Below are 142466 nucleotides of genomic sequence, written 5' to 3' on the forward strand. Positions count from 1 at the left end.
TCGAACCCAGGGGTGAGGGACCCTTTGCAGCTCAAGGGCCACACTTCCCTCTGAGCCCCTTCCCAGGGGCCATATGCCAGCAGTGGGCGGGGCTAAGGCAAAAGTGGGCGGGGCAGCAAAACAAGTCCTGCCCTGTCGTGCTCCAGAGGGTCAGACTCAAACCAATGGACTCAAATGACAAGAAAAGGAGATTGCGACTCAACGTTGGGAAGAGTTTTCTGGCGGCAAGAGCTGTTTGGCAGTGGAATGGGCTCCCTTGGAAGGTGGCAGGCTCTAACCCTTCATTGGAGCTTCCTAGGCATTGCTTACCCCCTATGTTTTAGCGGTCTCTATTTTATCTGTAAGCTGCCTTGAGTTCCTCTCTTGGAAAACGGAGGGACATAAATAAATAGAATCATAATATCTACTCACTTTTAACGGGAGACCGGAAGGTCACTTTGGATGGATGAACACACAGACGGTCTCTTTCCCCTGACACAACTCCATTTTTAACAATAACAATAATCGTTTTATTATTGATACCCCATCCATCTGGCTGGGTTGCCCTAGCCAATCCATTTTTTTGATGGGATAAACTTGGGCTCTTCGTTCCATCCTCTTATTGTTTACTAATATATATTGATAATCACCCATTTACTGCTCCTTGTTTCTGCTCTGCTAGTCTTTATTTGGTACCACCATCCTCATTTATTGATTGCATTGCATTTACCGTACTTTTCCGTATATAAGATTAGTTTTTCTTCTTTAGAAATTATGTTTAAAAGTGGGGGTTGTATTGTACATGGATAGAGCATAGGGTGGACATTTGATTGGTTGCTGCCACAGCTGTCAGCAGCTATCGGGCGCATTATTGGTTGCGCCAAGGGCTGGTGTTGATTGGCTGATGGCAATTGGGCAGGTGATTGGCAGCTTCTGCCAGCTGATTTTGTGCCGCATGCAGGTGAGCAATTTTCGGCAACCCCCCCCAAAAAAAGCTCAACAACTCTGAGCGGCTTATACATGGGGGCATCTTATACATGGAAAAGTATGGTATTTCCTGCCCTTCCTCAGAAAGGAGCGCAGGGCAGTATTCCCCTTTGGGCTAGGCTCTGGGTTATTTCACCTGATTCAGAATAAGCAGCAGGTGGCAGTGTGGTGTGGCAGAGCCCACCTCACTCTTGGTTGCCTGAGTTGCTGCTAAATACCGGGACAGAAGAGGGAGCAAGTTCAGCGTGATGCACTCTTAACCACTACACCACACTGGCTAATAATAGTACCCACCCATCTGTCTACTGCTCCTAACCACTACACCACACTGGCTCTGAAGACGAAGAAGAAGAAGAAGAAGAAGAAGAAGAAGAAGAAGAAGAAGAAGAAGAGGAGGAGGAGGAGGAGGAGGAGGAGTAGTAGTTTGGATTTGATAACCCGCTTTATCACTACCCGAGGGAGTCTCAAAGCGGCTAACATCCTCCTTTCCCTTCCTCCCCCACAATGAACACTCTGTGAGGTAACTGAGGCCGAGAGACTTCAGAGAAGGGTGACTAGGCCAAGGTCACCCGGCAGCTGCATGTGGAGGAGTGGGGAAGCGAACCTGGTTCACTAGATTACAAGTCAACTGCTCCTAACCACTACACCACACTGGCTCTGAGGAGAAGGAGAAGGAGGAGGAGGAAGAAGAAGAAGAAGAGGAGGAGGAGGAGGAGGAGGAGGAGGAGGAGGAGGAGGAGGAGTTAGGATTTGATATCCTGCTTTATCGCTACCCGAAGGAGTCTCAAAGCGGCTCACATTCTCCTTTCTCTTCCTCCCCCCAACAAACCCTCTGTGAGGTGAGTGGGGCTGAGACTTCAAAGAAGTGTGACTAGTCCAAGGTCATCCAGCAGCTGCATGTGGAGGAGCGGAGACACGAACCCTGTTCCCCAGACTACAAGTCTACCGCTCTTAACCACTACACCACACTGGCTCTCCAACACCCTGGCAGAGCTGTCCCTTGGCTCCTGCCCCTTCATTGCACCATGCTGGCCTTGCCCTCAGCTCACCCCTTCCCTTCTCCATTCTGACATGCTGCAGCAATGCAGGTGAGCAAAGGTCAAGTCATCTCTGCCCCTCCATCCCACCATTCATGACAACCAGTTCCTGTCTTAACACATTCCCTCGTGCTGTTCTCTTTCCCCTGGAATTCCTCCTTCTGACCCAACTCGGGATGGGGGCAGAAATTTAATAAAGTTTGCGTTTAAAGGTGAAACTGGCCTATTTGCAGTTCCCTGCGAAACAAAGCGCAAACAGAAAACCTAGCAGCGCTTCGTAATTTGCACTTCTCTGAATTTTGCAGTGCAGGTTTCCAGTCAAGGTATGTGCACGAAAAATGCACATCCTGGAGCCAACCATACACAGATATGTGTGCCTAGGTGAAAATAACATGCAAATGTTGGGTTACATGCTTTGAGAAGATGTGTACAGGTGAAACTCGAAAAATTAGAATATCGTGGAAAGGTTCACTTCTTTCAGTAATTCAATTTAAAAGGTGAAACTAATATATGCGATAGACTCATGACATGCAAAATGAGATACGTCAAGCCTTTATTTGTTATAATTGTGATGATTATGGCGTGCAGCTGATGAGAACCCCAAATTAACAATTTCAACTTTGGGGTTTTCATCAGCTGTACACAACAATCATCACAATTATAGCAAGCAAAGGCTTGACATATCTCGCTTTGCAAGTCATGAGTCCATCTCATATATTAAACTCCAGTAGCTAATGAAAACAATTGCTTACATCAATGGACTTTTCCACGATATTCTAATTTTTCGAGTTTCACCTGTATATTAGGCAAAATTTCACACAAACTTAGGAGAAATTCACAGTGATGAATTTTCACAAGGACTTTAAAAAAAATTAAAGAATCTCAAAGTGATGTACAAAATGTGAAGAATGGAAGGCTGAGAAAATGAAGAGAAATGAAAATGGATAGATCTGCCCACACTTTCTCCCAACATGCCTCTCACACCTTGTCACAGCCAGATGGGTAGGGTATAAATCATCATCATCATCGCTGGTTTCCTTGGCCTCAGGACAACCCTTCGCCTTCCTTTATTCTAAGAATTGCTGGAATTTGGTGCAGCAGACTTGCAACTTACGTGTGATTTACTTAAGCGATTCCAACTTTGCACAGGCAGCAGACAAACAAACAAACAAATGGAGAGCTGGTGGGTGGATGGAAGGCAGAAGGGGCTGTCTGGGATCTCATGAGATCTTGCAAAGGCCCGACAAGATCTCACGCAGCCTTCCCAGAGCCCCGGAAGGCAGGGATAGTCAAAAGGGATGTGTACATGTGTGGTTCCAGGGGTCTTCCTGCTTTTGCACGATTTTACGAACCCTTGGAACATAACCCCACACATAAGCTGTTGGCCTGCTGTAAATATATCGCAGCGTTGCGCAGAAAGAAGAAGCCCAGTAAGGTTGAAAGGACAAAGGAAACTGGAGGTTTATTTGTCGTGGCAAACAAAGGCATTCCGAGCACAGGTTTCTCACACGGCCAAGGTGAAGGCACTAGTGCACACTAACTCATGCTGACCTGGAGAAGGAAGAGGGAGGGAGGACACAAAGCCAGAAAGGAGGTCACCTACTTTGCCAACAAACAGGTGCTGAAAGAGAAGGGAAGACCAGGTTGCCTTTCTGTCTATCCTCCCACCCAATGGTCCAGGTAACGTATTGCAACCGTTGCTTTGCTCCCAACAAAGGCCACTTGCCATTGGCGCTGCCTGAGGCTGATGGGAGTTGTAGTCCAAAACATCTGGATCAGGCAAGGCTGCTCTATATTCTAGCCTGGCTCACTGTGCAGGAATCAGAATCTGGTGGGAGAATGGATTATACCACTTTGCATCACAGCTGGGGGACGGATGGACCCCTTTTTAAAAAATGCTCCTCCGCATGACAAATTCAGTGCAAAGCAGGCAGGGAATGAGATGGGCTAGAAGACCAATCCTCTGTTGTGAATTTATTATTTTTTACCTGCAGAGGATTATTTATACATGGGTGAGCATTTGAAACTGGCACTGTCTACCTCCGTAGCTCTGAAATGGAAGAGTCCCCTCTCCTACCTTGGAATTCTAACCACTTCATTCTGCTGGGTGTGTCAAACTGATGCCTTTGGTTCTCCTGAGTGCCAGGCAATGTGTCTGACCTTATCTCTTAGGGTACCCAAGCAAGGGAAAATGCAATGGGTTATGGGGATTCTCGTACAGACTTGGGATACCAGAACAGTGTGCTGTGTAGAGTTCTGGTCACCTCACCACAAAGAGGATATTGTAGGGTTGCTAAAGGTTTGGAAAAAGACCACCAAAACCATTGAGGGGGTGGAACGACTGCCCTATAAGGAGAGTTTGCAGTGTCTGGGGCATTGCAAGAGGCAACGTTTTAAAGGTTTGTACAGAGAAAGCAGATAGGGAAAAAGTTATTCTGTCTCTTAACACTAGAGGTTGTGGGCATCTAATGATGCTGAGAAAGGAGTACGACAAGGCTGTATATTGTCTCCCTGCTTATTTAACTTATATGCAGAATACATCATGCGAAAGGCTGGACTGGATGAATCCCAAACCGGAATTAAGATTGCCAGAAGAAATATCAACAACCTCAGATATGCTGATGACACAACCTTGATGGCAGAAAGTGAGGAGGAATTAAAGAACCTTTTAATGAGGGTGAAAGAGGAGAGCGCAAAATATGGTCTGAAGCTCAACATCAAAAAAACTAAGATCATGGCCACTGGTCCCATCACCTCCTGGCAAATAGAAGGGGAAGAAATGGAGGCAGTGAGAGATTTCACTTTCTTGGGTTCCATGATCAATGCAGATGGTGACAGCAGTCACGAAATTAAAAGACGCCTGCTTCTTGGGAGAAAAGCAATGACAAACCTAGACAGCATCTTAAAAAGCAGAGACATCACCTTGCCGACAAAGGTCCGTATAGTTAAAGCTATGGTTTTCCCAGTAGTAATGTATGGAAGTGAGAGTTGGACCATAAAGAAGGCTGATCGCCGAAGAATTGATGCTTTTGAATTAGGGTGCTGGAGGAGACTCTTGAGAGTCCCATGGACTGCAAGAAGATCAAACCTATCCATTCTCAAAGAAATCAGTGCTGAGTGCTCACTGGAAGGACAGATCCTGAAGTTGAGGCTCCAGTACTTTGGCCACCTCATGAGAAGAGAAGACTCCCTAGAAAAGACCCTGATGTTGGGAAAGATGGAGGGCACAAGGAGAAGGGGGCAACAGAGGATGAGATGGTTGGACAGTGTTTTCGAAGCCACTAACATGAGTTTGGCCAAACTGCGAGAGGCAGTGAAGGATAGGCGTGCCTGGCGTGCTCTGGTCCATGGGGTCACGAAGAGTCGGACACCACTGAACGACTGAACAACAACAACAACAACAAATGATGCTGAAAGCAGGAAGATTCAGGGTGGATAAAAGAAAGTCCTTCTGCACACAGGTAAAAAGGTAAAGGTAAAAGGTAAAGGACCCCTGAACGGTTACGTCTAGTCAAAGGCGACTATGGGGTTGCAGCGCTCATCTCACTTTCAGGACAAGGGAGCTGGTGTTTGTCCACAGACAACTTTCCAAGTCATGTGGCCAGCAGAACTAAACTGCTTCTGGCACAACGGAACACCGTGACGGAAACCAGAGCGCACGGAAATGCCGTTTACCTTCCCACCGCAGCATATCTACTTGAAGTGACGTGCTTTCAAACTGCTAGGTAGACAGGAGCTGGGACAGAGCAACAGGAGCTCACTCCGTTGCACGGATTCGAACCGCCAACCTCCACAACCAGAGGCAACAATGTTTCTGAACACCAACTGCTGGAAACTGCAGGAACGGAGAGTGCTCTTGGGTTCCAATCCTACTTGCCCGTTTCCCACCATGGCATCTGGTTGGCCACTGCAAGAACAGAGTGCTGGACTAGATGGGGCTCCTTCGGCCTGATCCAGCAGGTTCTCCCGGTGTTCTTATGCAAAGGAGGCCAGGCGCAGAACACACTTCCCGCTGTGCCTGCAGCCAGGGTTGCTCCGAGACACATCTCCCAAGGATGGGAGCCAAGACCATGGGTGATGCTTTGAGGACCATCCCACACTTGGGCACGGGGGACCTGGCCCAGATGCTTCTATTGATGTTGCCAATGCATTCCGGATCAAAAAAGAACATCCGTTCCGTGTGATGTCATACTGGCTCCCTGCTGATTGGATGCGGCATTTGTGAGGTCAAGAGCGGTGGGAGAATGCGGTGATAGGAGTAGCATCTGGAGCGATGAGATGGCTGCTTCTGCTACTCCAGATCCTTGCCACTGTCTGGCCCAGCCATGCCATAGTTGACACTTGCGAGTAAGTGACGGGAACTTACAGAGTGCTGTTCAGCACTGCCTTGACCTCCTCGTGAGTAGCCACCGGCACATACTGCTCTTCCATGGTCTCTTGAAGAGTGACGGGAACAGACAAGAGTCCAGCAAGAAGCTGAAGGCCCTTCTTCACTTAGCGCCTAGTTAAACAATGGAACTCTCTCCCGCAGGAGGCAGAGATGGCCACCAACTTGGGTGGCTTTCAGATTCATGGAAGGGAGGACTATTAATGGCTACTGGGAAGGCTCTGCGATGCCTTCAATGCTGGAGGAAGGATTGCTTCTGAATGCTAGTTGCTGGGAGCTGCAGGCATGGAAAGGGCTCTTGTGCCTCGGTCCTGCTTTCCGGTTTCCCTTTGGGGTATCCTGTCCACTGTGAGGACAGGGTGCTGGACTAGATGGGCCATTGGCCTGATCCAGCAGGCTCTTTTGGTTCTGTTATGGAAAGGCGGGCCCTTTTCTTCAGATCTCCACACTGAGTATCCCATGGGACAAATGTTACAGAGTTGATCCCAAGTCATTAGAAGTGGCCATGGCTACAGAATTATTGTGTGTGTGTGTGTGTGTGTGTTCAGGGCAACAGAAGGATGCCCTGCGAAGGGGAAAGACACTGGTGTAGACTTGAGGATGGATGTAGATGGGCAAGGAGCAACAAAGTTCAAGACCTGCATGGACCCAAAGGTTCATGGAGAAAGAAGGAAGGAAAACAGTGTCTAAGGATGGTAGGGAGCAATTCAGGTGGGAACATGGGCCGTGCCATTTTCTGCAGTGAAAACAATAACCGGCACCAGGCAAGATGGCCTGTTTATTGCATTTATGCATCTTTGATGCAATGAGCTCTAGGTGATGCACATGGTTCCCCACCCTGGTCCTCATTTAATCCCCACAACAGCCCCGTAGGTTAGGCTGAGAGCGAGTGTCTGGCCCCCAAGGTCACCACCACCAGTGAGATTCATGGCTGTGAGGGGATTCGAACCCTGCTCTTGCCCCAGTCTGACACTCTAACCATTGCACCACACTGCCTCTCGGTGTGCAGAACTGGGATGGAGGAAGCACTGACGACCGCCTCTCTTTCCAGAGTCTGCGGAAGGCGCCCCTTGGTGCCAGGCCATGGTGGTGGCACAGGGAGGACTGCGGGTGGGGCCGACGCCCTGCCGGGGGCCTGGCCCTGGATCGTCAGCTTGCAGCTGCCAACGTTGACGGGGCACAAGCACACCTGCGGAGGCTCCCTCATCTCTGCCCGGTGGGTCCTCACAGCCGCCCACTGCTTTGGAAGCAAAAAGTAAGCAGGAGCCAAAGTGGTCGGGGATGGAGGAGGCGAAGGAAGATGACCCCTTGACTGGCCATATGGCCTGAGCACTGGAAGCCAGGCCATGTAAGGGGGCAATGGGGGCAAACAGGGGAGCGAGTCCCCAAAGCCACAGGTGATACAGCGGAAATGATTATTGAAATGTGAATACAGTGGTCCCTCGGTTCTTGAACGTTAATCTGTTCTGGAAGACCATTTGGCTTCCGAAACGTTTGAAAACCAAGGCGCGGCTTCCCATTGGTTGCAAGAGCTCCTTGCACTCAGTAGAAGCCATGTTGCACATTCAGGTTCAGTAAAATGTTCAAAAATGGAAGCATTTACTGTATTTTCCGCTCCATAAGACACACTTTTTCCCTCCTAAAAAGTAAGGGGAAATATCTGTGCGTCTTATGGAACGAATGGTGGTCCCTGGAGCTGAATTGCCCAGGTGCCAAAAGAGGATCCTGCTTTTTATTTTACAAAGAGAAAAGGGGTGTTGAAAGGACCCCGCTCAGCAGCTGATCAGCAAGAGATCGGGAGAGAGATAAGAGTCCCGGCTCCCTTTCAGCCCCGCCCTCCTTTGTTGAATGTGCTGCAGAGGGAGGTTGTTTGTTTCCCCAGCGACATGTGACTGGCTGATTAGATTATCTGTCTGGAAACTGTAGAAAAGGCTCCCTTTCCTTTAGAAGCTGCAGAAATGTGAGTTGAACCCCATAAAAATGGGGCTTTTCCTCTTTGCTTTTCCCCCTTTGCAAAAAAAAGCTGCAAAACTTTTAGCTGATCCTCAGAAAAACCCAGGACGTTAATCTGCAAAAAAGCTGCAAAACATTTAGCTGATCCTAAAAAAACAGGGCTTTACCCTTTGCAAAAAAAGCTGCAAAACCTTTAGCTAAAAATGAGGTGCGCTTTATGGTCCAGTGCGTCCTATGGGTTTTCGGTGTTCGGCTTCCGAAACGTTCGACGACGGAGGCTTTTGGGAACCAAGATACCACTGTATATGTAACTGTGACTTCTGAAATGCGGGGGGTTGGACTAGGATGACCCTTGGGGGTCACTTCAAACACTACAATTCTACGATTCTATGATTAATCAGTATACCTGCATACAATTTAGTATTACAAAATATCCAAGCTGTGTCCACTGAATATAAAATGAGTAAGTTCTCAATGCCTAAAAGTGTGGTTACAAAGGAACGGCTTTCTGCCTGGTGCCTGAATACATGTAATGACGGTGCCAGGTGAGCCTCCCTGGGGAGTGCATTGCACAAAAGGGGAGCCACCACTGAAAAGGCCCTATTCTCCTGTTGCCACCCTCTGGATCTCCTGGGTCCAGGTCAGTTCGTATGGGGAGAAGCAGTTCTTGGGGTGCTGGAGTCCTGAGCCATGCTAGGGTTCACAGCTTCTTCTACTCTCCAGGAGCCTTCCGCACTGGCGCGCAGTGATCGGCGCTTCGAAGCTCTCCGTCCTCGGCTCGGAGGTCCACGTGCGCTACATCAAGCAAGTGGTGGTGCACGAAGCCTACCAGCCGACCACGCAGGTCAACGACGTGGCGCTGATGGAGCTGGACCAGCCCGTCATCTGCAGCGACTACATCCAGCCGGCCTGCATGCCCGACAGCACCGTCAGTCTGGCCGCGCTGTCTTTCTGCTACATCAGCGGCTGGGGACTCAGCAAAGCGAAAGGTGAGAGCCCGGCCAAGGCGGCCTCCCTGCCACACCCTGGTACCCGAGTCACGGGGGAAGACTTGAGCAGACAAAGCAGGTGGGGAAAGGCAGCTGTGAGGTTCCTCTGAGGACCTTAGCTGGCCCCCTTTTACAGCAGGGATAAGGAAGTATTTGAGCCTGGGAGCCGCATGCCCTTCCGGGCAACTTTCCAGGGGCCACATGGCAGTGGTGGGTGGAGCCAGGGGGAAAGTGTCAAGCAAGAGGCACAGAACGAATTCAAGGCCACATCCCGGCCATGTTAAAACACTTGAGGAGGATGCAAAGCAGGGGGTGGGTGGGGAGGCATGGATGGCCCCCAACCTGGGTGGGTTTAAAAGAGGATCCGACAAATTTACGGTGGAGGAGAGGGCTACTGGTGGCTATTAGGCCTAATGGCTATGCTGTGCCTCCACAGTCTGAGGCAGAGGTGTTTCTAAATACCAGTTGCTGGAAACCGCAGGAGGGAAGAGTTGCTCTTGTGCTCGGATCCTGCTTTTGAATTTCCCATAATGATCTGGATGGCCCCTATCAGAAGAACAGGATGCTGGACTAGACGGGCCACTGGCCTGATCCATCAAGATCTTCTTAAGTGGCCTGGGGAAGATGAGGGCCTGGAAAGTGTGGGGTGAGGAGAGGTCCAAAGGCCAGATCAGGAGGGCAGAAGGGTCTCACTCGGTCCTGAGCTTGTGGTTTCTCATCCCTGGTTCATATTAGCTTGGCAGTGGGTTGGACTGGATGGCCCTTGTGGTCTCTTCCAACTCTATGATTCCAGTCATCACCACTCTCCACGATGAACTGTGAAATCGTATGGAAATCTAGACATTAAAGTAATGATACCAGCTTTTGCTAACCTGGTGGCTCCCAGATGTTTTGGACAAAGTCTTCCATTGGCTCTTGTTTTCTGTGGCTAATGAGAATTGTTGACCCAAACATCTGGAAGCTGCCCGGATGGTGGAAGTTCTATTAAACCTTGCTTGGCTGGGTCTGCCCAAATCTCATGGCTTCATCCAGTTGTTCCCAAACATTTATGGACCGCCTTCCTCTTTGTTCCATGAAACTCATCCCTTGTGCTCCCTACCCCATAGAAAGCTTTATTCAGAATCGCCACCTGTACCACACACAGAGGAAGATAATAGCACAATGAAATCCAAAACAGACAAAATGAATTGCATATTTGTTCAAAATCCAATGAAAGCAACTTAGTTGTCTCCATCCTGTGCCGTACATCTGCAGATCAAGCAGCCAGCATACCCTGAATGCCAGAAATATTTTGATTTTTGCAGTCAAGCTGCCTGGAGAGGGCTACCAATGGCTACTAGCCATGATGGCTCTTGCTCAACCTCCATAGTTGGAGAAAGCGATGTGGTGTGGTGTAGTGGTTTAGAGCGGTAGACTCGTAATCTGGGGAACCGGGTTCGCGTCCCCGCTCCTCCACATGCAGCAGCTGGGTGACCTTGGGCCAGTCACACTTTTTTGAAGTGTCTCAGCCCCACTCACCTCACAGAGTGTTCGTTGTGGGGTAGGAAGGGGAAGGAGAATGTTAGCCGCTTTGAGACTCCTTCGGGTAGTGATAAAGCGGATATCAAGTCCAAACTACTACTTCTCCTTCTCCTTCTCCTTCTCCCTCTTCCTCTTCTTCTTCTTTTCTTCTGAATGACAAGTTTATTCTATCCAGATTCCTCGGTCCTTAGGTGTATTTGGCTGCTCCAACAAGCTCTTCTCAGGTTCTTATTTAATCCGATTGCCTCTGTTCAATGCCCCCAAAGTGGCAGTCCAGGCGATGTTGCTCCTTAAGGATCCTGGGGTGGGGTGGGGGCACATCCTTTCCTCTGTGGGGCTTCGGTTCTAGCTGAAGTTCCAGCATCAAGCTGTCTAGGAACAGGTCTGGGGGACGACGACACACACCACCGACTAAAGAGTTGCTCTTCCACTGCCAACAGGGGTGGAAGAATCAGACATGATGCAGGAGGCACAGGTCACTCGCTTTCCCACCAAGACGTGCAACAGCAGCAGCTGGTACAACGGGACCGTGAGAGAGAACAGCCTCTGCGCGGGGTACGAACAAGGAGGCACCGACAGCTGCCAGGTAAGGTGCCAAAGACTCAGAAGTATCCTCAGATATGTGGAACTGGATGTCAGATCCGGGGATGCAGGAAACAGCCTTATTCTGAGGTTGGGGGCCCAGCTCCTTTGGCTCACATCATCATTTGGGGTCATCAGCCCAGAGGCGTAGTGTTGGGGGTGGGTGGTCCCATGTGCACATTTCTGAGGGGGCATAACCAGGCACCGCCAAGACAGGGTGGCCACAGCTGTGGGGAGGCAAGCCAAGCTGCACCCAGGCTGCGTCCTCGGGGGTTGGGGTGGCGTCTCCTTCTCCCCTTGGCTGGCGCATGCCCTGCCCCTGGGTCAACCGAGAGGGAGGGGGAAGGCGCTGCCACCCCCCCCCCCAGGAGAGGTGAGAAGCTCCACCTTGATGGTGAGAGAGGGAGGGAGAGGCAAGCAGGAGAAGGGCAGCCGTGTTCTCCTGGGCTGAGGCTCCAGTACGGAGTGGCAGCAGGCAGGTTGGTCCAGTGGGCAGGTGGATGGAGGCAGAGGGCAAGGAGTCTGCTGAAGGTGGGCTTCGTTCACCCCCGGCACGGGCACCACCCCCCCCCCAGCGTACACACCCCAGTCGCCCGGTCCACCAGGCAGGGCAGCCCACACAAAGCCACTGCATCACGCACACACCATATCTTGTGTGAAAGTGGCAAACCACAAGCAATAATATCAGAGCAAGTGGTGGTGTAATGGTTAGAGTGCCGGACTAGGACACAGGAGACCAGGGTTTGAATCTTCAGTCAGCCATAGGAAATATATCTGTGCCCTATATTTCTGTTTAGTGACCACTCCTCTGTTGTGATACCTAAAGGGTTTGGAGAGCCCTCAACACACCTCAATTTCCCCTTTAGAAAAACCATGCTCACTTTGGCCACAGGCAGGCTGAGATGCGGCCTCCGGAGGGCTGACCATTGGCCAATGTGGCTCTTGCTCCCCACCCACTGCCAACAAGGCAATGCACCCATTTTGCACCCTTGAGTCACCCATGGGAGACAGTTATCATCTCTTCACCCAGTTCAGCCCTTCAGCTACCCGGCGCTTCTGGAAACCCCACAATGCCCCAGTGGCCGTCCCTTTCTTCCCTCCTTTCGAGACAAACGCATTCGGTTGCTCACCCCCCACTTCTTCTGCGTGTATTGTTGCTGCAGGGAGACAGTGGGAGCCCCCTCATGTGCAAGGAAGAGGCAGCTCAGCCGTTTTGGGTGATTGGAGTCACCAGCTGGGGCCAAGGCTGTGGCAAAGCACACCGGCCGGGAGTCTACGCCGCCACACAGCCCTTGTATGCCTGGGTGAAAGGGTGGGCAGGACCCATGCCCCAGCCCCCACCCACCCCACAGCCTGCCCCTTCAGCACCCCGGAAGCTAAAGACACCTCACGTCACTATCTATTTCCATCCTCCAACAAACCCTTTCCATTGGTCTGAGACCAGCAGCAAACCCACAGCCTCATCTCAGCCGGAGCCACAAGCGGAGACCACATCCACAAGCACATCTCAACCCAAACCCACGCCCACGCCCAAAACCAAGCCTGAAACCACATCTCACCCCACACCCGAAACCAAGCCTGAAACCACATCTCAACCCAAACCTATGCCCACAACCAAGCCTGAAACCACATCTCACCCCACACCCGAAACCAAGCCTGAAACCACATCTCACCCCACACCCGAAACCAAGCCTGAAACCACATCTCACCCCACACCCGAAATCAAGCCTGAAACCACATCTCAACCCAAACCCACGCCCACAACCAAGCCTGAAACCACATCTCACCCCACACCCGAAACCAAGCCTGAAACCACATCTCACCCCACACCCGAAATCAAGCCTGAAACCACATCTCAACCCAAACCCACGCCCACAACCAAGCCTGAAACAACATCTCACCCCACACCCGAAACCAAGCCTGAAACCACATCTCACCCCACACCCGAAATCAAGCCTGAAACCACATCTCAACCCAAACCCACGCCCACAACCAAGCCTGAAACCACATCTCACCCCACACCTGAAACCAAGCCCAAAACCACATCTCACCCAACACCTGAAACCAAGCCTGAAACCACATCTCACCCCACACCAGAAACCAAGCCTGAAACCACATCTCACCCCACACCTGAAACCAAGCCCAAAACCACATCTCACCCCACACCTGAAACCAAGCCTGAAACCACATCTCACCCCACACCAGAAACCAAGCCTGAAACCACATCTCACCCCACACCTGAAACCAAGCCCAAAACCACATCTCACCCCACACCCGAAACCAAGCCTGAAACCACATCTCACCCCACACCCGAAACCAAGCCTGAAACCACATCTCAACCCAAACCCACGCCCACACCTCAAACCAAGCCCACAATCACAATTCATTTCAGGCCTGCAACTTCAACTCAAACCAAGCCTGAAACCACATCTCAACCCAAACCCACGTCCACAACCATGCCTGAAACCACATCTCAACCCACACCCGAAACCAAACCTCAACCCAAACCCACGCCCACACCTCAAACCAAGCCCACAATCACAATTCATTTCAGGCCTGCAACCTCAACTCAAACCAAGCCTGAAACCACATCTCAACCCAAGCCCACATCAACACCTCAAACCAAGCCCACAATCACAATTCGGTTGAGGCCTGCAACCCCACCTCAAACCAAGCCTGAAACCACATCTCAAACCAAACCCACATCCACACCTCAAACCAAGCCCACAATCACCATTCATTTGAGGCCTGCAACCCCAGCTAAACCAAGACCTCCACTTCCACCTCAGGCAAAGCCAGAACACATACCTCAACCTGAGCCTGAGACCCCACCTCTGCCAATGCCCAAAGTCCCACCTCAGGATAAGATACCAACCACACCTGAACCAAACACCACACCCTCACCTCAACCAAAGCCAGAAACCACATCTGAATCAAAGATCACACTCTCACCTCAAACGAAGCCAGAAACCACATCTGAACCACAGATCACACTCTCACCTCCAACAGATCCAGAAATCATACCTGAGCCAAAGCCCACATCCCCTCCTCAAACAGATCCAGGTGACATACCTGAATCTCAGCCACCTCCCAATCCCCCACCTCTACCTCAACCTGAGAACAGCACTACGCCTCAAGAGAAGCCCCCGTCCCTACCTCAAACTGTGTCTGAACCCTCACTTGAGCCCAATAATGAAACACAACCTGAGATGGAGCTAGATGTCTCACCCGAGCATGAGCACGAGCATGAAGGCGAGCCTAACGCACCACCTGAGCATGAGCATGAGCATCAGCACGTGCACGAGCCTGGAGGACCAAATGTGTATGAGTATGAGCATGAACATGAGCATGAACATGAACATAAGCATGAACCTGAGTATGAACATGAGCATGGGGCAGGGGAGCCTTCTGCATATGAGTACGAGCCTGAGTATGAGGCTGGAGGACCACCTGAGCATGAAACACCACTGGAAGCCACGACAGAAGAACAATCGGAACCTGTGACAGAAGCTTCATCAACACCGACAGAAGTCCCATCAAAACCTAACACGGAAGTGCCATCGAAACCCACGACAGAAACCCCAACAGAACCCACAACGGAAGTCCCATCAACACCCACAGAAGCCCCATCAAAACCCACAACGGAAGCCCCACCAGAAACCACCACAAAAGCCCCAGAACCTCAGCCCAAGCCAGACGTCCCAGCTGCTCCCAAGCCCCACAAAAATACCAATACTACAGTGGCCTCTTTCTTCAGACTGCTTCAGAAATTCTTGCGTGCTGCCAGGGAGGAGAAGTTGACCGAGCTGGAACTCAAGAACAAAGATGTGGATTCTCTCCCGGATTCAGGGAGTCCTTGTGCACAGGCGAAGAAGTCCAAAGCGCCACTGCCACGCGAGTGCCTCACCAAAGTCAATAGGTCTTAGCAGAACAATTGCCAAATAGTACCCCTAAGAGGAACTCTTGTGGCAGATTTTGTATTGAATCCAGAAGGAAATAAACTTTATGTTTGTTACCTGCATGTGATGCTCGTCTTGCCACACACAACCACCCTCCTGAGGCCATTCTGCTCAGCACCACGCTCTGGTGCCCTGGGGCTGTTGGCAATCTAAAAAACTGGCCACTCTGGTTGTTTGCATGCTTTCTCACTGTATTGTAAAGCGTAAGGGGGGGGGGGGATCCTACTATTGCGTGCAAGCAGACAGGAGGAAACAGAGGTGGCCACTGGGGTCCGGTCGAGTAACATTGCCTCTGCTGCTAGCTTCTTAATGGTCTCCAACAGGACTTGCACCATGAGGCTGTCCCAAAGGCTGCCTGCAGAGGTCTGAAGCCCTCCCAGTTTGGGGTTGTGTTTCATCAAAGCAATGGAAGATGACAGCTCAGTGGTTCCCAAAGAGGGTGGTAGTACCCCTGGGGAGAAAGTGGGATTACCTAGGGGGGCACAAAGAGGCAAGGGGGTGGCAGGGGGTGTCTGGAGGTGGGCCCCTCTGAGCATGTCAATTGCTTATTTACAGTTGGCCAAGCTAAGGTCTAGAACCAAACACCTTCCTCAGTTTTAATTCCTCTGATACCACATTATTTATAATAAGCTTTGCCTTTTGATGTGAATATATTGCATTAATACAATTTATAAAATTTTGACCAACCTCGATGTTTTGCAAATTCATCTTCATAAAACACCAAGAAACATTATCAAAGGCTTTTTCTGTGTCAATAAACATCAAAATAGCTTTACAATCTTTCTTAGTTTCTAACATTTCCAAAATATCAGTAACATTTCTAACATTATCTTTCATATGTTTTCCAGGCAGGAATCCTGCCTGGTCTTTATCAATATAGTCATTTAGAACCATCTTCAGCCTTCTTGCCAAGATATTAGCAAAAAATTTATAATCCACATTCAGCAAGGAGATTGGTCTATAATTTTTAACTTGGGTTCGATCTGTATCTGATTTAGGGATCAGAGTAATAAAAGCATCCTTCCAGGTCTCTGGTGCTTGCCCCCCCCCCCCTCAATATTTTATTGCAAACATCCATCAGAGGTTGAATTAACCAATCCTTCAGCGTTTTATAATACTTAGGTGTTAAACCATCAGGGCCTGGGACTTTGCCAATTTCCATTTGGCCAATAGCCATTTCAACTTCTTGTCTCGAAATCAAGTCACTGAGTAGAGTCTTTTTCTCTATGGGAATTATCTGCAGTCCTTTTAATTCCAAAATTGTTTTATCTTATCATTGTCCTCCTTTTCTCTTTTATGCAAATGCTTATTTCTGGAAAAAAAAATCTTAATCTCTGCTGGGTTCTCAATAGATCTTCCTTCAACCACTATTTGGGTTATTGTACAGTATTTTGCTTCTGTCTCTTTTTCAGTTGCCAGGCCAACAATTTTCTGCATTTGTTAGCAGATTCAAAAGATATTTGTTTCATCATCACTTTCCATTCTATCTCTTGATTGATAATTTGTGAGAACTGTGATTGTAAAGCTTTAATTTCCTTTGAATTTGTTTTCTTTGGGTTACTTCTTAACCTTTTCCCTTTTCCTTCAATTGAATCAAAATTTCCTCTTTTTTTCCTTCCTGTATCTTCTTTTTAACCGCATTTTGCTGAATCAGAAACCCTCTCATAACTGCCTTGCTTGCGTCCCATACAACCCTTACATCAATTTGTTCATTCCTGAATAAGGAATCATTCATTCTCCATCTAAAGGATCCCTGCAGAGATGTTTTTCATTCCAACAAAAACACATTATGACCTGAACATGTCTTTGGGAGGATTTCTACCTTAATTACTCTTGGAGCAAGGTCTTTAATTATCCAGATATAGTCCAAACGGCTAAATGATTTATTTGCTTATGAGAAGAACGTGAAATCTTTTTCCATTGGATGCTTTAATCTCCAAATATCCTCTAAATTAAAATTAACTACAAATTCAAAGGTTTTCCATCATTTGAAAATCTTTGTCTCTGTGTTCTGTCCAATAAAGTGGAGACAACACCATTCAGATCTCCTATTAGCATAATTTTGTAATACAAATAGTCCAATAACTTTGCTTCCAAATTCTTATAAAATCCAGCTTTACCAAGGTGCATAAATTCCCATGATTAAAAGTTTTTCGCCTTGTGCTGTAATTTCCACTGCAATGACTCTTCCTTCCTCATCCTTAAAAATCAATTTGGGGGCAAACTTCTCTTTAACATAAATCACCACACCTCTTTTTAAAAACATTATCTGATGAGATAAACTTGTGAGAGTCAGTGCTTTTAGGGTTAAAAGCTCAGCAGTGCGTCCTGCATCACAGATGACGCTGCACAACATCCGGGTATTGTGTACCAGACTCTCTGTGTAATGTGATATGTATCAGGCTGTAAATGCAGTCCGTCTTTGGCTTCCAAGGGAGATGGGGGCGTTTTCTCCTGGAGTGAAGCCCTTAAACAATAAATCTTCTTTTTAATGAGCCCGGAGTTGCTTTGATTTATTGTCACAGCTAAATACAGACACCAGCTATTGCTTTCGTTTTCCGCTGCAAACCCTGCTTTGAAGAAGGGACTTTTAGACACACAGCTGAAAGTGTGGTGGACATTGTTTGTATCGCAGTAAGATGCCAGTGGCCATGCGGGGCCTTTGCATCTCATGGCTCTGAGGCACTGCAGCATTAACTTGAAAGTTAACACAGGACAAAACTCTTGGCCTAAATGTTTATTCTGTAGAATTTTTCTGTGGATTCTAGTGACATGAGTCTCTTGAAGACAAATCACATCCAAATTTTGCTTTAACAAAATATGCTGTATCTGATTCCTTTTAGCACACAAATTTAATCCATTTACATTCCAAGACAACACTCTCAAAGCCATCTTGATCAGAGGTCCAAGAAAAGAGAAAAGGGGGGGGAACATACTCTGCTGTTCCTGTTGGTCTCTGATTAATTTCAGAGTCTTTTGAATATTTCTCTAGAAACTTCTTAACCTCGTCTGGTACTTTGATCCTTTGTTTCCTCTCCTTGTAAGTAAAGGAGAGTCCTTGGGGAAATTCCCAGCGAAAGGGGATCTGCTTCTGTCTCAGGGCAGAAGTAAGATCAGAATAGTGAAGTCTGTGATCCAAAAAATGTTTTGGGATTTCCTTATATAGAATTATAGGCTGAGCTTGTATTCTGAGATTTTTGGTATAATGATGACCAAAGATGGCATCTTTCTGCTCATTTGTCTTAAAATAATCAAACAGTCATCTCTTTTCCTTCTAGCCCCAAATCTGAAGGCTTTCAGAATCTAGGAGTCTAGTTCCTCTTTCTCCAAACCCCAATAATATGCCATTTCCTCAATCAATCATTCTCTCAAATTATCTTTCTCCCTTTCTGGCACAGCTCTGAATCTCAAATGTGATTCCCTTTCCTTCATTTGTAAAAAAGCTATTGAATCTTGGGTAGCCTCTTGTATTTTTTCCATATCAGAAATTCTGGTATCTATTTTAGCATCCGCAACCCTTAAATCAGTCACTTGAGTAGCCAGACCCATCACTTCGGTTTCTATCAATTTCACCACCTCCTTAAGTTCCCCAAACAATTTTTTAAAATCAGTCATTTCCGTTTTAATATCCTGAACTGCATCTCTGGTCATCTATATTTCCTCTTTCAATTCTACTGACATCTGTTGAAGTAACTCTACAATATGTTCTTGCCCCTTAGATTGCTTTCTTTCCATTGTTTTCCCACTTCTCAATTCAGCCATTTTCACAGACAGCCTCCAGAGGAGCTCCAAGAGCTCTCCGATACAGGAAGTGGTGAAATAAACAACAGCTCGTGATCTGATCCAACAGTCTATCATAGAATCATAGAGTTGGAAGAGACCACAAGGGCCATCCAGTCCAACCCCCTGCCAAGCAGGAAACACCACCAAAGCATTCCTGACAGATAGCTGTCAAGCCTCCGCTTAAAGACCACCAAAGAAGGAGACTCCACCACACTCCTTGGCAGCCAATTCCACTGCCGAACAGCTCTTACTGTCAGGAAGTTCTTCCTAATGTTTAGGTAGAATCTTCTTTCTTGTAGTTTGAATCCATTGCTCCGTGTCCGCTTCTCTGGAGCAGCAGAAAACAACCTTTCTCCCTCCTCTATGTGACATCCTTTTATATATTTGAACATGGCTATCATGTCACCCCTTAATCTTCTCTTCCCCAGGCTAAACATACCCAGCTCCTTAAGCCGTTCCTCATAAGGCATCGTTTCCAGGCCTTGCACCATTTTGGTTGCCCTCCTCTGGACACGTTCCAGCTTGTCAGTATCCTTCTTGAACTGTGGTGCCCAGAACTGGACACAGTATTCCAGGTGAGGTCTGACCAGAGGTCTATAAATCACAGCAGCTCCAGCAAAATAAAGAAACCGAAGTTCAGCAATAGAAGTCTATCAAATCAAATTTATTAAAACGGTCTCAGACCAGCTTGCAGCAATAGAAGTCTGTCCTCGAACAAACTCATAGTTGAGAAGAGAGTAGATACAAATTATGCTGTTTTTGCAAGTCTCCTAAACTTGTGGTTGCTTAAAAACAGTGAACTGGAAAACGCAAGTATTCTTTCCAAAACAGGCTACAATGTAACAATAGACTCTTTTCTGCCTTTCTGTCTAGGTGGTCCGCTTACAGCGAGTGAGCAGCTTTTGAAATACAATCAATCTTCGCAGTGTCAGATAAAGTCTGGCACACTCTCCCCTTTCCCCTGCCTAATAGGGGGAGTGATTTAAGAATGCCTTTAAGAAGTTTTCACTATAAATCAGAACTCAGCAGTAAGGGATCGACCTCCGTAATTTTAAATCCCTTGCTCAGCCAAAAGTTCCAAATTTCTTAATTTAATTCAAAACACTGTACCCACAGTCTTAAATTGGCTTCTTTCTTTAATTGGAGGATTGGTCGCTGGCTCCAGCAAGACATGAAGCTTCGTGCAATGAAGAAAGTGATGGACCCACAGTGCTCCGTCTCCAACCCCCCTCACTCTCGGGGCTCTTAAAAATACTTTGCTGGGGGGGTCGTTTGAGCCTCCGCTGGCTCTCCAAGCCCCCTGAACACTCGATCTGGGGTTCTTTCCGGGGGTTTGCAACGCGTTTGCAAAAACCCCAAACTTCAAAGTGTTGGGATTTCCTCAGCTGAGGATTTCCCCGTCTTAATGGCGTTGCAACCAACTCACTCATCACTTTCAAAGCTATTTCCTTTGGTCACACGTGTGTTTGTATTTGCAATTCTAAGTTGCTGCGAGCCACAAGATAGCCAATTACAGTTGTACCTTGGAAGTCAAACGGAATCCATTCCAGAAGTCCGTTCGACTTCGAAAGCATGCGAAAACCAAAGCGTGGCTTCGGATTGGCTATAGGAAGCTCCCGTCAGATGTTCGGCTTCCAAAACAACCTTCAAAAACAGGAACACTCACTTCCGGAATGTATAATTTTTTTAAAAAAAATTGTCCAGTAGCACCTTAGAGACCCAGGGCTTGCCAATCAGGAGGCTGGCAGTTTGAATCCCTGCGGCGGGGTGAGCTCCCATTGTTCGTTCCCAGCTCCTGCCAACCTAGCAGTTTGAAAACACGTCAAAATGCAAGTAAATAGGTACCGCTCCGGCGGGAAGGTAAATGGTGTTTCCGTGCACTCTGGTTTGTCACAGTGTTCTGTTACGCCAGAAGCAGTTTAGTCCTGCTGGCCACATGACCCGGAAAGCTGTCTGTGGACAAACGCTGGCTCCCCGGCCTGAAAGCGAGATGAGTGCCACAACCCCAGTCGCCTTTGACTGGACCTAACCGTCCAGGGGTCGTTTGTCTAATCCTCTTTCAAAGCCACCTTACACTAGTGGCCAAAATTGTCGAAACCTTTTTGGGAAAGTGTATAACATCACTTTCTTTTGCAGCAATACCATAAAATTATATATCAACGTGTAAGGACGTTCAGTGGTTGCTCATGAGTAAAGCACCAAACGCAGAACTTCTAAAAACTAAGTTCTTTATTGTGCACAGCTATATACAGTGGAGCAAAAGTTCAAACGTCCATCTTATCCCTCTGCAGAGTCCAGGAATGAATCCTTCCGGTTCTTTGTCCAGCAAAAGAGGCGCGGGATTCTGAACCCCCGCCTCCCCCTTCCACGTCCTTCCTGCCTGCGCCCTCGGAGCGTGGGAACCTGACCCCGTTCTCTGCTATCCCCTCGGCGCTGAGGCTCTGCGATCCTTTCAGAGCCCCTGCACCGCCTTCCTGCCTCTGACTCCCCCTCCCCACTGGAGGAATGGTCGCTTCCGGCTGAGGAGGGGGAGGACGAGCTGGTGAATAGCGGAGGGGGTTCCCTATATTGCAAACGCTCCCGCGACTCTCCCAGCCGCGGGGAGGGGGGTTTCCTGACACAACGGAAAGATGATTTAATGAAGAATGTAGTGCAATAACTTATATGAAGGATTATTTATTACAACAGCAGTCATAAAGAAGAAACAAGGAACACATAGAAAAAAAAGATATATACAATTTATTTCACCATGTCAGTTAACACTTACTTGGGTAACCTTTAGCTTTAATTACAACCTTACAACGCCTTCCCATTGAGTGAAGCAAGTTTTTCGTTCTGCAAGATTGAATTATTGCCTCTGTTAATTGGGTTTTATTGCTGGGTTGCTTATAACATGTTTCTTCAGTCAGCTCCATATATTTTCAATTGGGTTAAGGTCTGGGCTATGTATTTTTAGGCATTTACATTCCCATTAATCATGCAAATTCTGCCTACACCTAACACTAACTGGGTCTTTCATGGTTCCAGTTACAGGTGGGTAGCCGTGTTGGTCTGCCATAGTCGAAACAAAATAGGAAATTCTTTCCAGTAGCACCTTAGAGACCAACTGAGTTTGTTCTTGGTATGAGCTTTCGTGTGCATGCACACTTCTTCAGATACACTGAAACAGAAGTCACCAGATCCTTAAATATAGTGAGGGAATGTGCATGCACACGAAAGCTCATACCAAGAACAAACTCAGTTGGTCTCTAAGGTGCTACTGGAAAGAATTTCCTATTTTGTTGGGTCTTTCATGGTAGGTGTAATGCAAGTAGAATGTCAATCTTCTCCAATTCTTCTCCTAGTGTTTTCCATGCCATCACTACCAAGCAAGGAGATTTGGGTCTCATCATTCCAAATAACACTGTCCCATTGTTCCGCTGTCCAGTAAACATGAGCTTTAGCCCAGTTTAATCTTTTGAACCTTTGTTTGAGGGATAACGACTTTTCCCTTGGAATTCTAGCATTTACACCATATTCCTACAGTCTGCGCCAAACAATCCTTGCACTCAACTTCACATTACATTGCACCATGTCATCTTGTATACACCCAGATGGTTTTCTTCTGTCACATAGGCACAGTATCTCAATTCTTCTATCATCACATGTGCACCTTTTCCTGCCTTTACTGGTCTGATTTTGTAGTGACTGAGTCTCCTTATACCTCTTCAAAAATTTAAAAATGCCACCTTTGGTCAAGTTTCCACCAATTTTTCTTCTAATTTCTTCATAACTGTAGCCTTGTTCACTTAATAGTACTATTTTACATCACTTCCTGGGTGACCAGTCAACTGTTTAATTTTATTATGTTTTACAAGCTCACTATATGAAAGAACACCCAAAAATGACCCAACCAACTTGATAGCAAGCACATATCACACTGACAAATGTCCTCCTCAGCTCTAGTATATAACATCAATAGCTGGATCCTACTGTGACCTGATTGGATCATTGCCAAAACAAGATGACTCCTGATTGGCTCTCTAAACACTCATGCTCATTGGCTACATTTAAATGAAGGAAAAGTACTGCATTATCAACCTAAACAAGTTGTGCTTCCTTTTTCTGGTTATTTGGCTATACTTTTTGATAGAATACAGATAATTGAACATTACATTCTTCATTAAATTATCTTTCCATTAATATATAATTTTATGGTATTACTCTGAAAGAAAGTGGTATTATGAGCCATCAAACCTTGGAAATACACTTTTCCCAAAATGTTCCCACAGTTTTGGCTGCTAGTGTAGGCTGGTGGCCAACCCTGCCTCCTGGGGCCTGATCCAGTCATGGGGCCCTTCTCGCTTACGCCAACCTGACTTTCTTTGCTTCCTTGGGGAGAATGCAAGAAAACAGGGGGTGTCCAACAGGCCAATCGGGATCGACTGGTCAATCCCCAGGAGGTTTTGGTAGATCGCTGGCTCCTCCATCCAGCCCCTCCCCCTGTCCTGTAGATCGCTGGAACGGAAAGTGATGTTGTCTCCTTAGCGATCGATGACTGAGAATGTTTGAACCCCCCAAAAAAGGGACGTTCCTCCCTAAAAAAAAAAAGCTCAACAACTTTGACCTGAAACCCCCTCCCCCCCAAAAAAAGGGGTAGCTCACTGCCAGATTTTAATCGTGCGAGTAGATCGCGGTCTCTTAGAAGCTGGACATCCCTGCAATAAAAGGTCTCCAAACTCTGCCGCAAGTCCTTCAAATATTTATTTCTGAAGGCAGACGCCATCCACAATCGCTCATGGCTGAAGATCCCCAAGATGTGGGGTGGGGGGATCCGCGAGCCCAACTCCCACCAAACCATATATTTCCCCCCCCCCCACCTCCCCAGCATTCTTAAGGGGAGGGAACTGCTACGGGTTCTCGGCCAGGTCACCCACACCTCAAGGATCCAAAGGAGCAGAGCTGATCTCCGTCAGGTTGCCTCCCTTAGGGAGGGAGGGCCGGCACCTCTGTGCAGGGACCACTGCTCCCCACCCCCCAAGTCCCTGCCAAATTGGGCACCTCTAGCTACTCGAGGAAGCGGAACTAAGCCACCCCATGCCCTGGCCTCAGGTTGACGGGGGGTTTTCTTCTGGGCTGTTCTCCTCTTTGTCAGTCGAGTCCTCCCCCTTCTTCTCCAGTTCGAAATTCTGAAATAAGAAAAGAGAAGAGCAAGTAGGAACAGCAAAACATCAGAGAAAAAGCCCAGTACACCTCTTTGGGGGCTAAGGCATGGAATGTTTCCATCCAAGTCCTTCTCAGTTCCAACGGCCACTACAGGCAGCGGCAATTGAGGCTTCCGCTGCACCAGTTTGTGTTTGCCTATCTGAGTTTGGGATTGTTTTCACTGTATTTAAATTACTGTTCTTGTGTTAATTTTTTTTTGGTAAAGCACCATTTGAACACAGGGCATACACTATTAAGTATGACTACCACCCGTCCCAGTAAGGAGGCAGCCACTGTTGCCATCACCCTGTTCCTCTTGCCGCAGCAACTGGCTTTTCCGCCGCGGAAGAAACAAGAAACTGCTCTGGCTGTTTTTTATTGCTCGATCCCCGACAGCAGCTGCTCTCACCTGCAGCCAGAAGCGACAGTGGCAGGGAAGAGCAGGTATGCCCACAGAGGAAAAGGAAAGCAGGGGTGGGACTGGCAGCTGGGCCCGTGAGCCAAAGCGAGGGGTGAAAAGGGGCTCTTCAGCTGCAGCCAGCTGTAGTGGCTGCCAAAACCAGAGGTCACTACAGGCTCACGGGGGCTTCAAAGCAGTTCAAATGAAAGGCAGTTCAGTTGCTGTGATCCCTGTATTGCCCCCTGGGTCCCTTCCACCTCTATGAAGTGCTAGGATTCTATGCTCTTCCAAAGGGATGTAGCTCTTACTTCCAGTTCCTTCAAGACTTCATCCATAAAGTCTTCTGAATTCTGTTTGTAGGCCACAGCCAGCTTGATGGCATCGTTGAAGACCTGGTGGGAGAGGAAGGGAGACCACTGAAGAGATAAGAAGATGGGCTTTGGGTTTCTCCCACCTCTTTCTCCACCGTAGGGGGGGCGATGCCAAGCCGATTCCACCACTCATCAGCTCCTCCCCCCAGGAAGCCAGCCAGCCACCGGTCCTGCCTCCCTCCCAGGCGAAAGCTCTCTCCTACCTTCACCACATTGGTGCCATCTGCAGCAGACACAAAATAGAAGGGCAGGTTGAACTTCCGCGGAAAGCTGAAGCCTTTCTGAGTCACCTTCATGTCGGCTGGAGGAGCAAAAGAGGAGGTCATTGCTCAAGGAGCCATCGTGGGGAAGGCACACTACCGCTTGATCATTTAAAAAAACATGGCATGCAAGTTTTAATAAAGCGCTCGCCTTTCTCCCCGTTATTGCTATTGTTTAAAATACAAAGTCTATTACAATGATGTTGCAAAACTCCTCCATGAATAGGGGGCAGAAAGGAAGGTGGTTGACGTCGCTAATGCTAGCCACTCAGTGCTGTGCCCAACCAGCTTCTGCAGAACTACCTTCCTCCACTGGCTTTGACCCAGGAGAGTATACAGATTATGTCCTTTACTACAGATGGAAAAGAACTGGCTTTCTAGACAGGGTTGACGCCAGCGGAGCAGTGGGAGCTGGTCAACTGGGGCACTGCCCTGCCAACCAGTCCGCCCTCAGCCAGCCGCCTGTCAAGGATTCTGAAGTCCAGAGGCCAAACGCTAAGCTGAAAACCAACATGTTAAAGTGGCCTGACACTCCTGTACATAAAGTCTTTTTGCCCCCCCCCCTCTTTGATATGAGGGATTTCTCTGTTGCCCTCTTTAAGTGTGTGCTGCAGGGGAGCACGGCAGGGCCTTTGCAGTGGTGGCACCCCATGCGCAATAGCCTCCCTTGCTGCAAGATTGTCACAAGAGCGCCTGGACTAAAATTGTCTATCAAAATCTTCACTCTTGTGGTTTATCACAACAGCTACTCACTTTGGGTTATAGTAACAGTCAAATTTGTCAGCACCTAAATGATATCAAGCATCAGAACAACTTGACCACAATAAGGAAATTTTGCCCGTGGTATGACTATTTTCCACCTTCCCATTTCAACTCTCTGGCACCCTATCTGCAAACCCTAGCAATTCTAAAATATAGACACACTTTTATTCTCAAAAGATTGAATGTATTGCCTTCGGCTGTGCTGGGGGGGGGGGGGGCGATTCCAACAATTCCACACGAAAAACACTGTGGAGGGACATGGCACTACCAAATCGGTGGTGCATACCCTTCTGGCTTGCACTCTTTATAAAGACTTGAAGAATGAGGTTGTCACCCCTCTTTTATTGTCCATTCCGGGTCACCCAGCCCCTGCCACCGTGTCTTTTCTCTTGGCAGATCAAGATGAGCAGGTGACAGCAAAGGCTGCAAGGTTTTTAGCTGGGGCAATTGGAATAAGACCCACTATTTGACCATTGATTCAAAACCCTAAAATGCATTTTATATAATCGACTTTTTATTTCTGTTCTTTGTATATCGTATTGTTGTTTTATTGCTATGGCCGGTGGCTGACGCAAATAAAGATCATTCATTCATTCAATAGCCCTCCCTTAGGAAAGCCTGCCTGGCCACCATACTGTGTGCCTTTTGGCAGCAAGCAGGAATTTCTGCTTGTCTTTGCTTTGCGGGAAGGGAAGGGATTCTCTGACCACTGAACTCATCCTGCTGCCCCACAGATGCTCTTAATTCATGTGGCTGCTGGGGCTTGTGAGCTCTGCTTTTATAACTATAGGCAGCACATATCTGGTCTCTTCCCCAGTGATCTTCCAGAGCTTCGAGGAGACCCACCGTCGATTTTGTTGGCAACCACAATGCAAGGGATCTGGGGGCGGAATTCCCGCAGCTCCTTGTACCAACTGCTCAGGTTCTTGTAGGTGACCTTTCTCTGGACGTCAAAGACCTGGCAAGAGAGAGGGAAGAGCCCGTTGCAGACACAGGTGGACCTCTGGCCTGAAGTAGTTAAGAATCACAGAGGTGCAGTGTTGGAAAGGGACGCCCAAGGGTCCAGTCCAAACCCCGGCAATGCAGGAATCACAGCTAAAGAATCCATTCAAGATGGCTATCCAACTTCTGCTTAAAAACCTCCAAGGGAGGAGAGTCCGCCACCTTGCCAGGAAGCCCGTTTCACCGTTGAACGACTCTTACAGCCAGAAAGTTCGACTGAAGTATAAAATCATAGAAGAAGAGTTTGGATTTGATATCCCGCTTTATCACTACCCGAAGGAGTCTCAAAGCGGCTCACATTCTCCTTTCCCTTCCTCCCCCACAACAAACACTCTGTGAGGTGAGTGGGGCTGAGAGACTTCAGAGAAGTGTGACTAGCTCAAGGTTACCCAGCAGCTGCATGTGGAGGAGCGGAGACGCGAACCCGGTTCACCAGATTACGAGTCTACCGCTCTTAACCACTACACCACACTGGAGTTGGAAGGGACCCTAAGGATCATCTAGTTCAATCTCCTGCAATGCAGAAATATGCATCCACCACATACAGGGATCCAATCGACCTAATGTTTAGTTGGAATCTCCCTTCTTGCAATTTGAAGCCATTGGTTTGGGTCCTCCCCTCAGGAGCAGCAGAAAAAAGAGGGTAGGACCCAAACCAATAACTTCAGGGGCTGACGGGGTGGGGGGGACAACGACGGACGGGATGACTGCAGGGTCCAAATGTCTCCAGGGAAAAGCATGCTCTGCGAAAGCTAGCAGGAATGCCAAAGGCAGGGGTCTCCAAACTAAGGCCCGGGGGCCGGATGCGGCCCAATCGCCTTCTAAATCCGGCCCACAGACGGTCCGGGAATCAGCATATTTTTACATGAGTAGAATGCGTGCTTTTATTTAAAATGCATCTCTCGGTTATTTGTGGGGCATGGGAATTCGTTCATATTTTTTTCCAAACTATAGTCCGGCCCACCACATGGTACGAGGGACGGTGGACCGGCCCCCTGCTGAAAAAGTTTGCTGACCCCTGGCCAAAGGCCTCCAGTCTTAAATGAGGTCGTACTTTGCAGCTTGCAAAGTGATCCCCTGCCCCATCGCAGACGAAGACAAAACACAGTGCAACAGACCCACAGCTGGGGCAACAGATGCCCCCTCCCAGCAATTGAGCTATTGGGAGCGCCTTATTTATTCAATTTATATTTCACTCTTCCCTCCCGAAGGAGCCCACGTTGGCAAACTGATTTTACTGCAGTATGGTTTCATATTCTTGTAAACCACTGTGACATATTTATATGATACAGCGGAATATAATTATTTTATATTTATATTATATTTATATTTATATTATAATAATTATTATTGATATCCTATGATTTTAGGATTGCCATGCTATGATTTTAGGATTGCCATCAAACACTTGGGTAAACAGGAATGTTTAAAAATTCTTCCTGGGAGTCACTATTACAGGACACAACCTCACCAGGGAGCCATGGTTCCCAACGTGGGGCACACGCCCCACAGGGGGGCAATTAAATTTATAAGGGGGACAATTCGAGAATGAGTTATTAACAATGAATGGCCTTTTAGGCTTCCTCCATGTGAATATGAGTTTACTTTATGAATAAAAAGAATTATATGTCACGGGGGGAGGGGGACCAGGATTTTAGAGATGCTTAAGTGGGGCATGGCCAACAAAAGGTTGGGACAAAATCGAAAATTCTTTCTAGTAGCACCTTAGAGACCAACTGAGTTTGTTCCTGGTATGAGCTTTCGTGTGCATGCACACTTCTTCAGATACACTGCATGCACACGAAAGCTCATACCAGGAACAAACTCAGTTGGTCTCTAAGGTGCTACTAGAAAGAATTTTCGATTTTGTTTTGACTATGGCAGACCAACACGGCTACCCACCTGTAAAAGGTTGGGAAACATTGCTGGGGAGGGGATTGCACCCATGGAAGGCCCTGGCACGGAAAGGGCTGAGAAGCCCACCTCCAGATTCAAAGGTTTCCTCAAGCACTAAGGCTTCATGGTCGTAATGACCAGATACAGCGGTACACCTCGGTTGTCGAACTTAATCCCCTTCGGAAGTCCGTTCAGCTCCCAGAACCGTTCAAAAACTTCCTGCACACAATCGGAAGCCAAGGGAACAGCATCGGATGTTCGACTTCCTAAAAACCTTCGCAAACTGTGACACTCACTTCTGGGTTCGCGGCGCCCGGGAGCCGATTTGTTTGGGAGCCAAGCTGTTCGGAAATGGCCAAGATTTTTTCCCCCTGGACGTATATAATTCTGCACAGGATTTCCTACTGTAGAATCCCGGCTCTGCAGAATCCTTGCAGCCCGTAGCATGAATCGCATACGGAAGTCTAGGCTGACCCAGAACAAGCAGGGGGAGACGTGGAAGAGCTTGGCAAAGCAGACGCAGAACCGCCCCGAGCTGAAGCCTCGCCTGAACTTCTCAAAAGCCACACCAGGCTTCCCCGCTTCCAGCCTGCCACCCCTGGTGCCCCCTCTGCAGCCCCCGCCAAACAAGACAGGCCCACCCACTTACCATGATGCAGGCGTGAGCCTTGTAGTAGTAGGAAGCATGCATGCTCTGGAAGCGCTCCTGCCCAGCCGTGTCCCAGAAGTCTGAAAAGCAAGAATGGCCCATGGCTGCTGCATTAACCATAGCGGGGAAGGAATCCCCACTTCTAGCTTACCCAGAGGTTTAGGAAGTCGATGCAGGGTTTAATCTGCTCCCAGATTAATTTCTAAAGTTATTGCTGAGGTTGCTTCGTGATAATTCTATCGCTTTAGGTTCTTTGGAAACCCCTCTGTTTTCTGACGTTCAAGCGGTGTGTAAATGAATAAAGGCAATTTGGCGAAGGTATTACATATTTATAGACCACCTTTCCTTCCCTGGAGCTGAAGGTGGGGTTCATGGTCTCCCCCCCCCCCATTTTGTGCCTACAATAACCCTGTGGCTTCGACTAAGACACGCTGACCAGCCCAAAGTCTGGCTGAGTGGGATTCGAACCCAGGTCTTCCAAGGTCATAACGGTCCAGCGCTCTAACCATTACACCACACTGGCCTCTTAATCTCCTGTTGGAAGTCGCCCAGAGTGGCTGGGGAAACCCAGCCAGATGGGGGGGGTATTAGTAATAATAATAATAATAATAATTATTATTATTATTATGCTAAATACATCATAAATGAGCCACCATCGCTGCTAGAGGGCCATGAATATTTGTGTCCCAAGCTTTTTAGACTCGTCTACATCTGAAACCCAAGGGGCATACTGGTTGCCACATGTGATTCCCCCCCCCCCAAGGTAAAGGGACCCCTGACCATTAGGTCCAATCGCGGACGACTCTGGGGTTGTGGCGCTCATCTCGCATTACTGGCCAAGGGAGCCGGCGTCCAGCTTCCGGGTCATGTGGCCAGCATGACTAAGCCGCTTCTGGCGAACCAGAGCAGCGCATGGAAGTGCTATTTACCTTCCCGCCGGAGTGGTACCTATTTATCTACTTGCACCGGCGTGCTTTCGAACTGCTAGGTTGGCAGGAGCAGGGACCGAGAAACGGGAGCTCACTCCATCGCAGGGATTCGAACCGCCGACCTTCTGATCAGCAAGCCCTAGGCTCTGTGGTTTAACCCACAGCGCCACCCGCATCCTTTCCCCCCCTCCTACTACCCCACTAAACTTTGCATGAGTCCCCTGGGAGGGTTCCGGATCTGACAGGGGCAAGATGCAAAAGCAGCTTCCCCCAGAGCTGGTGCCACTCCGAAAGGGAGTGGGAGAGACCCCAGTTCTCGAGTCTCACGGGGCGCAAAGATGCCCTGCCAAGCGAGGCTCTCACCCACGAGGATCGTCTTGCCATCCACGGTGGCTGTATGCTTGTAGAGTGTCAGGGCAAAGGTGGAGAGCTGGTGAGGCTTGCTGCATATGCGAGTTAAGGCACCTTTCAGGCGATGTCGCTGTTTTTAAACTGTTTTTTAACCTAAACCACGGGCGCACCAGAGAAACCTGATTTAAGGCGGCCATCATTTCACCGTTAAGCAATAGCTGCAGCCGTCAGCTACATGCCAGGACACCTCCCTGCCCTTTTATTGCTTATTTGTTTTATTAATCTACCGCTCCGCATCAAAGGATTTCAGGGCGCTTCACGGAATAAATACAGGATAAAAACAAGTAAGTGAAACAAAACAGCAAAACAATAATGACCCCCCCCCTTCCCCCAGACACATTTAAAAGGCTGTAGAATATTAATCAGCCAAAGGCCTGGTTGGAAGAAAAATATTATAAGTAAAATGACTATTGGGTATTTAAACCATTTCCGCTCCCTATCAAAGGAAAGTGTGTCCCCAAAACACCAAACACTTCATTAATCAATATAAAAGCTTATATTACACACCTTTTGCCCAGGTGAGGGGGTTCTGCATTGCTGCATGTATGTGGGGGGAGTGTATGCAGTATGCAAATATGGATAAGCTGCAGACAGAATCGTAGAAGGGTCCTTGGGGGTCATCTAGTCCAACCCTCTGCAATGCGGGAATTACGCAACATTGCGCTCTAACCCAGGCTTTCCCAAACTTGCGTCTCCAGCTGTTTTGGGAGTACAATTCCCATCATCCCTGACCACTGGTCCTGCTAGCTAGGGATCACAGAATCACAGAATCCTAGAGTTGGAAGAGACCACAAGGGCCACAAGCAGGAAACACCATCAAAGCATTCCTGACAGATGGCTGTCAAGCCTCCGCTTCAAGACCTCCAAAGAAGGAGACTCCACCACACTCCATGGCAGCAAATTCCACTGCCGAACAGCTCTCACTGTCAGGAAGTTCTTCCTAAGGTTTAGGTGGAATCTTCTTTCTTGGAGTTTGAATCCATTGCCCTGTGTCCGCTTCTCTGGGGCAGCAGAAAACAACCTTTCACCCTCCTCTATATTCCTTTGATATATTTGAACATGGCTATCATATCACCCCTTAACCTTCTCTTCTCCAGGCTAAACATACCCAGCTCCCTAAGCCGTTCCTCATAAGGCATCGTTTCCAGGCCTTTGACCATTTTGGTTGCCCTCCTCTGGACACGTTCCAGCTTGTCAGTATCCTTCTTGAACTGTGGTGCCCAGAACTGGACACAGTATTCCAGGTGAGGTCTGACCAGAGCGGAATACAGTGGTACTATTACCTCCCTTGATCTAGATGCTATACTCCTATTGATGCAGCCCAGAATTGCATTGGCTTTTTTAGCTGCTGCATCACACTGTTGACTCATGTCAAGTTTATGGCCTACCAAGACTCCTAGATCCTTTTCACATGTACTGCTCTCAAGCCAGGTGTCACCCATCCTGTATTTGTGCCTTTTGGATGTTGGGAGTTCTAGTCCAAAAGCAGCTGTAGGCCCAAGTATGGAAACTGCTCTAATCACTAAGAGCCGTTGCCATGAGTGCAAGGGAGTTTTAATATCAAACGAGCAAATGAATTAAATGTTGCCACGACCCACCACCCTGCTTTCTGGGCTGCAGATTGTGTAAGTTTGCAAGATCTCAAAGGATACAACCCATCCAGGAGAAAGCGTTCCATTAACCTGAAAGAGAAGGAAACAGAAGCCTAGTGAGGAACAGGCCCGTTCAGAAATATCACAGAGATGGAAAGATAAAAAGGCTTTTTTTTGGCCACAGACTCTTCCCCCAACCCTCGGAATAATCTGCATCCTCCATTCTGAGCTGCGCCAGAGAATACGGACTCTGTGGCTACTTGCCACAATGCCTATGCTCTACCTCTGGGGTCAATGGGAGTTGTAGTCCAAAACCAGTGCCGGGTTTACGTATATGCTAAACAAGCTACAGCTTAGGGCCCCACTCTATTGGGGCCCCCCAAAAAATTAAAGGAAAAAACCACTGGATGTACATTTCCAAAATAGAAGATGAAAAACCAATAAAATAAAAGCAAGAGTGTTTTGTAATATACTTCTTCTTAACATACAATGGTACCTCTGGATACGCACACCTCCAGTTGCGTATTGCCAGGGTACACCACAGTGTTGCTCATGAGTAACGACAGAGCCCTCTTACACTAAAGACTACTTTATTGTGCATAACTATTTACAGTGCGGAGCTAGCTAAAAACATGAGCGCTCAGTCACTTGCAGAATCCGGAAGTGACCCTCTCCTGTTTCCCGCCCAGCACCAAAGCCTCGGCACCCTGAAACGACGTCTTCTGTGTCCTCTGGCCCCCCTGATGCTGTGCTGGCGCCGGAAGCTGCAACTCCCCCTCTGATCGCCTCTGCCTGGCGTTGCTGGGTCTCTGCCCAGCATCCCTGACCCACGGCTCCTCCTCCTCTTCCGTGGGAGAGAGCTCTGGCGATGGGCTTTGAGAGGAGTCAGGTGACAGCAGTGGCTGGGGCTCCCTGTACCTGAGCAAGACCTCCTCTCGAGGAGGTTCCCTACCCTGCTCCTCCCTACTAGCAGGATCACCTTCCCCGCGAGGAGTACTCCCGCCCGGGCTCTCCTCACGAGTAGGACCTCCCCCCGGGCTCTCCTCACGAGGAGAAGGCAAATCCCTGACACGTATCCTTCAGGACGTGAATGCGGTAAACCCAGAAGTATTTTTCCGGGTTTCGCCACGCACACATGTGCAGAAGCGGTGCCTCCGGTTGTGAAAACCTCGGGATCCGACCGGAGCTCTGGAACGGATCCACACCACAACCGGAGGTACCACTGTACTTCTTCTTAATTGTATTTCAGTTCAACGATTACTTTGATAAACAAAATGAAAAATAAAAAAAAATTCCTTCCACTAGCACCTTAGAGACCAGCTAAGTTTGTTCTTGGTATGAGCTTTCATGTGCATGCAATACATATTTTGTGATGTGCAAATGGCTTTAGATAGCTATTAGGTCTATAAATTACCACATAGCATCCAGGTGAAACTCGAAAAATTAGAGTATCATGGAAAGGTTCATTTCTCTCAGTAATTCAACTTAAAAGGTGAAACTAATATACGGCTACCCACCTGTAACTTTAATATATGAGATAGACTCATGACATGCAAAGCGAGATACGTCATGCCTTTATTTGTTATAATTGTGACGATTATGGTGTACAGCTGATGAGAACCCCAAATTAACAATCTCAGCTTGGGGGTTCTCATCAGCTGTGCGCCATAATCGTCACAATTATAACAAATAAAGGGATGACGTATCTCGCTTTGCATGTCACGAGTCTATCTCACATATTAAAGTTACAGGTGGGTAGCCGTGTTGGTCTGCCATAGTCAAAACAAAATAAAAAATTCTTTCCAGTAGCACCTTAGAGACCAACTAAGTTTGTTCTTGGTATGAGCTTTCATATATCAAACTCCAGTAGCTAATGAAAACAATTGCTTACATAAATGGACTTCTCCACGATATTCTAATTTTTCGAGTTTCACCTGTATATTCAACACAAAAAAGCAGCGACAATTTGTTGTTGGTAAAGGGCCCCATTACCTCTAGTAGCTTATGGCCTCATCAAACCTAAATCCGGCCCTGTCCAAAACACAGAGAGGGTGCCATGTATCAATCTATGCTGCCCGACCAAAAGAAAACAGGTTTTAGTAGCGCTGGAGCTCCGTAACGGCAATGGAAATGTCAGCGATGGAAGCAAAGCGCAGAACCTCCGTGCAGGAATAGCCAGGTAAGCCAGACATCCTTTGGAACTTTCTCTCGGCCACTCACTTGGACTTCCCCACTGCGCTGTCCCCAAGACAGATGATCTTCACGTTCTCATCAGCGTCGTATTTCTCCTGGTCCAGCTCCAGGCTGGCGTCTCCATCGGCCATCTCCTCGGCCATCGGGCTTTGGCAGGATCAGAGCAGCACCTGTAAGGCCAGAGGGACAACGGTGGAACTCTGCATCCTGTTAGGCATGGTACCCTCTTTTCCATGGGTAGGCAAACTAAGGCCCGGGGGCCAGATCCAGCCCAATCGCCTTCTAAATCCGGCTCGGGGATGGTCCGGGAATCAGCGTGTTTCTACATGAGTAGAATGTGTGCTTTTATTTAAAATGCATCTCTGGGTTATTTGTGAGTCATTGGAATTCGTTCTTTTTTTTTTCTTTTCCAAAATATAGTCCGGCCCCCACAAGGTCTGAGGGACAGTGGACCGGACCCCTGCTGCAAAAGTTTGCCGCCCCCTGGGAGTCTTTTCCCTGCCCAGACTGCAGCTTGCCACAGGGCAAAGGGGATGCCAAATTCTCCAGTCGGGACAAAATAGGAAACAAAATAGGAAATTCTTTCCAGTAGCACCTTAGAGTTAGGTTTTACTGGATTTGTAAAGCCTCGAAGCAATTTAGACTCAATTTTATTTTTTTTAAATGGCAATACTAATTGATAATGAAATTAAAGAAAATCACAGCTTACTAAGAGCAATAAGCAGACAGCCATTGCAATCTAAAAGACACGGCGCAAAATGGAATGGAATTAAATTGATTAGGTTTTCCACGGCTTTTCCCACTAAGAAAGTCTGGAAGCAATTTACAATCAATCACACAGACACGATATTAATAAAATTGCATAAATGATATTACTGCATTTATAGGTTTAATTTTGCAAGCATGTCACTGGTGCAGACCCGATGCCAAGTGGCAGCCCTTTTATTGTTTTTACATTTGCTGGTACCAGCCTGGGTAGAGTGGCTGCGCCATCCGGTGCCCTTTTAAAATGAGGTTTCTTGGGGGGGGGGGGCGTGTTACTGGATTGTGGTTTTTATGTTGACCTTTTCTGTGAACCGCTCTGAAACCTCCAGGTATAGAGCGGTATATAAATTCAATAAATAACTGAAAAGGAACCCAGTCAGACAGGTGGGGATACAAACAACAACATTATTATTACTATTATTATTATTATTATATTAGCATCCAGGGATCCCACTACCAAGCCTGATGCTGTTTAGAGAAGTTTTTAATGTTTTCTGCTTATTGTGCCTTTAATTCTGTTGGGAGCCACCCATTTTCCGACTCATATTGAGATAATTCCCGTCAATAAGGCCAAATTTGATTCACAAAACATTTAGGGGTATGCGTACCCCTGTATCCCCCCAGAAAAAGCACTTATTATTATTATTATTATTATTATTATTGACTGCCAGCACCACCGCCACCTGTCAGGACCACCTGTGCATCATGGAGCCCACCTGGCACCAAAATGAGCCCCCCCCCCAACCAGGCATCTTTCCTGGCTGTGCTGCACCCCTATTATTATTATTAATATTATTATTGCTTCCCCACCCCCCAAAAAATGTTTAGAGGACTCTCATTTTCCTACTGATATTGAAATACTGCCCCTCAATGAGGCCAAACTTAATTCACCAAATGTTTAGGGGTATGCGTACCCCTGCGTCCCGTCCCCCCCGGAAAAACCACTTATTATTATTATTATTGACTGCCAGCACCACCACCACCTGTGCATTATGGAGCTCACCTGGCACCAGAATGTGCCCCCCCCCCAGCCAGACATCTTTATAAATAATAATAATAATTTATTTATACCCCGCCCATAAATAATAATAATAATAATAATAATAATAATTTTGCACACACACCCTTTGCCTGGCTCTAGCAGGGCAGACCCCCCCTGCCCATAGGCGACCAGCAGAGACACACACCCCCAGCTCGTGTGTGAGGGGTAATCTCCCCCCCCCTCCTAAGGCGAGGGGAGCAGCAGCAGCCCCCCCCCAATTCTGCCCCCCTTGCAAAACAAAGCAACCCCCCTTTGGGAAAGGCAGGGCCGGTGCCTCGTTGTCCGCCCCCCCCCCCGAGCGCGCCCCCCCCGCACCTCCTCTCCGGGCCCCCGAGGAAGAGGGAGGCGCCTTCCGCCGTCTTCGCCCGCTGCCCCGCCCACGCGCCGCCTCCGCCTCGCCGGGCAAAGAGGCTACGCGAGGCCGGGGCGCCCCGCGCAGGAAGGAAGGTAGGCCTCGCCGGAGGAGGAGGGAGAAGAGACGGAGCCCCGCGTCGCCACGGAGACCGGGGGAAGGGAGGGAGGAAGGAAGGAAGGAAGGAGGAGCAGCCGCCGGGGACAGAGCAGGTACCGGAGCAGGATGAGGCCTCCTCCCCTCCCCTCCCCTCCCCCGAAAGAGACCTCCCCCCTCTCCCTCACCCCCCCGCCAGCCCCACTCACGAGGGGGGAGGAGTTGGGGCCCCCACCCCCATGGCTGGGCTTCAAGGCGGAGGGGAAAACCCCTCTCCCTTTCTTTCTTTTTCCTTCCTTCCTTCCATCCTTCCCTTCCCTTCCTTTTCCTTTCCCTTCCCTTCTTCCTTCCTTCCCTTTTCCCTCCCCTCCCCTCCCCTCCATCCTTTCCTTTCCTTTCCCTTCCATCCTACCTTCCTCCCCTTTCCCTTTTCCCTTCCCTTCTTCCTTCCATCCTTCCATCCTCCATCCCTCCCCACCCCACTCTTCCTCTTACTCTCCTTCCTTCCTTTCTGTTTCTTCCTTTCTTCTTCTGGCGCCCTCCCACCAGATGCCAAGGGAATCAGGGAACCACCCGGAGACCTGCAGGTATAGGGCTGTAGACAAATTCTAACAACAACAACAACAACAACAACAACAACCACCTTCAGAAGACAACTGAAAACAAAGCTTTATTGGGAAGTGTTTTATTTTCTTTAAATGTTCAATGTTTCATTATGCTTTTATATATGCTGGGGGACTCTCCTCTGCATCCCACAATATCTGGAGCAGAACTGTCCATCTCTGTGCACCATTGCTTTTTATATTACTTATTGATTCAGTTCCTGCCCCACCTAAAAGAGTAGTAGTAGTAGTAGTAGTAGTAGTAATAATAATAATAATAAAAGAATTTGTTGTTACTGTTTTGCTTGCTTTACTTTGATGTACTTTATACAAAATGCAAGAACTCGATACATACAATTTTAAGAGAAGGGTAATATTTTTTGGCAATGTAGGGTCCCCCCCCCCCACTATTGACCTGCTTGCCACCAACATTGCAATAAAATATTAACCTCCTCCTCCTCCTCCTCCTCCTCCTCCTCCTCCTTCTTCTTCTTCTTCTTCTTCTTCTTCTTCTCATGATACTGCCCTATACCCACAGGTCTCAGTGTAGTCCACAGCATAAAATCACAAAGAGATAATAAAGTGTTAGCTCCTACAAAGAATCTTTTTACAAATAAGAAAGAAAAGCATTCTCCACCCACTGTAAACCTTGCCGACCCCTGCTCTAACCACTACACCGCACTGACCTGACTTTGTATTGCCAGGCTGATGCTTTGGGGACGGGCCACCACGAGGCGGACAGACAGAGCACCCGCCAGCCCCAGCCCCAACCTGTGAGCAGGATGAGGGCCGTCCTGCGTGCTCCGCGGCGGGTGCTGCAACTCACCCTTGCCATCATCAAGCCTGATGCTGTGGCTCACCCTCTCTTCCTCGAGGTAAGGACAAAACAGGGTGGAGTTGATTTAAATCAGTAGTCATTATCACTTGTCAGTAAGACTTGATTTAATTTTTATTTATTTATTTACAGAAAGACTCATTCCTGCTGGTATAATCTTAATATTTACAACCAGATGAAGGTTTCATTTTTGGAATCATAAATTTTCAGAGTAGTTTTTACAGAAATTTATCAGAAATTACTGCTTTGGTTTTACTGTTAGAAATACATAGACCGATAATCATGAAATGATTGTGAGGTTTAATAAGTTCACTGTTTATATTTGGACAACTTTTCTTCTGTACTTTTGGAAGGAGAAAAATAATCATTTCCTTAATAACAATTTAAACAATTTATTCAACTAAAGCAATAATGTTATATGGTCTCGGCGGCCGCTCCCAGTCACCAGTCTAGCTGACTCGTTCTGGATTAGTTGTAATTTCCAGGTCACCTTCAAAGGTAGCCCCACGAAGAGCGCATTGCAGTAGTCCAAGCGGGAGATAACCAGAGCATGCACCACTCTGGGGAGACAGTCTGCGGGCAGGGAGGGTCTCATCCTGTGTAACAGATGGAGCTGGTAGACAGCTGCCCTGGACACAGAACTGACCTGCGCCTCCATGGACAGTGCTGAGTCCAAAATGACTCCCAGGCTGCGCACCTGGTCCTTTAGGGGCACAGTTGCCCCATTCAGGACCAGGGAGTCCCCCCACACCCGTCCGCCCCCTGTCCCCCCAAAACAGTCCTTCTGTCTTGTCAGGATTCAACTTCAATCCATTAGCCGCCATCCATCCTGCAAATAAGCAGACAGATTTTAGCAAGCCAGCTAAGTTAAGAACAGCATGTAATAATAAATTGTTGTTGTTGTTATTCGTTTCTATACTGCTATATGTTTTAAAGAAAAAAAAATCTCAAAGAGATTTACATTAAAATATCAAGCAAAACAATCCAGAATAAAACAAATTAAATGTAGATTCCCACCCCACCCCCCACCCCCAGGTTTTCCATGGCTGGGCTGTTGAAATCCCAGCTTGCAGTACACATCCATATCAGAAGTTCTTTCATGTTGTCAGACCACATATTCAGTTGTATGGGAGGCCTGAACAGGTGACTTAATTATTTCAGATGCTTGCTGCTCCAATATTTCACAGTCGTCACACACCGAAGGAGAGACCCAAAGGGGCATTTTGCCCTTTGTGTCTTTCCCTTTGGGACTGCCCCTCTGTGTGGCATTAGGAATAACTCTGAGCCAACTGCGTGCGGAGCTGTTCCAGAGAGCTTTGCTCTAGGTTGCGGCCAGTCGATTCGAACCTGGATCCCAAGGCTGCAAAAAGTCTCCCCACTGCCCCTCCTGCCCTTCTCCTCGTCTGTAGCGTTGGCTTCAGTGTGACCCGTCCTCTTCTTTTCCCCAGGCCGTCCACCAGACCATCCTGGACAACCGGTTATTGATCGTCAGGAGCAAGGATCTGATGTGGAGCAAGGAGGAGAGCCAGAAATTCTACCAGGAGCACTCAGGTCAGGAGCATGCCTCCACCCCCACCCCCAAAAATACCCCATTGGTAAGTCCAGGAAGTAGGTGGGGGCAGCAGAGAATCTAGGAATGGGCACTTAGACAGATGGCTCTAATCCGGGGGAAACATGGAAGCTGTTTCGTTACTTAGAATCTTAGAGTTGGAAGGGACCCCCAAGGGTCCTCTAGTCCAACCCCCCGCAATGCAGGAATGTCAGCTCAGACATCCATGACAGATGCAACTCATGGCGGTTACACGCTGGTCCACGCAGCTAAGTTAGGAGCCCACCGCAGGTACACAAAGAAATATTACAGTCTTACCTCTGGTTGCGAACGGGATCCATTCCGGAGCCCCGTTTGCAACATGAGCAGCGCGCAACCTGAAGCGCCGCATCTGTGCATGTGTGCGATGCGATTTGATGCTTCTGTGCATGCGCAAAGTGCGATTTGGCGCTACTGCACATGCACAAACTGCCGAACCCGGAAGTAACCCGTTCCGGTACTTCTGGGTTTGGCATGTTCGTAACCCGTGATGAACGCAACATGCAGCGTTCGTATCTAGAGGTATGACTTTATTATTATTATTATTATTATTATTATTATTATTAGTGGGTTTTGGACTGCGGCGGGTGGGTTAGATAAACCTTTGGGTCCCTTCCACCTCGTGATTTTTTTTTAACAATACTTTTTAATAGTTTCCAATTACAAGAATCCAAAATACATTATATCCGTATCAAATCACAATACCAAATCAAATACAGTCATACCTGTAGTTATGATAGCTGTGGGTTGCGTTTGTCACGGGATACGAATGTGCCGAACCCGGAAGTACCGGAATGGGTTACTTCCGTGTTCGGCGGTTCGCGCATGCACAGAAGTGCTGAATCGCGCCACACACATGCGCAGACACGGCACTTCAGGTTGCACGCTGCTCATGTTGCAACGGGGCTCCGGAATGGATCCCGTTCGCAACCAGAGGTATACCACTGTATCAATTAATCAAATATCCAACTGTATAATTTTGGTGGCCCACTGCATGCTTGAATTCCAGGTTTAATAATTTATTTATTTTTTGATTCTGCTTCCAAAGCCTTATTTAATGCAGTTGTATTCCAGTTGTAATAATAATCCATTCAACAGCTGCAATGTTTATAACGTCTACCCATATTAACACATTCAATAATCCACCTCTATGATTTTGTTATCATGATTAATCACCCGCTCCGCACCCTAAGGTCTCAGGGCAGGCTGAAACATTAAAACGCAATCTTGTGGGCTCTCCTTCGTTGGAGGTTTTCAAGCAGAGGTTGGATGGCCATCTGTCATGAACGCTTTAGTTGAGATTCCTGCATTGCAGGGGGTTGGGCTACATGACCCTTGGGGGTCCCGTTCAACTCTACAATTCTATGATTCTGTGGTCTTGAACATAGTTTAGAACAACTTACGAGCTCCCATGGTCTTGCGAAGCACATGCCACGCGATGTACTTCATACAGGTTACGACAAGTATCCTACATGGAATTGATGCATCCAAGTAGGAACTGTGTCTTGTCTGGGGTAGACATGAAACTTTTTGTGTGGAGCCTAGGAAGCTGGCTTTTACTGTGTAACAGGACTGGATTTAGGTCCGATGAGGCCCTAAGCTACTGAAGGTAATGGGGCCCTTGATATGTCCAGCTGTCCTCTGTCAACAACAAATGGGCACTGTTTTTTGTGTGAAATATATGTTAAATGGTAACTGATGGACCTGATAGGTATCTAAAGCCATTTGCACGTGTTGCCGTCCAACCAGTCCATGCAGAATTTAGGCACCCTATATATAGAAAGGAGCAAACCAGTGATATTTTAGGGAGCAGGCAGGGAGCAGGCAGGGCCCTACATAACACAAAACACTGCTGCTGTATGTAGGTTTTATCTTCTATTTTGGAAATGTACATCCAGTTTTCCCCCTTTAAATTTTTTGGGGGACCCCCAAGAGAGTGGGGCCCTAAGCTATAGCACTGCTGAGTTGGACCGTCAGAGCATCTCACGCAGAGCTGCCAACCCTCACTGGCAGCAGCTGCACGCCAGGGTTTTAGGTAGGAAGAAGAAGAAGAAGAAGAAGAAGAAGAAGAAGAAGAAGAAGAAGAAGAAGAAGAAGAATTTATTTATATCCTGCCCATCTGGATGGGTTTCCCCAGGCACTCTGGGTGGCTCCCAACAGGATATTAAAAATAGAATCAAACATTAAAAACTTCCCTAAACAGGGCTGCATTCAGATGTCTTCTAAAAGTCAGATAGTTGTTCATTTCTTTGACATCCAATGGGAGGGCGTTCCACAGGGAGGGCGCCACCACTGAGGAGGCCCTCTGCCTGGTTTCCTGTAATCTCACTTCTCGCAGCGAGGGAACCGCCAGAAGGACCTCGGAGCTGGACCTCAGTGTCGAGGCAGAACGATGGAGTCTCTCGCGACCTTACCTGGAGATTGAATTTGAGACCTTCTGCATGCAAGGCAGGTGTTCTGCAACTGAACTAGGAGTCTTGGTAGACCATCAACGTGGCACATGAGTCAACAGTGTGATGCAGCAGCTAAAAAGCCAATGCAATTCTGGGCTGCATCAATAGGAGTATAGCATCTAGATCAAGGGAAGTAATAGTACCACTGTATTCCGCTCTGGTCAGACCTCACCTGGAATATTTGTGTCCAGTTCTGGGCACCACAGTTCAAGAAGGATACTGACAAGCTGGAACGTGTCCAGAGGAGGGCAACCAAAATGGTCCAAGGCCTGGAAACGATGCCTTAGGAGGAACGGCTTAGGGAGCTGGGTATGTTTAGCCTGGAGAGAGAAGGTTAAGGGGTGATATGATAGCCATGTTCAAATATATCAAAGGATGTCATATAGAGGAGGATGAAAGGTTGTTTTCTGCTGCTCCAGAGAAGCAGACATGGGGCAATGGATTCAAACTACAAGAATGATCCACCTAAACATTAGGAAGAACTTCCTGACAGTAAGAGCTTTTCAGCAGTGGAATTGCTGGCAAGGAGTGTGGTGGAGTCTCCTTCTTTGGAGGTCTTTAAGCGGAGGCTTGGCAGCCATCTGTCAGGAATGCTTTGATGGTGTTTCCTGCTTGGCAGGGGGTTGGACTGGATGGCCCTTGGGGTCTCTTCCAACTCTAGGATTCTATGATTCTATGAACTGGGGCCCTTCTCCAAGGGTCTGTCCTCAGGGCCCTGGTGTCCTTCAAGAGATGACTTGAGACAGGAAGGTCTCTTGCAGTTTGTACACAGCGCAGGTTGGGGGACCCCCGGTGGTCCTTCTGGCGTCTGGGACTACAGATCCCATCAGCCCTGGCCTGTAGCTCTCCTGGCTGGGGCAGATGGGAGTTGGTGTGCCACCCCTGGCACATAGGGAAAGGATGGCAATAACTCTGGGGAAGGATGCTCTCAATACCTCTCCCGAAGCGTGCCTTTGTCTCAGGGCTCTCGGTCTCTTTTTCAGGGCGTTTCTTCTACCAGAGGCTGGTGGAATTCATGGCCAGGTATGTCCGCAGCATATATACATATATATATAGAGAGAGAGAGAGAGATTTCAAGGAAACTAAAATTGCGTAATAAAATACAAAACACATAAGACATAATGGAGGCTGGTGGGAGTTGTAGTACAAAACATCTGGATGACACCAGGTTGGTGCCCTGTATTATTATTATTATTCTTATTATTATTATTATTATATTATCATACCACTTATATTTTAAAGAACAAATCTCTTTTTGAAATCATTTTTATTTTGTGTTTACAATGCAAAATTATATTAAAAAAAATTCAGTTACATATTCATATAAAGAGATTCCTCGGAGTCTCAGGATTTCTCTCTCCCCCCCCCCCTTTCCCTGGAGTCCCTTTTAAATCATTTAAAACTGCATCTTCTCCAAACTGTATAACTACTGTATATTCTGGTGTATAAGACTACTTTTTAATCCAGGAAAATCTCAAAAGTCGGGGGTCGTCTTATACGCCGGGTGGAGAATCTGCGGCCGAGTATCTCTCAAAACTCTGTATTTTTAACTGGAAAAGTTGGGGGTCGTCTTATACGCCGGAAATACGGTAGTATATTATTCCATATTTTCCATGATAATTGTTACACTACAAGTGAAATCAAAATCCTGCCAATGTTCCCATCTGCTTACAGTGTCTCTTTTAAAAGTTATAATTTCCCCCATCCTTTTATGAAGTTTTTGTCCTCTTGGTTCCTGAGTATTCCACTCAGCTTTGCCATTTCAGCATAGTCCACCATCTTGTTTTGCCATTAAAGAACAAATCTCAGAGTGGTTTTACGACACCTGGATAGCTCAGTTGGTTACAGTGTGGTGTTGATCATGCAAGTTTGCAGGTTCGATCCCATATGGGACAGCTGCATATTCCTGCATTGCTGGGGGAGGGGTTGGGCTAGAGGATCCTCAGGGTCCCTTCTAACTCTGCAGTTCCATGGAAACATCAAATAAAACAATCCAGACTAAAACTCTTTCTTTCTTTCTTTCTTTCTTTCTCACATTAAATGAGTGCATTTATTAGCAAATATACAGCTTGAGCATAGGCAGAGAGAAATTAAACCATGGGTAGGCAGCCTAAGGTAAGGCCCGGGGGCCAGATGCGGCCCAATCTCCTTCTAAATGAGGCCCGCGGACGGTCCAGGAATCAGCGTGTTTTTACATGAGAAGAATGTGTGCTTTTTATTTAAATGCATCTCTGGGTTATTTGTGGGGCATAGGAAATTCGTTCATTTTTCCCCCCTTCAAATATAGTCCGGCCCTCCGGACAGTGGGACCGGCCCCCCTGTTGAAAAAGTTTGCTGACCCCTGATTTGAACACTCCATCAGTACACTGCTCCCGTGTTGAATCTCCAGAGACACACCATTCATCCTTTAAAAAAAAAAATACTTTATTGCAAAACAATTTACTTATAACACAGACAAAGACAGTACCTCAATGACAACTAAACATTAACTAACAAAAAATCGTCTAACATCACACACACTTTTTGACTTCTGATTCACCTCATTGTGCTTTCTACATATTCTTCACTTTTACACCTTTCCTGTTGTATCTGTTACATACAGACTAAAACGACTGTATATTCTGGCGCATACTACTTTTTAATCCAGGAAAATCAATATTTCCGACCCTTCTCTTAAGAGACGTTTTGCTTTCCCCGGTCGACAGCCTGCCATCCAGAGATGCCCACTTGGTTGCAATTGGACCTGTGCCAGTCGCAAAATGCAACTGGCGGCGCCTGGCCAGTTTTGAACACTGGGAGGGAGACATCCTGGGCCAAGGCTACCACCACCTAGGGCAGGGGTAGGCAACCTAAGGCCCGTGGGTCGGATCCCACCCAATCGCCTTCTCAATCCGGCCCGCAGACGGTCTGGGAACCGGCGTGTTTTTACATGAGTAGAATGTGTGCTTTTATTTAAAATGCATCTCTGAGTTATTTGTGGGGCATAGGAATTCGTTCATTTCCCCCCAAAAAATATAGTCCGGACCACCACATGGTCTGAGGGACGGTGGACGGCCCACGGCTGAAAAAGGTTGCTGACCCCTGACCTAGGACTTTAAGATTGATCACCTGCGCTTTTGACTTGTGCATGGAAGCCAGTTGGTCAGCCATTCGGGCTGCTTGCAAGATCCGTGTGACGCGACCCCTGACCTCCCTTGCGCCTTCTCTCTCCTCCTTCCCAGCGGCCCCATGAGGACCTACATCCTTGCCCACGAGGATGCCATCCCGCTCTGGAGGTCTCTGATGGGTCCCACCAAGGTTTTCCGCGCCCAGCACACAGACCCAGAGTCCATCCGCGGATCGTTCGGCCTCACGGACACTCGGACACCGTGCACGGCTCAGGTGAGTCCGGGAGGGGGTGGGAAACGGGAGAACTCTTGCCAAGCTCTCCAGGCAACTTGTAAAATATTCCTTTGCAAAGGAGCCCCAAAGACTGGGCCCAGCAAAGAGGGCTAAGGAATCATAGCCAAGAGAGCGGGATTGTACCAAGGGATCCTTTGGAATCCATCATAAGATTCCTGCATTGCAGGGGGTGGGAGTAGATGGACCGTCGGGGTCCCTCCAAGTGCTACAATTCTAGGATTCTAGAATCCTAGGGACGTAGAAGTTCAAAGCTGGAAAAATGATGAATTCTGACATTTGTGTTTTGGTTGGGAAGCAATAATCATAATGTGGAAGTGAGTATATGGGATTTTCCAGTGAATAAAAAATATCTTGCATGGAGGAAGACCTAGCGAAGACTGATAGCCATCTTCAAATGTCTGACAGGCTATCCCATGGAAACTGGAGCAAGTTTGTTTTCTGCTGTTCCAGATGGTATGACCTTCTCTAGGTTAAACATCCACAACTCCCTCACCCATTCCTCGCAAGATTTGATTTCCAGACCCTTGATCCTCTTGGTCCGCCCTCCTCTGCCAACTTCCAGCTTGTCAATATCCTTCTTAAATTGTGGTGCCCAGAACCTGGACACAGGACTCTGGGGGGGGGGGGGGGCTGATGATGATGGCAGTGATGATTATTTATACCCTGCCTTTTCCCCTGACAGGGAAGGCAGCTTACAGATAAAAACAAAAAACGCTAAGAACATTTAAAGTATCATTAAAAGCAATTAAATGTTGATAGAATCCAAACTGTAATCATATATAAAATCTGTTTAAAACGTGCAAATAATTACAATAAGAACAGCACGGCACCAACCCTTTAGTTAAGAGCAGTCAGTTCCCTAAGTCTGTTGGAACAAGTGCCTGCCAACTGTAGGACATCAAGGAGGGAGCCAGTCTAGCTTCTCCAGGGAGGGAATGCCAAAGTTTGGGAGCCACCACCAAGAAGGCCCTCTCCTGCTCTGATGGCTGCTCCCTGGCAGAATATTGTTATGATTGCCATCTTCCGTCTGTTTTGAGGGTAGAGCGATACTATTACAGTGGCACCTTGGTTCTCAAACGCCTTGGTACTCAAACAACTTGGAACCCAAACACTGAAACTCGGAAGTAAGTGTTCCGGTTTGCGAACTTTTTCCAGATGCTGAACGTGCTCCGATTTGAGTGCCACACTTCCGATTTGAGTGTTACGTCGAGGTCTGTCTGTTTTTGCTATTCATTTTGCGTTTTTTGTTTTTGCGGCTCTTATTTGTAATCGAGGACTTTGTAATCCCCCGCATGCAGAAATAAAACTCAGTGACACAAAACATTTTGGTTAACGGAAGGAAAAAGGCCACAACTTTTTATTGGTTACAGCATGTGAGTGGTATTGGCTTAGGCACTGGGTTGAAGAAACTACAGTAGACTCCCCCCCGCAGAGCGTGGAGTCACTCAAGGGTTAACCGCCCAGGAGGTGGAGCCTGTTGATGCGAAATACAACTGGAAGCTCCACCCCTGAAGTCACCGGGGGTCGTGCCATGGCCCTAGCCACCAACAGGGCGTCGGACAAGATCCACGACCGCCGGATTCCTTACGGAATACCCAGCAGTTGGAGGGTTAGGCGGTGGCCCGAACCTTCCCCTCCGATACCACACTAAACCCAATGCCTAACCGCCAATCTAACAGAGTTGTGACAATTTGCTATGAAGTAGGCGAAAAACCAAGAGGCTGAGCCAATTTGCCAGTTGGAGAAAAACTCCTACCAGGCCCCTTGCCCAAACAAGGTGACCAACCGAAGTCCATAGCAATGTCCTAACCAGGGCCAACCTAAGGGAGGGTGGACGGTGTGATCCGACGAAAGCAGCGGACCAGAGTGGCGGAGGACGGTGCCGCGGTCTGCCCTAAGAGCAGCTAAAACCCTGCCCCCTCACCAGCCCTATTGGCTGACTGCTAGGGGCGCGGCGCGGCATCCGGGCAAGGTAAGGCAGGTAAGGGTGGGGGCGAAACGCCCCCACGATGATGTGGGAACCGGCTCCCAACCACAACCCCTCCCCTCCCGGAGGAGGAGAGGCTTTTTCATTTTTGTGACTGTGTGGAACCCAGTTCAGCTACTGATTGATTGTGTGACTGCAGTACATTGTTTATTGCTTTCGTTTTATGGATCGATGTTCTCGTTAGATCAGGTGTCAGCAACCTTTTTCAGCAGGGAGCCGGTCCACCGTCCCTCAGACCAGGTGGTGGGCCGGACTATTTTTTTTGGGGGGGGGGGTGAACGAATTCCTATGCCCCACAAATAACCCAGAGATGCATTTTAAATAAAAGCACACATTCTACTCATGTAAAAAACACACTGATTCCCGGACCAGGGGCCGGATTGAGAAGGCGATTGAGCCGTATCCGGCCCACGGGCCTTAGGTTGCCTACCCCTGCATTAGATAGTAAAATCCATGTTAAGTTGCTGTTTTAGGGGTTGTTTTTAAAAGTCTAGAACGGATGAATCCAATTTGCATTACTTTCTATGGGAAAGTGTGCCTTGGTTTTGGAACGCTTTGGTTTTGGAACAGACTTCTGGAACAGATTACGTTTGAGAACCAAGGGACCACTGTACTTCCCTTGATCTGGCCACTGTACCTCTGTGGATGCAGCCTAGAACTGAATTAGTGGTTTATTTTTGTTACTGCAGTTAGGAAAGTGAAAAGCTATGTAGGACATTGAAAGCGATTTCTGACACCTCGAAATCAAATGGGATTTTTCTCGGCTGCCGGTGCAGCCAGCTGATTTCGAACTCCACTCCAAAGACCCACCTGGCCCCGCACTCGCTCACATTTCCCCCCTCCCTTGCAGATTCGGCCGCATCAGCCAGCAGGGAAATCGCCTTCTTCTTCCCAGATTTCAACGAAGAGCGGTGGTACCAGCAGGAAGAGCCTCTGCTGCGGGAGAGGGAGGCTGGCCGTGATACCAAGGCGATCCCTCGCCATGTGCCCAGAGATGGCTGGGCAGAGGCAGACTGAAGGACAATTTGCACGGGAGACACTGCCAGAACGGATGCGAGATTCTGCGTTGGAGACGGGGGTCTCCTCCTCTCTTCCCCAAAATGAGCATCAGCACTAAACATGTCGCAGCTTACTCAGGGATGGCTGCTGAGGTGTGTACGTTCCCTTCCCCCCGGATAAGAGCAGGCATCTGCCATGCTTTGCCAGGCAGCCAGTTATAGCCTTGCCCAGGCTGGTTAAAGGATGCCCATTTGGGCTCCAGCAGAAGCGCTAAATTTCTTATTGACTCAATCATGCCTTTTTCTCTCGGTTGCAACTGCCATTTCCACAGGTCTGTGCCAACTCTGTAGCCATGGGCCCATGGGCCGTCTTCACTGTGACCCACAAATCCCATAACATTTACTGGGCAGGGGGAGGGGGTGGGGTGCGTCGTCAGGGTTTAATTGCCAAAGGGAGAGATGCCTTGATTCAAGGTCGTGGCGAAAGGACACGATTCCTAATAGTGATAAACTCGCCTTTTGATCCAAAACGTGTGTCGGCTTCCTGTGGTTTCTTGGTCAAGGTAAAGACCCGGTCCTCTGCACATGCACAGACCACACTCTTTCCTTTATGTTTTCCGTGGTAGAGAACCAACTCTGGAAACAAACTCTGGAGCTGAATCGCAGGCAGTCTTGGCCTGCCGTCGGGGGTGAAGCTGGCGCACTGCTATCCCACGATGCTTAGAAAGAAAGTCCTGCTGGCAACCAGGTTAGGTGGAAGCGGCTTGGACACAAATGCAGGAGATCAAAGGGTCAGTATCCCTGAAGGAGCGTCTCCACCCCCATCGTTCAGCCCGGACACCGAGGTCCTAGCTCCGAGGGCCTTCTGGCAGTTCCCTCCCTGCGAGAAGCGAGGTTACAGGGAACCAGGCAGAGGGCCTTCTCGGTGGTGGCGCCCGCCCTGTAACGCCCTCCATCAGATGTCAAGGAAATAAACAACTATCTGACTTATTTTTTATTATTATTAATATTCTGTTGGGAGCGCCCAGGGTAGCTGGGGAAACCCAGCCAGATGAACAGGGTATAAAAAATAAAGTATTATTAGGGCCATTCCATTGTCACAGGTGGGACACTTGGACCATGTTTTTTGGTATTCACACATGTGTAACAATGTATATATACATAAAAATTAACAACAAAAATTTAAACTGTGTTATTAATAAGATACTGAACATTTTACTAATTTTTTTTATTATTTTAATGGATATTTTTGACAATTGTATTAAATGTATTGTCACGGGTGGGACAAAAAAAGGACATGGAGCTTGAGATAAGTTTGATTTATGGAAAAACTCTTTGAGTTGGGAGGTGAATCAATGATAAACTCAGCATATCTGTTTAAATCAATGTTTATTGGTTACAACTATGCAACCAGAAATTAAGAAATTTAACGATACAAAATTAAGGAAAAAATGCTGTCACGGGTGGGACAATCATCAGAAAACTTTTAACTTGAACACTTCTGTGAAGACTACGTGGGTGGACTTTTGAAAAGAAGGTCCATAAACTAAACTTCTTTTGCCTTTAGCTTAAAAAAAAAATGATTAGACTGCACGTTTGGAATCTTCCTCACCAAGTCCAGCGCTCATCTAGCATTCTTATCAGGTTCATTTTTCATGGAATGGCCCATTATTATTATTATTATTAGTAGTAGTAGTAGTAGTAGTAGTACCCATCTAGGGCAGCATTCTGTTCTCACAGGGGCTTAACAGAAGTCTTTCGGAAGCCTACAAGCAGGATCCGACCGCAAGGGCCCTCTCCCCTCCTGCGGTTTCCAGCAACCAGGATTCAGAAGCATAACTCTCCAACTGTGGCTAGTAACTGCTGATAAAACTTTTTCCTCTGCGAAATTGTCTAGTCCTCTTTCAAAGCTGACCAAGTTGGTGGCCTCTGTGCTACGTCTTGTAGGAAGTGAATTGGTTTAGGTACCTTTCAGTTTATAAAAATTATGGATGAATTAAGGAGAAAGCGAATGGAGGAAAAAGTGGTTCTCCCTCTCTCCTAACACCAGAACTCCTGGACACCCAGTGAAGCTGAATGGTGGAGTATTCAGGGGAGGCAAAAGCAGCGCGTAGTCAAACTCTGGAACTCACTGCTGCAGGAGGCGGCGATGGTCACCAACTTGGATGGCTTTAAAAGAGAATGAGACATTCAGGGAGAAGCGGGAGAGGACTGTCGATGGGTGCTAGCCACAATGGCTTGGCTCCGGCCCCACAGTGGAGGTTAAGATAAACCCCCGTGTTGCAAACTTCAAGCCTAGTGTGAAAGAGGCAACACGTAGAGCAATGAATGATGGGCACAATTGTGTCTTTATAATTTGCAGAGAAGTAATAATAGCTGTACAATCTGAATAACGAAATACATCCGGTGAGACAGCGTTCCGGATAAATACACTGTTTCGACGTGGTCTTCTTCAGTATATCACTATAAAGAATAACAAAATATATATAACTAATCATATGAAGGACAGTGACCATCAGAAACAAGAGTCCAAATGTAACCACTACTGCCTAACATAGGAAATAAAGAGCCGATATACAGAAGCTCAACCACAGGTGATTCTCTAGTAAATTCATCACTGGATGTATTATTTACTCAGATGTACAGCTATTATTACTTCGCTGCAAATTATAAAGACATAATTGTGCCCACCATTCAACGCTCTACGTGTTGCCTCTTTCACACTAACCGCAGTTGGAGGCAGCATTGCTTCTGAATACCAGATGCTGGAAACTGCGCTCGGATCAAGCTTGCAGGTTTCCTGTGATAGGCATCTGGTTGGCCACTGTGAGAAGAAGAAGAAGAGTTTGGATTTGATATCCCGCTTTATCACTACCCGAAGGAGTCTCCAAGCGGCTCACATTCTCCTTTCCCTTCCTCCTCCACAACAAACACTCTGTGAGGTGAGTGGGGCTGAGAGACTTCAGAGAAGTGTGACTAGCCCAAGGTCACCCATGTGGAGCTGCATGTGGAGGAGCGGGGATGCGAACCCGGTTCACCAGATTACGAGTCCACCGCTCTTAACCACTACACTACACTGGCTCTCTGTGTGGTGTAGAAGAACAGGATGCTGGACAAGATGGGCCACTGGCCTGATCCAGCACGCTCTTAATGTTCTTAATGAAAGGTACTGACATGTAAGGTGGGCCCAGAAAGATTCGGAATTAAATAACTTCCTGATCTTCACTGCTTGGGGCTGCAAAAACCGTGGTTTTCAAACACTTGGCCATTGTGGTTCCGCTTAGCCCAAGGCCGCTGAGAAGGCAGCCTGGATGAATTAAGAGTGGCGTCTGCCGGAAGCTGATGGAGATATCGGGGGGCATGTCAGAAATCTGGAAGTTCCAGTGTGAAAAGTAATAATAAAGAGCAACGGACATTTCATCACTTGAAACAAGAGAGCACAACTCAATTATGTCAGCACTGATGTGGGTCGCAAGGGGGTTTCATAATGAACGCGCTCGACAGTCTTCTGAACGCCCTGCTGTGATTTCTGCTCCGTGGGGAGTGAACCGAAAGACAGACGGGAGCAATAATGTAACTTCGCTCAGTTGCAAGATGAAAATGATGAAATTAATTGCCTTTCTCATCAAAGGGTGTTTCTGACAAGGGAGCAATCGAACAGAGGCGCAGCCGTGGGGCCTGTCTCTGGCAAGCAAACTTTTAATGGCTCCCTTGGCCTCTCGTTTGATTGTTATGGAAAAATATCCTGGCTAACGAACCCCCGGCGGCGATGCCAGCTCCTCCCCATTAGCGCACCCCAGTGATCTGCCCCATAGAGACGCTTCCCGGCATTTGGGTGCAGGTCCCGAGGGGAGAGATTCAGCGATGGGAAATTCCATGCTGAAACCAAAGCTATTAAACTGCTATTTAGAATAACCAGTTAATGACACCGGGGAAGAATTCTTAGAACTAAGATGTCAGCAAACTCTTCTGGTTGATTGCAGGCGTTGAACTGGTTTGCATGAATTGTTCGTTGCAATACCACCTGGACTATTTGGAGTCTGGGGCGTCGAGAAAGCTTCTCACGTGGTGGGTTTGCTGCTGTGTTGGACAGTGTCCTGGCTCAGTCCTTGAGTACCAAGAAAGTCGTTTATCATGGAATCGTAGAGTCGGAAGGACCCCCGAGAGTCATCTAGTCCAAACCCCCTGCAATGCAGAAATCTCAGCCATGACAGATGGCCACTCAACCTCTGTTTAAACGCAGCACACATGGAGGAAATGGTAACCCTTATTGTTGAAAAGGATCTCTCTATGGGCACACTTAGAGAGTATATACAAGGTAATAGAGGACCCCAAATGGTGGAAAATTATTAAAGCCAAGGGCTACTACATAGTCAATGACATGTATAGATGAGGTTCCTTATACTCACTGCAGGAAGTAACAGAGAATATAGGTAACCAACACTGGTTAAAATTGGTTCTGGGCACCACAGTTCAAGAAGGATACTGACAAGCTGGAACGTGTCCAGAGGAGGGCAACCAAATGGTCAAAGGCCTGGAAACGATGCCTTATGAGGAAAGGCTTAGGGAGCTGGGTATGTTTAGCCTGGAGAAGAGAAGGTTAAGGGGTGACATGATAGCCATGTTCAAATATATAAAAGGATGTCATATAGAGGAGGGAGAAAGGTTGTTTTCTGCTGCTCCAGAGAAGTGGACACGGGGCAATGGATTCAAACTACAAGAAAGAAGATTCCACCTAAACATTAGGAAGAACTTCCTGACAGTGAGAGCTGTTCAGTGGAATTTGCTGCCAAGGAGTGTGGTGGAGTCTCCTTCTTTGGAGGTCTTTAAGCAGAGGCTTGACAGCCATCTGTCAGGAATGCTTTGATGGTGTTTCCTGCTTGGCAGGGGGTTGGACCTGGATGGCCCTTGGGGTCTCTTCCAACTCTAGGATTCTATGATTCTATGACTATACAACAAAATTTTCAAAGCCCAAGAGAAAGGAAATATGAACTTAGAAGAGCCAGTAGAGGAACTATATAAACAAATGGGAAAAACTAAACAAGGAATGATAGGCAAAATCTATAGGAGAATGATTTCAAATAGGAAACAGACAACCCTACTTGTTCAAACATTATGGAGCAAGGAAGAACAAATTAGTGAATCAAAGATAGTGAGGATAATGAAGGAAATAAGTGAGATTAAAGTAAACAAATTCAGAGAGCTCGAACTAAAAAAATTTCAAAAATGGTACAGAACTCCGGCCCAGCTAGCCAATATGGTACCAGGACTCAACCCAAACTGCTGGCACTGTGAATGGGCCAGGGGCTGGTTTTCCCATATGTACTGGGATTGCCCAGAGGCAAGGAGATTCTGGAATAAAATTCTTAAGATCATTAATGAAGTTTTTAAAGTGAAGTTATCTATAGACTTTAACCTGATGACAATGGGATTAGTTGGAAATACAGCCATAGAGAAAGGGGACCAGTTTACATTCAAAGCCATGATTCTAGCAGGAAAGGCAACAATAGCGCTGGGGTGGAAGGATAGAAAGAAATGGACAGAAGAGGTCTGGTCTAATTATCTGTTTGATTTTATCCAATCGGATATCGTCGCAGTCACGACACAGGAAACATCATGGAAGGTCAAGGCTACGATGATCAAGACCAGATGGAAGCTCTATTTTCAATGGATAATAACAACCGGGGGGGGGGGGAAGACATTCGGTAGAAATTAATGACTCTGAGGACTACTGTTGAACTCTTGCAATGGAACTTGGGTGGGGAGGGGGTGGGAAGGGCAAAAGGAAAAAAACTGTACAGGAAATTCAATACTTGACGGAGATTATACAATGTATGTAAAAAAAATTCTCGTACAATAAAAAGATTTTTTTAAAAAAAATGCAGCACACAGTTAAACTATGGAACTTGCTGCCACAGGAGCCTAGGTGGCCTTCAAAGGGGATTAGACTATTTCATGGATGAGAGAGCTATCGATGGCTACTAGCCAGAATGGCTGTGCGGTTGGAGCCTGCAATCCTCTTTGCTAAGTTGGTAGAGCATGAGACTCTTAAATCTCAGGGCCATGGGTTTGATTCCTGCATTGGAAGATTCCTGCAGTGCCAGGGGTTGGACTAGATGACCCTCGTGGCCCCTTCCAACGCTATCGTTCTATGAGTCTTGCCAGTTTCTGGAAGCTGCAGGATGGGAGGGAGCTGTTGTGCTCAAATCCTGCTCCTTTGGGGCACCTGGTTGGTCACTGAGAGCAAGATGCTGAACTAGATGGGCCACTGGCCTGATCCAGATTGTGGAAGTCAAAGGACGTTGCCTCTACCAAAGCAAAATCACGTTTATTTTATTTATTTTTAATGAAAACGTTAATTTCTGATGCAGAATCAGCTCTTGGGGGGGATGCAACATTCTTTCTCTATTAGGCATTAGAGGTTCACATAACCAGAAATCTTGTGCCTGAAAGACACACCTATGTGTTTATAAGCAGCATTGATTGATTGATTGATTGATTGATTGATTTCACAATATTTATTCACTGCTTGGTTGCAATGGAAGCTCAAAGCAGTTTACAAGCAGGACTAAAGCAGCAGAATCCTTTATTATGAAATAAACAAATTATTAAATATTTTTTACTGGGCTGTTACGTTAAATTTGCTTTTAAAAAGTCTTGATTTTATTTATTTTTTAAAGTGCACCCACAGGCCTTAATTCTAAGGAGCAAAAGAGTTAATTCAATAAAACATACCTGATTGAACTGTACCTCCCTCTCTCCTCTTTCCACTTTTGAACGCCATTGTTTAATTTCAATGTACTGTATATTACTATAGAAGAACAAGCCCTGCTGAAGCAAAGCCAGCATGGTTTCTGCAAGGGAAAGTCCTGTCTCACAAACCTATCAAGAGTTCTTTGAAAGTGTCAACAAGCATATAGGGAGAGGTGATCTGGTTGACATAGTGTGCTTGGATTTTGAAAAAGCTTTTGACAGAGTCCCTCACCAAAGACTCCTGAGTAATCTTATCAGTCAAGGGATGTGAGGAGAGGTCTTCTTGTGGATTAGGAATTGGTTAAGTTTCAAGAAACAGAGTCCCCTTCATGGATCACTGCCTTGTCATGGCGAAGGGGCTTGAATTACTCTGGGAGGTTCCGGTTCCGGTTACGGACTGGTATGGTCGGAATTCCATCTGCTCCCGACCCCCAAGGGGAAATTTGAGGCTGTTTTGGGAGTATGCAGCCTCCCTACCTTCCCAGGAATGTGGGAAGGGCAGCTTGCCCGCGGTGCTCCAAAACCTGCTCTGACCCTTTGGGAAAAAGAGCAGGGGAGCCTGGGCAGAAAGCCCCCATGGGTTTTTTGGTTCGGCACTCCTGCGACCGGCCTGTCCATCCGAGATTCCCAACGCTAAGAAATATAAATTAGTGAGTAGCCTTGGGCATGCTTCAAACGAAAGAGGAGAAAGCATTTTGCTAAAGAATCCAGCCACTGTTTGAAAAGAAGAGGATGAGAAATTACGACTGTATCGGTATGTGAAACGGGACAGAAGGGGGGGAGGAGCCCTGGACTATGTGATTGTATGATTCTATACTGGGCAAATACCCCCGCCCCCCAGAAGACCCAATGTTTATATAACAAGTGAGATTTGAAGGACTGAAAAATTGAATATGGAGGAAAATATTTGAAGTATTAATCTATAAATGTGTGAATATGAAAAAGAGACGCTATTCCCTTCGAGTGGAAAGTTTTTGTCAACATCTGAAAGAGAGAAGAGCATTCTTATCTGTAATTTTTGGCAAAAGATGAACCCCTTGGACATTGACGGACTTTAATTGGAAGAATTTGGTTGACTGCCCAGAAATGACGCAGTTAGAATTATGCCCGGACTGCAAAGTGAGATCGAAGGAGGATTTTGCCGCATTCCTTTCTCTTTTTACGTGATGATTTATAAGTGAGATGGCTAACCCTCCGAAGATTTATAAGCTGGTGCAGATCGGGGCTTTTAAAAGTGGGAAAATATATGAAAATAATAAAGAAGAAGATGGCGACCGTCCAAATGTGACTTTTGGATTTCAACCAGCAAGGGAGAAGGAAGGAATGTGGAGTACAGACTTAAAATCACACAGCGATACTGTTTGTTTGGACTTATCTTACTTGTTGGATATATCAGTGACTGTGAAAATATTTTGGAAGTGAAAGCAAAGTAATAGTTATGATAATAGAGCCTCTGGAATTTGAAGCATGGGAACCCTAAAACAAAATTTAAAGTAATAATCTGGACAATTTGGAACCTTTCTTTTTGTTTTATAATTGGAGAAATAATTTGGAATGTAATTTGGAATGTTTCATATGATTTTGTTTAATGGGAAACCACAATAAATATGATTTGTAAAAAAAAAAAAAAAAGAATTACTCAGGGAAGCTATGGACAGGTCATAGTGGACAGTTTGGACCAAACGTGATCCACCTTGAGGAGGAACTGGCAAGCCACTCCAGTATCCCTGCCAAGAAAACTCCGCGGACAAAGACAACAGGCATATAAAAGTTATGAGATGGTTGGACAGTGTTCTTGAAGCTACTAACATGAGTTTGGCCAAACTGCGAGAGGCAGTGAAGGATAGGCGTGCCTGGCGTGCTCTGGTCCATGGGGTCACGAAGAGTCGGGCACGACTGAATGACTGAACAACAACAAGAAGAAGAAACAGAATAGGGACAAACAGATAGTTCTCCAAATGCAGAAATGTAGAAAGCTGAGTCGTTGTCGTCGTCCCCCAATTATTGATATTGGCACATGTGCTTTTAAAGTTGTTCATAAATGTTCTAGACTGAGCTGGGAGGTGGTCAAGTTCGCTGATGACGCTAAATTGTATTTTGTTGTTGTTCAGTCGTTCAGTCGTGTCCGACTCTTCGTGACCCCATGGACCAGAGCACGCCAGGCACTCCTATCTTCCACTGCCTCCCGCAGTTTGGCCAAACTCATGCCAGTCGCTTCGAGAACACTGTCCCACCATCTCATCCTCTGTCATCCCCTTCTCCTTGTGCCCTCTATCTTTCCCAACATCAGGTTCTTTTCCAGGGAGACCCTAAATTGTATTTAGGGTTGTTAAAACAAACAAACAAACAAAAAGATTCCAAAGAGCTCCGAAAGGACCTCTCCAAACTGAGTGGGCATTACAATGGTGAATGCAATTCAATGTAAGCAAGTTTGTTGGAGCAAAATAAATTTCTTAATTCCACATACACGCTGATGAGGTCTGAACCAGAATTGACGGACCAGGAGGAAGACCTTGAGGTCACAGTAGACAGCTCAATGAAGATGTCGATCCAGTGTGCTGCAGCCGTGAAAAGGGCAAATTCTATGCTGGGGGTCATTAGGGAAGGAATTGAACACAAGAGTGTCATTATCATAATGGCAGTATACAAATCTATGGTGTGACTGCATTTGGAATACTGTGTGAAGTTCTGGTTGCCTCACCTCAAAATTGCAGTGCTGGAAAAGGTTCAGAAAAGAGCTACCAAAAAGAGTATTGGGAGATGATCCGTAATGAATTGGGGGGGGGGATGTTTAAAAGTGCTTATCCCAAAAACCAGAGTCTTTCTTCTTGAAGATAACTCAGATTGAAATGGCCAGGTGTCCAAAAATGTTATTTACCTTATTTTTCGCTCCATAAGACGCAATTTTTTCCTCCTAAAAAGTAAGGGGAAATATCTGTGCATCTTATGGAGCGAATGCATGGTTCCTGGAGCTGAATTTCCCAGGGGCCAAAAGAGGATTGTGCTTTTTATTTTACAAAGAGAAAAGGGGGTGTTGAAAGGACCCCGCTCAGCAGCTGATCAGCAAGAGATCGGGAGAGAGATAAGAGTCCCTGGCTCCCTTTCAGCCCCACCTTCCATTGTTGAATGTGCTGCAGAGGGAGGTTGTTTGTTTCCCCAGCAACATGTGACTGGCTGATTAGATTATCTGTCTGGAAACAGTAGAAAAGGCTCCCTTTCCTTTAGAAGCTGCAGAAATGTGAGTTGAACCCCATAAAAACAGAGCTTTTCCTCTTTGCTTTTCCCCCTTTGGAAAAGGAGCTGCAAAACTTTTAGCTGATCCTCAAAAAACCAGGGCTTTCCCCTTTGCAAAAAAAAAAAAAGCTGTAAAACTTTTAACTGGTCCTCAAAAAAAAAAAAAAACCCAGGGCTTTTAGAGGAAGAAAACCAGAAAAAAATTTTTTTTTCTTGTTTCCTCCTCTAAAAATGAGGTGCGCCCTATGGAGCAAAAAATACGGTATGTATGCAACAACTGCGGCCCGTGTTTTGTTAGCCCCAGAATGGAAAACAAGCGAAGTCCCAACCAAAGAAGAATAGCAAATAAGTTGACAGAACATCCACAACTCACAGACTTAACATACAGAATAAGAGAACAAGAAGAACATACATTTAGAGAAGATTGGAAAATGTTTATTAAATATATGGGAAATAATTGTGTACACCTGAAAACGCTGGCAGCGTTAAGATAAATCCAACAATGTAAATCAGCTTTGATGGATGCAATTATGGAAGACTGAATGGTATTGCTTTTTGTAAAATATGCAGGGATTTGTGATATGTAAAATGAACCGTGGAAAGAGAAGAAGGGAAGTCATTGCTATCGTAAGGATGTAAAATGAGTATTTTAAATTGTAAAACAGAAAAATTAATTATATATATATATATATATACAAAAAAGGAGGCGGGGGGAGAAAAGAGCTGTCGAAACAATCAAGGAGTTGGCAGGATTCCTATGAGCAAAGATTTCAGCGTTTGGGTTTTTTTTAGTTTAGAGAAAAGATGAGGGAGAGGAGACATGGTAGAAGTTTAATTAAAATAAGCATAGCAGGGAGACAGTGGGTAGGGGAAAGGTTTTCTCTCTCCTATCGTTAGAACACAGGAACATCTGACGCAGCTGAATGTGGGAAGATTCAGAAAAGAAAAAAAAGGAAGAACTTCTTAGAATCATAGAATCCAAGAGTTGGAAGAGACCACAAGGGCCATCCAGCCAACCCCCTGCCAAGCAGGAAACACCATCAAAGCATTCCTGACAGATGGCTGTCAAGCCTCCGCTTCAAGACCTCCAAAGAAGGAGACTCCACCACACTCCTTGGCAGCAAATTCCACTGCCGGACAGCTCTTACTGTCAGGAAGTTCTTCCTAATGTTTAGGTGGAATCTTCTTTCTTGTAGTTTGAATCCATTGCCCCATGTCCGCTTCTCTGGAGCAGCAGAAAACAACCTTTCTCCCTCCTCCATATATCCTTTTATATATTTGAACATGGCTATCATATCACCCCTTAAACTTCTCTTATCCAGGCTAAACATACCCAGCTCCCTAAGCCGTTCCTCATAAGGCATCGTTTCCAGGCCTTGGAGCATTTTGGTTGCCCTCCTCTGGACACGTTCCAGCTTGTCAGTATCCTTCTTGAACTGTGGTGCCCAGAACTGGACACAGTATTCCAGGTGAGGTCTGACCAGAGCGGAATATAGTGGTACTATTACTTCCCTTGATCTAGATGCTATACTCCTATTGATGCAGCCCAGAATTGCATTGGCTTCTTTAGCTGCTGCATCACACTGTTGACTCATGTCAAGTTTGTGGTCTACCAAGACTCCTAGATCCTTTTCACATGTACTGCTCTCAAGCCAGGTGTCACCCATCCTGTATTTGTGCCTTTCATTCTTCACACAGGGCAGATTTTAACTGTGGAACTCCCTCCCACAGGAGGCAGAGATGGCCACCAACTTGGATGGCTTTAGAACAGGATTGGGCAAATTCATGGGGAAGGGAAGGGCTATTGGTGGCCACTAGCCATGATAGCTGTGCTCTACTGCCACAGTTGTGTTGATTCTAGGGGAAAATAGGTATAAAAGGGGAAATTCCTGGATGCCTAGATCCAGGTTTGAGGCAAGTATTCTTTGGTAACAGAACTCTAGCAGAGGATTCAAGGCACAAAATATGCATGGAAATATGGGCTGCTTTTGTTGTTCAGTCGTTCAGTCGTGTCCGACTCTTCGTGACCCCATGGACCAGAGCACGCCAGGCACTCCTGTCTTCCGCTGCCTCCCGCAGTTTTGCCAAACTCATGCCAGTCGCTTCGAGAACACTGTCCAACCATCTCATCCTCTGTCCGCCCCTTCTCCTTGTGCCCTCCATCTTTCCCAACATCAGGGTCTTTTCCAGGGAGTCTTCTCTTCTCATGAGGTGGCCAAAGTACTGGAGCCTCAGCTTCAGGATCTGTCCTTCCAGTGAGCACTCAGGGATGATTTCCTTCAGAATGGAGAGGTTTGATGTTCTTGCAGTCCATGGGACTCTCAAGAGTCTCCTCCATCGCCAGAATTCAAAAGCATCCATTCTTCGGCGATCAGTCTTCTTTATGGTCCAGCTCTCACTTCCATACATCACTACTGGGAACACCATAGCTTTAACTATACAGGCTTTTGGTGATGTCTCTGCTTTGTAAGATGCTGTCTAGGTTTGTCATCAATATGCCCTTCCATATTTGAGGGCGAAGTGAGTTCCAGAACTTCCCTCTTCCCCCAGCATGGGAAAAGATTTACTTACTAACACTTAAAAGGAGAAAAGCAATGAGAAACCTAGACAGAAAAGCAATGACAAACCTAGACAGCATCTTAAAAAGCAAAGACATCACCTTGCCAACAAAGGTCCGTATAGTTAAAGCTATGGTTTTCCCAGTAGTAATGTATGGAAGTGAGAGCTGGACCATCAAGAAGGCTGATCGCCGAAGAATGGATGCTTTTGAATTATGGTGCTGGAGGAGACTCTTGAGAGTCCCATGGACTGCAAGAAGATCAAACTTATCCATCCTTAAAGAAATCAGCCCTGAGTGCTCACTGGAAGGACAGATCCTGAAGTTGAGGCTCCAGTACTTTGGCCACCTCATGAGAAGAGAAGACTCCCTGGAAAAGACCCTGATGTTGGGAAAGATGGAGGACACAAGGAGAAGGGGATGACAGAGGACGAGATGGTTGGACAGTGTTCTTGAGGCCACTGGCATGAGTTTGGCCAAACTGCGGGAGGCAGTGGAGGATAGGCGTGCCTGGCGTGCTCTGGTCCATGGGGTCACGAAGAGTCGGACACGACTGAACGACTGAACAACAACAAAAAGGTCAGGTTCCTGTGCTTTTACATACATCAGCCAGAAAAGTCACACGGGCAGTAAAAAAAATGGCTTTTCTACAAAATGATGTCAGTTCCTAAATGATTAACATAGGAACTCAAGAGTGGCTGGAGAGAGAGATGTAAACTGGAGGAAACAGCTCAGACCTCCTCACACATTGATCTTCTCAGTTACACTGAAAGAGAACAACAACTTGATTACCTAGTTCCTCCCCAAGTGAGGGGAAGTGGACAGAGCTAAGCCTGGCAGGACAGCTTACTCTATGGTATTAACCCCTTCATGCATTAATTAGCCATAAGCATATTGGTTATATGAGACTAGTTTCTGGAAACCAGTGCTCATGTATTCATGTTCAGCTCCCTGATTTCCCAGAAGAGGCATCTGTCTGGCCATTGTGATGCTGGACTAGATGGGCCATTGGCCTGATCCAGCTGGAGGTTCCTCCTATGTTCTTATTTGTTTTAATTTATTTTGAACTGTTCTTAATGATGTATTTTGTCTTGCTGAAGCCCTCACTGGGACCTTCTGGAGAAGGCTGGGTAATAAATCTGATGAGGAGGATAATGATGATGACATCTTCTGGAGAACTTCATCTACTTTGTGATGGGTCCCGCTGACATCAATCCCACTGGGCTGTGTACATTTCCCCAGATTTCTCACCTCCGCCGGCAACGGGAGCATGTTCCCCCTGGGACACACAAAGCATGAAATACCTGCTCCAGCTCTTAGCAGCTTCACAGCTCAGGGAGCACAGGACACGATTCCTGACCTTGCGCAGGTAAGACGAGGGCAATGATAGGGGGCTGCTGAGGTGAACTTCTAGCCAGGAGTCTTAGGGAAAGCTGGGATGCTGTTCTCACCTCTTAAGTGTCATTTGCAATGGGGAAGTCTTTGTGCGCACACAACTGAAGGATTTAAGCCAGGGCTGGATTTAGGTTTGGTGAGACCCTAAGCTACTGAAGGTAATGGGGTCCTTGATATGTCTAGCTGTCCTTTGTCAACAACAAATTGTGGCTGTTTTTTGTTGTTGAATGTATGCTATATGGTAATTGATGGACCTAATAGGTATCTCAAGCCATTTGCACATGCAGAATGTAGGTACCCCATATATAGAAATGAGCAAACCAGTGATATTTGAGGGAGCAGGCTAGCAGGCGGGGCCCATGATTTACATCATAGGAGCCTACACAACACAAAACACGGTTGCTGTATGTAGGTTTTGTTTTATTTGTTTTTTAACTTAAATTTTGGAAATGTACATCCAGGTGTTTTGTTTTTTCTTTTACTTTAAATTTTTTAAAAGAGAGTGGGGCCCTAAGCTTTAGCTTGTTTTGCTTATACGTAAATCTGGCACTGACCTAAGCGGATCCTTGGATAGCTTTCAAAGAGGATTAGAAAAGTTCAGGGAGGAGGAGAGGGTTCCTAATGATCGCTAGCCAGGATGGCTGTGCTCTGCCTCCACAGCTAGAGGCTTCTGAACACCAGTTGCTGGAAACCACAGGAGGAGAGACGGCTCTTGCGTTCGAATCCTGATTTCTGGTTTCCCACAGGCATCTGGTTGGCCACTGTGAGAAGAGGATGCTGGGCTCGATGGGCCATTGGCCTGATCCAGCATTCTGATGGGAGTTATAGTCCAGCAACACCTGGAGGGCACACCTTTGATCAAGGGCTTCGCCAGAAAAGCTGCTTATCGTTTGTTCATCCCAGTGGCGAACCAAGCCGCTTGGCTGCCGGGAGCCTCAAGTGCAGCGGCACCCCGTCGCTCCGTAGCGCACACACATTGTGACGTCACGACAAATGCGCTGCGGAGCGGGGTCCGGCCGGGCTGCCTGGCGCGAGCGGCCCCCTGTCCGTGTAGCGGCTGCTCGCGCCCGGCAACTCGTGCAGCCTTACGGACCGCACGGATGGGGGGCTCCCGGCCCGGCAGCCCAGACGAACTGTGTGCGCAAGTGCAGCAGCCCGCACAGACTGCGTATGTTCAGACATGCACAGTCCATTCGGACTCCCAAGTCACCGCCCGGCACCCCTTCTGTATGGCGGCTGCCAGGTGGTGGCTTGGGAGTTGCACTTGCAGGAGGTGGCGCCGAGTGTCACCCCCCCCCCAGGCTGGAACCCGGGGCGAATCCCCCCATTGCCCCCCCTTGCTACGCCACTGGTTCATCCTACTTTGGCTGCAGAAAGCATATGCAGAGGTCAGATTATATGCAAGTAGTCTTTATTGAGTGTTTGTTCTGGTTTGCTTTGGCAGGGTGTTGGCATGGTCACGCTCATTCACCCTGACTTCCTTGCTGAGGGTTTATGCATCTTCTTCCTGTTAGTCACTCATTCCCCCCCTTTCCCCCCCTTCTTCTCTGTACTGCCCTATCGGTTTCCAAACCTCAGCTTCTTCTTTGACATGGATGAATCATAGAATCCTAGAATCCTAGAGTTGGAAGAGACCCCAAGGGCCATCCAGTCCAACCCCCTGCCAAGCAGGAAACACCATCAAAGCATTCCTGACAGATGGCTGTCAAGCCTCCGCTTAAAGACCTCCAAAGAAGGAGACTCCACCACACTCCTTGGCAGCAAATTCCACTGCCGAACAGCTCTTACTGTCAGGAAGTTCTTCCTAATGTTTAGGTGGAATCTTCTTTCTTGTAGTTTGAATCCATTGCCCCGTGTCCGCTTCTCTGGAGCAGCAGAAAACAACCTTTCTCCCTCCTCTAGATGACATCCTTTTATATATTTGAACATGGCTATCCTATCACCCCTTAACCTTCTCTTATCCAGGCTAAACATACCCAGCTCCCTAAGCCGTTCCTCATAAGGCATCGTTTCCAGGCCTTGGACCATTTTGGTTGCCCTCCTCTGGACACGTTCCAGCTTGTCAGTATCCTTCTTGAACTGTGGATGAGTTGTGCTAGGGCAACCGAGTGCATTAATCCACTTTAATCGCACAGATCTAACTTCAGGGTCTGTGCTTTAAACCCTCCTGCAAAACAGCAGCAGCCTGGAGATGCCCTTGGAGCAGCCTTCGTCCATTTGGCACCCTCCAGATGTTTTGGGACTACAACTCCCATCATCCCTGAGCACTGCTCCTGCTAGCTAGGGATGATGGAGATTGTAGTCCAACAACAGCTGGAGACCCTACCTTAGAAATACATCCTGCATCTGAACAGGATGTATTTCTTATCTCTGCCTCCAGTTGTGACATGGTAAATGTATTGTTCGTTACAAATAACATCTTATCTTGAACAGAAACATTATTTGACTATTTCCTCTTTTATTTTTTAACTTTTAAATTTAGATTCAGTAAATTTAGATTCAGTAAACCAAAATATCCATAAAGAAATATTCATACCATTAAAACAGGTTGAAAGCAGCACAAGGCTTTTGTCAGTAAACTTACTATTCCAAAACATATCAATTCCCCCCAAAATCTATTAGGTTGATTTGTATATATTCTTTTATAATACGCTAATTTAATCGTTTTTACTATATGCTAGGTTTCCCCCCCCCCCAAACCGTTCTCATGCCTCTCATTTTTAGCTATCACAATCTTTGCAGCAGTTATAATGCTGATTACTATTTCTCGATCATTTTCTGGGGCAACATCCTGGGATAAAGCAATAGGGATATTTTGGCTTCTAATGGGATATGATGTCCTAACATATCACAAATACTAGCCTCAACAGGTTTCCAAAAATATTTGGCATTTGAGAGCAGTTCCAAAAGTTGTGTACATAGTTTGCTTTATGCAAATTCGTTATTTACTCTTTTCTAAAATTGTGCCCGGTCCAGTCCCCCATTCATTCCACATTCCACAATGGCAGGAATAACAAAGCATAAGCTGAAAGAGCAAAATGAAAAGTACAGGCAGGCGCAATAGATCGAAACAGCTCAAAGGAGGGTTCTCCAGCATAAGAGCTTTAACCTGTCTAGGCAAATCCTTGCTGACATAAATAGATGTTAAGCTATGGAAAGAATAAGCAGGTTGGAATGAGTGACTCTTCTGTGCAAGATGTCCCACAATCTCAGTTTGATTGCAGAAAAGGCCCCTCTCTCACATCCTGCCAAGTTCTGCTTCAAATGCAGGTGGGAAATGAGGAAGAATCCCCTCTCTTCCAGCAGCTCTAAGGGAGCAAGCAGGCTGATGTGGAAGAAGATGCCTTCCAAGCAATTGATGCTGCTGCTCAATTGCTGCTCTCTGTATGCTAACGGACCCTCCATTCTCCTCAGCAGGCCATGAGGCAGTTCCCTGACAGGGCTCTTGGAAGGTTGCTAGCCACCATGGCTAATGTTCTTCCTCCACAGCCAGAGGCAGCAATGCTGCTGAATCTCAGTTGCTGGAAACCACAAGAAGTGGGGTGTTGCTATTCTGCTTGGATCTTGCTTCTGGTTTCCCATTGGGGCATCTGGTGGACCACTGTGAAGACAGCATGCTGGACTGGATGGGCCATTGGCTTCACCCACCAGGCTGTTCTTAGATTCTTATGTACGAAGAAGGAGGAGGAGGAGGAGGAGGAGGAGGAGGAGGAGGAGGAGGAGGAGGAGGAGAAGGAGAAGGAGAAGGAGAAGGAGAAGGAGAAGGAGAAGGAGAAGGAGAAGGAGAAGGAGAAGGAGAAGGAGAAGGAGAAGGAGGAGAAGGAGAAGGAGCCACTGGGGTATTCCTGCAGATTCAAGCTATTGCTGCCTGCCAGCTCGGTGGAGCTTGTGGCGGATATCTCCTTTCTCCCACCTATGGGCTTTTCTGAAAGAAGGTTTGCTCAAGTAGTGTGCATGTTATTGAGAGAGGGATATATCTGTGCTTTGTGTAACATGACCACCTTGTATATACAATACAACACAACACCTTTATTGGCACAAGTAAGACAACAAACATAAACCCTTGTATATGCTAAAATTCTAAGACCGCCTTGTATATTTTCCCTGGTACTGGGGATCACCCTCTGTGGCATTTGCAAACAGGGTCCCTGGACGTTTCACCGTCGATTGATCCCTGTGCCACTGTTGCACTGAGCGAAATACCCTTCTTCTGAGCTATGCCAATAAAACTCTGAGACAAAGGAGCTAGGAGTCCATTTTGTTTTCTTTATTGCAAAGCAATAAGGGTTACAGTGGAAATGGTTTCGCAAAGACTGCAACCCCGCCCAAAGGTCTGGGCAGGGGTATTTATAACATTTCAGACAAAGGATTTCAAATTAACCAATCATATTTCATTACCTCATTTCAGTTTAGTACGCATGTACATTACCTAATCTAATACGCATACGCAATAAGCATTGTTAACTAAACCCTGATTCTCAGAGATTGTTACATTCTGTTAGTGTGCAATGCATGGGAACCAGTGCTACGTGTAGCCATTTTCATGTATCAACTTATGTTCTGGCTTATGAATGGCATCTTTGTGTGATTGACGTCTTCGCTGTACTACTTTCCCTGTAGGGAAGGTCTCATACCAAATCATCTGGTTCCTTAAAGCAGCAGGTTACCTTAATACTCTATTAGAAGCATATTAAATGATTTATTGGGGTTCACATTATCATATTCATTGTGGCCCCTTTGGGCCACTGCTACAGCACCACGCTCTCTTCTCTCGCTGCCAACAACCACGCCCTACCTACCTGGTAAATCTATTGAGTCCATTCAGGGTTAAATGGTAACATCAAAACGTACATTTATTTATTACAGAATAACAAGCATGTGGTTTCAGAAACGATTGCGGACAATGTCAAACATGGGTGTCTTTCCAGACCTGTAACTCCCTCTTCTGGCTCTCCCTCACTTAACCACCTCTCAGCTATTTACTTGTTTTCTATTCTCCTAACTGGTCTTGACTCAGTTTTCCTGTTACTTCACCTACCCACACTCTTTCCTAACTCACTCCAACCAACCTCTCAATTCCAACCCACTCCCACAACCCACTCCCTCTCTCTCTCAACGGCCAACTAACTGTCACTCTGACTTCACCCCCTCTGAGTTCTGATTGGTAACCAGGTTTAACTACTTCACCTCCAGCACCTTCATGTTACCGTCACACCCTCCGCCCGTTGCTATTAGTCAACAACCGCATTGTTGTATATGTGGGGGAAAGTAGGATTGTATGATCTTAAATTTTACAGTGGCATCATTGAAACTGTTCTCTGTAATTCTATTACTGCTTGGTACGGCACAGCCTCCAAGATGGACAAGAAAAGGCTCCAACGAGCATTAAGAATTGCTGAAAGGGTAATTGGTGCTAGCTTGCCTTCAATAGAGACATTCTATGCTACCCGAGTTAGGAAGAGAGCAGAGGGAATTGTCACAGATCCTTTGCATCCCGGTCATCACCTGTTTGACTTACTTCCATCTGGATGTCGCTACAGGACTTTATACACAAAAACAGCTAGGCACAGAACAGTTTTTTCCCCTTGTGCCATTAAATTGTTAAATTTGTAGTTGTGCAGTGGAAGGGGAGGCCATTTATGGGTGGGGTTTCTTTGCTGTGTCATTGTATGGATAACAGTGGAACAGTGTTTGGATAAGGTATGTTTACATTGCAATGTAGCCGAAGCAAAATTCCAAGTATGTTGGAAAATGTACTTGGCCAATAAATTCTTCCTATTCCTATATTTGGGACCTGCAGGACATCCCCGGTAAGTGTGGGGTTGTGATGTGGGTTGTGGGACAGCAGTGGTTGTACCTTCACTAACTTTAGACTATACCGCACTATCCATGTCCCTAACAGGTGTGTCTGACCAAGAAAAGGGCATTCCCCCAAAGATCTCAGAGCCTGGGCAGGTTCAAATGGGACGTTGCAGATAGTCTAGGGCTAAGCTGTTTGAGGGTTTATGAATCATTACCAGCACTTTGGATCGTGCCCAGAAACAGAGAGCTAGGCAACGGAATTGTATGTACAACCTTGCTTTTCTCAATTAGATGTTGGGACAGCACTAGACAGCTGACCCTCCATGTTGTATTTTTACCTCTCCTAGGACCTCCTGGGGATGGATGAATAAGAAATCCAATAAATACAAAATAATTGCGGTGATAAGAACAAGTGCAGGAGGTGAGGCTCAATCCCTACATCCTGGTGAGAGAGAAACGTCCGTCCTGTTGCTTCCACACTCCTTCTTTCTCCTTCTCTACGCAGAATAGCTTTCCCATGGAGGTGAAGAATCAGACCAAGGTGGAGGAGTTCATCTTCCTGGGCTTCTCAGGTGTCCCACATGGCCAGATTTACCTCTTTGTCGTGTTCCTAGCAATTTACTTGGTCACCGTTCTTGGAAACACCATGATACTCACCTTGATCCAGCTGGATTCACGCCTCCACAGCCCCATGTACTTTTTCCTCAGCCATTTATCCTGCTTGGACCTCTGCTACTCAACCGTCACCGTCCCCAAGATCCTGACCAACTTTCTGCGACAGAGGCACACCATTTCCTACAACCAGTGCATGGCCCAGATGTTCTTCCTGATGACCTTTGCGGGATCCGAGTGTGCCCTGCTAGCCGTCATGGCCTACGACCGCTATGCAGCCATTTGCCAACCTCTGCATTATGGCAGCCTGATGAGCAGCCAGGTGCGAATCCCGCTGGCCATCGCTTCTTGGATCTGGGGCTTCCTGGACTCGGCCATCCACACCACTTTGGCTACCCACTTGTCCTTCTGTGGGGCCAACCAGATCGACCACATCTTCTGCGATGTCCCGCCTCTCCTAAAGATTGCCTGCAGCGACACCTACGCCAACGAGATAACCCTCCATTTGGCCTCCATCTTCATGGGCCTGAGTCCCTTCTTGCTCATCCTCCTCTCGTACGTCTACATCCTCTCCGCCATCTTGCAGATCCGCTCAAATACTGGCAGGCACAAGGCCTTCTCCACATGCGCTGCTCATATGATCGTTGTCACCGTCTACTTTGGCATGGCCAACGTGAACTACAACCGCCCCAGCGCAGGCTACTCCTTGGAGGTTGACACCCTGATCTCCACACTTTATTGCATCATCACCCCGATGCTGAACCCCCTCATCTACAGCCTCCGCAACACGGAGGTGAAAGAAGCCCTGAAGAAGGTTCTCGGGGGGCAGAAGAAGGAATACACTTCTACACAGAGAAAGTGAGAGGTGGACTTTGACAAAGGCATCTCTGTTCTCCTCTGACCCCGCCATTGCCCTTAGTGAGCTCTAGAAGGCATTTGACCCTATTTCATTGTGTATGTGCTGTATCAAGGTAATCCTCCAAGACCACGGAGAAACCCATTTCCTGTAGACTCCATTTTGGTCAAATTTATAAACACGTTTTTGTTATTTACCCAGAGGACCTCCCAAATGTATTATGAAAACCTATGTTTCTGTACATACACCACAACTAATCTGCAAAGCATGTTCCTCTTAAGTGATGTGTAAGTTAGGATAAATCTCAGGAACTGGTCCTTGGTTTTCTGGAGAATTTGTAAATGAAATGAAGCTTCACCATTCTCCCACAAAGATGTCTCTGTAAATTGTTCCTCCGGCCGGTCTTACTTGGTGAGTCAAGTTTTCCACCAGGGCCACACTGTCTTGTACCAAGCGTTCAAGTAGGCACCTTTTAAGTCCTTCCAGAATGTGACTATAACCATACCCACAACCACAAAGAGAAATCCAGTTAGTGGTTTATCCAACAAGTCCTGATTCTCATTGAAATACGGATTGAGTAACACAAGTTCTGAAGACGGGTAATTTTACTTATGTCATTGAGGACTTGTTCCCCCAAATATGCCACCTTTGGGCATGTCCACCACAAGTGCCTATAGTTCCCATATTCAGAGAACTGTAGGCAGCTGGTCAAAACTCATTTCTCTAACCAGAGACTCTAACTGTAGATTGTTGTATTTATTTGCATAGAAGGCTTCTTCATGAATGATTGGCTATGTAGGAGCCAATATATGCTAATAGATAGATAGATAGATAGATAGATAGATAGATAGATAGATAGATAGATAGTTTATTGTCACTGTACATAGTACAACGAAATTGAATGCCACCCCCCATTTACAGCCACATAAACTCATTTAGAAATTTACAGCCACACATACACATACATACCATCCATCACGACTCCCCAAGACCATATCACTTGGTAACAGCATTTAAAATAAGTATAGCTCTTGGATAATATCCTTACAGGTTGTCCTCTTTTCATAGGCCTGTTTCTTTTCACAGCTTGGGCCACAGCAGAAACAACCTTTGGGAGACCTGAGACCAGGAACTCAGAGGAGTGCGGCTGCCCCTGGTCTGTGAAACAGCATTGCTGTCAAGATAGGAGCCCATTATCTGCACTTTCCAGTGGGAGAAAACAGAGACATTTCTGTTCTGGCAGCTGGATAAATGGGTCTTTACAATGAGTGTCCACTTGTTAGGATTTCAGTCCCATTTTAAATGTATTTCTTGTTTTTGTGTTTGATTGTTTTTAAATTTTATTTATGCTTTTCAGGTTTATAACATTTCACTAATTTTACAATCATTTTAACATTTCAAAGCTTGACTTCCTCCCCCCTCTTTCTGCAGTTCCTTCAATTCATTTCTACTATCTTCTGCATATCCTAATGAACTTAATTTGCTCATTTATTCATCTACTTTAAATATAGACTCTTATAAAACTGCTGGTTATTACAATAATCCTGCCAAGGTTCTTATCTGTTTACAATTTCTCTGTAAATATTCCATAAACTTTATCTGTACAATTTATCTGTAAATATTCAATAAACTTTTATAAAAGTTTGCTATCTTGATTTCTTATTGTTCCGGTAAGTTTCGTCATTTCTGCATATTCCATAAGTTTTCGTGTCCGTTCTCCCTTTGCTGGGACTTCTGATTCTTTCCACTTTTGGGCGAGTAACATTCTTGCTGCTGTAGCAGCATAAATGAATAAGTTTCTATACAGTTTAGGTACGTTTGTCCCTGTAATTCCCAAGGGAAAAGCTTTCTGCAAAAGATGTAGAAATCAAAAGAATAACAGTGGGAAAGAGAACTTACAAAACAAAAGCATTGGCAGATGATATAATACTATCATTAGAAGAAATATTAGAGACCATTCCCGAAGCGCTGGAAAAGATAAAATCATTTGGAGAGATCTCAGGGTTCAAACTTAACAAATCTAAGTAAAGCTTTGCTGTGTGAAATACAATTGCCTCTGGTCTATTTTTGGGGGGAATCCTGCAATGTGTTTAAGTTTTTGCTCGGCTAACTATACACTGGACTCTACTCTGGATCAATATTGAGTGGAATTTTCAATGACACATCCAACATTTTATATTCCCTTTCCGCATTAAAAGGTGGGGTAGAAATATCTCAAGCCACTGAGCAATGCCTCCCCTGGGACCTCCATTGCTCCATTCCTCTGGGCTTCCAGAAACTCCCCCCCCCCACAAGGGGGAAGTGGCTTTCTTCCCCCAACCCTCCTTGTTAACTTGCTTGTTGCAGTTGCAACGAAAGCGTCCCTTGGGTCCCTCCTGGGCATAACTCCTCTCTCCCTGCCCAGAGTCTGCTAGTTGGAGGCAATGCAGAGGGAGCCCCCAGGCTCATCCGTGGCTCATCTGGGAAGCAGGGATCTGCCTTCAAGAGCCCCCCGACCAGGCCCTCCCTTGCCCCTCGGATGCCAGCTTGCTCTGGCCCCGTGAAACTGGAGCAGACAGATGCAGGGAAAGGCTGGTACAGAAGAAGCCAGAGGTTGAAGGGGAAGGAGGACCTGGAGCTGAACATTCCTGATGGGCAGAATCCAACGCCCAGCCTCACTGGGCTCCCAGGTCAGTAGCTTTACAGGACACAGAGAGGACTTGGGATAGGGAAGCAATTCAGTCTGGTATGCATTTGAACGTGAATCTGCCCCATTCACAATTCCAGAAATGATACGAGAACAAGAACTCTGCTAGACGCTGAAATTTGCACTTCTCTGAATTTTGCAGGAAAAGGTGGGTTAGCCTATAGATGCAATAAATAGTACAGTGGTACTTTGGGTTAGGGACGCGGGTGGCACTGTGGGTCAAACCACTGAGTCTAGGGCTTGCTGATCTGAAGGTCGGCGGTTCGAATCTCCATGATGGGGTGAGCTCCTGTTGCTCGGTCCCTGCTCCTGCCTACCTAGCATTTCGAAAGCACATCAAAGTGTAAGTAGATAAATAGGTACTGCTTCAGCGGGAAGGTAAACGGCATTTCCGTGCGCTGCTCTGGTTCACCAGAAGTGGCTTAGTCATGCTGGCCACATGACCAGGAAGCTGTACACCAGCTCCCTCAGCCAGTAAAGCAAGATGAGCACCGCAAGCCCAGAGTCGGACACGACTGGACCTAATGGTTAGGGGTCCCTTTACCTTTACCTTACCTCTGGTTAAGAACTTAATTCATTCTGGAGGCCCATCCTTAACCTGAAACTGTTCTTAACCTGAAGCATCACTTTAGCTAATGGGGCCTCCCGCTGCTGCTGCGCCTCCAGAGCACAATTTCTGTTCTTATCCTGAGGCAAAGTCCTTAACCTGAAGCGTTATTTCTGGGTTAGCGAAGTATGTAACCTGAAGCGACTGCAACCTGAAGCGTCTGTAACCTGAGGAACCACTGTAAATTCATTTATGGGACAATATTTATGGGGCTGGCAGAACAAGAGATTTCTCCCCACCCACCCCAAATCTTATTGAATCCACACTTTTCAATGCACAATGGAGTTTATAATTCTGTTCTTCACATCCCAATCCCTGAGCAGTGAGATATTTTGGAGTGCTCACTTACGGTTGACTTTCCTTGGAATGGGAGTTTACTGGAGAGAGAAACTACTATGGAGCTACCGTCTCCATACCATAACATAGTAGCTGTGGAACATATCAGACTATATTAAGCTGCCTTATACTGACTCACACCTGGTCTCTAGTCTCTGAAACATCTGCTTTATCTGCAAATATAAAAGCAGAATAGAAGTGGAGGTGAACAAGCCCTAGTTCAGCAGGCTGCACATCTCCAGAGACCATCTTGCTGCCCCCACCCACCTGATTTCCAGTCTATTCCAACTAAAAGTGTCACAGCATCATGGAAGGGCCCTGCAAAAGTCATCTAGACCAACCTCTGGCAATCCAACAATCTCAGCTAAAGAATCTCTGACAGAGGGCCGTCCAACCTCTGCTTAAAGAGAGCCAGTGTGGCATAGTGGTTAAGAGCGGTACACTCGTAATCTGGGGAACCGGGTTCGCGTCCCCGCTCCTCCACATGCAGCTGCTGGGTGACCTTGGGCTAGTCACACTTCTCTGAAGTCTCTCAGCCCCACTCAACTCACAGAGTGTTTGTTGTGGGGGAGGAAGGGAAAGGAGAATGTGAGCCGCTTTGAGACTCCTTCAGGTAGCGAGAAAGCGGGATATCAAATCCAAACTCTTCTTCTTAAAAACCTCTAAGGAAGGAGAGTCTCACACCTTCTGAGAGAGTCCCTTCCACCATTGAACAGCTCCTACTGTCTAATAATTCTTCTCAATGTTTAATCGGAATCTCCTTTCTTCTACAGTAAGCCCAGAGTTATGTGGGGGTTAGAGTCTGGGAATTGCTCCAGAAGCCAAAATCGCATATAGTCAAAACACATGTAGTCCAATAGCTAGTGGGATTGCCAAAGTCATTTTGTTCCCTGGGAACCTTCCCCTCCCTCCTTTCCACATAATTTTTGGTCATGTGCATAAAGCTGAATGCACACATGTTAAGTGCCCATAAGTTGTGGGCTTACTGTAATTTGGATCCTCCCCTCTGGAGCAGCAGAAAACAAGCTTGCTCCACCTTCCATGTTCAGATATTTGGAGAAGGCTCTCAGACACCCCCTGTCAGTCCTCTGTTCTCCAGGACACAGACACCCAGCTCCCTCAGCTGTTCCTTGGGGCGACCCTTGAGGTCCATTCCAACTTCACAATTCTATCATTATGTCTTCAGCCCTAGTCAGAACAGTCAAACCACGACATCCCATCCTCAAAGCAGAACAAAAGGTTCATTGTGTTGCCTCTTCTAAGGCAGAGGAGGAGACACCGGCTTGCTGGTGGCACTTCACATTCCAGGTTCCTCTCCGGCTTCCTTTCCTGACCAAGGCAGGCCCTGAAGAATAGAGATGAGAATTCTGGGAGTGGAGAGGAAATGTCACGGCCACCAGCCAGTTGGGGATGTCTCCAACAGCACCCAAGACTCGCCCAAGCAGGGTTGTTCTTGCCCCCCTTTAAGAGAGAGGAGAGACTCCCGACCATCAATGGGGGACCCTAACCCACCCAACACTGATTTGTAACAGCTGGCCTTGGCACTGGACTTTTGGGTGGGGAGGTTAAGGGAGAAAAACAGTTAGTCTGATGTGAATGATTTTTGGACCAGGGGGAGCTGGAGGTTTCTTTGCTTCTTAGGGGGTCAGAGTGTTAGTGTATTTTTTGTGTGTTGTCAGGGTTGTTTGCTCCTGTTTATATGGCTGGTCCCCCCCCAATAGAATGTTATGTGAAATATCAATATATTATATGACTCCCCCCTTCTCCACATGGCGTTATGTATTGTACAATGTCTCTTTGCCATAAGTCACTTGGAGACCTTCGGGTGACAAGAGACTAAGAAGTTTAATCAACAACAACAACAACAACAAAAATTAGATGGATCAATGGTCTGAGTGGGTATAAAACCGCTTACAATCATAGAATCACAGAACTGTAGCATTGTAAAGGGACCCCCAAAGGTCCTCTAGTCCAACCCCCTGCAACGCAGGAACTTCCTCTGTTTCCCTTTTCTGCCTGGCAGCCTTTCCATCAAACGCCGCTCTTCTTTCTCTACAGATAATCTCCACATTTCCCATGGCTGGCAGCAGCAACTGGACACAAGTGACGGAGTTTGTTCTTCTGGGGTTCTCTGGGATCACGCATGGCCAGACTTACCTCTTCCTGGTTTTCTTGGCAATCTACTTGGTCACTCTGTTGGGGAACCTCACCATAGTTGGCCTGATCCAGGTGGATTCACGCCTCCACAGCCCCATGTACTTTTTCCTCAGCCATTTATCCTGCTTGGACCTCTGCTACTCAACCGTCACCGTCCCCAAGATCCTGACCAAGTTTCTGCGACAGAGGCACACCATTTCCTACAACCAGTGCATGGCCCAGATGTTCTTCCTGATGTCCTTTGCTGGGTCCGAGGGTGCCCTGCTGGCCGTCATGGCGTACGACCGCTATGCCGCCATTTGCCAACCTCTGCATTACGGCAGCCTGATGAGCAGCCAGGTGCGAATCCCGCTGGCCATCGCTTCTTGGATCTGGGGCTTCCTGAACTCGACCATCCACACCACTCTGGCCACCCACCTGTCCTTCTGTGGGGCCAACAAGATCAACCACATCTTCTGCGATGTCCCGCCTCTCCTAAAGATTGCCTGCAGCGACATCTACGTCAACGAGATCACCCTCCATTTGGCCTCCATCTTCATGGGCCTGAGTCCCTTCTTGCTCATCCTCCTCTCGTACGTCTACATCCTCTCCGCCATCTTGCAGATCCGCTCGAATACTGGCAGGCACAAGGCCTTCTCCACGTGCGCTGCTCACATGATCGTTGTCACCATCTACTTTGGCATGGCCAACGTGAACTACAACCGCCCCAGCGCAGGCTACTCCTTGGAGGTTGACACCCTGGTCTCCACACTTTATTGCATCATCACCCCGATGCTGAACCCCCTCATCTACAGCCTCCGAAACACGGAGGTGAAAGAAGCCCTGAAGAAGGTTCTGGGGGGGCAGAAGTGAGCTCTAGAAGGCATTTGACCCTATTTTTCTATGTATGTGCTGTATCAAGGTAATCCACCAAGACCACGGAGAAACCCATTTCCTGTAGACTCCATTTCGGTCAATTTTTTTTAAAATAAAAATTTATTGGATTTTCCAAATGAAACCAATTACAAATACACACATCCCATACAAAACAACACAATACACCAACACACAAAAACAAAACAATTACTTTAAAATCTTTCACCTCTTCCAAATCTTACTTGGGACCTCCTCTCGCCCTCCCTTGTGCGTTCATTTCGAATCTTCTTCAGTAACTTTGTAACATTGTAAAATCTAAATCCTTATAACTAATCTTAATCTTACAGTTATAATCAACAAATCTTATATCATGAAACTTATTCTTATCAAATAATACATCGCATTTCAAATCTTAACTTCTTATATCCTTTTTTCTCTTAAATCAGTAAAACTGTTACTCTTATTACTTCTAATTCTAACTTCAAAAATATTCAACTCATTTCCCAAAAACCTAAATATTTCTTCCATTCTCCAAATCCATTTGCCCTCTGACGTCGGAGTACCATGGTTAGCCTTCCTATTCAAACTCATAAATCCCTCTAACCCACCCCCCTCCTCACCATCTTCCCCCCTCCCATTTCAATCCCCCACCAGGCTTCCCCCCAACATTTTCCCAGTCCAGATTTTCCTTCTCCCACAACAATGCAGCTCCCTTCTTCTTCCAGAATGTCACCTTTTCCTTGATACATGCAAACCAAAACATTGTCACAAAGTAACTTTGCTCCACTCTTCAAATCAAATTGTATCTCCCAGAGTTGTTGTTCAGACATTTCTGAGCTGCCACCCCAGAAAGCCGTTATATAGTCTCGGTTGCCAGTTTCGGACCTCTCACGTCCAGGAAACTTTTCTTCTTGTTCATTTCGGTCAAATTTATAAACACGTTTTTGTTATTTCCCCAGAGGACCCCCCAAATATGTTATGAAAACCTATGTTTCTGTACAAACACCACAACTAATCAGCAAAGCATGTTCCTCTTAAGTGATGTGTAAGTTAGGATAAATCTCAGGAACTGGTCTTTGGTTTTCTGGAGAATTTGTAAAGGAAATGAAGTTTCACCATTCTCCCGCAAATATATAATACTAACATTAGCAGAACCATTAGAGACCATTCCCAAAGCGCTGGAAAAAATAAAATCATTTGGAGAGGTCTCAGGGTTCAAACATTCCTGGATGAAATACAATTGCATCTGGTCTATTTTGGGGGGGAATCTTGCAATGTGTTTAAGTTTCTGCTTGGCTAACTATACACTGGACTCGACTCTGGATCAATATTGAGTAGAATTTTCCATGACACATCCAACATTTTATATTCCCTTTCCGCATCAAAAAGTGGGGTAGAAATATCTCAAGCCACTTAGCAATGCCTCCTCTGGGACCCCAATTGCTCCATTCCTCTGGGCTTCCAGAAACTTCTCCCCTGGGGGGAGTGGCTTTCTTCCCCCAACCCTCCTTGTGGTAACTTGCGTGTTGCAGTTGCAAGGAGAGCATCCCTTGGGTCCCTCCTGGGCATAACTCCTCTCTCCCTGCCCAGGCTCTGCTAGTTGGAGGCAATGCAGAGGGAGCCTCCAGGCTCATCCGTGGCTCATCTGGGAAGCTGGGATCTGCCTTCAAGAGCCCCGAGGCCAGGCCCTCTCTTGCCCCTCGGATGCCAGCGTGCTCTGGCCCCATGAAGCTGGAGCAGACAGGTGCAGGGAAAGGCAGGTACAGAAGAAGCCAGAGGTTGAAGGGGAAGGAGGACCTGGAGCTGAGCATCCTGACAGGGGCAGGAGCCAACGCACAGCCTCACTGGGCTCCCAGTGGTGGGGCCTCCAGGTTAGTAGCTATACAGGACACAAAGAGGACTTGGGATAGGGAAGCAATTCAGTCTGGTCTGCATTTGAATGCCAATCTGCCCCATTCACACTTCCAGGAATGATACGAGAACAGGAACTCTGCTAGACGCTGAAATTTGCACTTCTCTGAATTTTGCAGGAAAAGGCGGGTTATAAATGCAATAAATTCTATTTCAGCTTGGTATGGCACAGCCTCCAAGATGGATAAGAAAAGGCTCCAATGAGGGGTAAGAATTGCAGAATGGGTAATTGGTGCTAGCTTGCCTTCAGTAGAGACACTCTATGCTACCCGAGTTAGGAAGAGAGCAGAAGGAATTGTCACAGATCCTTTGCATCCTGGTCATCACCTGTTTGACTTTCTTCCATCTGGACGTTGCTACAGGACTTTATACACAAAAACGGCCAGGCACAGGAACAGTTTTTTCCCTTGTACCATTCAATTGTTAAATTCGTAGTTGTGTAGCGGAAGGGGAGGCCAGTTATGGGTGGGGTTTCTTTGCTGTGTTGTTGTATTGTGAGTGGAACAGTGTTTGGATAAGGTATGTTTACATTGCAATGTAGCCGAAGCAAAATTCCAAGTATGTTGGAAAATGTACTTGGCCAATAAATGATTCCTATTCCCATTCTTATTCCTAAATATTAAATCCATTTATGGGACACTATATATGGTGCTGGCACAGCAAGAGATTTCTCCCCCCCCACTCCAAATCTTATCCAATCCACACCTTTCAACGTACAAAGGAGTTTATAATTCTGTGCTTCACATCCCAATCCCTGAACAGTGAGATATTTTGGAGTGCTCACTTACGGTTGACTTTCCTTGGAATGGGAGGTTACTGGAGAGAGAAACTACCATGGAGCTACCGTCTCCATACCATAACATAGTAGCTGTGGAACATATCAGACTATATGAAGCTGCCTTATACTGACTCAGACCTGGTCTCTGGTCTCTGAAACATTTGCTTTATCTGCAAATATAGAAGCAGAATAGAAGTGGAGGCGAACAAGCCCTAGTTCAGCAGGCAGCACATCTCCAGAGATCATCTTGCTGCCCCCACCTGATTTCCAGCCTATTCCAACTAAAAGTGTCACAGTATCATGGAAGGGTCCTACAAAGGTTATCTAGTCCAACCTCCGGCAATCCTACAATCTCAGCTAAAGAATCTCTGACAGAGGGCCGTCCAACCTCTGCTTAAGAGCATGCTGGATCAGGCCAGTGGCCCCTCTTGTCCAGCATCCTGTTATTCTTCACCACACTGAGAGTCAGTGTGGTGTAGTGGTTAAGAGCGGTAGACTCATAATCTGGTGAACTGGGTTCGCTTCCCCGCTCCTCCACATGCAGCTGCTGGGTGACCTTGGGCTAGTCACACAGAGTGTTTGTTGTGGTGGGGGAAGGGAAAGGAGAATGTTAGCCGCTTTGAGACTCTTTCGGGGAGTGATAAAGCGGGATATCAAATACAAACTCTTCTTCTTAAAAACCTCCAAGGACCAACGTCAATTGCCCACCTTATCATTAAGCTCTTAATCTCATAATATTGAATTTGTTAAATGGTCAAGGCTCTGGAACTATGGAATCAAATTTACAGCATGCACATCACTCAGAGAGAATCTGTACAAAATGATGTACCGTTGGCACCTCACTCCGATTAAATTGTCGAAATTATACAAAACAGGAAGTAGAAGGTGCTGGAAATGTGAGGTGAAAGACGGGGAGTATTTTCATTTGTGGTGGTCATGTGACCTAGTAAAGCTGTATTGGCAAAATATATACAATGAACTTAAAAAAAAACTCAAATACACTTTCAAAAAAACACCGGAGGCATTCCTCCTAGGAATGGTAGGGGTAGAGATAAAGAAATGCGATCAAAAGTTTTTTTTATATGCGACCACAGGGGCGAGACTCTTGGTAGCGCAGGTCTGGAAACAAAAAACAGTACCAACTGTGCAGCAATGGCAACAGAAAATTACAGAATACATGGAAATCGCGAAGATTACAATGAGAGTCAGACAGCAGGGAGAAGAAACATTTAGAAAAGAATGGGGGAAATTTACGGAATATTTGGACAAGGTGTGTAAGACGTAAATGGACGACATGTAGCACTTGGCGTGTAGCTATATTATATAAGAGAATATTTAAGAAATAAGGAAGATATTAAATATGGAAACGAGAGTGTAAGAGCAAAATGTAATCCGAGAAGGGAAAATGTTAATAGAGGTAAAAGGAGTTGAAGTGTAAAACATAGATATATGATTTAGAGAAGACATAAGAAGAAAGAAGGGAAGGGATCAAAATTGTAAGTGCAAAAGATAAGAGTTTCGGGTAATATAAGGGTTTTTTTGTCTCTATAAGTTCTATGTTGTATTTTCTTTTGTTAAAATTAAAGGAAAAACCAATAAAAATCATTTACAAAAATAAATAAATAAATAAATAAAAACCTCCAAGGAAGGAGAGCCCCACACCTTCTGAGAGTCCCTTCCACTATTGAACAGCTCCTACTGTCAAAAAATTATTCCCGATGTTTAATTGTAATCTCCTTCCTTGTACAGTAAACCCAGAGCTTATGTGGGGGTTACAGTCTGGGAATTTCTCCCGAAGCCAAAATCGCATATAGTCAAAACACATATAGTCCAGTAGCTAGTGGGATTGCCAAAGTCATTTTGTTCCCTGGGAACCTCCCCCCCTTCCTTTCCACATAATTTTTGGTCATGTGCATAAAGCTGAATGCGCACAAGTTAAGTGCCCATAAATTGTGGGCTTACTGTAATTTGGATCCTCCCCTCTGGAGCAGCAGAAAACAAGCTTGCTCCATATTCCATGTTCAGATATTTGGAGAAGGCTCTCAGACCCCCCTGTCAGTCCTCTGTTCTCCAGGACACAGACACCCAGCTAGTCTAACCACGACATCCCATTGACTTCCACCCATCCTCAAAGCAGAACAAAAGGTTCATTGTGTTGCCTCTTCCAAGGCAGAGGAGGAGAGTAAGAAGTTTAACCAAGAACAAAAACACCAAATTAGATGGATCAGTGGTCTGAGTGGGTATAAGACCGCATACTATCATAGAATCACGGAACTGTAGCATTGTAAAGGGACCCCCAAAGGTCCTCTAGTCCAACCCCCTGCAATGCCGGAACATCTATCTCCCTTTGCTGTCTGTCAGCATTCCCCTCAAACGCCGCTTTTCTTTCTCTACAGATAATCTTCACATTTCCCATGGCTGAGAGCAGCAACTGGACACAAGTGACGGAGTTTGTTCTTCTGGGTTTCTCCGGCATCACGCAGGGCCAGACCTACCTCTTCCTGGTGTTCTTGGTGATCTACTTGGTCACCCTGTTGGGGAACCTCACCATAGTCGGCCTGATCCTGCTGGATCCCAGCCTCCACAGCCCCATGTACTTCTTCCTCAGCCATTTGTCTTGCATGGACGTTTGCTCCTCATCTGTCACAGTCCCCAATATTTTGGCCAACCTCCTCCTCCACCGCCACACCATCTCCTACCACCCGTGCCTGGCCCAAATGTTCTTCCTGATGGCTTTCTCGGGTTCTGAGTGCTGGTTGTTGGCCGCCATGGCATACGATCGCTATGCTGCCATTTGCAAGCCTTTGCATTACCCACACCTCATGAGCATGCATGTGTGTGTGCAACTAGCCACCATCGTCTGGATCGTGGGCTTCATAGACTCCGTGGTCCACACAGCCTTGGCCTCCAATTTACACTTCTGCGGGGCCTTCCAGATCCACCACATCTTTTGCGACCTCCCGCCGCTGCTGAAAATCGCCTGTGGGAACAAGCGCGTCAACGAAATAACTGTTCACGTAGCCACCATCTTTATGGGCCTGAGCCCGTTCCTGGTAGTCGTCATCTCCTACGTCTACATCTTGGCTTCCATCTTGCGGATCCGCTCCAACACCGGGCGGCACAAAGCCTTCTCCACTTGCACCTCCCACATGATAGTGGTCGTCCTCTACTTCGGAAATGGGTTGGTGAACTACAACCGCCCCAGCGCAGGCTACTCCTTGGAGGTTGACACCCTGATCTCCACACTTTATTGCATCATCACCCCTATGCTGAACCCCCTCATCTACAGCCTCCGAAACAAGGAGGTGAAGGGAGCCCTGAGGAATGTTCTGGAAAGCCAGAGGAAGTTCTGCACTTCCTCTCGGAAGCAGTGAGAGCGAAGGTGAGAGGGAGGGAAGGAGATGGCACCAGCCATCTTCCCTGAAAAGCCCAGTGGCCCCAAAAACAGGGCATGAAAGGAGGTGCTGGATTCCCTCAGTCTGTGGTTCTCACCAGGCTACCGGCCTTCCAGACTCCTTGGTTAACTCCTAAGTGGAAGGAGACAAACAAGACTGGCAGCAGGGGAGGGAGAAGTGTGTGGGGAGAGAGATAGTACAAGAAAACTTGGGTTTTATTTGAAATTGTTCTAGACAAAGATATTCAACAGGTCTTTGGGGCCAGCTAATATAAACATGACAAACCTAGACAGCATCTTAAAAAGCAGAGACATCACCTTGCCGACAAAGATCCGTATAGTTAAAGCTATGGTTTTCCCAGTAGTAATGTATGGAAGTGAGAGCTGGACCATAAAGAAGGCCGATCGCCGAAGAATTGATGCTTTTGAATTATGGTGTTGGAGGAGACTCTTGAGAGTCCCATGGACTGCAAGAAGATCAAACCTATCCATTCTTAAAGAAATCAGCCCTGAGTGCTCACTAGAAGGACAGATCCTGAAGTTGAGGCTCCAGTACTTTGGCCACCTCATGAGAAGAGAAGACTCCCTGGAAAAGACCCTGATGTTGGAAAAGATGGAGGGCACAAGGAGAAGGGGACGACAGAGGATGAGATGGTTGGACAGTGTTCTCGAAGCTACTAACATGAGTTTGGCCAAACTGCGAGAGGCAGTGAAGGATAGGCGTGCCTGGCGTGCTCTAGCCCAAAGGGTCATGAAGAGTCGGACACGACTGAACAACTGAACAACAACAACAACAATATAAACATATAAAGCCATTTTATTTCCCCAGAGAAACTTGGAAAAAACTCTACATTTTAAAATCTTAATTTATTTTCTGTTGCCGCTGACAGCTTTTGTTCTGGCTAAAGCTTCATATTTTGTTGCTCACAGCTGTGTTTCTTTTGAATGTAAGGGACCCAGAAAATGTTGTTGTTGGGTGGCATATAAATATTGTCAATAAAAAACAAATACACAAACAAAACCACCAGTGTTTGTGCATTGTGTTTGGATGCTGAGTTAATCAAATCTTGTACTCTGTTGCGGTGAGTTGGGTGGGTGGGAAGAGGTGGAATTGGTGGGTTCATGAGCATGTGTAAATCTGTAGGACCCTTCCCCAACTGCATGAAGAAGCTTGCCAGAATAAGAGTATCTTCAGTTGTTTCCAGAAAATACAAATAATGGGCACCTGCCCTATCTCAACGTGGATGCTGTAACAGCAGCAGGGCCTTCTTAGTAGTGGCGCCCACCCTGTGGAATGCTCTCCCATCAGATGTCAAGGAAATAGATGACTATCTGACTTTTAGAAGACACCTGAAGGTACCCCTGTTTAGGGAAGTTTATAATGTTTGATGTTTTATTGTGCTTTTAATATTCTGTTAGGAGCTGTGCACAATGGCTGGGGTAATAAATAATAATAATAATAATAATAATAATAATAATAATAATAATACTTATTATTATTATTACTACTACTACTACACAAAACAGGGGCAGTCACTCTGAAGGCCCTGCTCCAAACTGCCATGGACTAATCTTTGGATATTTCAGGGACTTCAAGGATAGCCTCTCCTGCAGAACATAGTGACCTACTGGGACTATAAGGTGGCCTCAGATAAAGTGTTCCATGTTGGTGGGAGTTTGCCCCCACAAGCAGCTTAGCTGCTGCAACCTACAGCCTCCAGAGCAGCCTTGAGAGTAGCCTCACACAGAATCACAGAACAATAGAGTTGGAAGGGACCCCAAGGGTCCTCTAGTCCAACCCCCTGCAATGCAGGAATCTCAGCGAAAGCATCCATGACAGATGGCCATCCAACTTCCGCTTAAAAGAAGGAAGGAGAGTCCACCACCTCCCAAGGGAGTCCATTCCACTGTTGAGCAGTTCTTCTCATCAGAAAGTTCTTCCTGGTGTTTAGTCAGGATCTCCCTTCTTGGAAGAAGAAGAAGAAGAAGAAGAAGAAGAAGAAGAAGAAGAAGAAGAAGAAGAAGAAGAAGAAGAAGAAGAAGAAGTTTGGATTTGATATCCCACTTTATCACTACCCAAAGGAGTCTCAAAGCGGCTCACATTCTCCTTTCCCTTCCTCCCCCACAAACACTCTGTGAGGTGAGCAGGGCTGAGAGACTTCAGAGAAGTGTGACTAGCCCAAGGTCACTCAGCAGCTGCATGTGGAAGAGCAGGGACGCGAACCTGGTTCACCAGATTACAAGTCCACCGCTCTTAACCACTACACCACACTGCCATGGGTTTTAGTCCTACCCTAGAGCGCAGGAGTAAACAAACTTGCTCCGTCTTCCATGTGAGAGCCCTTAATGCCTGGACCTCCTCCATGGAAGAAGACACTCTTCTTCTCTGATCCAGGCACAGCCTAGGACACTGTTCAGTCGTTCAGTCATGTCCAACTCTTTGTGACCCCATGGACCAGAGCACACCAGGCACGCCTATCCTTCACTGCCTCTCGCAGTTTGGCCAACCTCATGTTAGTAGCTTCGAGAACACTGTCCAACCATCTCATCCTCTGTCGTCCCCTTCTCCTTGTGCCCTCCATCTTTCCCAACATCAGGGTCTTTTCTAGGGAGTCTTCTCTTCTCATGAGGTGGCCAAAGTACTGGAGCCTCAACTTCAGGATCTGTCCTTCTAGTGAGCACCCAGGGCTGATTTCTTTGAGAATGGATAGGTTTGATCTTCTTGCAGTCCATGGGACTCTCAAGAGTCTCCTCCAGCACCATAATTCAAAAGCATCAATTCTTCGGCGATCAGCTTTCTTTATGGTCCAGCTCTCAGTACAGAGCTGGACCATAAAGAAAGCTGATCGCCGAAGAATTGATGCTTTTGAATTATGGTGCTGGAGGAGACTCTTGAGAGTCCCATGGACACTGGCAGCCTCCCAAAAGCTGTGCCCTTCCACATCTCCTGCGTTGGCTACTGCTTCCACATTCTTACTAGCCACGGCCACTAGAGTGCATGTCAGGGTCTCCCACCGAGGATGATCTCCTCCTCTTTGTCCTAACTGCCTACAACTTTGGTGGCTGGTAGGTAAGAGATAGGATTTTAATTTCCCCATAGCTCTTCCTTGCTTTCTCACCTGGCTTAACAACATCCACACAAGAGCTCCGATGGTGAAAATTGGTCTCAAAGGCAATTAAAATCTCGCCAGGAGGACACACTTTCCATAACATGATTTAATAGCTCTGAGCTTACTGCTGGCCTACTGCCCCCTCCCTACCAGCAATTAAGGGCGCCCCAATTAAAGGGCACCACCCATTGTGCTTGGCTCTATCATACCTGCAAAAAAGTCCTACCCCCCATGGGACATTTTGATTCACTGCAGCCTTCCTCTCTGTGGATTCTCGGTCAACACACAAAGTAACAATTCCTCCCCTACAAGGAAAGACAGCCACCCACCCACAAGACAGGCAGCAGAGAAGTTTGCTCACAACAAACATGGGCCCTGGTGTCACCATGAGATCTTCAAGGCCCTTTCTTGGTGTCACATTTGGAGAAGAGATTTTGCCTAAGCTGCCTCCTCACAACTGGTTGTATCCAGAACTCCTAGTGGTGGAAAATTAGGGCCTTAATGTATCTTCTTTGCAGGGTAAGCTGAAGTTCAATGTCTCCATTTCCCAAGGTAAGGAGGAGAAGGAATCCAGAGTTGGGCAGCCATCAGCAGCTAACTAGATAGCAAGTAACGGTGAGTTGCCTGGCTGTCATCTACCCACCTACCAAATGACCGGAGTCTTCTTTGATTGAGGGCAATGCAAATTTCAAATTTATTTATTACGGTCAACGACCAGAAAGCAATTTATAAAAAGTATGGTAGTGTAAGTTGTATTGTGCTACAAATAGAAACAGGAATACGGGCCAATTCACAGAATTGGTGCTTACAATTAAAACCAAATTTCAGCCTTTTAAAGTTTAAATTCATTAGTCTCTGCTGTCTATTATCGTTCCATCGGGGGTTAGAATTCGAACTCCATTGCTGACATCACTACTCGTCTCATTCTTGTCGCAATGTGACAGTACTTTGTTGAGGGCAATGCAAGGAATGCGTTACCATGAAATGAGAAGGGAGAGGGAAGTGGAAGAGGGACAAGAGATCATTGTCAGAGCAACTGCATTACAAGCAGGAGGTCCTTGGATCAATATTTGGGGCGTCTCCAATTTAAAGCATCTTGGGTACCAGGCAGGGGGAAAGACCTCCCCTCTGTGCCCATCCCTGAGAGCTGCTGCCAGTCAGAGTCGGTTGTGCAGCTTGGGCTGGACTTTGGAGCCACGGGGACTCCCAAGTGACCACCCAGAGAGTGGTAGTTGATGGGGGCACCAGCAAACAAGCTCTCCCGGTCCCTGCAGCATCCTTTCATCTTATTTCATAGAATCATAGAATCATAGAATCATAGAGTTGGAAGAGACCACCAGGGCCATCCAGTCCAACCCCCTGCCAAGCAGGAAACACCATCAAAGCATTCCTGACAGATGGCTGTCAAGCCTCCGCTTAAAGACCTCCAAAGAAGGAGACTCCACCACACTCCTTGGTAGCAAATGCCACTGCCGAACAGCTCTTACTGTCAGGAAGTTCTTCCTAATGTTTAGGTGGAATCTTCTTTCTTGTAGTTTGAATCCATTGCCCCGTGTCCGCTTCTCTGGAGCAGCAGAAAACAACCTTTCTCCCTCCTCTATATGACCTCCTTTTATATATTTGAACATGGCTATCATATCACCCCTTAACCTTCTCTTCCCTTTTTAGAACCTTCTCTTCTAAAAATTTGCTCTTTTTAAATTCATAGTTAGCAGCTAAGCAAATGCAAGTACACATTAACAAAACAAACACAATAGCTTTAAGCCTATGGTGTCAATGTGGTCTTTTTTTTTTTAAAAAAAAAAATCTTTTTATTGAGTTTTACATTGCAAATTTATATTCAAACATTAAATAGCAACACCATCATTTAGGATTCTCTGAATCCTTTGACTCCCCTCCGTCCTTCCATGGTTATCACTATCAATCTTTTTTCAGCTGCTTAACTTATTTTCTCTGTTTTTCCTTAAATAATCAATTTTACCTTAATTTTTAGTACATTACAAGCGTTACTCAAATCCTGCCAGAGTTTTTAGTTGTTCTCTGAAATACATTGTACTTGAAGCAAGTCACCTGCTCAATAGGTTGGTTATCTATTTGCCACCTTAGTGTTTTCCTTTTATTGGAGAATATCATTATTTTAGTTTTTTGGAAATTCACTAATAGCTGTTCCACCTTGCAGTATTGCTCCAGTTTATTTAGTGCTCTCTGGAGGCCAATACGGGTCTGTGACAATATGACCGCGTCGTCTGCATAAAGTAAGATAGGGATCCTTTGATTCGATAGTTTGGGGGGATGCGAGTCTGCCTCTTCCATCTGGGTGATAAGAGAATTAATGTAGATGTTGAACAGATGGGGGGCCAGAATACATCCCTGTTTAACCCCTTTTGCTGTAAAATACATTGTAAATTTCCCCCATCCCTTTTGAAAGCTCTTAACTTCCCGGTTTCTGATTTTCCCAATTTCGCCATTTCGGCGTAGTCCATCATCTTCATCAACCATTCGTCGCTGGTCGGGACTTTATATTCTTTCCATCTCTGGGCCAGTAGTGTCTGCGCTGCTGTCGTCGCATAAATAAATGATCGTTTCTGCTCCTTTCGGGGAGGAAGGGAAAGGAGAATGTTAGCCGCTTTGAGACTCCTTCGGGTAGCAATAAAGCGGGATATCAAATCCCAACTCCTCCTCCTCCTCCTCCTCCTCCTCCTCCTCCTCCTCCTCCTCCTCCTCCTCTTCTTCTTCATCTGTTCTCATCAGCCTTGAGCCATCAAAAGAGAGAGGATGCAGACCTCAGCAGAGGCAGGATTGTGCTCAAAATAGCAAGAGCAACAGCAGACAGGGCTGCTTGAAAAGACAAAGTAAGAGACTCCTTTGGGTAGTGATAAAGCTGGATATCAAATCCAAACTCTTCTTCATCCTCCTCCTCCTCCTCCTCCTTCATCTGTTCTCATCAGCCTTGAGCCTTGGTTCTCATCAGTGTCTTCTCCTCTGTGACCTGGAAGGCTGATCAGGTGCAGGTGGAGTCCCTCCGCCATCTCCCCCTCCAGGCTGCTGTTCAGCAGGTGAAGCAGACTCTTGGCACAGGACGATATCGGTCAACCCTCTCCCCCCCCCCATCCTCACCCCTAATAAGTTTTAGACTTGGAAAAGGACGCCAGGATGGTTCAAGGCAACCGAAATGCACTTCCTTGTTTCGGGCGGAAATAAGAGACTTGTGTGGATTTATGGTGCATTTGAGGAGACACTTGAAGGGAAAAAGAATGTATAGCTGCCTGTTTGAAATAAACCTTGGGGAAAGCAAATGAGAAGGGAGCAGGGGAATCTTCTCCTGAATTGAACTTGATAGTACAGGTACCTTTCTAAAGCAGAATGACCCCTGAAGCCTTTACACTTCCCTCAAATGCCACTTTTCTCTCTCCTCAGATCCCCCTCTTTCCTTCCTCATGGACACAGAGAATCAAACGCAGGTAGAAGAGTTTGTCTTCTTGGGTCTCTCCAGAGCCCTAGGTGACCAAGTCTCTCTCTTCTTGGTGTTCCTGGCTGCCTATCTGGCCATCGTCACAAGCAACCTCATGATGTTAATCGTGGTTCTGATGGATTCCCGCCTTCACAGCCCCATGTACTTTTTCCTCAGCCACCTGTCTTGCTTGGACATCTGTGTTTCTTCTGTCGTCGTGCCAAAGATCCTGGTGAACTTCCTGCGCCAGAGTCACACCATCTCCTACAACCAGTGCATGGCACAAGCTTTCTTTCTGATGAGCTTTATTGGATGTGAGCCTGCCCTGTTGGCCGTCATGGCCTATGACCGTTATGCCGCCATTTGCCAGCCATTGCACTACAGCCGTCTCATGAGGAACAGGCTGTGCATCCATCTCGCTGTGGCCTCCTGGGTCTGGGGCTTCCTGGACTCAGCGATTCACACTGCCCTGGCCTCCAAGCTTCGCTTCTGCGGAGCCAACCAGATCCCGCAAATCTTTTGCGATGTGCCCCCGCTGTTGAAAATCGCCTGCAGTGACACGAGCATCAATGAACTGGCCACTCACATCACCAGCATCTTTGTGGGCCTGAGTCCCTTCCTCTTCATCGTCTTCTCCTATTTCTACATCTTGGCCTCCATTCTGAGGATTCGCTCCAACACTGGCAGGAAGAAAGCCTTCTCCACCTGTGCCTCACACATGGTTGTGGTCACCCTGTGTGTCGGAAATGGATTCCTAAACTACAACCGCCCAAGCACCGGCTACTCTCTGGAGATAGACACACTGATCTCCGCGATGTTCTGCATCGTCACCCCCACGCTGAACCCCCTCATCTACAGCCTGCGCAATAAGGAGGTGAAGGAAGCCCTGAGGAAGGTTCTGAACTGCTGGAGGACAGTGTGAATCTCATTTCATAACTTTATGACCACTGCTCCATAGAAAGTGTTGTTATTCATTTTCATTCTTCAAATAGATGGGTTTATGAAGCATTTTTGTATCCTCCGCTGTGCTGAAGAGGATTAACACAAAACAGTTGGTATATCCGGAATCACTGTCGGCAGAGTTGGACGCCCTAACAAAGCTTTACTGCTTGGCTCACCAGATAAGCATCTGGTATATTGCTTCATCCAGAGACTTATATTGCTTCCAAAGATTTTCAGAGACTTATAGACTTTTGTTCATTTGGTTCTAGGTTTACTAGAGAACCCTATAAGTGTATATATTTTTTCATATTGTACTGGGTATGTTTAGCTTGGAGCTGGGTGTGTTTAGCCTGGAGAAGAGAAGGTTAAGGGGTGATAGGATAGCCATGTTCAAATATATAAAAAGATGTCATATAGAGGAGGGAGAAAGGTTGTTTTTCTGCTGCTCCAGAGAAGTGGACACGGGGCAATGGATTCAAACTACAAGAAAGAAGATTCCACCTAAACATTAGGAAGAACTTCCTGACAGTAAGAGCTTGGGCTGCATGGCCCTTGGGGTCTCTTCCAACTCTAGGATTCTATGATTCTATGTTATGTATATAATTTATAAAGAGTTGTAGTGCTATCATATTATAATTGGTCATCGTGTTGCTTTGGTTATCATTGAATCTCATTTCTGGCTGTCTATATGACAGGGTCTCACTGGAACATGTCTGCTGCAAACAGTGAAAGTAACAAGTGGGAATTAATGAAGAGGGAGAAACTATAGACAAAGTCACTGACAAATCCAATGAGAGACTTTCCTCATTATTATGGGTGGATAATTTTCTTCCAGTCCAAAGTTACGAAATCTCATCTAACAGCTCTCTGGTTGCAGTGTTTGGAGTGGGGCAATGGTAGCATCTTGAAACCAGGAACATGGCTCCATTCTTTTGTTAGCTCTCTGAGAGATAGAACATAGGGAGAAGATAGGGAAAAGGTGTGTTTGTTGGAGACCCCAGTGGGTGGCAGCAGGGGGCGGCTTTGATGTCTCTGCAGCTTCAAGCCAATAGAAATTGCTAGGGTTGCTCTTGGCTTCACTTCCTAGGTAAATTTCAGCAATAGTGTTTTCAGCCACCAGGACTTTGTCCCATGAAACATCTGAGAAATACAATATAATTCCCCAAATCCAAACTGTGTATCTCCCCTACAGCCTGCATTCCAGCCTCCATTGGCCTTAGGCTGTGTAGCTCTTGGAGACCCATTTATGTCCTTTTTTTGTTCTCTGTGGCATTCATAAAAACAGCCACCATACTTTCAAGACGGCGGATTTGCAACTCCATAGCCTCATCACATGATCAAAGGTTACACACAGTTTAGAGTAAAACAATCAACAGGTAATTATTAGCACATTTAGCACGTTTCAATTAACTTTTGCTAACTGATCTATGGTCAGAATAAAATAAACAAAAAGAAACATATAAAGTGTTAGAAACAAGACAAAAGGAAGCAGATTACCATGGTTGATATCAGACCTGCATAGAGGATGGGAGAAGTCTACAAAGGAAATGGATTTGAAATTCAGTTAAAATATATTGTCCATTAGAGCATTTTGAGGTATGTTTTATATTTTTGCTTAACTTTTTTGTTAATATTGTTATTTCTTTTTTGTTTCTTTTCATTTTATTTTTTAGTTTTTTATTTGTTATATGATGTATGTCTCTGTTTTATGTTTGTTTGTCAGCATATTTTTTTAAAAAATTATTAGCACATTTAGGTGCTTAGAATCCCTTTAAAAACTACTGTGGGAAAACCCCATGTTAGCAAGACACATTTATCCATTTTATCCATTTTAAACCTTCATTAATACACAGGAATTTCCCATTTCTGTGTCAATTAAACCAATTAAACCAACCCACAACCTGGGACCTTCCTTTGGGCAGATTCATAGAGTTGGAAGGCGTCCCAAGAGTTATCCAGTGCAACTCCTTGCAACGTGACTGCCAGGGCCGGTCTGTATTCTGTCCTGACAAGGTGGGCCTTGCAACACAACCACCCTCTCTACTCCCCACCCACCTTCTCTGGCCCTGGGGTCCTCCCACCTGGCTCTCCTCACCGGATCACCTGGAAGCAGCAGCAGATTCCCAAACTGAATCTACTGGGTCCACATTGTAACTTCTACCTCAATCATCCAAGTTCACTCCAACCCAGAACAAACATTTTAGGTTGCGGGGAGTGGGGAAAGGAGGGAAGGTGGGGTTTGCTTAGTGCAGGCATAGGCAACCTTCGGACTGGAATAAAATGGACTGGAATAAATTTAAATTATATTTGAAAGACAATTGTAAGCAATTAACACCATTAGCAGGGCTATCTGAAGATTTGTAAGATGAAATTGCTGCCTGTTCAGGTTGAATAATTCAATGTTTTAGGTAATGATATAACAAAGAGAGGAAACGAAGCAAAATGTAAAGATGTAATGTTTTAAAGTTTGTAAACCATCAGATGGGAGTTAGGGAAGTCGTTGGGCTCACTTGAGCCAAAGAGATAAAATAAGAGGGTACGATGTTATGTAACATGATTATATGTAAAACCAAGAAAAGTCTCATATATATATATATATATATATATATATATATATATATATATATATATATATACCTACACACACACACACACACACACACACACACACACACACACATTTCTTTAAGAATGGATAGATTTGATCTTCTTGCAGTCCATGGGACTCTCAAGAGTCTCCTCCAGCTTTTGAATTATGGTGCTGGAGGGGACTCTTGAGAGTCCCATGGACTGCAAGAAGATCAAACTTATCCATCCTTAAAGAAATCAGCCCTGAGTGCTCATTGGAAGGACAGATCCTGAAGCTGAGGCTTCAAGACTTTGGCCACCTCATGAGAAGAGAAGACTCCCTAGAAAAAACCCTGATGTTGGGAAAGATGGGGGGCACAAGGAGAAGGGGACGACACAAGATGAGATGGTTGGACAGGGTTCTTGAAGCGACTGGCATGAGTTTGGCCAAACTGTGGGAGGCAGTGAAGGATAGGCGTGCCTGGCGTGCTCTGGTCCATGGAGTCACGAAGAGTCAGACACGACTGAACGAATGAACAACAAGAACAACAACAACAACAACAATATGGTTAAATTTATTCTAAAGTCAATTAAGGTTATTTAGTTTAAGTAATTCAACAAAATTGCTGGATCTGATGTAGTGATGCCAGTGTGGTGTAGTGGTTAAGAGCGGTGGACTTGTAATCTGGTGAACCGGGTTCGCATCTCCGCTCCTCCACATGCAGCTACTGGGTGACCTTGAACTAGTCACACTTCTTTGAAGTCTCTCAGCCTCACTCACTTCACAGAGTGTTTGTTGTGGGGGAGGAAGGGAAAGGAGAATGTGGGCCACTTTGAGACTCCTTAAGGGCAGTGAAAGGCAGGATATCAAGTCCAAACTCCTCCTCCTCCTCCTCCTCCTCCTTCTCAAAATCTGATAGTTGGAGATTCATTCCCCATGTGCAGTCATGGAATTGTTGTCTATCACATGACGGTGTTTTAATTCCACAGAGTGGGAAGTGATGGAAGACAGGATGTTCATCTTACTGTGTTCTGTGAAGTGGGACTGTTGTTCTTTGTCCTTTCTCTTTGCTGACTGATGCCAGAGAGAGAGAGGGAGCCATGTTGAAGTGCTCCGTGTGTGTTTATATGTAAATAAAGTAGATTAGCCTAAATGCTGAGTTGCTGAGTTCTGTTACGCAACTGTGCAAACCTCTGCGGATCCCTAAGTGTGCCGATGTCTTCTGGCATCAGTCGCTGTGATGTTCGGGCTGAGGAATGCTTAAGAAGCTCCCGAAAGATCGTCCAGGAGGGAGGGAACATGCGAGTCAGTGAGTAGGATGTTGTGAGTAGGATGTTTTCTGACACTTTACCCCCCTGCCACTCCATTGCCTCTTGGCAGCCCCCTAGGAAACCCTACTGACCCTCCACAAAGGTCAATGTCGCCCACTTTAGGAGTCACTGTTCTGTGTCTTTTTCAAACTCGGGTCATTTCCAAGCCCTTTTCTGATCCATGATCCTGATTTATTTGCTGAAAAGGCTGTGGGGAGATTGGCTGGCATTGGTTATGGATCGAGTGTTCCTTTGGATTGGTTTGCAGTGTTATGGCATTTATATATTTTATTAAGTGCCTATCCTGCCCTTTCCCCCCAAAGGAACGCGCAGCAACAAATTGTTCTGTGATGCAAAAATACAATTAAAAACAAAATACGAACATATGTAAAACATTCAAAAATTGCTAACTGATGTTGTGTCAAGAAATGGCTATCGCACATTTCCCAGCGCATTTCCTTATTGCTTTCCTCATTCCAAAAAGTTGATTGCTGGGGTGTTTCTCAAACAAAGTTTAAATGTACAACCTGAATATGCTGGTGTGTCACTCAATCTCCTCCCCCAAAATAGCAGCAGTCTGGAAGCAACCTCGGTTCTAAAGCTGCAGTTCTCTTGCGTTCTCTCTCACACCCTGCAATGACTCTTTAATCACGTTATGACTTTAAAAAAAAGTTTTCATCAAAATTCACCATTGTTCTAGTACACAGTTTGGTGTGCGATTTTGCTTAATATGCACATTTTCGCAAGACCGTATTCTCTAAAATAGCACTTTTCTTGTATGTCACTCTGGGCAACACTTTCCATACTTTGCCTGAGTCCATTCATTTTTTTGCACACATTATATGGCTGGAAAGCTGCATTGCAAAATTTGAGGAAGTGTGAATTTAAATGCAAGCTGACTTGAATTTCTCCCTTGCTCTAACGAAGATTCACTCTTTTTGCTTTGAACATAGCAATTCTCCGACCCCCTTGGGTCCCACCCTACACCCTTGGCACCAATGTTTTCTACCAAGACCAAAAAACAAAAAGCCCAGGGGGAGAGATGTTTTTCCCTGGGCTTCTTCATCATTCTTCCTTGTGACGCAAATGCACGTTATTCTGGGGCTCCTCAAACACTCAATAACAGCCCTCTTTCCTGATAGAGTTGAACCCACAGGATGCAGGCAGGACACAGTCATGTTTGAGGGTGTCTAGTCGGGAGGGCAGCCATAACTTTGAACATTTCTATGGGCTGAAGATGAGTCCAAGCCTTGCCTCCCTCCTCTCCTGATGGGGAAAAGGTGGAGACCCTAAAACCCACCTACTATCTCTCTCTTCCTCTCATCATCTCTGGCCCGGGGATCCCTCTGCCTGGCTCTCCTCGCTGGGTGACCTGGAAACAGGAGCAGCATCTGAAACCAAGGGTCTCTACACCCTTCCAGGAGTACCCTCTGAGTTCATTCGGCAGAAAGATGCCAGGTGAGGAGCAGAGAAAAGAAGGGACCCATGACTTAGCCCCCAGACCCAAGAAAGGTTTCATTTGCAATGGGGATTGCAAGGATTACAGGATGAGGCAGGAGACCAGGGCCCTGCAGGATTTGACATCCTTCTGCAGGGCCTGCAAGATGGAACTCTTCTGCCTGGCCTTCGGTCTGGGCCCAGTTTGACCCCCCCCCCTCTATGGGACCCTGTAAGTTACCTCTTTGGCCCTTTTATCGGCTCATGTGGGACCAACATGGACAGCTGGCCCTGATGAATACTTGAGGTTCCCGACCCCCGTGGTTGTAATTCATGGGCAGTCATTTAATTTTATCCTGCTTCTAATGTTTAAGCTGTATTTTAATCAATGGTTTGATTGTGTTTCAATGTATTTCATATTTGATGTTAGCCGCCCTGAGCCTGGTCTTGGCCGTGGAGGGTGGGGTATAAATAAAATTTTTCTTACTTACTAACTATGTGTAGGCACCACTTTGTTTAAAACTATGCAGATTTTAAACTGGCTGTTGTCTAACCTTGTGCAGGGTGGTTAAATGAGTCAAAGAAGAAAAAAAGAAAGCTACCTGGGAAGTGGGTTAATAATGCAGACTGGCTGATTTACACAAAGCGATTCAATTTTCCATGCAGGACAGCAAAGCTTCAAAATGCTCCCAGTGTTAAACAACCTGCTTGGGTTGGAATCATTCTGTCCAGAGTAAGGATGAGCAAATCTCTAATTTTCTCATATTTGCACAGCAGTTTGAGAATCATTTCCTTCAACCCCACATGAAGATTCATCAGCATTTTTGTGCAAAGTTCTCCCAATACATAGATTTTTGTTTTGCAATTTTACCTAACATGCAGGGTTTTTTTGCAAAGAAATTCCCTGCAATATAATCTCTCTGTATGTTATTTCCACCATGGTGTGTACTTATATGCTCACGTAACCCCAGGATATGCATTATGTACACGTTACTTGAATGGAGAACTACATTGCAAAATTCAGAGAAGTGGTGAATTTCAACCAGTGCCTGTGTTTTGATTCCCAGATTGTTTCAGAAAGTGCAAAGTAGGTAGATTTTCCTTTAAATGTGAGATGAATCTGATATCGTGCCTCCCCCACCTAGCCCAGAGTGATTTTATGCATCAGCCTTATTCATTGGTTGTACATTCAGAACCCCCAGCCCTCCACTCCTGAAAACTCAGTCTGGCACTCCTGCTAAGGAGCAAGTTACATTGAGTGTGGATAATTCCACAGAGCAAGAGGGAGGAGAGACTCAGAGCCCTGAAAATAAACAGCAGAAGAACCAAACAGACAAGGATGCATGGAGGGGCATGGAGAATGTGACATGCTTGAACACAGGTAAGGTGTAGAGGCAGGTAAAAAAAGGTAAAGGTAAAGGACTCCTGGACGGTTGAGTCCAATCAAAGGCGACTATGGGGTTGTGGCGCTTTCAGGATGAGGGAGATGGCGTTTGTCCACAGACAGCTTTCTGGGTCATGTGGCCAGCAGGACTAAACTGCTTCTGGCGCAACGGGACACCGTGATGGAAACCAGAGTGCACGGAAATGCCGTTTACCTTCCCGCTGCAGTGGTACCTATTTATCAACTTGCACTGGCGTGCTTTCGAGCTGCTAGGTTGGCAGGAGCTGGGACAGAGCAATGGGAGCTCACTCCATCGCGAGGCTTCGAACCGCCAACCTTCTGATCGGCAAGCCCAACAGGCTCAGTGGTTTAGACCACAGCGCCACACCCAAGACAAGGCAAGAACTGTGATATGCCAAACGGATGCCATTGGAAAAGCATCACATAATTGGTACCCAAAAGCCTTTTTGCTCTACTACTGGTTAGGTTAGAAGCACTTTTTTTTTGCTACATGAGTGATGCCAGCAGAACAGGAGAATGCAGGAACATTCAAGGTGTGAAGCGAGATTTCTGGCGGTACAGATGGGTCTGCCTCAAAGAGCTTGATAAGGCGCTTAGACAATGAAGGGAGAAGACTGTCATGAATTCTACTCATATTGATCCAGAGCAGATCAATAGTTAGCAGAGTAAAAATTTAAACACTTTGCGGGGTTCCCAAAAAATTGACCAGAGGCAATTAATATTTCACCCAGCAGATCTTTACTGCTGCTGAAGGCCAATGAGCATCATGGTCACAAATCCAATACATTCAGGATTGGCACTGTCCATAAGAAATCCGGTTGCAGCAGACTTAACTTAAATTTACAATCACTTATAATAAGACTAAAAACACTAAAGCATACTATGTACAGAACACTACACCAGAAGGAAGAGAGATAGAAAGAGATTCTGGCCTTACTTTTATAGTCAACAGGACCTTGACAGAAAGAGAGAACAGGACCAGTTTAGTCCAGCTGTACTCAGCTTCTCTGAAGGAATAACCCAAACATCACAAACCTTCTGCTTGTCTCTAGGCAGAATAGAAACTTACATGTCAACTAGAAACTTCCAGCTTGCACCAGTTTCTTTCACAGAGAGAAGCTTCCAGAACCCTCTGGAATTAGAACAGGAAAGATCTCTACACTGAGAATAGACAGGAGCTGAACGGGGGGAAGTGACTGTTTTAAACAATGGCAGAAGTTTGAGTAAAGCAAGGATGCACGGATGCAGCATTATGTTTCCAATAATTCCAGAAGTTAGAATGAAGCAGAAATGGAGGAAAGCAGAGGTGGTGGGGTGGTGATTTCCGACAAGGGCAAAGCTGTGAGTAGAATGAGCAGGGGGTGATGTGGTGGGAAATCGAAATTATATATATATATGTAATTCGAAAGCACGTCAAAAGTGCAAGTAGATAAATAGGTACCGCTCCGGCGGGAAGGTAAACGGCATTTCCGTGCGCTGCTCTCATTCACCAGAAGCAGCTTAGTCATGCTGGCCACATGACCCGGAAGTTGTACACCGGCTCCCTCGGCCAGTAAAGCGAGATGAGCGCCGCAACCCCAGAGTCGTCCGCGACTGGACCTAACGGTCAGGAGTCCCTTTAATTTTCAATATAACAAATATCACATCAAATAAGGTAAACATTAAAAAATAAAAATAAAATAAATAAAAAATAAAATATAATATAATACTGCTTAGTCATTCAGTAAAACATCCAAATGTGGGTTTTCTCAAATCCCTTGACTTCCCTCTGCCCCTTCCCGTGGTTCCATTATTTCATTATTAATTCCTGCATGTCTGTATAATGGTATTAATCTTATGGCATCCAATTCTATCTTTTATCGTCATATTGCAAATGTTTCTTAAAATCCAGCCAAGGGAGGCAGCAATTTGAGTACAGAGAAAGGGGAGCTTTGAAACGCTCTGTGGTGCGAGCTTTTTGGTGTTAAGTTCTGTGTTCTACCAGTCTCTATTTCTGCTTGTAGAAATCGGCTTGTCTGCTTTTGAAAAATCAAACCCCCTCAGTGTCTTTCCACGCCTGCTTTAGTCAAACCTCTGCCATTATTAAAACCTACAATTTTGGTCCCTTTGTCCCTCCACTCCTCTTTAACTTCTGCCATCGTTTCCTCTGCCATATTTACTAACAGTTATTAGCCAGCCTGCTGTGTTTGCATTTTTGTAGCCAGTTTCTGTAAAGCAAGAAACCTTGCACTCCAACTTTGTTTTAAAAGTATGGATCTGGCTCTGTATTTACCCAGAAAACATGAAAATTTGTATTTACCCAGAAAATCTGTATTTACCCAGAAAACATGGTGACTTCTGTTTCAGTGTATCTGAAGAAGTGTGCATGCACACGAAAGCTCATACCAGGAACAAACTCAGTTGGTCTCTAAGGTGCTACTAGAAAGAACTTTCGATTTTGTTATGAAAAAGAATGTTGACGGGGACAGATATCTGTTTATAACAGGATGACTACTATTGGGCATCCTTCAACGTCACATTTCTCTCTCCTCAGATCTTCCTCTTTCCTTCCTCATGGATGCAGAGAATCAAACGCAGGTAGAAGAGTTTGTCTTCTTGGGTCTCTCCAGAGCCCCAGGTGACCAAGTCTCCCTCTTCTTGGTGTTCCTGGCTGCCTATCTGACCATCGTCACAAGCAACCTCATGATGTTAATCGTGGTTTGGATAGATTCCCGCCTTCACAGCCCCATGTACTTTTTCCTCAGCCACCTGTCTTGCTTGGACATCTGTGTTTCTTCTGTCGTCGTGCCAAAGATCCTGGTGAACTTCCTGCGCCAGAGTCACACCATCTCCTACAACCAGTGCATGGCACAAACATTTTTTCTAATTGGGTTTTTTGGGTGTGAGCCTGCCCTGTTGGCCGTCATGGCCTATGACCGCTATGCCGCCATTTGCCAGCCATTGCACTACAGCCGTCTCATGAGGAACAGGCTGTGCATCCATCTCGCTGTGGCCTCCTGGGTCTGGGGCTTCCTGGACTCAGCGATTCACACTGCCCTGGCCTCCAAGCTTTGCTTCTGCGGAGCTAACCAGATCCCACAAATCTTTTGTGATGTGCCCCCGCTGTTGAAAATCGCCTGCAGTGATACGAGCATCAATGAACTGGCCACTCACATCACCAGCATCTTTGTGGGCCTGGGTCCCTTCCTCTTCATCCTCTTCTCCTATTTCTACATCTTGGCCTCCATTCTGAGGATTCGCTCCAACACTGGCAGGAAGAAAGCCTTCTCCACCTGTGCCTCACACATGGTTGTGGTCACCCTCTGTGTAGGAAACGGATTCCTAAACTACAACCGCCCAAGCACCGGCTACTCTCTGGAGATAGACACAGTGATCTCTGCAATGTATTGCATCGTCACCCCCACGCTGAACCCCCTCATCTACAGCCTCCGCAATAAGGAGGTGAAGGAAGCCCTGAGGAAGATTCTGAACTGCTGGAGGACACTGTGAATCTCATTTCTGGCTCTATATGACAGGGTAGGGACGCGGGTGGCGCCATGGGTTAAAACACAGAGACTAGGGCTTGCCGATCAGAAGGTCGGTGGTTCGAATCCCTGCGACGGGGTGAGCTCCCGTTGCTCGGTCCCAGCTCCTGTCAACCTAGCAGTTCGAAAGCACTTCAAAGTGCAAGTAGATAAATAAGTACCACTCAGGCGGGAAGGTAAACGGCGTTTTCATGCGCTGCTCTGGTTCGCCAGAAGTGGCTTAGTCATGCTGGCCACATGAACTGGAAGCTGTACGCCATCTCCCTCGGCCAGTAATGCGAGATGAGTGCCGCAACCCCAGAGTCGGACATGACTGGACCTAATGGTTAGGGATCCCTTTACCTTTATATGACCGGGTCTCACTGGAACATGTCTGCTGGGAACAGAGAAATTGATGAGTGGGAATTAACGAAGAGGGAGAAACTATAGACAAAGTCACTGTCAGGGATTGGACTCAAGAGAGCAAGGGGGAGATGGAATGGTGGAGACCACCACCCTCTTCTCCTGGTGCTGCAGAAGAGAAGAATGCAGTATTGAATTTCAGCATGGCTTTGAGGAGTTTGAGGGAAGCTACAGGTCAGAGACAGGCGAACGGAAGAGTTGGGGAGTGTTAGAAGAAGGGGGGAACGTGGAAGGAGAACCAGATGACACGTTGTCACTGCAGCGTATTTCTCATCAGGGGCTCTCAGAGCCAGGAGTGCAGAATGGGGGGTGGGGGTGATCCCAGGAAGAAGGCCAGAGGACTATTGTCAGGGACACGCCCAGTAGAGAGGAAACCCCAGAGGAAGAGGAATTAACTACACCTTAGTCTCTACCTCCAGATGAAGAGGAATTGGCTGTACCTGAGTCTCCAACTTCAGAGGAGGAATTGGCTGCACCTGAGTCACCAAGAAGTAGGAGGCGGCGCAAGCGGTTAGAGCAGAGGCAGGCCAGCAGGAGGCAGGGAAGGACATGGCGTATGTCTGGCCTTGGGAGGGGTCAGAAGCCAGTTGAGTCAACTGACTCCGATGGTGAAGGATGAGTTGTGGAAGCTTGGACTGCTGTAAGCCTGTTTTTGAGAAATAAATTTCAGCTACTTAAACTGCCGTGGGACCCGGGTGGAGTTGTGGGTTAAACCACAGAGCCTAGGGCTTGCTGATCAGAAGGTCGGCGGTTCGAATCCCCGCGATGGGGTGAGCTCCCGTTGCTCGGTCCCTGCTCCTGCCAACCTAACAGTTTGAAAGCACGTCAATGTGCAAGTAGATAAATAGGTACCGCTCCGGCGGAAAGGTAAACGGCATTTCCGTGCACTGCTCTGGTTCGCCAGAAGCGGCTTAGTCATGCTGACCACATGACCCGGAAGCTGTACGTTGGCTCCCTTGGCCAGTAATGTGAGATGAGCACCGCAACCCCAGAGTCGGAACACAACTGGACCTAATGGTCAGGGGTCCCTTTACCTTTACTTAAACTGCCAGCATTCTGTGTCTTGTGTGGGAGAAGCGCTAAACCTGACAACTATGGAGTATTTGTGCAGCTGGTTCTTCCTGTTTAAGGGCCTTGCATTTGCTCCTATTGAATTTCATTCAGTTATGATCCAGTTCCCCATCTGCCAAGGTCATATTGAATCCCAATTCTGTCCTCTGTGGCATTAGCTACCCCTCCCAGCTTGGTGTCATCTGCAAATTGGATGAGCATCCTCTTAGTTCCTTCATCCAAGTCATTTATAAAGACATCGAACAACAGCCGGCCCCTGTGGTACCCCACTAATCACTTTTCTCCAGGATGACAAAGAACCATTAATGAGTACTCTCTGGGTTTGGTCATGCAACCAGCTACAAATCCATCTAACAGCTGCCTCATCCAACCCACGTTTTACCAGCTTCTTGGGGGACTTTGTCAACATCCTTACAGAAATCAAGATACACTACATCCACAGCATTCCCCTGATCCACCGAGCTGTTTATCAAAGTCAAAAGTGATTACATGGAAATAGGAAAGAACACTAAAGTAAAACCTTGTAAAAGCCCAACTCTCTCCAACATGCAAATGAGTGTGGCATGCTGGGTTCAGACAGGTGGATTTACCTGGACTTTCTACTTCCACTATATGGTGGGGTGCATTTTCTCTACAGCTTTATGCATATGGAGAGAAGCTGGGCAAGAGTTGGCAGAGCAGGGAGTGAGCGGAGGGCAGCCCCTAGTTATACCTAAAACGTGTATAAAAGAGTTCCGTAAACCCCATGCTTCCTGCATTGTAGGGGGTTGGACTAGATGACCATTGGGTCCTCTCCAACTCTGCATTTTAGTATCCTATGTGATACAATATTTCTGCTGCATAATTTTATGCATGTTATACAGTTATATGCATTGCTGTATGTACTGGAAACCTGGAGTGTTAAGAAGAAGAAGAAGAAGAAGAAGAAGAAGAAGAAGAAGAAGAAGAAGAAGAAGAAGAAGAAGAAGAAGAAGAAGAAGAAGAAGAAGAGGAGTAGTAGTAGTAGTAGTAGTAGTAGTAGTTTGGATTTGATATCCCGCTTTATCACTCCCCGAAGGAGTCTCAAAGTGGCTAACAGTCTCTTTTCCCTTCCTCCCCCACAACAAATACTCTGTGAGGTGAGCGGGGCTGAGAGACTTCAAAGAAGTGTGAGTAGCCCAAGGTCACCCAGCAGCTGCAGGTGGAGGAGCGGAGACGCGAACCCGGTTCACCAGATTACGAGTCCACCACTCTTAACCACTACACCACACTGGCTCTCCACAGAGTATATAATAATGTATATAATAATAAAACCAGTGTGGATAAGCTTGAGATTTTCAGGAGATTCCACCACTAACTTCTGCAAACCTTGAGTTCCCCCAAAGTCTGTGCTGATCCCTCCCTCATGCGGGTGTTGTCATTTAGGCTACACAATCAGGGCAGCTCAGCACTGGACATTGAAAATAGAGGGAATGATGCCATTCCCTGGCTCTGATGTCAAGCTCTGCAGCTCCATTGCACCTCCTAGAAAGTCTCAGAGTAGCACCTGTTTTCTTTGAGTTTTCCTCTCCTGCCTCACTCCCTGCAGATTCCTCTGCAGGGGCGTCCCCAAGGCCCCTGCCTCGCAACATATCCTCACCTGCCGGGACACTTCTGTCCCCATGCAAATGCAGAAATTTTGGAGCTGCTGCAGGCTCTCCAAAGGAAACATCAGCCACCTTCTTCCCCAAAATGGGGGTGATGCTTGTGGTGGCAGGTGCACAACCACCTCACCTGAGCTAGGTGCAAAGCAGGCGTTTCTAATGCCCCGTAGTTAACTCCTCGCCAGGTAGTCTTGGGAATAAGCCCTGAGATGGACTGACTAGGATGCTGAACTAGTGAAGGTTCAGTGGGCATCGAGGCAGATTATGAAAAGGCACAAGATGCAAGATCTGTAGGGGAAGTTTGGAGCTGAGAGCGACCTTCTACAGAGTCAGTCCGCTGGTCTTCTCCAGGGCAGAGCAGCTCTGCAGGTTCTTGAGGAACCTTAAGTGAAGATGCACTGAACTGAAAGTGAGAATCAGAAGTCTTCGCTTCGCTGGTCTCGGCATCATTAGCCCTTCCTAATGGGGAGCAACAGGACTTGGGTTCAAGGAAGGAACAAAAAGGCAAGAAAGGAGATGTCTCTCAGTGGGGCCTGATGAGGAGGTGAAGCTTTGCAAAGGGGATGGGAATGGTTGTTTGTGAAATACATGTTTGAACCTAAGGAATACTGTGGGGTGGCTGGACCTCACTGAGGGGCGGATGAATTGCCATGCTAAAAGCCCTGACTGTGGTGGGACACAGGATGGAGGTAAGTTACCATACTTCCTTATCTGCAGCTTTTTCAGTTGCAGGTGATGGGGAAACATGAACATCCAACATGCTAAGTTTGCTAGAATTCAGGCAGACATGAAGACTGTGTATTAATCCTCTCTGACACTTAGGTGTGTTGAATCTCGTGGTTTCTTTGTCCCCGACTCCGCTTTATTTTATTGACTTTAGACAATTCATAAAGTAATTCAAATATTTGATCACTGAAATCAAATCAAGGAGGTTCATGCATTTTCTCAGAGTTTCTTAAGCCAAACCTCTACATGTTTTCTCTCTGTGTTTTGTTTTGTTTTGTTTTAAACCTAATGACAGAACGGAAGTCATTAGCAAGTGCCGCTGATTTGGGAGGTGTCAAGACATCCACAAGCAAGACGGTGGCCTTTCAACTGACTTGCCCATTTCTCTCTTCATGGAGGCTCCCTCTGAAGGACCGGCAGAGGGATGGGTGACGCTGTCAGATTCGGTGCCTGTCAGTTTCTCATCTTTCCAGTCTTAAGTTGAGTTCCCCACATCAGTTTGTAAATTGTCCTTGTGAGAATTTATCAACATTTTACAATGAATTTATGCTAAAACCTATTTTTTATGCCATTATGCCTAATGCACACCTTTTGCGATGCAATTTCCCTTCATTTAACCTGCTTTTGTATGCTGTTTTCACTAATACATGCATTTGTATGCTGAATTTATCCGTCTCTGTACACATCACTTGGCTGGAGAGCAGTGCTGTTGAATTTTGAGCAAAGAATGGCCGTGTCTCTGTGTGTGTTTTTTTGGAAAGTGGCAAGCTTTTAAATGCAAAGAGAATCAGATTTATCCCCATCCCCAGAAACGCAGCAGCAAAGGATGGTTGGTGTTCCTCCTTGTTGCTGATGCCAGTGTGGTGTAGTGGTTAAGAGCGGTGGACTCGTAATCTGGTGAACCGGGTTCGTGTCCCCGCTCCTCCACCTGCAGCTGCTGGGTGACCTTGGGCTAGTCACACTTCTCTGAAGTCTCTCAGCCCCACTCACCTCACAGAGGAGGAAGGGAAAGGAGAATGTGAGCCGCTTTGAGACTCCTTTGGGTAGTGATAAAGTGGGATATCAAATCCAAACTCTTCTTCTTCTTCTTCAGCTGAATCCAGGGATAGGCAAACTGTATTTATTCTACAGGTTCTTGTCCTTGCAGGTGAATTCCATATCCTCGGTGGAAGCCAACAACCAGACCAGGCAGGTAATGGAATTTGTCCTCCTGGGTTTCTCCGGCATGCTAAATGGCCAGAGATACCTCTTCTTGGCATATTTCACCATCTACTTGGTGACCATCGCAGGGAACATCATGATCTTCACCCTGATCCAGCTGGATTCCCATCTCCACAGCCCCATGTACTTTTTCCTCAGCCACCTGTCCTGCTTAGATGTTTGCCTCTCGTCTGTCACGGTCCCCAAGATCCTGGTGAATCTTTTACACCGGCAACACACCATCTCCCACAATGAGTGTATGGCCCAGATGTTCTTCCTGATGTCCTTCACAGGGGCAGAAGCTGTGCTGCTGGCTGCCATGGCTTATGATCGCTACGTTGCCATCTGTAGGCCTTTGTACTACTCGGGCCTCATGAACCCCAAGGCTTGCGTCCAGCTGGCCACTACCGCGTGGGTTTGGGGCTTCCTCCATTCCGCTTTTCACACCGCTCTTAGCACCAACTTGCACTTCTGTGGGCACAACCAGATCGGGCACATTTTCTGTGACATTCCCCCATTGTTGAAAATTGCCTGTGGAGACCTTTACATCAATCTCATGGCGACTCAGGTAGCCAGCGTTTTTATAGGACTAGTCCCCTTCCTGGCCATTGGACTCTCGTACTTCTACATCCTCTCCTCTGTCTTGCGGATCCCGTCCAATGCTGGCAGGCACAAAGCTCTTTCCACTTGCGCCTCTCACGTGATCGTGGTCACTTTTTACTTTGGGAATGGGTTGGTTAACTACAACCAATTTGGACAGGGCTACTCTTTGGAGAGAGACACTCTGATCTCCACAATGTACTGCATCGTCCCCCCTGCGCTGAACCCCCTGATCTACAGCCTCCGCAACAAGGAGGTCAAGGGAGCCCTGAGGAAGCTCCTGGAAAATCAGAGGAAGTGATGCCAGAAATGAGACTCTCGGGAGTTCCCTGGCTGGTTAAGACTTGCAGGTGTGCTTGGATGCTAGCAAGCTGTAGAATGGAGATCAAGGCAGACCCATCCATCACAGCTGGTGTCAGGTTAGACCTGCCAGAACCAAGGCATACCCCTGGCATTTGCCTGGCCACAATGGCCACCACAGAGGCCACCTGCTCCCTTCATGGCACAAGTGTTGAATAATTCCCCCATCTTGTCTTTTGTGTGGAACAGCGGGAGTGGGACTCTTTGTAAGTGAATGAATGAATGAGTGAATGAATGAAGAAAGAACACTCCAAACTCTGGCACAGAAATGTTTATGTATATATATATTTTTAATGGAACTTGGGAATCCTGATATGTTGCACAAATCACCAATATCTCTTGCCCATCGATTGACAAGAGCTCATTTTCCCTATGTAGTTGCCATCAGTTTATACATTTTTATTGTTGCATGTCTCGTGTCTAAAACACTCACGTTTCCAAAAATTCCAGTGCACAGTATCACTAACAAATAAGTCCAGTCCAGTACTGAGACCCATAGTGTTATTTATTTATTTTTTGGTTAAGCAATGTGTGGATATATTTGGGGTTTCTTGTATAGTCAGACCCTTGATGGCTAATGGCCTTGGGTGGTAAGTGGGTATTCCATGTTGCCAGAATTTAACCACTCCGCTAGTGCCCTCAACCTGTCTTGCTCAGGACTTAAAAGAGTTGTTATGCAGCAATTTGATCAATTTTGATTTCTCCGAGTTTCCATTTCTTTGGCGATCTTAGTTTCGGTTCTCAACATTTCCACATCAGTTTGCAAGTTTGTGAAAAGTCTTCTCAAAATTTCACCACACATTCTTGGATGCCAAAATCCAAGTTTCGGGCAAGTACTCTTTGATGAGAGAACCCCAAGAAATATGTAAAGTTATAAAATATGCAGCAAAGTTAAATACGGAAATATAAAATGTGCCCTTCAAAATGAATTCCAAAATTCCCCACTTCCCCCAGCATAGGAAAAGACTGCACATTTGGTATGTTAAAAATTGGTTTACTTACAAACTCTTCAAAGGTCAGATTCCTGTGCTTTTCCATACATCAGTCAGAAAAGTTGCACAGGCAATAAAACGTAGCTTAGTTACAAAGTGGTTAAAGTTCCTAGATTATTGGTATAGGAACTCAGCAATCAGCCCAAACTTCTTCACACACTGAGCTTTCTCAGGTAGACTGGTGGTGGACAACAGGCTTGATTGCCGATTTCCTCCTAAGGTAACGGAGGTGACAGAGCTAAGCCTGGCGGGACAGCTTACTCTATGGTACTAACCCCTTCATGCATTAATTAGACTTAAACATGTTGGTTATATGAGGCTGGTTAGCCCACAGTTCATTGTGCTCCCGCCCCCCGTTTTGCACCTGCTGTGAAAAAACAGATGAATTGTCATTTTGCATTTAAGGCTGCTCAAGAGCTGAGCTTGCTTTGTTGTTGTTGTTCAGTCGTTCAGTCGTGTCCGACTCTTCGTGACCCCATGGACCAGAGCACGCCAGGCACGCCTATCCTTCACTGCCTCTCGCAGTTTGGCCAAACTCATGCTAGTAGCTTCGAAGACACTGTCCAACCATCTCATCCTCTGTCGTCCCCTTCTCCTTGTGCCCTCCATCTTTCCCAACATCAGGGTCTTTTCCAGGGAGTCTTCTCTTCTCATGAGGTGACCAAAGTACTGAGCTTGCTAGCTGAAAGCAAAGCCCTTTGCTGTGCAGCTTAGGTCCTACACACATTAAATGAGACTTCTGAGAAACATTGTTATGGAATTAGGGCTTCTTGGGGTCCTTTCCAACCCTAATATATTAACCTAATTGCATGAAAGCTTTATACTTCAGAGCTCTGCAGAAGTGACTTGGGAAGTTTTCATCCCATTAGGCTACAGCTGCCACCCCACACAAAGGATTTTTTGGAATCCTCCATGTGAAGTCTGTGAATTTATCTGACAGTTTCTCCAGTGCAGAATCACTGTTGCACCCCACTGCAACCCCATGTGAATTATGGTGGGGGCCGACTTTCCTGTTAAGCTCTATCATCTCGCGAAGACTAAAACGCTCTGGTCATTAAGGATACTGCCGGCAAGAGAAGACTTCCCTCTTCTGGATGGAACCCAGACTCTGAGCAATAAGATGTTTCAGGGGTCCCAGCACAGATTTTGCATTTGGTCCTCTTGGGATGAAGGTATCTAGAGACTGTGGGAGTTTCTGTGAATCAAAGCTTACATGCATAACCCTTGGATGAGAAAGTGTCTAGGGGAGGTTCCTCAACCTTGGGTGCCCATGTGTTGATGATTTCCATCCTTTCTAGCTGGCAGGACGAGTGGTCAGGGATGATGGGTATTTAGTCCAACATCAACTGGGGACACAACGTTGAGAAAGGTTGGTTTAGGAGTTACGCTTTTCATGTTATGTTCTGGCTCAAGGAAGCTGGTGACTCAAGCTTGGGTGTCTGAGTAGCAATCTTCCCATGGTAGATGCCCACTTCTAAAGTATGTGCAAACAGTGCTATTTAGTGTATTGCTTAGAGAATCAGACTAGGACCTGGGAGAGACCTGGGTTCAAATCCCCCCCACTTGTCAATGAGTCTCACTGGGTGACCCTGGGCCAGTCACTGCCTCTCATCCTAATTAAATGAGGCAGGGGAGACCCATTGTCAGGGACCATGCTGAGGAGGAGTGCACTGAGGATGAATGGTGGAAGCCTCCCCCTCCCTCTGCTCCAGATCTGAAATCTTCCCAGGAGCAGGAGGGCAGTATAGATTTGGAACAGTGGCTTGCAGAGGGGCATAGTTCAGGAGGCAGAAGCTGGGAAATACTGGATGGGGAGCAGCTAGGAGAAGAAACACTGGGAGGGAGAGGGTTAACAGATTCACTGTCTCTGGAAAGCATTCCTCCACTCTTCCCACGGTCAAGAAGAGCTCAGAAAGTGGCATAACAGAGAACACACAAAGCACAGAGGGTACAAACTCAGATTACAAGATGTAGATGTGATGTAGATTAATAGGGACGTAAGGAGGTGGAATCCTTATTTGGGAGCACTGCCATTCCTAGGAGATGGGTTCTTTGTTCTCTCGCTGTGATGATTAAAGTTTCCAGTTGGTAGGAAGACTCCTTTTCCTTTGTTCTGCTTATCTACTGCCACAGGGGAGGAAGCCAATTCCCTGAAGCCTGACACCCGTGTAGGCCACCTTGAGCTCCTTGGAGAAAAAGGTGGGATAAATCAATCAATCAACCAATCAGTCAATCAATCAATCAATCATCATTGGGTCAACAAGACAGGAGGCCCAAGTAGCCCCAGCACCCTTCCATTTGTTGACTTATTCTAACACCTACAATAGACCATAAGCAAGCAACTCTTTCCAACATCACTGGAGGAAGGCCGGGTTATTTCTGTTTTGGGTACCACGCTTGAATGCAGGGGCATACCTGGGGGTTGGCCAGGTTGGTCTCCTTCAAAGACCCAGGCCCAGGGGAGCACAAAAATTGTGCCTCTCCACTATTGCTAGGAGCCCACCTGCCCGTCTGTGCCCTCCCTGGGCTGCTCCTCTGGGCAGCCAACAGCTCCTTGCCAAGGGTGCAAGGGAGCCTAGGTCTTCTCTGCTTGAATGCAATTCATAGAGTAAGAATCTGCTTTGAAAGTCTACCGCACTAGGAAAATTCTTAAATAAATAGATTAAGACTAGCAAGCAGGGCATTTTTCAATGGTTATTCTCACGAGGTCCCTGATTGGCTGCTGCACAGATGACCTTCCCTGCCATCGGATGGAGTCTCTACAAAGTTCTGCCCCAAGAGAAGGGCCAGGCAACTCTTGAATTCTCCCTGTTTCTCAGTTTTCAATCTTAAGTTCAGTTCTTCACATTTCCGCATTAGATTGTGGGTTTTTTGTTTTATTTTTAAAGTCTTCATGAAAATTCACCAGTATGTTAATGCAAATTTCCGCCATACACATCTTTGGTACGCAGTTTTGATTAATACACACAATTTTGCAAGGCAATTCTCACCAAAGAAATGCCTTTTCTATCTCATTTCTGGAAAAATATGCCTATTTATCCACGCATTTTTTGTATGCATTCCCTGACTGGAGAGCCGCATCACAAAAAATGTGTGAAATTAAATGAAAGCTAAACTGACTTTCTTCCCCATTTTTAAAATAGAGCCAGTCCTTTTTGGTTTGAACATTGCAATTCCGCGACTCCCTTGGGTGTCACCCAATACTCAATACTTGTCGTCAGCGTTTTCTGCCAGGAGAAAAATAAAGCCCAGAGGGAGGGATGTCTTTTCCTGGACTTCTTGATCTTTTTTTTTCTTTCGTTGCATGTTCTTCAGGCGCTGCTCAAACGATATAAACCTTCTTTCTTGCCAGAGTTGGGTCCACGGGATATATAGGCAAGACACAGCCAGGTGTTGGGAGATGAGGCGGTGTCTGAAACACAGCCAGAAATGGAGACCTTTTCTTAGGCAGAACATGAGTCTGGTGTGTCTCCATTCCTGGCATGGTGGAAGGTGGAGACCCTGAAATCTACAAGCACCCTCTATCACCCCTCACCTTCTCTGTCCCTGGGACTGTCCCTCCTGTCCGGCTCTCCTCCCTGGGTCACCTTGAAGCAGCATCTGGCTTTCTCCCCACCAATTGTCCGACTCTGCAGCAATCGCCCGAGTCCATTCAGCAGGAAGATGGCAGGTGAGAAGCAGGGAGATATTTGGAGTGGGAGGTGGGAGAGGAATCGCTTGTCTTCATGTGCTGGTTTGTCTAAAAGCATGCAAACTGGGCATTGCCTAACACTGTGAAGGATGTCTGACTCAATATGGGAAATGAGGAAGTAATCGAGGCTAGCTGATTGACAGCTGGCTACAAAGCGATTCGATGTTCAACTCGGTATGGAAACTTGCTGACTGTTCTCTGTTTCAGAGTTCTCACGGCCCTTTCCTTCACGACCCAACTACCAGCACTTTCTAGGCTTTCATTATTTGCATACATTATTTGGAAACGATGCCTTATGAGGAACGGCTTAGGGAGCTGGGTATGTTTAGCCTGGATAAGAGAAGGTTAAGGGGTGATATGATAGCCATGTTCAAATATATCAAAGGATGTCATGTAGAGGAGGGAGAAAGGTTGTTTTCTGCTGCTCCAGAGAAGCAGACACGGGGCAATGGATTCAAACTACAAGAAAGAAGATTCCACCTAAACATTAGGAAGAACTTCCTGACAGTAAGAGCTGTTGGACAGTGGGATTTGCTGCCAAGGAGTGTGGTGGAGTCTCCTTCTTTGGAGGTCTTTAAGCGGAGGCTTGACAGCCATCTGTCAGGAATGCTTTGATGGTGTTTCCTGCTTGGCAGGGGGTTGGACTGGATGGCCCTTGTGGTCTCTTCCAACTCTAGGATTCTAGGATTCTATGATACTTTTTTTAAGAACAGAAAACACCACAATCTTTATGGCTGACTCAGCTTCGCAATTATCCCCCTTCTCCCTGCCCTGCCTGCCCCCCTCAACTTCCACTGTAATTTTATCCACCCCAATAACTTTCACACGCAACTTACTGTAATGCACGCATAATCCTTCTCTGCTCTCAACTGCCCAGATCTCCTCCTCAATCTCCCCCTGCCCCATCTTCATGTGAAGATAGTATTTCCATTTCTGCCCCTTTTCCAAGCACCGAAAGCAAACCCTAAACTCACGTAGAAACATGGGCATGCTGTGTGTGTGGCTCCTAGGTGGCTGTCTGCTAGCAAGAGCTTGCTGCTGAGTCAAAAGTAAAACTTGTCTCTTGCTGAGCATTCATTTCACCTCCTTGAGTCAGATTCGCTGTGTCCAGAATTGTTGTTCATGTTGTTTAGTCGTGTCCGACTCTTCGTGACCCCATGGATCAGAGCACGCCAGGCAAGCCTATCCTCCACTGCCTCCCGCAGTTTGGCCAAACTCATGTTAGTAGCTTCGAGAACACTGTCCCACCATCTCATCCTCTGTCGTCCCCTTCTCCTTGTGCCCTCCATCTTTCCCAACATCAGGGTCTTTTCCAGGGAGTCTTCTCTTCTCATGAGGTGGCCAAAGTACTGGAGCCTCAGCTTCAGGATCTGTCCTTCTAGTGAGCACTCAGGGCTGATTTCTTTGAGAATGGATAGGTTTGATCTTCTTGCAGTCCCTGGGACTCTCAAGAGTCTCCTCCAGCACCATAATTCAAAAGCATCAATTCTACGGCGATCAGCCTTCTTTATGGTCCAGCTCTCACTTCCGTACATTACTACTGGGAAAACCATAGCTTTAACTATACGGACCTTTGTCGGCAAGGTGATGTCTTTGCTTTTTAAGATGCTGTCTAGGTTTGTCATTCCTTTTCTCCCAAGAAGCAGGCGTCTTCTAATTTCGTGACTGCTGTCACCATCTGCAGTGATCATGGAGCCCAAGAAAGTAAAATCTCTCCCTGCCTCCATTTCTTCCCCTTCTATTTGCCAGGAGGTGATGGGACCAGTGGCCATGATCTTAGTTTTTTTGATGTTGAGCTTCAGACCATATTTTGCGCTCTCCTCTTTCACCCTCATTAAAAGGTTCTTTAATTCCTCCTCACTTTCTGCCATCAAGGTTGTGTCATCAGCATATCTGAGGTTGTTGATATTTCTTCCGGCAATCTTAATTCCGGCTTGGGATTCATCCAGCCCAGCCTTTCCCATGATGAATTCTGCATATAAGTTAAATAAGCAGGGAGACAATATACAGCCTTGTCGTACTCCTTTCCCAATTTTGAACCAATCAGTTGTTCCATAGCCAGTTCTAACTGTAGCTTCTTGTCCCACATAGAGATTTCTCAGGAGACAAATGAGGTGATCTGGCACTCCCATTTCTTTAAGAACTTGTCATAGTTTGCTGTGGTCAACACAGTCAAATGCTTTTGTGTAGTCAATGAAGCAGAAGTAGATGTTTTTCTGGAACTCTCTAGCTTTCTCCATAATCCAGCGCATGTTTGCAATTTGGTCTCTGGTTCCTCTGCCCCTTCAAAATCCAGCTGCACTGGATTTCTTTCTTTCTTTTTAAATAAAAATAATTCTTTATTTCATTTCAGTCATTACAAATTAAACATAAGAGAATCATAGTGAAAATAATTTACATAGCCAACACAAAGTATAATATACGTGCCAATTATCTCTTCTTCCCTTCCCTCCCCTCCCCACTTCCCTCCCCTCCCCTCTCTGTATTCCCTCCCTCCCCACCCGTTACTTCTCAGCATACCCATCACTGCTTTTATAACATTCCTTTGTCTGTCAGCATGACCTTTTATCTAAACATATTCCTTTTTGTCTCGATTGTTTGGGTCTTTAACAATCTGCCAAGAGGTCGGCTTTTTCCACATATAATTTGAAATAATCCTCAAGTAATTTCCAATTTCTCTCTCTTACTGATTCACTTATTCCTTTTATTTCCTCGTATTTTAGTGCCAAATTATAATATGTTAACAATTTTAACTGCCAATCCCCCTTTTCTGGTATTATTTGAGATTTCCAATTCTTTGCTATCAGTAGCCTCGCCGAAACCGTGGCATACATAATTATGTGTCTATCTTTTGGTTGAAATTCACTGTCCACCATTCCCAAGAGGAAAGTCTCCACGCTCTTCTTGAAAGGATATTTGATCATTTTTTTTAGCTCTTTGTACACCATCTCCCAGAACACTTTAATCTCCTTACAAGACGACCACATATGCAAGTAGGTCCCTACTTCTTTCTTGCATCGCCAACATTGGTTGGTTACATTTTTATACATTTTCGCCAGCTTGACAGGTGTCAAGTGCCATCTAAATTGCATCTTTAAAATATTCTCTTTGATATCATAGTTTGGAGTCAGTTTACTATCTCTCTTCCACAGGTTTTCCCACTTTTCCAGCATGATTGGCTTTCCCACATCCTGTCCCCATCGTATCATAACTTCTTTAACTTGTTCGTCCTCCGTTTCCCATTTTAACAATACATAATATAATTTTTTTAATATAATCTCTCCCCCCCCAATAATATTTCTTCTAATTTCGATTTTTCCTTCCCAAATCCTATTTTTTTATCTTGGTGAAACCTCTGATTTATCTGAAAATATTGAAGCCAACTGGTTAGGTAATTTTTAATTGTTTCATAATCTTTTAGTTTCAAATCACCATCTTTTTCCTCCAATATTTCTTTATAGGTTGGCCAAATTAAATCCATGTTTCTCCTTTTAACTGATACGATCTCCAGGGGGTATAGCCACCAAGGTGTTTTTGTTTCAAAGAACCTTCTGTATTTTAACCAAACTCTAAACAATGATTTTCTAATGATGTTGTTCATAAATATATTTTGCTTATTAATTTTTTCTTTCATAAGATACCAATGCCAGCCAAAGCCTATTCCATCACCCTCCAGATCTAATAAATCATTATTCTTTAACTCAATCCAATCTTTAATCCAGTACAATGCTGCCGCGTCATGATATAGCTCTAGGTCAGGGAGCCCGAACCCCCCTCTTTCCCTTTGATCAATCAGATTTTTATATTTAATTCGCGGCTTCTTACCATTCCAGATAAACCTGGTGATATCTCTCTTCCAATCTTTGAAGTAACCAGTGCCTCCTAGTAGTGGTAGGTTCTGAAACAAGTAGTTCATTTTGGATAATATCCCCATTTTAACCAATGATATTCTCCCTAATAATGAGATTTTTAATTTCGACCATAATTCCAATTTATTCCTTATTTGTTTCCATATTCCCCCATAATTTTCTTTTGCCAAATCTAAGTTATTAGTCAAAATTTGGATGCCTAAATACTTTAGCTTTTTAGAAATTTTTTAACCTGATAATACTTCTAAATCTCTTTTTTCTGAATCCTCCAAATTTTTTACGAGCATTTTTGTTTTATCATAATTTATTTTCAAGCCAGCCAATTTGCCGTATTCTTTTACATCCTCCAATACATTTGGAATACTCTTCAGAGGGTCTTCCGTTGTTATAATTATGTCGTCGGCGAAAGCCTTGACCTTATACTTTTTCTTTCCTATCACCACTCCCTTTATATTGTCGTCCTCCCTTATGTTTCTTAGTAAGATTTCTAAGACAATTATAAATAGGAGTGGTGACAGGGGGCAGCCTTGCCGAGTCCCTCTCATTATATTTATGTTTTCTGTCAGCTTATTATTGATTATTAGTCTCGCTTTCTGTTTTTCATAAATAATTTCAATTGCCCGTTCAATGTTTTCTCCTAATTTTATTTCTTTGAGTACTCTCTTCATGAATTGCCACGAGACCCTATCAAACGCCTTGTCCGCATCCAGCGACAGTATTGCGGCTTGTTTCCCTCTATTATTTTCTAAAGTTTCCATTATATTTATTATGTTTCTGATATTTTCTTTTGCTTGTCTGCCCTTGATAAAGCCTACTTGGTCTTTGTGTATAAGGTCGTCCAATATATTACTTAGCCTGTTGGCTAATATCTTGGCAAAGACTTTGTAGTCACAGTTTAACAGTGATATAGGTCTGCAATTTTTAGGGGATTCCAAATCAGTGTTCTGTTTAGGTATGAGTGTTATCAATGCCTCTTCCCAAGATGCAGGTATTATCCCTTTCCTAAGAGTATTGTTCATTAAATCTTCCATTGGTGTTAATATCACTTCCTCTAGGTTCTTATAATACTCTATTGGTAGCCCGTCCGGCCCTGGTGATTTCCCTTTCTTCATGACTTTAATTACTTCCTTTATTTCTGTTAAGGTGATTTCTTTATTCAGCATATCAATTTTTTCCTGTGATAATTTCGGTAATTTATGTTTAGACAGAAATTCCTCAATATCTTTATCCTGTATAACTTCCTTTTGATATAATGCCTTGTAAAATTCTTCAAAAACTTTCATAATTTCCTCTGTCTTATTTATAATTTTCCCCTCTAATTTGATTTTGTTTATTAACCTTTCGTTTCTTCTCTTGTTTACTTGCCAACTCAATAATTTGCTGGGCTTGTTGGCCCATTCGAAATTTCTATATTTCCAAATCTGGACTTGTTGCTCCATTTCCTGCTCTATAATTTTTTGATATTGTGTTCTTAGGATTTTTAATTCATGTTCTACTGTCTTTTTCCCTGTTTTATATAAAAAAATTTCTTTGGTTTTTATTTCTTCTAATAACATCGCTTTGTTTTTTTCTTTATTTCTTTTGTTTATAATATTTTGCTGAATAAAGTACCCCCTCGCCACTGCTTTCCCGGCACTGGATTTCAAAGAGGCAGAGGACCTTACAGACCTACCATAGAAGTTTGCAAATGCATCTTAGTTATCTAGGAAAAGATGACCTGTATGTCAAGATGGAGACGTGTGGATTCAAGAGGTTCCCACTTGGTTGCTCTTTCCTTATTCCCTCACAATGTAAATACTGGCATTCAGACCTTTAATCTGCGTTTATATGCAAGTTGTTCATATGCTCCGAGTTTGTACAAGTCTCCAATCCAATCGTAGAAGGGAGACACATTTTTATTTTTCCATTTCATCAGTATCAGTCTTCTTGCTGTGGTAGGGCACAGAGAGTCCACTCAAGTTGTCCTTTTGTAAGGTTCCATGTGCTGGGTGTATAATTCAAAAGGATATTTTGCTCAGTAAGTGTAAGGCTGTTCCATACAGTTCTGTTGATGGTTTCAGTTACCTTCTGTCAAAAATCTTAAAACCAACCAACCCACTGCTGCCCATGATTTCACATGTGTGTTTTCAGGAACCTTATTTTGCCCGCATTAATCTCTCTTCCTTGCTTCTCTCTTCTCAGAGTTGACCTTGATGCAGTCCATGGAAGACAGCAATCAGACTCTACTAGTGACCGAATTCATCTTCTTGGGTTTCTCTGGGGTCCACGAGGGTCAGTCCATCTTGTTCCTGCTCTTTCTGACCATCTACCTCTTCACCCTGGTGGGAAACTCCACAATTTTCACTCTGATCCAACTGGATTCGCACCTCCACAGCCCCATGTACTTTTTCCTCAGCCATTTATCCTGCTTGGACATCTGCTACTCATCAGTCACCGTCCCCAAGATCCTGGTAAACTTCTTGCGCCAGAGACACACCATTTCCTACAACCAGTGCATGGCCCAGATGTTCTTCCTGATGACCTTTGCAGGGTCTGAGTGCGCCCTGCTGGCCGTCATGGCGTACGACCGCTATGCCGCCATTTGTCAACCCTTGCGCTATGCTCACCTGATGAGCAGAAGAGTGTGTGTCCCTCTGGCTACCGCTTCTTGGATCTGGGGCTTCCTGGACTCTGCCATTCACACTGCATTGGCTACCAACGTGACCTTCTGCGGGGCCAGCCAGATCCACCACATCTTCTGCGATGTCCCACCACTGCTGAAAATCGCCTGTAGCGACACCTACGTCAATGAGATGGCGCTTCATGCGGCAAGCATTTTTGTGGGGATCAGCCCTTTCCTCCTGGTGGTCATCTCATATATCTTCATTCTGTCGGCCATCCTTCGGATCCGCTCTAACACCGGCAGGCACAAGGCTTTCTCCACTTGCGCAGCCCACCTAGTTGTGGTCATCATCTATTTTGGGATGGCCAACGTGAACTACAACCGCCCAAGCGCAGGCTACTCCTTGGAAGTGGACACCCTGGTCTCCACACTCTATTGTATCATCACCCCTATGCTGAACCCCCTCATCTACAGCCTCCGCAACAAGGAGGTGAAGGAAGCCCTGAGGAAGGTTTTGGGGGATCAGAAGAAGGGATATAATTCACCGCACTAACAAGTGGTGTGGAGATCAGACCACTAGATAATCATTTGAAATGTACATTAGCAGCATCGCTCCTTATTCTATCAGGAGGGTCTCTTTGCCCATCCGTTCCAAAGGTGCTCTGAGCATTGTACAAAGTGCAAAATATTGACACGCAGGTAGCATGCAAATCACTTCCTCGGATACACTGAAAATTTGCATTGCTTACGAGCAGACTTCAGCAAGTTATTAAAATAGGTTTGCCCTTTCAAAATCAGCTTTTCTAGCAGCTTTTCTTGCTGTACTTGCAGTTTGCGGTTACATGTGTTTTTGTACAACTGTGTTCTGGCAGCCAGAACAGAATACGAACCGAGCAAATCCTTATCCTTAGTTACTTACACACTTTAACTGATAACTAAAGCAGATTTGACTATATGTTCTGCCTTGTACACCAATGTATAAGCTCAAGACAAGACTCTCTATTTTCTCTTTACTGTTAAGGTCTGTATAATTAGGCTCCTAATCAGTACCCTTCCCATCCCCATCCAGACCTTTTGTTCATTTGTTGCATAATTCTGTATTATATTATATTATTTTTAAAAATGAAATGCCTTTAGTATTCTGTAAGCTATCCTGTACAGTAGTTTTGATACTCTGTATCTTTTTAAAACATTATTAAAGCACACACACACAATATCCCCTAAAATGTTCCTGTTTTTTCTACGTTATTTTCAGCAACTTAGGCCTTTCTATCCATGCTTTACGCTAGTTCAGACACTTTTCCTGCACATTACTCGGCTGGAGATATGCATTGCAAGATTTGGAGACGTGCGAATTCAAAAGGCGGGCTGTGACATTTAACATTGGCCAAAACTTTTGAGGCCGGAGGGAGGGAAGGGGGGAGAAAAAAGGAGGTAGTTCTTTTTAAAAATACTGTTAGAATAATTAAAATTGGTTAAGAAATTAGAAAAGTTCAGAAGTATATTGAGGCCGAGGTAGAGAAGAAAATATAAGCAATTAAGTTTAAAAATGGTAAGGAGGAAAGAAAAGTGGGTAAATTAGATTAGAAGATGATTGGAAAACTGGGAAATATGTTTTTACTTTGAGGTCAACAGGGGGGGATTTGAGGAAGTTAATTAAAAATGAAATTGGAAGGAGTTGAAATACCTGGCCCAGGAAAAGGGTCAGGATCAAGCAATGATTTATGCAAAATGATGGGTTAAATGTGAAATGATATTTTATGTGCTCCTGTGAGAGGGGGGTTTGGATATTTTGCTCTCCTCGGTGGGAGAGGGGGGGGGGAGTATGAAAAATTTAACCATGTAATGATTTGTGGGGCGGCAGGCTGTCCTGAGGATCTTGCTACATTGCACAAAAGCAGAAAATCATACTTTCAAAGAAGAAAATGCATTTTTAAATGTGGACCTTTTATACAAACAAAAGAAAAGCAGAAGAAATGTGTTGGGGTGTTCACAGTTACTCTTAAGAGAATCGCAGGCATTAAGAGAATTTAAGAAATTGCTTGACCATTTACAGTGCAATCATGACTCCCACATACAGCACACCCCCACTATTCTAGCTGGTATATTTTTCACCCCGGCTGAGCTCTTCTTAAGCTGGCGACATAACTTGACACAATTTGTTTAGTGTTAGAACTGTCTGTGTCAAAGCCATACTGGTACAAATCAAAGTGGTGGAGAGAGAGAGAGATTAGGGCAAAAAGGGTTGTGTCAAGTGTGGGAAATGAGTGTGCTGGGGTGGGGAGAGGAATAAAAGGACACTGCATCCTGACTCCATTCACTGATCCTGCCCACCTGCTTGGTGTAATATACACCACCAAAATACTAATGTAACTAAAATTCATCCCATAGGCATCAATGGAAGGGCAGAAAATGAAGAAGTTAGGATTTAGTTTAATTTGCACAGAAGATAGGTTGGTTTATCTGCCTCATTAGTATTTCTCTGGAGGCTAGAATCCTATGCACAATTTACTTTGGGTGTAAGTCCCATTGAACTTAAGAGTTGTCTGCCTAGAAATAAATTCTTGCGTAGGATTGCTTTGCTAGGCCAGTAGCTGCAGCCTGGATTGTAAAATACAGTGGACGCTCGGGTTGCAAATGCAATCCGTGCAGGAGGCGTGTTCGCAACCCGCAGCACCTGCAACTTGCAGCGCCGTGCACGCGCGGGTCATGATTTAGTCTTCTGTGCATGCACGAGCGCCGAAAGCTCGGAAGTAACCCGTTCCGGTACTTCTGGGTTCAGTGCGGAGCACAACCCGAAAACGCATAACCTGCAGAGCTCGCAACATGAGGTATGACTGTACTAGTTTGTTGATTATACCAAGAAGTAAGGAAAGAAGTAGCAGCCAATCTAAATACATTGTTTCCCCAATCTCCGTTCCCAGTTCATAACAAGTGGTTGAACCACCTTTTCACAGTGAGGCATGAGCTACTGCAAAACAAGCACACTATAGGATCTGTTGCTTGGCATCTGTCATAAAGGCTGGTATGCAAGTTATGTTAACTACCTGCAATTAAACGTTGCAAGATACGATCCTCAATTGTGGTATATGCTTCTGATATGCCCCTCAATGTTGAACAAGTAGCTCTTCCCCAGAAGTACATTCTCAGGGATTCGGTTCCTTTAGACCAGATTTAGAAAATGTTATTTGCATAAGAATTGAGTCCTGTTCTGTTTCCCCTCCCCACCCCCACCCCCACACACCAAAGGCTATTGTGGTTTATTGCAGTTACTTTTTGTACTACATGTTCCTGCTATTTAGTTTCTGATGCCACTACAGAGTCAGCATAGCAAAGAACATGTCATAAATAGATTTGCGACTCCACAAAGAAATTCCTGTTTAAAAAAATATTTTCTGTAAGAGGCCTGAGTGAGGAGAGGAATAAACAAACATGAGTGCATCTGGTATCTGAAGAAGTGTGCATGCACACGAAAGCTCATACCAAGAACAAACTCAGTTGGTCTCTAAGGTGCTACTGGAAAGAGTTTTCTATTTTGTTTCGATTAGTGCATCTGTACATATTAAACAGTTCTCAAAATTATATTGTGCTATTTGCACCTAGAAAGCAAAAGTTGGCCAGTTGAGATGTCTGAGTAGTTCTGCATTCAAGACTACACCCGGCCAGCTCAGCATTAGATGCCACCAGGGTAGAATTTAACATTTCTGAAAGTACCTAAAACAGTTGCCCAGGTTCTCATTTCTGCAGCCTTCCGAAGGCCAAGTGGGTGGGACATAAGAACTGTGTTTCATCCAGAGGCAAAAAAACAAACCCCTAATACATGAAGGACTCTGAGTAGAATTTGCCTTTAAAAATGGATGGGGCTAAATGGATTTTCCTTACTCACATGATACCTGCTTTGCCATTCATGCTCAGTGACAAAGTTGCCATAAGAGGCATAGTTAATCCTGGCTAATATAACCTCAGGTAACAAACTGCCCTGTAGTTTTGTTTTGGGGGAGAGTTATCACCAATTTATATAATAGTAATAATAATAATAATAATAATAATAATAATAATAATAATAATAATAATTATTATTATTATTATTATTTATACCCCGCCCATCTGGCTGGGTTTCCCCAGCCACTCTGGGTGGCTTTCAACCAAATATTAAAAACAATACAGCATCAAGCATTTAAAACTTCCCTAAAGTGAATGGCTTGTTCCACTTAAAGATGTGGTTGTCATAAAACATTTTGAGGAATGGTGAAAAATACCTGTTCAGAAAAAATATTTTGTTAGAATCCTTGCTTACATTGTACAGTAAAATAGTACACACCATGTAAAGTCAGAGCTTGTATTACCATAGCAGGTAGAGCTCCATCCCTTTTGATATGGATGGGCAAAGGGCTATTGGTCCAATTTTGTATGATCAGCTCCATAATATTCTTGCAGTGAAGCTGGTAATCTGTGGGTTGGGTGATGTAAGTCTTAGAAAGATTTGGAGCTGGGTGTCTGACCATACATAAAGAGTGCTCGCTAATGGTTCCTCGTCATCCTGGAAAAAAGTGACAGGTGTGGTGCAGAGTTTTGTTGTTCAGCATCTTTATTAACTACTTGGATGAAGAAATTGAGGAGGTGGTCACCAAATTTGCAGATGGGAGGGATAGTTAATGCCACGGAAGACAGGATTCACTATGACTTTAACAGATTGGAGAACAGGACCCACACTAAAAATAAGAATTTCAATATGCACACATATAAGATGGGGGACACTTAGCTTGGCAGTGTGATGCAGCAGCAAAAAAGGAAGAAAAGCTAATGCTATTCTAGGACAAATCAACAGATGTACAGTGTCCTGATCAATGGAACTCAGTAGTACCAGTCTATTCTGCCTTGATCAGACCACACCTGGAGTACTGTGTCCAATTCTGGGCACTGCAGTTTAAGAAGAATATTGAAAAGCTGGAATGTGTGCAGAATAGGGCAACCAAGATGATCAAGGGTCTGGAATCCAAGTATTGGAAGGAATGGTTGAGGAAGTAGGGTAGCCTTCATGAGAGGAGACTGAGAGGAGACATGATAGCCATCTAAAAAGCCAGACTCAGACTCATTTCCTCTCCATTGTGGCAAAGTCGCAAGCAGGGGAGGAGCAAAAGCTCTTTCGTGTTTTATTTACATTACTGTACATAGTTTATGTTCCAGTTACAGGTGGGTAGCCGTGTTGGTCTGCCATAGTCAAAACAAAATCGAAAATTCTTTCTAGTAGCACCTTAGAGACCGACTGGGTTTGTTCCTGGTGTGAGCTTTCGTGTGCGTGCACACTTCTTCAGATACACTGAAGTGTGTCTGGAGAGGTGTGCATGCACACGGGGGCTCGTGCCAGGAACAAACTCGGTTGGTCTCTGAGGTGCTACTAGAAAGAATAGTTTATGTTGTGTGCAAACTAGGCCAATGTAAGTTGTTTCTCCCAACCCAATTTGACACTTCTTTGAAGACAAGTCTAGCTTCTATAATGCTATAGAAAGGTAATAAATTGAAGGTACATTACATGCTATTAAAGTTCTCATTTGACATAAATAGTAATTTTATGAAAAATGGATTTAGTTAAATGATGGTTAACAAGGGGGGGGACTCCAAAGGTTTTAAGAACAGTAAATTGCTCCCCTGCTAACTAGGCTGCTCATTTTCACCCATTGTTACCTTGTTCATTCTTTGCGGACTGAAAAGTGTTAGGTTTAAAAAGTACTTGAAATTTTAATAGAGGTAATATGGGAGGAGCTCTGTGCTTTATAAAGGCAAAACGAAAAATACAATAAAGCTGATTTATTCAGCTGGAAATCGCCATTTACCGGTAAATTTGCATTTCTTCAAACAATCTTTTGTACACTCCTCATTTGGGATCCCTTCATGGATCACTGCCTTGTCGTGGCGAAGGGGCTTGAATTACTCAGGGAAGCTATGGACAGGTCAAGATGGACAGGTCATAGTGGAGAGTTTGGACCAAACGTGATCCACCTGGAGTAGGAACTGGCAAGCCACTCCAGTATCCCTGCCAAGAAAACTCCATGGACAAAGACAACAGGCATATAAAAGATATGACGCTGGAAGATGAGCCCCTCAGGTCGGAAGGCGTCCAACATGCTACTGGGGAAGAGCGGAGGACAAGTACAAGTAGATCCAGAGCTGATGAAGCGGCTGGGCCAAAGCCGAAAGGACGCACAGTTGCTGATATGCCTGGAAGCGAAAGGAAAGTCCAATGCTGTAAAGAAAAGTATTGCATAGGAACCTGGAATGTAAGAACCATGAACCTTGGTAAGCTGGATGTGGTAAAAAATGAGATGGCAAGAATAAACATTGACATCCTAGGCATCAGTGAACTAAAATGGACAGGAATGGGCGAATTCAGTTCGGATGACTATCATATCTACTACTGTGGGCAGGAATCCCGTAAAAGAAATGGAGTGGCCCTCATAGTCAACAAAAGAGTGGTGAAAGCTGTACTGGGATGCAACTTCAAAAATGATAGAATGATCTCGATACGAATCCAAGGCAGACCTTTTAACATCACAGTAATCCAAGTTTATGCACCAACTACCAGTGCTGAAGAAACTGAAATTGATCAATTCTATGAAGACTTACAACACCTTATAGAAATGACACCAAAGAAGGATGTTCTTCTCATTATAGGGGATTGGAATGCTAAAGTAGGGAGTCAAGAGATAAAAGGAACAACTGGCAAGTTTGGCCTTGGAGTTCAAAATGAAGCAGGGCAAAGGCTAATAGAGTTCTGTCAAGAGAACAAGCTGGTCATCACAAACACTCTTTTCCAACAACACAAGAGACGACTCTACACATGGACATCACCAGATGGGCAACATCGAAATCAGATTGATTACATTCTCTGCAGCCAAAGATGGAGAAGCTCTATACACTCAGCAAAAACAAGACCTGGAGCTGACTGTGGCTCAGATCATCAGCTTCTTATAGCAAAATTCCAGCTTAAACTGAAGAAAGTAGGAAAAACCACTGGGCCAGTAAGATTCAATCTAAATCAAATTCCTTATGAATACACAGTTGAAGTGAAGAACAGGTTTAAGGATTTAGATTTGGTGGATAGAGTGCCTGAAGAACTGTGGATGGAGGCTCGTAACATTATACAGGAGACAGCAACGAAAACCATCCCAATGAAAAAGAAATGCAAGAAAGCAAAGTGGCTGTCCAATGAGGCCTTACAAATAGCGGGGGAGAGAAGGCAAGCAAAATGCGAGGGAGATCGTGAAAGATACAGGAAATTGAATGCAGATTTCCAAAGAATAGCAAGGAGAGACAAGAGGGCCTTTCTAAACGAGCAATGCAAAGAAATAGAGGAAAATAACAGAATGGGAAAAACCAGAGATTTGTTCAAGAAAATTGGAGATATGAAAGGAAGATTTCGTACAAAGATTACCACAATTAAGGACAAAAGTGGAAAGGACCTAACAGAAGCAGAAGACATCAAGAAGAGGTGGCAAGAATACACAGAGGAATTATACCAGAAAGATATGGAGGTCTCATACACCCCAGGTAATGTGGTTGCTGACCTTGAGCCAGACATCCTGGAGAGTGAAGTCAAATGGGCCTTAGAAAGCCTCGCTAACAACAAGGCCAGTGGAAGTGATGATATTCCAGCTGAACTATTTAAAATTTTAAAAGATGATGCTGTTAAGGTGCTACACTCAATATGCCAGCAAATTTGGAAAACTCAGCAGTGGCCAGAGGATTGGAGAAGATCAGTCTACATCCCAATCCCAATGAAGGGCAGTGCCAAAGAATGCTCCAACCACCGCACAATTGCACTCATTTCACACGCTAGCAAGGTTATGCTTAAAATTCTACAAGGCAGGCTTAAGCAGTATGTGGACCGAGAACTCCCAGAAGTGCAAGCTGGATTTCGAAGGGGCAGAGGAACCAGAGACCAAATTGCAAACATGCGCTGGATTATGGAGAAAGCTAGAGAGTTCCAGAAAAACATCTACTTGTGCTTCATTGACTACGCAAAAGCATTTGACTGTGTCGACCACAGCAAACTATGGCAAGTTCTTAAAGAAATGGGAGTGCCGGATCACCTCATTTGTCTCCTGAGAAATCTCTATGTGGGACAAGAAGCTACAGTTAGAACTGGATATGGAACAACTGATTGGTTCAAAATTGGGAAAGGAGTACGACAAGGCTGTATATTGTCTCCCTGCTTATTTAACTTATATGCAGAATTCATCATGCGAAAGGCTGGACTGGATGAATCCCAAACCGGAATTAAGATTGCCGGAAAAAATATCAACAACCTCAGATATGCTGATGATACTACCCTGATGGCAGAAAGTGAGGAGGAATTAAAGAACCTTTTAATGAGGGTGAAAGAGGAGAGCGCTAAATATGGACTGAAGCTCAACATCAAAAAAACTAAGATCATGGCCACTGGTCCCATCACCTCCTGGCAAATAGAAGGGGAAGAAATGGAGGCAGTGAGAGATTTCACTTTCTTGGGTTCCATGATCACTGCAGATGGTGACAGCAGTCACGAAATTAGAAGACGCCTGCTTCTTGGGAGAAAAGCAATGACAAACCTAGACAATATCTTAAAAAGCAAAGACATCACCTTGCCGACAAAGGTCCGTATAGTTAAAGCTATGGTTTTCCCAGTAGTAATGTACGGAAGTGAGAGCTGGACCATAAAGAAGGCTGATCGCCGAAGAATTGATGCTTTTGAATTATGGTGCTGGAGGAGACTCTTGAGAGTCCCATGGACTGCAAGAAGATCAAACCTATCCATTCTCAAAGAAATCAGCCCTGAGTGCTCACTAGAAGGACAGATCCTGAAGTTGAGGCTCCAGTACTTTGGCCACCTCATGAGAAGAGAAGACTCCCTAGAAAAGACTCTGATGTTGGGAAAGATGGAGGGCACAAGGAGAAGGGGACGACAGAGGATGAGATGGTTGGACAGTGTTCTTGAAGCTACTAACATGAGTTTGGCCAAACTGCGAGAGGCAGTGAAGGATAGGCGTGCCTGGCGTGCTCTGGTCCATGGGGTCACGAAGAGTCGGACACGACTGAACGACTGAACAACAACAACAACAATGATTTGTGCTTTAAATTGAAAATTTTTATAAATTAAAAAAAGGCGGGCTGTGCTTTGATTCCCGCATTGTTTTCAAAAAGTGTGAATTAAATGGAGATTGAATTGATTTCCTTCCCCCGTCCCTAACCAAGAGCCTGGTTTGAACACTGGTATTCCCCCAACCCCCTGGGTCCCCACCCTTCACTCACGACACCAAACATTTCTGCCAATTAAAAGAAAACCCCCCGGGGGTGGGAGAGATCTTTTCCTGGACTCCTTGGTTATTCTTTCTCCTGATGCAAATGTGTGTTCTTCAGGGGCACCTCGAGCACTCAGTATAAACCTTATCTCCTGCCAGAGTTGGACCCACATGATACAAGCAGGATTCAGCTGAGTTTTACGGTATGTGGAGCTGGGGGCCTTTCCTTGGGAAGAACTCCTGCCTGACTCTCCTCACTGGGTTACCTGGAAGAAACAGCATCATCTAAAACTGACTTTCTCCACATCTTTCCAAAGGCAACAGGTGCCACAGCCATTATCCATGCAGCAGGAAGGTGCCAGGTGAGAAATGAAATTGGTATCTGAAGAAGTGTGCATGCACATGGAAGCTCATACCAAGAACAAACTTAGTTGGTCTCTAAGGTGCTACTGGAAGGAATTTTTTTTTTTTTAATTTTGTTTTGTTTGGAGAAATGAAATTGTCCATGAAGTAGCCCTGAGATCCAGGAAAGGTTTCGTTTGCAATGGGGGTGGGTGGGATAGGATTTGCTCATCTGCATGTACCAGTTTGATTGCAACCAGGGGAATTTTTCAACTGGACGTTGTCTAACATCATTCCAGAGGTTTAAACCAGGAATCATGCTGGGAAATGGGGAAATAATCCAGGCTGGCTGATTTAAAACTGAGCACAAAATGATTCATTTCTCCATGCAGGAAAGCTTTGAAATGCTCACAGTGCTAAGCAATGTGCTTGGGCTAGATTTAGCTCAGTCCAGAGTAGGGATAGACAAATCTCCAAATTTCAGTTTCTCCCCATTTCTCATTTCGCCACTCTTAAATTCATTTCTCTACATTTTAACAGCAGTTTGGAATCTTTGTTAAGTCCTCATGAAAATTCATTAGCATTTTAGTGCAAAGCTCTCCTAATACAGTATATACACGAGTGTTTGTTTGTTTGTTTGTTTGTTGCAATTTTGCAAAGCAAAATGTTTAGCCTGGAGAAGAGAAGGTTAAGGGGTGATATGATAGCCATGTTCAAATATATAAAAGGATGTCATATAGAGGAGGGAGAAAGGTTGTTTTCTGCTGCTCCAGAGAAGCGGACCCGGGGCAATGGATTCAAACTACAAGAAAGAAGATTCCACCTAAACATTAGGAAGAACTTCCTGACAATGAGAGCTGTTTGGCAGTGGAATTTGCTGCCAAGGAGTGTGGTGGAGTCTCCTTCTTTGGAGGTCTTGAAGCGGAGGCTTGACAGCCATCTGTCAGGAATGCTTTGATGGTGTTTCCTGCTTGGCAGGGGGTTGGACTGGATGGCCCTTGGGGTCTCTTCCAACTCTATCATTCTATGATTCTATGAATTTCTCCTAGTATAATGCATTTTTGCATGTGTTACTTGACCGGAAAACTGCATTGCAAGATTCAGGGAAGCGTGAATTTCAAAGGGTGGCTGTTTCAGAAACTTGGAAACTGTGCAAATGAGGTATGTTTGCTATTAAATGAAAATCTAATACACTCCCCATCCCGAGCCCAGAGTGATTTATGCATCAGCCTTATTTATTGCTTGTGGATTCAGGACAGTCCCTCGCCACTCTTCACCCTTCCAAAATAACTGCTTCTCACAGTGCATAAATTTTTTGGGGGTTTGGCTGCCTGGAGATGCTGTGATTCCCCTACATTAAAAAGCTTTAAATGGAGCTTGGACAGATATGGGGAAGAGGGAAAGTCTATCAATGGCTATTAGCCACGGTAGCTAGACTTTAGCCAGAGGTCACGTGGCCCTGAGGAATATCTGTTTTGGAGGGCTATCGCTCATGTGCTCTGATGGTCAACTTCTCTGGCAGAATCCGAGGACCACTTTCAGAAAGGGGGAGGTTTGCAATTTGTAGGTATTTTCTACTGATAATTCTCTTCCATTCTGCAGAAATCTGCAACTTTAAATAGAGAAAACCCCCTCATAATACATACTTAACTACAGTGGTACCTCGGGTTAAGAAATTAATTCGTTCTGGAGGGCCGTTCTTAACCTGAAACAGTTCTTAACCTTTAAGCTAATGGGACCTCCCACTGCAGCCGCTGCACAATTTCTGTTCTCATCCTGAAGCAAAGTTCTTAACCCAAGGTACTATTTCTGGGTTAGCGGAGTCTGTAACCTGAAGCGTCTGTAACCTAAAGCCTCGGTAACCAGAGGTATCACTGTACATACGTAACACATCAGGCCATTTCTTGGAACAATTGGCCAAGACTGACTTCTTTAGGCATCCCTGAGAAAATGATTCTGAACTAGACAGACCTTTTGTCACATTTGGCAGGGCTGGTCAGAGAAAGGGTAATGAGAGTATCAAACACCACTCCCACAAATTTGTACTGGGTGCTCTTAGGATAAGATGCAAATATAAACCATATCTTGATTACAGTGGCTAACGAAACAGAAATTTCATTTTATTTTGTAGCAGAACATTTTAGCAGGCACAAATACAGGATGGGTGACACCTGGCTTGAGAGCAGTACATGTGAAAAGGATCTAGGAGTCTTGGTAGACCATATACTTGACATGAGTCAACAGTGTGATGCAGCAGCTAAAAAAGCCAATGCAATTGTGGGCTGCATCAATAGGAGTATAGCATCTAGATTAAGGGAAGTAATAGTACCACTGTATTCCGCTCTGGTCAGACCTCACCTGGAATACTGTGTCCAGTTCTGGGCACCACAGTTCAAGAAGGATACTGACAAGCTGGAACGTGTCCAGAGGAGGGCAGCCAAAATGGTCAAAGGCCTGGAAACGATGCCTTATGAGGAACGGCTTAGGGAGCTGGGTATGTTTAGCCTGGAGAAGAGAAGGTTAAGGGGGGATATGATAGCCATGTTCAAATATATAAAAGGATGTCATCTAGAGGAGGGTGAAAGGTTGTTTTCTGCTGCTCCAGAGAAGCGGACACGGGGCAATGGATTCAAACTACAAGAAAGAAGATTCCACATAAACATTAGGAAGAACTTCCTGACAGTAAGAGCTGTTGGACAGTGGGATTTGCTGCCAAGGAGTGTGGTGGAGTCTCCTTCTTGGGGGTTGGACTGGATTGCCCTTGTGGTCTCTTCCAACTCTTTGATTCTATGATTCTAAGAAGTCCTTCCTTTTTTTTCTTTTCTGAATCTTCCCACATTCAGCTGCGTCAGATGTTCCTGTGTTCTAATGTTAGGAGAGAGAAAACCTTTTTCCTAACCACTGTCTCCCTGCTATGCTTCCTTTAATTAAAATTCTACCATGTCTCCTCTCCCTCATCTTTTCTCTAAACTAAAAAGCCCCAAACGCTGAAATCTTTCCTTGTTTTCTGCTGCTCCAGAGAAGCGGACACGGGGCAATGGATTCAAACTACAAGAAAGAAGATTCCACCTAAACATTAGGAAGAACTTCCTGACAGTGAGAGCTGTTGGACAGTGGAATTTGCTGCCAAGGAGTGTGGTGGAGTCTCCTTCTTTGGAGGTCTTGAAGCGGAGGCTTGACAGCCATCTGTCAGGAATGCTTTGATGGTGTTTCCTACTTGGCAGGGGGCTGGACTGGATGGCCCTTGGGGTCTCCTCCAACTCTATGATTCTATGGTTCCACCTTTCTCAGTTGTGGCCATTGCAGGGCTTTGAGGCTGCCATGCTCTGAAGGGTTTCATTCACAGAAGCAAGCAATGCTGTCACGGCGCTTCCAGTTGACACCATGCAGTTGTGTCCCTCATGTACATCTAGAATTTCTCCCTTTTTGCTACTGTTGCTGGATCTGTTGGCATCTCTAGGGTCTGACCAGCTGCACTTCTCAGAAGACATGTTCAAATTTCTTACAAGAACCAGCTGTGAAGCCTTCTGGTCCAGGGGCTTTTAAAATTTTTATCCCGCTGACCATACTGTGGAGCTCAGAGATCATTATGGGAGGCTGGTGCTTATCAGAATCAGATTGGGCTAGACATCATTAAAATGCTTCAATAGCATCATTTTTGGGGACAATCAGATGCATGCAATTTCTCATAGAATTTTAAAAATTCATTTGTGAAGTTACCAGATCTTATTATCAGCTTATCCTTGTTGGTCTTTAGTTGTTGGACCCAAATTATTCTACTATTTATTTTTAAACAAATATGGTTACGATCTGCCAGCTTTGTTTCCTTTGTTGAAGATACACAGTCAAACAAACCTTAGTTTTTTTCTGTTTGAGTGCAGTTTATGAGATCATATTGTTTTCTCTCTGCTTCTAATTATCTCTATATATTTTTGTAGAGAACAAAGCTCTGTGTTTCCTTTCTTTCTAATTGTTGCATGCCTTCTCCCTTTGTTTTCCCCCCCAAGTATGAGTCTTTTAAAATTATTTGGCCTCTCATTACTGCCTTTGAAACATCCCATATAGTTGTTGTTTAGTCGTGTCCGACTGTTCGTGACCCCATGGACCAGAGCACGCCAGGCACTCCTGTCTTCCACTGCTTCCTGCAGTTTGGTCAGACTCATGTTGGTAGCTTTGAGAACACTATCCCAAAATAATAATAATAATAATAATAATAATAATAATAATAATAATAATAATTTATTTATACCCCACCCATCTGGTTGGGTTTCTCCAGCCACTCTGGGTGGCTTCCAACCAAATATTAAAAACTTCCCTAAACAGAGCCGCCTTCAGTTGTCTTTTAAAAGTAAGATAGTTGCTTATTGCCTTGACATCTGGTGGGAGGGCGTTCCACAGGGCGGGTGCCACCACCGAGAAGGCCCTCTGCCTGGTTCCCTGTAACCTCACTTCTCGCAGGGAGGGAACCGCCAGAAGGCCCTCGGAGCTGGACCTCAGTGTCTGGGATGGACGATGGGGGTGGAGACGCTCCTTCAGGTATACTGGGCCGAAGCCGTTTAGGGCTTTCAAGGTCAGCACCAACACTTTGAATTGTGCTCAGAAATGTACTTTGAGCCAATGAAGGTCTTTCAGGACCGGTGTTATATGGTCTCAGTGGCCACTCCCAGTCACCAGTCTAGCTGCTGCTAGGGTCTTTTCCAGGTTCTTTTCCAGGGAGTCTTCTCTTCTCACGAGGTGGCCAAAGTATTGGAGCCTCAGCCTCAGGATCTGTCCTTCCAATGAGCACTCAGGGCTGATTTCCTTCAGAATGGAAACAAAATAGGAAATTCTTTCCAGTAGCACCTTAGAGACCAACTGAGTTTGTTCTTGGTATGAGCTTTCATGTGCATGCACACTTCTTCAGATAACCTTCAGAATGAATAGGTTTGATCCTTCAGAATGAATAGGTTTGATCTTCTTGCAGTCCATGGGACTCTCAAGAGTCTCCCATATAGTAGCTTGCATCAACTCTACAGAGTTATTGATATGGAAATATTCTCTAGTCTAGTTTCTCTAGTTCTGCTAGGTCCCAAGTGACATTTTCATTCTTTAATATAACATTTTCCAAATGCCAGCACTTGTTACTTTGCAGTCTGCAGGTTGCCCATACTAACATAGCTGCCATCTTATAACAGGATTCCAGTTTCAGCTTTAGACATTGGTCCCAATTAGAGAGGAAGACAACAGAAATAGAACGATCGTAGAATAAGAAATATGAGACAGAGAAGAAAAAGTATAGTTTTTCTCAGTTGGGTGGAAATGTTTTCACACATCCACAATGTATTTCCCCCTCAACTTTTCTAAGATTTTTTTTTTAAGTAATACACATTTATTTCTGTGGAACCTGGGCTGTCTGTCTTAGCATGTGATACGCCATTGAAATCTCTTTCCAGAAGTATGCCCTTATCTATGCTTACATTAATTAATTGCTTTATTTTCTGAAATAATTCTCTTTGATTATTCCTAAGTGCATAAATGTAGATATTATCTTCCATCATACAGTTCTGTTCCAAAAATGAATCCCCCACCAGGGTCTGTGATCTGGTAAGAAAAAAGAAGTGGTGATTTGGTGGGCAAAATGATAGCTACCCCTCTGTTTTTATTCTTTGAACAGGCTGAAAACGCTTCTCTTAATTTTGGACTTTCAAGAAAAATACTGCTCTCCATTCCTTATTTGAGACTCTTGTAGCATTTGATATTGCAACATTCCCCTCCCCTTTTTTTTGAGTAATGCATTAAACTTATTTATTTTCATGCAAGAATTTAACCCCTTAGCATTCACTGATACAATTTTTATCTTATTCATTGCCTGCGTCCCAACGAGATTTTGTACAGGAAAATAAATAAATATGTAGATATTTACTTTCCTATGGACAAGTATTCCTTTGCATCAAAGAGAGAGAGAGAGAGAGAGAGAGAGAGAGAACAAAAATGAAAGCCAGCGACAAAAAAAGTCAAATGGAACAAGAAAAAGATAAATAAGGAAAAAAGAACAATTACTTTCAGTCTAATTCCTTTCCTCCCTTTTCTTTATTTCTGTCGTGCTGGTTGAACTTGAGGGGGTATCTTTGAGAATTTATAATACAGTGGCACCCCGTGTTATGCACATGATCCGTTCCGGATCGCGCTATGTAACACATGTGTGCGTTATGCGAACCCCCCCCCCCAAGAAAAAATCCGGAAGTAGCACGATTTGAGCTATTGCGCATGCACGGATCGTGCATGGGTCGCACGTGCTCCAGAAACACTTCCGGGTTCCGGGTGTTCTTAACTCGAACATACGCAACCTGGGGTGTGTGCAACCCGGGGTTCCACCGTAATTGCTTTGCATCTTCAAAGTTCTGCGCTGCCGCTCATTCCTTACCCATCCACACCAATAATTTAAATGCAGTTCTCAATTTATAATTCATCGTACTTTCCTGGATTCAAATTGTTAAAAATCATCACGACCTTCCTTTTTCAAAATACAGTGGCCCCTTGGTTCTCAAACACCTTGGTACTCAAACAGCTTTGAACCCAAACACTGCAAACCTGGAAGTAATTGTTCCGGTTTGAGAACTTTTTTTGGAAGCTGAATGTGCTCCGGTTTGAGTGCCATGCTTCCGGTTTGAGTGTTACGCTGAGGTCTGTCTGTTTTTTGCTATTTATTTTGCGTTTTTGCTTTTGTGGCTCTTTTTTGTTGTTTTTGTGACTATGTGGAACCCAGTTCAGCTACTGATTGATCGTGTGACTGTAGTACATTTTTTATTGCTTCCATTTTATGGATCTGGTCTCATTAGATAGTAAAATTCATGCTGAATTGCTGTTTAGGGGTTGTTTTTATAAGTCTAGAACGGATTAATCCATTTTACATTACTTTCTATGGGAAAGCGTGCCTTGGTTTTGGAACGCTTTGGTTTTGGAACGGACTTCCGGAACGGATTAAGTTTGAGAACCAAGGTACCACTGTACCAGGAGGTAAGTCTAGAAGAATTTGGCTTTATTCATCCTGATCTTAAATGGAATACCTGATCAGCTTTTTTCCTCTGTATGGCATCTTTTCCTTTTAACCTTAGAAACTTTTCATGCATGACTGGTGGGATTTTAGCGCTGAGCTGATACACTGCGCTACTTCAATCCCTACCTCACATGCTTGTTCTAGTTTCAGATATCCCTTAAGTTGCTTTTATAGAAATCTAACCCGATCTCTTATTTTTAAAGGTGTGGCAACTAGAAATGTCCCAAAGTACTTCAGGTGTGGTTTGATGGAAGGAAAATATAGATGTGCCCAATCTACTGGTCCTGATTTAATCCTCTCTCGGAAGAAGTCCTTTTCTACTAAGTTTGTGGGAGGGTATCCCAGCTATAAAAAGAAGCCGCTGCCCCCCCCCAAAGAAAACCACCAGGAAGGGATCAAAAGAATATAATTTTATTGTTAAGAAAGAATATGAACTAATATAGAAGAGAGCGATCTGTTATGGATGCCTTAGTTGAGATCCCTGCATTGGACTAAATGACCCGCAGAATCTCTTCCAGCTCAACTATTCAATGAGTTTATAGGTCTAAAGGTTAAGCAGAAGACATCCTCCCTAGAGAAACTGATGTGTCTTCCAGATCAATGGGACCCCCACCCCAAGCAGGGAATAGAGAGCAAGGTTCGGGCTCAGTTTTATACCTTAAATTCTATCAGCACCAGATTCTTTGTGCCGACCTATGACAAAATGCTTTGCTGTTTCATCAGTTGCAGACTCCCAAAAGTCGAATATGCCCCCGACTGGGTCAGTAACACATCCTCATTTTTTTGTACACATAAATTATAAAATGAAATTATAAATGTGCTCTTCTTAAGACGATGAAAATGATGAAAGCAGAGAGCTCTTTAGGGACAAAAATACCAGCAACCCACCTCTGTCCCATGCACGTATCTGCATTCCCTGACCACATCTTTCTTTCTTTCTTTCTTTCTTTCTTTCTTTCTTTCTTTCTTTCTTTCTTCCTTCCTTCCTTCCTTCCTTCCTTCCTTCCTTCCTTCCTTCCTGGTTCTCCGCTCAGAACTGACCTCAACAGATCCCATGGAAGACAGCAATCAGACTCTACTAGTGACCGAATTCATCTTCTTGGGTTTCTCTGGGGTCCACGTGGGTCAGTCCTTCTTGTTCCTGCTCTTTCTGACCATCTACCTCTTCACCCTGGTGGGGAATGGGGTGATCTTCACTCTGATCCAGCTGGATTCGCGCCTCCACAGCCCCATGTACTTTTTCCTCAGCCATTTATCCTGCTTGGACGTCTGCTACTCATCCGTCACCGTCCCCAAGATCCTGGTAAACTTCTTGCGCCAGAGACACACCATTTCCTACAACCACTGCATGGCCCAGATGTTCTTCCTGATGACCTTTGCAGGGACTGAGTGTGCCCTGCTGGCTGCCATGGCCTACGACCGCTATGCCGCCATTTGTCAACCCTTGCGCTATGCTCACCTGATGAGCAGAAGTGTGTGTGTCCCTCTGGCTACTGCTTCTTGGATCTGGGGCCTCTTAGACTCTGTTATTCACACCGTGCTCTCCACCAACCTGGCCTTCTGTGGAGCCAACCAGATCCACCACATCTTCTGCGATGTCCCTCCTCTTCTGCAAATCGCCTGCAGCGACACCTACGTCAACGAGATGGCGCTTCATGTGGCAAGTGTGTTCGTCAGCCTGGGGACTTTCCTCCTGGTGGTCGTCTCGTACATCTTCATTCTGTCGGCCATCCTTCGGATCCGCTCTAACACCGGCAGGCGAAAAGCCTTCTCCACTTGCGCAGCCCACCTAGTTGTGGTCATCATCTATTTTGGGATGGCCAACGTGAACTACAACCGCCCAAGCGCAGGCTACTCCTTGGAAGTGGACACCCTGATCTCTACTCTCTATTGTATCATCATTCCCATGCTGAACCCTCTCATCTACAGCCTCCGCAACAAGGAGGTGAAGGAAGCCCTGAGGAAGGTTCTGGGGGGCTTGAAGAAGGACTCTGGTCTCCCTCACTAACAGGGTCTTCTGCCTTTGGCGAAATTTCCCTTGGAGGGTCGAAGTACAGTGGCTAACGCCATATTCCCATTGGTTGGACTTCATTCAGCAATACATTACTAGACAGATTCCAAAGAATTAGGTCATGATTCTCCATTGGGTCTTGTGTCCAACACCTAGTTCACCAACTGCATTGTCTCGCAGTCTCAAGAGCTGCTTAGCTGCCAAATTCAACATGGCGCACCGTCACAAGGGGATTCATCTTGGACCTCAGACCTAAATCTAATAATCTATATATATAAAACGCAAGTGTCTCTGCGTCCAGTCCCTGTGTCTCTGGGTTTGCGCTACTGAGCATGTGCCCCAGGGACACAGGGATTGGATGGAGTGACATCGGGCCGCGAGCAGCGGCGGCAGTTGAAGCGGGGCGGTTGAAATGGAACACCGACGCTCCAGAAGAGAGGGGAGGCCGAGGAGGAAGGCCACGCTGCCACTGCCGCTGCCGCTGCCACTGCCGCTGCCGCTGCCGCTGCTACAACGAGAGCCCCGAGGCCTAGCGGCCCAGGAGAAGCCCAGAGCAGCCTGCCCCCATGGCGCGCCAGCGTTCCGCTTCAACTGCCACCGCCGCGGGAGGGGAAGAGAAGGGAGGAGGAGCATTATTGTCATTCTTAAAGGCTCCAGGGTGCCACTGCTGCCAGTCCGTGTAGGCCACACTGAGCGAGATGGCAGCCCCCACGGCGATTCTGAGACGAGACCCGGCCACGGCGGCGACGTACCCGAGGCTGGCCGCCATGAGGCCCACGAGTCCGGTGCCTGCGCCCAGCTCGAGCACAGCCTTGCAGCGGAGAGGGAGCCCCGCCGGGCCCGCCGAGTCCGAGTCCTCGGTCCCCTTTTCGAGGAAGCGCGCCAGCTCCAGCACCGCGTCCCACACCACGCAGCCTGTCCCGCCCGCCGAGCGCTGCCCGAGGCGGAGCCCCGCCGGGCCAGGGCACGCTCGAACCCCGGCCCTGTCTCCGGAGAAGGGGAAGAAGACATGATGGAGGCCGCGGGAGAGGAGACGGAGGCCGGCTGCAGGGAGGGAGGGAGGGAGGAGGAGCAAGAGGGAGGGAGGCGGCTTCTGTTCTAGCGCCCGTTATTTTAATGGGCTGAAAGCACTAGTAACAACAACAACAACAACAACAACAACAACAACAACAACAACAACAACAACAACAACAAATTTATACCCCGCCCTTCTGGCTGGGTTGCCCAGCCACTTGGTCTGCTTACAGAATACAGTATATAAAACACAATAAAGCACCAAACATTTAAAAACAGTTGTTCGAGTTGTGTCCTTTTTCCAGTTTAGTCCCCTGAGAACAATATGTAAAAAATTCCCATTCTTCCACATTTAAGTTCTTTTAATTTCAGGAGTCCACATTTCCACATCTTTTTCTGTTTTCTTTATTTTGTCAAGTCTTCCCAAAAATTCATCAGCATTTAGTGCAAAGTTATCCTAACACACACATTTTTGCATGCAACCTTGCTTGACATATTCATTCTTTTAAACACAATTTCCCCTTCAAATACAACCCTTTCTCCATATTTTACCTTCGCCCGTATAGTTCTGCAAATATGACTTGGCTGGATATCTGCCCTGTATTATCTGGAGAAGTACAAATTTGAAATGCTGATTGCATTTTGATTTTCGTACTTTTTTTTGGAAAGTGTGAATCAAATGCAGATTGAATTGATTTCCTCTGCCCCTCCTCCCTAAGAGCCTCATTTGAACATTGCTATTCCCTGATCCCCTTGAGATCTATTCTGTACCCTTGGCACCAGCATTTTCTATCGGGGGGAAACCCACGGGAAAGAGATTTTTTTTCCTGCACTCCCTGATACACCTTAACTCTTCAGGGGCTACTCAAACACTCAATAAAAGCTCTGTTTCCTGCTGGAGTTTGGGCCATAAGATGCAGGCAGAACTATGCCCAATTTTAGAGCATGTGGTGATGTCTTAAGGACAAGGAGGGTCAGCCAGAAACTGGAACCGTTCCTTGGGCAGAGGATGAGACCCAGCCTGGTCTATCCCTTGTTCTGACTGGAGGAAAGGTGGAGACTCTGCTACCCACCCACCCTTCTCTGGCCTCCGGTTCCTCCTACCTGGTTCCCCTCACTGGGGGACATGGAAGAAACATCAGCGTCTGAAACCAAGTATCTCTACATCCTTCCAAGCCCAGCAGCAACCACAGCAACCAGCTGAGTTCCACAGGCCAGAAGTTGCCAGGTGAGGAGCAGAGAAATAACAGGATCCGGCAAGTCACCTCCAAACCCAGGAAAGGCTGAATTTGTAGTGGGGATAGGGAGGCACCGCTCACCTGCACGCACCTGTTCGTTTAAAACCATGCAAATGTCACATCCGCCACTGCGTAATATTGTGCACGATGGTTAAAACATACGGGGAAATGAAGGAATCGTCTGGGCTGGCTGATTGACAGCTGGTCGCAAAGCTGTTCGATGTTCCATGCAAGACAACAAAGCTTTGACATGCGCACAGTGTCAAGCAGTCTGCTTCAGTTGACTTCATTCCGTCCAGTGTAAGGATTGGGTGATGTGTCATTTTTGATTTCTCTCCATTTCTCCCCTTTTCCGCTCTTAAGTTCAGTTCACCTTATCAGTTTGGGGATTTTATTTTATTTTCCCAAGTACTCACAAAAATTCATCAGCATTTCAGTACCCAGCAGATTGCAATTTTAGGCAATATACAGATATTTGCATATCAATTTCCCTTAAAAGAATGCATGCGTTTGAAGTAATATATCTATTTACGCACACTGTAGAAGCATCCTGGTAGCCATTTCCTCAGCAGGGAACTGTATTGCAAAATTCGCGGAAGTGCAAATTTTGGAAGTGCAAAATTCGTGGAAGTGCAAATTTTGAAGGGTGCTCCACCCCAGCGGTACCCCAGTGTTTCAGAAAGTGCAAATTAGTTAGGTCTAGTTTTAAATGTGAACTGAATATAATGCACTCCCCCATCCCTAGTTCAGGGCGATTTTATGCATCAGACTTATTCATTGGCTGTAGATTCAGAACAGACATTCCCCCGCGCACCAAAAAGTAGTGTGTCTCATAGTGCAGAAAATATTAAAGGGTTTAGCTGCCTCGACATATCATGGTAGCCTTGCCATAATCAGATTTTAATAGGGCTTGGACAAATTAAAGGAGGAGGGGAAGTCCATCAATGGCTATTAGCCAGCGTAGCTGAACTTTAGCCAGAGGTCACCTGCGCAAAGAAAGCCCTCCCATCTTTTAAGTCAAGCTGCCCCATATCTCTCCATTGTTCTTTTCAAATGCAAAAAGGGAACTTAAGATTCTTAACTGAGCAATTGCCCCTGGCATCCCACAGGGCAGAAGGAGCCAGGGATCACTCTTCACACATGAGAGGGGAGCAGTGCCGAATTTATGTATAAGCTAAACAAGCTCTAGCTTAGGGCCCCACTCTCTTGGGGGCCCCCAAAAAAATTCAAAGGGGAAAAAACTGGGTGTACCTTTCCAAAATTTAAGATAAAATAAAACAAATAAAATAATACCTACATACAGCAACAGTGTTTTGTGTTGTGTAGGCTCCTATGGTGTAAGGCATGGACCCCCAATCATTATAAGTTAGAGCTTAATAATTGTTTCACTATTAATATACTTCTTAATTATCGTTCACTAATAATATACTTCTTCTTAATTGTATTTCAGTTCAACAATTACTTTGATAAAATACATACTTTGTGATGTGCAAATGGCTTTGGATACCTGTTACATCCATCAATTACCATATAGCATATATTCAACACAAAAATGTGACAATTTGTTGTTGACAGCTGGACATATAAAGGGCCCCATTACCTTCAATAGCTTAGGGACTCATCAAACCTAAATCCGGCCGGAGTGGGGGGGGCTTTAAAAAGCTGAGCCGCCCCTGCAGCTTTCCTCCCTCCCCATGGCCAGGGGAGCTGGCCATCCTTGCTGCTTAAAGGTAAAGGTAAAGGGACCCCTGACCATTAGGTCCAGTCATGGACGACTCTGGGGTTGCGGCGCTCATCTCGCTTTACTTGCCAAGGGAGCCGGCGTCCAGTTTCCGGGTCATGTGGCCAGCATGACTAAGCCGCTTCTAGAGAACCGGAGCAGCGCACGGAAATGCCGTTTACTTTCCCGCTGGAGCGGTACCTATTTATCTACTTGCACTTTGACGTGCTTTTGAACTGCTAGGTGGGCAGGAGCAGTGACTGAGCAACAGGAGCTCACCCTGTCACGGGGATTCGAACTGCCGACCTTCTGATCGGCATGCCCTAGGCTCTGTGGTTTTACCCACAGCGCCACCCGCGTTCTTGCTGCTTACTTGTGACGACTCTAGTGTGGTGGATAGGCTAGGAGTACTCCAGTTTTATTTCTACAGGTTTATTTTGCTTTCTGTTTTGACCTTCTGCCTGCTTCCCCTTACCTTTTATTCGTTAATAAATTCTCCTAATGTGACAACTGGAATGTCTGTGTGGGTGCCAAACTGAGGCTCTTAGAATCTTTGAGGCTGCAGTGCTCAGAAGGGCTAAGTGATGAGGATGCTATCCTCCAGGTGAGTGCTTCTCAAAGAGGGCTGGTGGGAATTTCCCGGGGGCACCAAGAGGCCAAGGGCCAGCAGCAGGGCACTGTAGGTGCAAATGACGACCAGACTGAAAAGCTGGCATTGACGGATCAAATTCATAAACTGAATTAATCAAACTGAAAAGTTTTAATTGCATTTTGAATAAATGTTTGAAAAAGAAAACTGGTGGTGAAATTTATAATGGAACATTTAGACACGCGGTCCTAATGTTACTGGTTCAAATTTCATGGTTAATAGTTCATGCAGACTGCTATTATGAATAATGCTTTCTATTAGGGGGCCCTAGGTTATGGAACCAAGGGAGCAGGGGCCCAAATAATTTTGGGAATCATGGATCTAGGTTCAGGCAATGTGCTGTTCCTGGGTCTAATGTATATATATCCAGAAAATCCAGTTACAGGTGGGTAGCCGTGTTGGTCTGCCATAGTCAAAACAAAATCGAAAATTCTTTCTAGTAGCACCTTAGAGACCAACTGAGTTTGTTCCTGGTATGAGCTTTCGTGTGCATGCACACTTCTTCAGATACCTTTCTGTGCCAGTTTCTTTGTGAGATTTATGGACTTCCATTTCATGCGGCTCAATGTGGTATCTGAAGAAGTGTGCATGCACACGAAAGCTCATACCAGGAACAAACTCAGTTGGTCTCTAAGGTGCTACTAGAAAGAATTTTCGATTTTGTTCAGAAAATCCAGTGGTTGTTGTAGAGTCATTTTTGCAGTCCAGTTGATTTCGTTATATATGAAAGTGTTACTGAAGTAAATTTTCCAAATCTCCCAATTACTACTACTACAACGGCAGCAAGTTGAGCTAAGCACTTTAATCCTGAGAACAGCAGCCTATCAGGCTGATCAATAATTGCTACAGAGATGCTAAGAGATCCAACTCTGGAAGCAAAATGCATATGCTGGATCCCTGGACACTGCAAAGATACGTGAGCGCCACACCTCAGCCTGGAAGACAGCAGCAGCACTGCTCAGCTTCACTGAATGAAGCCCTTTAAATCTCAGTTTTGTGATTCCGTGTGTGTGTGAGAGAGAGAGAGAAAGAGAGAGAGAGAGAGAGAGAGAGAGAGAGAGAGAGAGAGAGAGAGAGATGCAAATTCTTTGTTCAAAACAGCAAACAGGCATTTGGTGCCCCCTAGTGTTGTACAGAGTGTGGTCACAACTGCCCAGAGGTCTTACAACAGTGGTGGCCATACTTGGCCATCCAACTGTTTTGGGACTACAACTCCCATCATCCTTAGATAACAGGACCAGTGGTCAGGGATGATGGGGATTGTAGTCCCAAAACAGCTGGAGTGCCAGGTTTGGCCACCACTGTCTTACAACAAGAATAGCTTAAGGGTATTCCATTCAGGGTACTCCATTCAGTGTTCCCCAAGACCAAATCTCCAGTGATGTCTGGATCAACAATTGCTCCTACTGCAAAGTA

At 45.9% G+C, this 142466-nt stretch overlaps 10 protein-coding genes across 10 annotated transcripts; 9 read left to right on the forward strand and 1 right to left on the reverse strand.

The window, feature by feature from the left end:
- Positions 1 to 23903: 23903 nt before the first annotated feature.
- Positions 23904 to 34996, reverse strand: RABL2B (RAB, member of RAS oncogene family like 2B). Its single transcript, XM_033162714.1, has 8 exons — positions 34854 to 34996; positions 32694 to 32723; positions 30994 to 31073; positions 29702 to 29781; positions 27001 to 27112; positions 25336 to 25433; positions 25070 to 25153; positions 23904 to 24345 (listed from the first exon to the last, which is right to left on the reverse strand). Exons 1-8 carry the CDS (start codon positions 34967 to 34969, stop codon positions 24265 to 24267), a joined length of 681 nt encoding a protein of 226 aa, XP_033018605.1. The 5' UTR covers positions 34970 to 34996; the 3' UTR covers positions 23904 to 24264.
- Positions 34997 to 37155: 2159 nt separating this feature from the next.
- Positions 37156 to 49053, forward strand: LOC117054178 (nucleoside diphosphate kinase 6-like). The gene is given in 7 exon segments (XM_033162715.1): positions 37156 to 37197; positions 38388 to 38558; positions 39967 to 40069; positions 43543 to 43582; positions 45781 to 45920; positions 45923 to 45940; positions 48799 to 49053. Coding segments are annotated over 6 exon segments (561 nt in total). The 5' UTR covers positions 37156 to 37197; positions 38388 to 38465; the 3' UTR covers positions 48966 to 49053.
- A 20151-nt stretch (positions 49054 to 69204) lies between these two features.
- LOC117054049 (olfactory receptor 1086-like) lies at positions 69205 to 72832 on the forward strand. The gene is made up of 2 exons (XM_033162488.1): positions 69205 to 70157; positions 72502 to 72832. The coding sequence occupies exons 1-2, from the start codon at positions 69205 to 69207 to the stop codon at positions 72830 to 72832; spliced, it is 1284 nt and encodes a 427-aa protein (XP_033018379.1).
- Positions 72833 to 75860: 3028 nt separating this feature from the next.
- Positions 75861 to 81885, forward strand: LOC117054050 (olfactory receptor 1086-like). Its single transcript, XM_033162490.1, has 3 exons — positions 75861 to 76789; positions 78329 to 78667; positions 81882 to 81885. Exons 1-3 carry the CDS (start codon positions 75861 to 75863, stop codon positions 81883 to 81885), a joined length of 1272 nt encoding a protein of 423 aa, XP_033018381.1.
- A 14-nt stretch (positions 81886 to 81899) lies between these two features.
- On the forward strand, positions 81900 to 82859 carry LOC117054051 (olfactory receptor 5V1-like). The gene has a single exon (XM_033162491.1). The coding sequence runs from the start codon at positions 81900 to 81902 to the stop codon at positions 82857 to 82859; it is 960 nt and encodes a 319-aa protein (XP_033018382.1).
- A 6567-nt stretch (positions 82860 to 89426) lies between these two features.
- LOC117054052 (olfactory receptor 5V1-like) lies at positions 89427 to 90362 on the forward strand. The gene has a single exon (XM_033162492.1). The coding sequence runs from the start codon at positions 89427 to 89429 to the stop codon at positions 90360 to 90362; it is 936 nt and encodes a 311-aa protein (XP_033018383.1).
- A 9294-nt stretch (positions 90363 to 99656) lies between these two features.
- LOC117054053 (olfactory receptor 5V1-like) lies at positions 99657 to 100592 on the forward strand. The gene has a single exon (XM_033162493.1). It carries the CDS (start codon positions 99657 to 99659, stop codon positions 100590 to 100592), a length of 936 nt encoding a protein of 311 aa, XP_033018384.1.
- Positions 100593 to 104405: 3813 nt separating this feature from the next.
- On the forward strand, positions 104406 to 106549 carry LOC117054054 (olfactory receptor 5V1-like). The gene is made up of 2 exons (XM_033162494.1): positions 104406 to 104411; positions 105596 to 106549. The coding sequence occupies exons 1-2, from the start codon at positions 104406 to 104408 to the stop codon at positions 106547 to 106549; spliced, it is 960 nt and encodes a 319-aa protein (XP_033018385.1).
- A 10803-nt stretch (positions 106550 to 117352) lies between these two features.
- Positions 117353 to 118315, forward strand: LOC117054056 (olfactory receptor 5V1-like). The gene has a single exon (XM_033162498.1). The coding sequence runs from the start codon at positions 117353 to 117355 to the stop codon at positions 118313 to 118315; it is 963 nt and encodes a 320-aa protein (XP_033018389.1).
- Positions 118316 to 135472: 17157 nt separating this feature from the next.
- Positions 135473 to 136426, forward strand: LOC117054057 (olfactory receptor 1086-like). The gene has a single exon (XM_033162499.1). The coding sequence runs from the start codon at positions 135473 to 135475 to the stop codon at positions 136424 to 136426; it is 954 nt and encodes a 317-aa protein (XP_033018390.1).
- Positions 136427 to 142466: the final 6040 nt, after the last annotated feature.

The sequence above is a fragment of the Lacerta agilis genome, chromosome 10, assembly GCF_009819535.1.
Source record: "Lacerta agilis isolate rLacAgi1 chromosome 10, rLacAgi1.pri, whole genome shotgun sequence".
NCBI classification, from domain to species: domain Eukaryota; kingdom Metazoa; phylum Chordata; class Lepidosauria; order Squamata; family Lacertidae; genus Lacerta; species Lacerta agilis.

Coding starts and splice junctions, on each gene's coding strand:
- RABL2B (XM_033162714.1), bottom strand. CDS start 34,969: ATGGCCGAGGAGATGGCCGATGGAGACGCCAGCCTGGAGCTGGACCAG. Junction 31,074..32,693: donor CGCTTTCTCCTGGATGGGTT/GTATCCTTTGAG, acceptor TCGCATATGCAG/CAAGCCTCACCAGCTCTCCA. Junction 25,154..25,335: donor ATGGCACCAATGTGGTGAAG/GTAGGAGAGAGC, acceptor CTCTCCCACCAG/GTCTTCAACGATGCCATCAA.
- LOC117054049 (XM_033162488.1), top strand. CDS start 69,205: ATGGAGGTGAAGAATCAGACCAAGGTGGAGGAGTTCATCTTCCTGGGC. Junction 70,158..72,501: donor TACACTTCTACACAGAGAAA/GTGAGAGGTGGA, acceptor TGCTTGTTGCAG/TTGCAACGAAAGCGTCCCTT.
- LOC117054050 (XM_033162490.1), top strand. CDS start 75,861: ATGGCTGGCAGCAGCAACTGGACACAAGTGACGGAGTTTGTTCTTCTG. Junction 76,790..78,328: donor AAGGTTCTGGGGGGGCAGAA/GTGAGCTCTAGA, acceptor TGCGTGTTGCAG/TTGCAAGGAGAGCATCCCTT.
- LOC117054051 (XM_033162491.1), top strand. CDS start 81,900: ATGGCTGAGAGCAGCAACTGGACACAAGTGACGGAGTTTGTTCTTCTG.
- LOC117054052 (XM_033162492.1), top strand. CDS start 89,427: ATGGACACAGAGAATCAAACGCAGGTAGAAGAGTTTGTCTTCTTGGGT.
- LOC117054053 (XM_033162493.1), top strand. CDS start 99,657: ATGGATGCAGAGAATCAAACGCAGGTAGAAGAGTTTGTCTTCTTGGGT.
- LOC117054056 (XM_033162498.1), top strand. CDS start 117,353: ATGCAGTCCATGGAAGACAGCAATCAGACTCTACTAGTGACCGAATTC.
- LOC117054057 (XM_033162499.1), top strand. CDS start 135,473: ATGGAAGACAGCAATCAGACTCTACTAGTGACCGAATTCATCTTCTTG.